This window comes from Hakea prostrata, chromosome 7, assembly GCF_041222555.1.
Source record: "Hakea prostrata isolate BN-2017 chromosome 7, UWA_Hpros_2, whole genome shotgun sequence".
NCBI lineage: Eukaryota > Viridiplantae > Streptophyta > Magnoliopsida > Proteales > Proteaceae > Hakea > Hakea prostrata.
The window spans coordinates 32,510,539-32,654,717 of NC_142606.1; the positions used below are offsets into that span (position 1 = coordinate 32,510,539).

Consider the following 144,179-nt stretch of genomic DNA (forward strand, 5'->3'; position numbering starts at 1 on the left):
GATATGCCAAACATGCCAAATACACCACCCCTCCTCCATATTCGAATGTCTTGCTCTCTGCCATGGCCCACCACATGTCCCTCTCCTCCTGATCTCTCTCCACATCAATAGGATCCACATCCCTATCATCATCTAAATCATCTATGTATGATGACAGTCCCCACACTGCATCATCTAGTGCTTTGTTGACTTTCCTCCGATTATCTTTCTTTGCTTTTTGTAAATCCCTAAGTGCCTTCACTACATTTGGATGGGCCTTTGTGCATGTCGTTAAATCCTTTGAACTCCCAATGATGTGACCCTTGAACCTGCTGATGCCACTTAAGTAGATTCTCTTCCCATAAAAATTACTATGTGTTTTATTTTTATCTCCATCAATAGCTACATTGTATTGCCATGCTGGGTCATTCCTCCCTCCTACTGCTGGTCTCTCAGGTTGTCCCTGTCCTTGTGGCTATCCCCGTCCCTGTGACTGTCCCTGTCACGCCCTCCCAGCCGGTACCCTATCTGGCATACCCGAGAGTGTGATCCACAGCCCGAAGATCAGGTATCGAGTGATCAACCTCCCACATAAACAATAACATAATCATGAACAATCATAACAAGAGTGCGGAAGATAAATCATAGATCCAATAAAGAAGGAATGAATCATAAATGAATCAGAATAATAGATATAATCAGAGTATCAAACAGATAAGTAAAGTGAGGCAAAAATCCCACTTTACAACCAGCGGAAAAGTAGCTCTAAAGAGAATAAACTAAATAAAATCTAATCCCAGTAGCTAGTACATTGGGTAACTAAATTGTTCTCCACTTTATAGACAACATCCTTGTAAGTGTAAATCTCATAAATGGCACAAGGACGCTTCCACTCAATGGTCGGACTAAGCATCGTACGGAGCATAACCACTCGCGGGATCTTCGAGTAATTGTGGTAACCGCAATCACCTTCCTGGAGATATGCCTCTTCGCCTTGCGCTTCTTCATAGGGACCGTCATAGTACTCAAGACTGCAGGATAGTCTAACAACATTGTACAATAAAGGAATGAGTTTCAAAGAAACTCGGTAAGGCGATTAAAAATCCATAATAACATAAATGGCGAAATTCCGAACAAACATAAATGCAACATGATATGAGACAAGCAATGAATGAATGAATCTAACTCTATGTATGCTGGTCTCTATTGGCAGACATGCTTTAAGTCAAAACACCGTACTTCTTTAGGAAAGTCCACTCACATCCTCAACCATTTAAGATATCTTGGATTCTCTCACGGATCATTTCACCGGTCTTGAGCAGCCGATTGGTAATGGGTCCTTCATCCCTCGGGACAAACCTTGGCAGGGGGTTAAGTCAACACACTCTCTCACAACCATTTGGTATAAGTCTTGGCGCATGTCGGGGTAAAACCTAGCCAAATGCAAGTCTTCTACTTAGTTACATCAAGTCGATCCAGATACTTCCATTCCTCGTCCCCGACGATCCTTTCCGGTATCCTTCACACTAGAGTCCTCATAGTCCCTGACTACGGACTCACCAACCCTATTGATCATCCACATATGGTAAACGGGAAGCTCTCACGTCCTCTCAAGGGTTGGTTACCGGTCTTAAGCGCCCGTGAGCCCAAGTCTAACCATATGCAACCCTACCAATAAATGGCCCCCACAATGTGATTCCTGTCCTCTCACGGGTTGGTTACCGGTCTTGAGCGCCCATGAATCCCCATTGCTACCACGGGTCGTTCGGTCTCAATACCCCTCCGATTAGGGTCCCACATAACAGGACATCCTAGCCAAACACTACTAGACAATCCTAGATATGTCATCCAACAGTTTAGGAAGGTGTCTAGAGGGCATCTCCGGAAACATCCCATAATATTCCCGTAGTAGTCCAAGAACAGAAGTGTCAAAAGGACACCTCTCCTTTCCAAACCATACTTAAGCATACACATGCATCAATTCATATCATCACATATATGGTAACTTCATATATGGAAAGAAATCAATAATTACAATCACTTTTATAACATTGGTAAGTAAATCATACATGAATCAATTTAATATGAATAAGTAATGCTACTGTAATCAAAGTTATGCAACAGTAGTATATCATTGTAAGAATCTAATTTAGGAATCATATCTATGATATTCAAATATAGAAACTAGATTCATGCTATCTATGTAATTAAGGAAATAACCATCCTTACCTTTTATAACTCGCAAAGGAATCCTAAGAAATCAAGTAAGATCTCGGCAAACTTGAGAAGGAGGTCCTAAACAAGTATATACAACATATTAGGAAAGATCCCTAACAGAAAAGATACCAAAACATCCAACATAGACCAATTCTGGAGTTGCTGTACTCATTGGTCGAGTGGATTGGTCGATCGGTCCATCGACCAATCGATCGACCAATGCAGATAGTAGCCTAAAAAAACAGAGTTTTAAGATATGAAATCCGAATTTGGTGGTTCAAAAGGGTACTAATCAAGGGGTAAACTACATCAGTAGTATTCTAACATATAGGGGACCTCAAAACACTAATCCAATCAAGATATCAAGATCCAAATTAGGAAACAAAAAGTTACCATAATTAAATCAACCATGGATCTTGATGAATTTGAAATAGAAAACAAAGACAAGAACAATAGGAGGATAGATCATTGCTTCAGGTAAAGGTATCATGAAAACATACATAGATCTTCATGGAATAAGGCTTAGAAGCATAAATCTAAATAAGGAAATAAAACCTACCATATATGTAACTACCATGCATCATGAAGAACACATAGTATGGTAGAAGAGAACAACTAGAGATTTATAGATTATGGATCATGGGAAGAAAACACAGTAATTAACTACTAACATGATCAATCAAAGAAGATCCAAAGAGATCAGAATTCAGATCAGAAGTTTAACAAGATTAGATCATGGTTTGATCATGATTCCTTCAAAAGCTTGCAATGATCATGGTTAAGATCATTGTTCTAGCCTCAAATCCTTAGGATGATCATGAGAACATGTTCAGAGATGTTTGCAACAGAGAATGCAGCATCTCTTCTACTGTCTCAACTCAAAAAGGAAAGAAAAACAAAGATGGAGGAGAAGAAGAGAGAGTAGACATACCTTTTGATGCAAAAAGAAGAGTTTCGACGAAGATCCGTCAAGAAAACACCAAGGATGCAAGAGAGATGACTTGCAGAGGTCTTTGGTTCGTTCCAGAGAGTTTGGAGGCAGCAAATACGAAGTGGACTCGAGATTGGACTTAAATAGAGCAAGAACAACCTAATTGCCAAAGACAAGACTCATTGGTCGAGTGGATTGGTCGACTGGTCCAGATCGACCAATCACTACCAATGCTGACAACAAGACCAAAACAGGGAATTGAAGGTCCAGATCAAATCCAATCCTAAAGGGGTTTTGCACACAAGTCAAGTGACTTACCTAATAGGTAGAAATGCCTTCAAACCAAGATAGAGAGCACTCCAAGTCCATCAACTAATCAGATCTTCATCAGGATTCAGTTTCCATAAATAGAACCTCATCATCAACTTTCATGGATTCAAAGCCAGACACCAAGTCCTCTACTGGGATGGCCCAAAGCTGACTTCTTACTTTACTTCGGGTCATCGGACCTACAAATAACAAGGTTTCCGGGTCAAGGTTAGGGCTGGGTTTTACAGTCCCTGTCCACCCTGGGAAGACACCCAGCTCCCCTCTGACTCCCACTAGCAGACATGATGACTATTGCATTCAAAATGATGGCATAAGTCACTTAACAACACCAAAATAATTTTCTCTACCCTAATTGTTAATTGTGTTTGAACTGCTTGCTGAGTTCTTTTGAGCTCACCCTATAGTGAATATGATTTTTAGATGATTTTGTAGGTTCGGAAGAGATCCCGTGCATCAATACAGAGGACCCTTCCTCATATAGTATAGCTGCAGACACAACGGGAGAAACTAGTGACCAGTGGTATGACCCGTACACCAGTATGGATCACTTTGTTGGCTCCTATTGATAGTAGTAGACATCGTCTTGCTCGCCGTTGGGATCAAGAGTTAGATGAATATCCAAAGATGCAAGTGCATAAGCCCAAGGTGAAGAAGACGGAGATCAAAAAAGAAGAAGATGAACCGATGGAAGACTTGATTTGACCCTTAGACTTCTTTGTTTCTTTACTTTTCGTGGTTTATTCAGTTGTATTATCTTAGATTTGATCTACCTTCCGCATTGGTCCGTAAAGTTATTTTCCGCTATACTCTACAGTTATCTCTTTGATTGGTATATTTTATTCCGCACTCTGATATTCTTTTGTGATTCTTCTGAGATCCATACTTGATTGTTTATTAATTTACTTTAATACAATGATTTGTTCTTACTCGTAATTATATTATTGTGCTATGTGGGATATGATCGCCCTAAACTTGATCTTTGGGGCTGTGGATCTGGGTATTCCAAATAGGGTACTGGCTGGAAGGATGTAACAACAATAGTAATTATGTTAAAAAAGATCATTCATTACGAGTAGGAGTGTAAATAAATAATCGAAATCCCCTCTCGAATTCGCATCCACATCCATTTAGCGGTATCTGAATCCGTCTGATTACTAATAGATTACGGAGATGGTGTACCCATTTTCTACCTATTATTATCAGTCCGATAAAATTATCCAATTAAGTTACTTATTGGATTGTTCTTATTTTTATAATTTTTTATTTTAGATAAGTGACTATTCTCCTAGATTTCTACAAAAATAACTACTAAAGTTGCTAAATTCTTAAATGGAGAAAATGTTAACCGGTAATCAAAAATTGTATTCAATTCATGATGTGCCCATTTATAAGATTCTACTTAAGAAAATAACTATCTGATTATCATCCTAATCCAACTAAACCTATCTAAAAATCAATTAGATATTATCTTAGGGCCTGTTTGGTTACATGAATCCAGAGATTTCAAATCTCTGGATTCATGAATCTGAGAATTATACCCGTTTGGTTGTAAAAATCTCTAGATTCATGAAATCTAGAGATTCACCTTTTTACACTAAAAGCGTGAATCTGTAGATTTATGGGTAAGGGGTGAAATCCAGAGATTTCAAAAAAGCTATACGTTTGCACATTCACAAAACTCATGTCGATCAAATAGTTTTTTATGATGAATCCACAGATTTCATTCCACAACCAAACATCTAATTTTATAAATTATAACTCCAAAGATTTGAAATCTATAGATTTGAAATCTCTAGGTATTTGAAATCTCCAGACTCATGTAACCAAATAGGCCCTTAATCTATCTGAGTATAATAGGATGTGAATATGGTATTACTATATCGGATATCCGAATACGAGCAGTTTACACCCGTAATTACAAGTGTGAAGGAATAGCAGCTTTTTAAGATCCCCAGGTCCAGCTCAACTTGAATCGGGACTCAGAAAAGGAAAACTGTACGGAGATCCCGGTCGAACCCCGGCCTGGTTGCTCTTCCAGCTGCGACACCAAAGGGTGCCCCTTCTTTTTCGTTTATTGTAGTTCTCGGTTTATCAATAGGCAAAAGGTCCGCGTCGTCGTCGTCAGTCGACGCAGAGCGCTTTGTTTGTGTCTCGGAGCAGAGGATGGCCGCCGACGCTGAACATCCTCGCCTTATTCTGCACAATTTTCTCTCTTTCGAACTCTGCAGGGTTAGTTCCCTAGTTCTTCTTGTTATTGTTAGTAATTCATTTCCGTTGTTTTTCTTCATTAAATGTATAGTACTCAAATGAAATCTTTATTCGACTTTTCACTTTCATCTCCGTCTTCTAGCAGGAGCTGGAGTTTATACACAAGAGCTGTTGCACTGTCGGCTACAGACCAAATGTATTCTCCACCACCCTTTCTCATCTCATCGCCACTAACTCTGCCCACCTTATCCTCCCTTTCATTTCTATCAGAGGTACGTAACCAGTGTTCTCTTTTACATTCTTTTCGTTATTTCCCTGGGTTTGTTTAAGTTAATTAGCCTTCTTAATTGATGTGCGCATCATTCAATCTATTCCAGAGTCTCTGAAAGAGAAGGCCGAGGAATTCTTTGGTTGCGAATACCAGCTCTGTATTGAGTTCACTGGTTTGATCAGGTTGGGTTTTTTCCCCCTCATCTTATTGTGCTATTAGTATTTTCCTTTTCTTGCTTTTGATTCATTCCTAGCTACAGAACCCTGAATAACAGCCCTAGACTATTAGGGCCTCCAGACAGACACCAGAATCGCAATTTGGTACCTGGATAGTGCAGAGGACTTGTTATTGTTGGTTACATGCCTGGACAATGGTAGATGGGACTTTGGAGGTGGTCGATGATAGGATCCTCTGCTACTTTGAGGATAGCAGCCTCCTAAGAATAAGATGGGGAACAAGATTAAAATTCTTTCATGCCTTTCTTCACTGAATTACATAGTTTTATACCCTATCACTCTTGCAAAAACATCTTCCAGCATTCCCTGAAACAAAATATTCCCTCCCGTACAACTTGATCCCTACCTATAATGACTTCTAATGAACTCTCCCTTCCATAATCTTCTAGCCGCACATTCCTTCTATGTGATCTGGTGCTTCGACGCTTGATGTGCCTATTCTCCTCCATGTCATCAGTGGCCACATCTTCACCTTTCCCGTTGGGAAGAACCTTGTCTCAACATTTAGAGAGAGGTAAGTATCATCCAGGTATGCAATGTCCTCCTATGTACCTTCTTAAGGGGGGGAAGCTTGGCCCATTGGATCAAAGCCCAGGGAACCCATTGGGATCAATGGCGTAATTGAGAATTGCCAAAGGGGGTGAGGGGTACGCTTGTAGACTCAACTTGTAGTGGCGGGTTACGATGGAAATTGGGGGGGATCGCCAATGTACTCCTTGAGAAGGGAGATATGAAAAATAGGGTACATACGTGCGAAGGGAGGTAATAGCAGATGGTAGGCAAAGGACTAATTCACTCTAAAGTTTTAAATGGGCCAAAATACAATGGCTAAGCTTTTGGTTACATCAGAGGACCACGAAGTGTTGCTGGTATGACTAGACTTTCACGTAAACTTGAGTACCTGGGGTGAATGGTGATCCTTACGGCCTCTATTAGCCTGAATTTTCAAGTTGTTGTGGGCTAGCTAGAGGTTGTTGTAGAGGCACAGAAGTAGCGTGTTGCGGCTTCTGCACCTTGTGGCTAACAAGAGTCTAGTCCACAGTTTCATTGTTGGTGGAGTTCAAAATGGAGTGAGGAATTGCAAGGGTTGGCTTGCCATACAATGCTTCAAACAACGACATTCCTACCAATGTGTGAAAGGCAGTGTTATAGGAGAATTCTGCCCAGGAAAGAAAACGTGTCCAGCTATGTAGTTGCTCAGGTGAAAGCCCTCACATACATCTCAAGACAGCGGTTCAAAACCTCACGCTGACCATTAGTGTGCGGGTGGTAAGCCCTGCTAACTAGCAATGAAGTGCTTTGTAATTTGAAAAGAACTTGCCCGGATTTGCTGAAAAATATAGGATCTTGATCACTTGTAATGGTACAGGGAAGACCATGGAGTCGTATAATTTCCAGAGTGAACAATTCCGCTACTTTGTAACTATTATAGTGAGGTCCTAAGGGAACTAAATGCCCATATTTTGTAAGACGATTGACCACAACCAAAATAGTGCTTTTGCCATTGGAAGGGGGAAGGCAAGTTATGAAATTTATGGCTATGTCTCCCCAAACTCTGGTAGGTGTTGGAGAAGGCTAGCAAGGGATGAAGATATGGTCTTAATCTATTTGCAGATTTGGCAGTGTTGAACAAAATGAAAGGCAGAGGTGTATTGGCCTTTCCAAAAGAAATTTGTAGAGATGCGATGAAAGGTGCGAAGCACACCCTAATGGCCACCAACTAGGGAAGAGTGGAATTCCTTGAGAAAAATCTCACAAAGTGGGGAATTTCGGGAAAGGACAACCAGGTTTTTGTAAAAGAGAAGGCCATCTCGGTAACGGCAATCTGGATGGAGGGAAGGGTTGACAAGGAGATCATCACAGATGCGACCGAGATCTGGAAGGGAAACGGTTTCAGATTTGTGCTGGTCAAGGAAACCGACAGTGGTTGTAAACTGAAGTGGGCTAACAGGGTGGCGACGGATTGCCGTGATAGAGCATCAATGATGGCATTTTCTTGGTCGGGACGGTAGACGATTTGGAAATTGAAATCGAGGAGTTTGGAAAGCCACATCTGTTACTCAGGGGTTTGAATGGTTTGGTTGGTGAGGTCACAGAGACTTTTCTGGTTAGTTTGGATGATAAAGTGATGACTCAAAAGGTATTGTTGCCCAGCGAGCGACGGCCTCGGTGATGCCAAACATCTCTCGGGCGTAGGTTGAAGCCGACTACATTCGTCGGGAGAATTTATTGCTGTAAAAGGAAATGGGGTGGCCATTTTTGGAGAATATGGAGTCGATACCGAAACCGGAAGCATCGGTTTCAATGATAAAGGGGATGGAAAAGTTAGGAAGGACTTGCATAGGGCCTTTGGTTATGGTGTTACGGAGGGTATCGAAGACCTCTTTGGCTGCCAGTCACTAAAAAGCGCCGGATTTGAGAAGGTCTATGAAGAGGGCAACAAGATGGGCATACCTGGAGAAATCAGCGGTAGTAGCCTGTATGGCCTAAGAAACCGTGTAAGTCCTTTGAGTTTGTGGGCCTGGGCCATTAGAGCATTGCTTGAATTTTGGCTAGGTCCGTTTGAACATCGTGGTCCGTGACAATATGGCCCAAATATTTAATAAAGGTGGCTAGAAAATGCACTTGGATTGTTTGGCAAAAAGGGCATGGGCTCATAAGAGATTTAGAACCCGAGGGAGATGGTTCATATGTGTGTCCCATGTGGCACTGTAGACCAAAATATCGTCAAAGAATACGAGAAGGAAATGCCTGAGCAGTGGTCGGAAAGTGGCTGTTATTGTTGCCTGAAAGGTGGACGGCACGCTCGATAAGCCGAATGGCCTTGCCAAAAATTCAAAGTGGCTATCATGCATTCTAAATGCAGTTTTGTGAATGTCTGATGCCTTGACTCGTATATGGTGATAGACAATGTGGCGATTGATTTTGAGAAGTAGCAGGCGCCATGAAGCTTTTCAAGGAGTTCGTCAATTATAGGAATGGAAAAATGGTTGGGAACAATGACAGCATTGAGGGCCCTATTGTCGATGCATAAGTGCCAGGTCCCATCCTTTTTCTTAATCCGAAAATAGGGGAGGAAATGGGGTTGTTGCTAGGATGGATTATGCTAGCATGGACCATCTCGTCAATTTGGCATTCAATTTTGGCCTTCTGGAAGTGGGGATGACAGTGGGGGCGGACATTGATGGGGGAGTTTCCCGGTTGCAACGGAATGTTGTGATCTTCGGGATGGGAAGGGGGGAGGCTATTGGGAATATAAAAAACAGAGGCGTAAGACGCAAGTAGGATTTGCAAAGCAGGGTCGGTGGACTCACATGTAGCAGTGGAGGACATGTTAGGTGGAGGCAAAAATGTGTGGAACATGCATTCGTAGACACCAGGCGATGAAGGTGGTGGAAGCTGAGGGGTGTGAGGCTAGAGGCAGTGTCACCATGCAAAGTGATGCGTGAATGGGTGGGGGGCCAAATGTCATGGTCAAAAGGGCATAATCAAAGACAATAGGGCCTAGTTGATGTAGCAATTGCACGCCGGGCACCAAATCTGCGTCAACGATGGGCAAGACGAGTGCATCAACAATGATGGTGTGATTTGGAAGATGGATGGGGACGTTTGTGACAATGCCTTCACTCAATTGGGAGATTGAGGTGGTGGGCAAAACATCTTTGGAGGAAATTATGGGTGCTGCCACTGTCAACGCAGCAGGGAACCCATAATCGTGCTGGAGACATGAAGGGTGGATGGGGAGGATTGGTCAGTGACAGAGTGGATAGAGATGGCTGTAGTGGTGTCTGAACTCTGAAGGAGTAGGTGGCTTGTCAGGCAGAGGTGCAATATTAGGTGGAAATGGTGCATCGTCAATTTCATCTCCATCACAGTGTAGGAGTAAGTGCTTCAATTTGCAGTGATGGCCTGGAGCATAATTGTCATTGCAATTGTAGTAAAGGCCTTTATCCTATTGTTGTTGCATTTCCTAAGGGTAAGGCGCTTAATTGGGAAAGCTGTGGGCAGTGGTGAAGGTGAACAGGGGTGGGAAGCAGGGCAACAACAAGGGTTGTGGGTGGGCATGGTAAAGGGGAATGCAAAGCGGGCCACGAGCATCAAGCATTTTGACCTTTTGGAGGCATGCTAAACCAACGGCGTCATCCGTGGTTGTTCAGTGGAATGTTAGAACCTCTCTACGGATATCTTGGCGGAGGACCGGCAATGAAGCAGCTAATAAGGAAAGAGGTAGAAATATTGGGGGTGTGGTTGGCAAAGGTTTCGAAGTGGGTCTAATAGTCAATGGACGGTGGTGGTTTGGGTTAATTTAGAGAGGGCACCTTAGGCGTTGTCATAGGCAGAGGGTCCTAAGTGAGTGAGCAAGGCTTGGTTAAATACAGACCAGGAGGTGAACTGAGTAGTCTGATGCTTCCACTGGAACCATTGAAGCACCGGGCCATCCATGTGGAAGGAGGCCATGGTGAGGTGGTGGTCATCACGGTGACATGGTAATTGAATCATTGCTCAGCCTTAAAGAACCAGCCAGCGGGATCTTTCCACTGAAATGGGGAAGTTCCAGGTGCATTGTGTGGGGTTGAATGGTACTGAAGAGAGCAGGGGCGGATTAGGGCAGAGGAGTGGAGGAGGAAGGGGTAGCAGTGGGGGTGTGATCAGGAAGTAGAGGGTGGCGAATGGCTTGCTCAATGCGGTCCTCGGGAGCTTGAAGGTGAAATATAATGTCAGAGAGGGATTGTTGGGTTGTGGAGGAGCTGGTGGTGTTCAGCGAGGGAAGTGCCAAATGTGTCCAAGCGTTGGGTGTTGGTGGTGGAAACCTCAGTGAGACGTTTGACAGTGTCATCGAGCTGTCGGAGACAAGTGCCTTCAGCCATGGGAAGTGGAAGATGACAACGAAAGCACCAAATTGATAGGGTCTGCTACTTTGAGGGTAGCAAACTCCTAAGAACAAGAGGGGCAAGAAGATTAAAAGTCATTCATTCCTTTCTTCACTGAATAACATAGTTTTATACACTCACACTCACGCAAAAACATCTTCAAACATTCCCTGAAACAAAATATTCCCTCTCGTACAACTTAATCCTTACCTATAACGACTTCTAACAAACTCTCCCTGCACATAATCTTCTAGCCTCACATTCCTTCTGCATGATCCGGTGCTTTGATGGTTGATGTGGCTATTCTCCTCCCATCTCATCTGTGGCTACATCAGTTGACCTCTTTTCAAACATATTACATGAATCTAGGATTTTCTAGTCTGGCTTCTGTTATGTCTCCTAGCAGTAAACATACAACACAAGGAATGATACATACTACTCTAGCTAACACATTCCATTAATTATTCCCACCACTGCACTAACAACTCTGGAGATGATGATTCCATAGCTCACATCACTTTAATATATCTTAATTTTTGTTTGGATGATGTTGTGTGAATTGTTGAGGGACAAAAAATAAGATAAAAAGATGGAAAGAGATAGAGATAAAATAGGGGACATTCTGGCTTTACAGATGAAACTGCAGTTTCTTGTCTTATTGCGAAGTGGGTTAAGGTGGTGTCCTATGTATATTTTTGAATGGGGAAGTAGAATCTATGGAAAAAAAGAAAAAAAAAAAAAGAATGGTGAAGTAGGAAGCAGTCTATTGAATCACCTAATTTATCTGATAGAGATGAGGTAGGCTTCCTTATGTAAGCTGAGCTCTCCTGCTCCGTTTGTAAAGGATTCCCAACTCTCTCGCTTTCCCTTTCCCTCTCTCCATATTAGTTCGATTTTGGTTTTCTTTGAACATATCAAACAGTGTTAAGAGTCAAGGATGAGAGAAAAGGGCCAAGAAATTGGAAAGGTGTTGTAAATTCATGTAGGGTGGCAGGAAGTCAAAGGAGCTTACTGAAATAATGGAAAAGCTCTAAGCTGTTAGATGAACTTGAATCTTGACTCTCAGCAAATGTTGCTACAATAACAAAATCCTTAAGCAGGGTTAGAAGTGTTATTAAGGGCAAACGAACTGCTACCAATTAAAGTACACCCAATGATTCAACCAGACATATTAAAAGATGATGATGAGGTCCAAGCAATGCAGTGCACCCTTAAAGCAAATATAATTTGTGTTGTTGCAAAATCCTGCTCGACAGCTTGATCAAGTGTACCTGCAAAAACGTGCTCGACCAGGTTGGTTGAGAAACATCTTTGACGATCAAGTCAGTTGAAGTAAGCAAGTTGCAACTAGCAAACAGTTAGCTGGAGTGATTCTCTTAGAGAAAGGCCTACCTCCTCCTGGGCGAAAGTGTGGATATTTATAGTTGAAGTTACCTTGGTAATGCAGTGGTTGAATTAGACCTAAACTCCATGATCAAATCTTATCCATTAGAGGGAAGAAGTGTTTTACTTGTATGATGATAGTTGAGTCCAACCTGAACTCTAAAAGTAATATATCCTTTCCAATTAGGTTAGGATACTTACTCCTAACTTCAAGGAAATTGATTTCGCGAGCGCCGTTGGTTGCTTCTTGGTTCATTTGTGGTCGGACCATATCATGGTCGGACCATCCTGGGCCTGGTCGGTCTTGTCAAAATGGTCGATCGGGTTTGCCCATATCATAAGTCCCCCAATCCTTAGGTCGGAGCACCCTGTTGTTTGGGGTTAGGGACTGAAAACTTTCTTGCAAGCTAGATTATACCGAACAAGACCTTGATATAACATTTGCTTTGCCGGTTTTCGAAATGACACCATCTGAAGTATTTATTGTGAGTGACCGTTACGCATGCGAAAAAGCTGCGCACGTTCTCCAAAACTTGCTCATAAGACGCCACGTGGCCACGATTTGGAACATGACTTGATGGTAGTTTTTTGAGAAGTCTCTTAATCTCTGTTCACGTCATAGATCATATCCCTTAAATGAGAATCTGATGGAATTTCAAAAGTTTGCACCTGAGAGACTGTTTGATTTTAGATAAGATTTTTCCAAGAGAGGGGCTTCTGTTGTGAGATTAGATTGCATATGGATCCTTTGTTGGAATCTCTAAGGAATTCATAAGGTCGTTCAATATGATCCTTTGGATTTGACTTTAATTTGGTCCCTTCAATTGGAGTCAGCTTTTGGGGTTTAAAAACCCCTTTTTACCTCTTATTTCTCACTTCATCTTCTTCTTCGCGCAAGGCATCTGAACTTCCATTTCTCAGAGCTCTGAATCCTTATTGTTCTCTTCCTTTTACTGATTCTTTTGTACCCCTTCCACTAGTTTGTGCTTGCAGGCTTCATTTCGTGCTTGCTACTGTCATTTGGAGAGCTAGAGCTTGGGCGTTTGTTCCTCTGCGAAGGCGAAACAATGAGTGTTCATCTTCCTTCCTTATCTTTCTTTTGTTTAGAAACTTGGCTTTCCTTTGCCTGTAAATGTAATTCTTCTCTTTCTTTTTTGTTTATATTTGTGTATGCATGGTGTATTTTCCTTTCTAGTCTACTTGTGTCATTTTAGGAACAGTTAGGCTCCAATAGATTTTTATCGTTTGTCCTTTAGCCTTCCTATGGTTGAAAGGAAGACTATGGTAAGAAAACCTCGTCGTTTACCAGTTCAAATGGAGATCACCGACTCTTTATCCACCAAGTTTGATAGGTTAGGCACCCCAAACCTGCCTCCATTAACCAGTCAAAACCACCTACTCCATTTGTCTTTGTTTGGGAATCCTCTGGAAATGAGGTTGAAGATTTTGAGTATGAATCCCAACCACAAGTAGTAGTCCCTTGTAGTGCTCGAGTTAAGTCTGTAGTTAGTGCTCGGGCTAAGTTCAAAGAAGAAAGGAAGAGATGGGTGGACAATCTCTCGCCTGAAGAGTATAAGGCTGAGCAAGCGAAAGATCCTTCTTCCCACTATATTGAGTTCGACCCAAATATGTCAAGACCAAAATTTCGAACTTCGGAGATGACCGAAGAGAAACTAGAGTATTTAAGAAATAAGTACGACATTCCTCAAGATTATGGTCTTAGGGACCCGGACAAGTCTAAACAAGTTGATAAATGCTGTCCAGGGGAATTTGTCCTTTATAAAGATAACTTGAAGAGTGGGTTTAGAATCCCCGTGCACCCTAGTTTAGTTGAGATTTTGTTTCATTTTGAAATGTCCTCAAAATGCTAGCTTCGAACAGCTGGCGAAACTTGACATGTTTCTGGGGGTTTTGTTATCAAGAGGTGGTTAAAGTTCTTCCCTCTTTGGCTTTGTTCCTTCATTTCTTTATGGCCAAGAAGATGGAACAAAGTGGGTGGTTCTATTTATCCAAGAGGCTGCCCAGCCAATCAGGGTGGGACGGGAACTTCGTCGGCAATGGAATGCTCCCTTCAAATACTAAGGGTTGGTGTCCAAAGTTTTTTTAATGTTCAGCCACCCAGTACACCCCACCCCCATTCCCGACCATCTGGAGTAATGGACCTGTCAAAGGGTTGAATGACCCTCCTCTTCTTTCTCCTCTGACGAGCAGGGCTAAAGACAAAATCCTCCAGATTCCGACCGAGGACAAGAACCTTCGAGTAGTGAACGACTATTGTCCAAAATACCCAGATATTCTAAGTTTATGGGGTTTCTTACTTGGTAAGTGTTCGTATAATCTTAATGAGAAAACAATCTGAATCTTGCTGCATGAATGCACTGGTTGACCAGGAATGCCCTCAATGATCCCTTCCTCTCCCATAGAGGCTTTCACCCGCACTAAATTTGCAACTATCTTTGATCTGAGTTTAACCTCTTTCATTTTTCTTCTTACAGTGTTGATAAGTCCTGCTGCTTGTGCCAAAGCCGGGGCTGCCAAGATAAAGTAGGTCGAGGAGAAACACACGACCAAACCTGAGAAGGCTTGGGGATCTATAGATCGATCCGGTGCACCTTCTGGTCCCCCCCGAGCTTTAAAGAGAATGAGCCCGAATCAGCCAGAAGTCGAACCTGCGTCCGGCCAAGAGAAGCGTCTCCGGACTGAGTAGACTTCCTTTGTGAAGCAAAGAGAGGAAGCTGTTTCTGATGCTTGTCCTTCTGCTAAAGAGCATCTAGGTTCTTCTGCTCGAGTTGGGGCTAGTGGTTCGGTTCCCCCGAGCTCCTCTCAAGCTTGCATGCCATTGCTGCTTCCCAACTGGTCGTTGACAACAGAGTCCAGTGTGCTGTGCAATAACTAGGGGGAACTCCAGTGGCCAAGGAGTGGCTTTCGAACATCCTTCTCTCGACTGACCAGAAATTCATCGAGAGCTTAACTCCCTTAAGAAGATATGATGTTGCCACCAAGTATGTGTTTCTTGAACGTTTCAATACTTCTTGCTTCTTTTTTGTTTTGAGCTTACTTTTATGACTTTGTTTCTTTAGAATGCTTTGCAACCTTACCCAAGCCTTGGGTTATTGTTTGGAAACTGCTCGGCAAGATCATCTATCGATGCACAATTTCCAGGAGAAGAAGAAAGAGGTCGAGGTGTCGACCCTTAAGTCTCGACCTGAAGGTTTGGCAAAGAAGGAAGCTTCTCTTCTTGTAAAGGTGGCTGAGTTGGAAGGTTTAGAGAAAGCATCAACCGAACTTGTTAGATCGTTAGAGGAAAAATTGAAGGAGAAAGATAAATTGTTGGTAGATACTTCTAGCCAACTTGAGGCCATAATAAGGGATTGAGCAGCTGCTTGTGTTGAAGTAGATGATCTCCAATCTCGACTTGCTTTAGCCTCTCCAGCTTCTTTCGAGGATCTCTCCAACGAACTTCAACATAAAGTTATAAGGCATTGGGTTCGAACCAAAAAATGTTGTGACTTCATGGCCAAAGTTGCTGGGCCTGGATTTAATTATCGTTGAAGATATGGGTATAAGGATGTTTTAACTCATCACCCTACTCTTGATGTGTTTGGGTTCAAATATTTCGTCGACCTAGGCCTTTTTGATGAGTTGAAACTTTCCCGTCAATTATGGGTGAATGGCAAAGATCCTTTCCCTGCGGGTGCTCCAGTAGAGCTGAATGATTTCTTATATTCAAAATGAGAGCTGGCCCCTAGGAAGCAGAAGTGGGTGAAGGAGACGATCAGTCAAGCTCGGAAGGTGGTGAGGAGAGCTCGAGCAAGGAGGAGGAAATTGTTGCTGAGGATGCTCTTGCTTAACTTTTTAACTTACTCTGCTCGGTTTTATTTTTATTGTATGGTCATCTTTGACCTCTTGGAACAATTTTATTTGGACTAGATTTTTTTTTGCTTTTATAATCCTTAACACTTGGTTTTATTGATGCTACTTTTTTTGTGGTCAACCCATGTCTGTTGTTGTTTCTTTTCAAGATGTTATTACTTGCTCGAGATTAGCCATCTTTGTCTTTCAAGTTGTCATGTACTTGTGGTCGAGATATTTTGAGTTTTTCCCTTGAGCATGGCAGGAGATTTCTTTATAACTTGCCAAGCTGAGAGATATCTAAATTACTTCCCATCGAGCATGGCAGCTCAATTTGTTTTCAAGCTGCAAGGCTGAGAGATATCTAGATCACTCCCCCCAAGCATGGCATGTCGATTTGTTTTCGAGCTGCCAGGCTTTGTGTGGTCGGGAGACGTTGTGATTGACAAAAACTTTGTTGCTTCCCTCGAGCTTAGAAACTTTGGAAAATGATATATTAGTATAATTTGCTTACAAAGGAACATTCCTGGTTGGAAAAGCAAAAGGTAATGTTGCTAATGGATGTAACAAAATTAAGATAAAATCTATCCTTAAAATTACAAGATAGACTATTGATAGTACTTTTTGAGGTTGTTCGAATTCCATGATTGAGGAATGACTTGCTCGGTCTCTAGGTCACGTAAGCGATATGCTCCAAGAGCGACTTGTTGAACTACTATGTACAAACCTTCCCAATTTGGAGCTAACTTTCTTTGGTTGGCCAAATTTGATGCTGCTGTTCGGCGAAGAACTAAGTCTCCGGGAACGTACTGCCTCATCTTTACTTTGTTGTTGTAGTAAGTAGCAATTCTCCTTTGATACTCTTCTAAACGATATTGTGCTTTATCTCTTACTTTATCGATGAGGTCTAGATTGACTTTTATGCCTTCAATATTTGCTTCTTCGTCGAATTCTTCTTCTCTAAGGGAGCCGACTTGGACCTCAACTGGTACACATGCTTCGACCCCATAGGCAAGCTTGAATGGTCACTCCCTAGTGATTGTCCTTGGGGTTGTTGGGTATGACCAAAGGACATTTGGTCATTCATCAACCCACTTCCCTTTTAGTTGGTCAAGCCTTTTTTTTAATCTATCGAGTATAGTCCTATTGGTTACTTCGACTTGTTCGTTGCTTTGAGGGTATGCTACCGAGGATAACCGATGCTCGATCCCTTGATTTTGCAGAATCTTTTGAACTCTGGGTTCTCGAACTGCTTTCCGTGGTTGGGCACGATGGTGTTCGGAACTCCATATTTGTATATGATGCTATAAATGATGAACTTTTTTTTTGGTTGGTTATGATTGAAACAAGAGGTTCTGCTTCTACCGATTTTGTAAAGTAATCAATGGCAACCACTAGATATTCTCTGCCTAATGAAGCTTTTGGTAACTTTCCTATTCGATCTATCCCCCATCCTGTAAAAGGAATAGGTGATGGTACTGATGTTAGTGGTGCAGCAGGGGTGTGAGGTATATTGGCATGAGCCCAACATTTGTCGCATCTCTGAACATAACTTCTTGCGTCTTCCTGTATAGTGGGCCAAAAATACCCTTGCCTTAATACTTTATCTGCAAGCGCTTGAGCACCAATGTGTGCTCCACAAATCCCCTCATGTATCTCCCTCGGAACTTTGGTGGCTTCTGGGATCCCAAGCGTCGAAGCAGTGGTTGAGTTATAGATTTCTTATATAGTCGGCCATCTCTGATTGTGTACCGAGCAGCTCTTTGTTGAATTAATCGAGCTTCTTTTTGATCTTCTGGAAGCTGATCATGTTCCATGTAGCGAATGATTGGATCCATAGTATTTACATATGGTTGACCCTATAGATGCTCAGACTTACTAGTTCCTCTAAGTAAATTGCTGGCTTTGTGCCGTCCAGATCTTCTCTTGCTAAGCGAGAAAGTGCATCTACCTGGTTATTGTCTATTCTGGGCACTTGTTTAACTAGTAAGTCTGTGAAATGTTGTCTATACTGGTCGACCAAGCTTAGATACTTGCTCATCCTCTTTTCTTTTGCTTCATACACCCCATTCACTTGATTCACAATCAATTGCGAATCACTTGACTTCCAAGTTTTGGATCCCTAGGGCTGTTAGTCTGAGACCGGCTAGTAATGCCTCATACTCTGCTTCATAGTTAGAAGCTTTGAATTTGAAGTGGAGTGTATACTTTATTTCAAAATCTCTGGGGCTTTGTAGAAGTGACCTTGCTCCGCTCCCTTGGGCATTGCTAGATCCATCGACAGATAAAGTCCATCTTTTGACTTACTCGGGAAGTAGTTCATGCTCGTCTTGTTCATTCACGGAATATTGTGCTTCAACAATAAAATCCGCCAGGGCTTGACCTTTAACGATCGGCCGTGGACGAAACTTTATTTGGTGCTTGTTGAGTTCAACCACCTAAGTAACAAGTTGTCTTTCTAAGTCAGGTTAGTGCAATATCTTTTTTAAAGGGAAGTTAGTCGTGACAGCGATAGGGTGTGACTGAAATTATGGTCGGAGTTTTCGTGTAGCAATCACCAAAGCCAAAGCCAACGCTTGTTTGTCCACTTTGGGATACCTAGTTTCAATATCAATCAACACATGACTTATGTAATAAACTGAATTTTGAACATTACCTTCCTCTTGAACGAGCACGACACTGACAACATTTGACGATGTGGCTAAATACAGAAGTAATTCCCTCTTAGGGGTTGGACGAGCGAGCAAAGGTAGACGTGACAGTTTCTCTTTCAGTTCATCAAAAGCTTTTTGGCATTCTTTGTTCCAAATTCCAGTCTGCAGGTTGGACACATTCTTTAAAGCTTTGAAGAATGGTAGACACCTTTCTTTTGCTCAAGCAATGAACCTATTCAGTACAGCTACTTGACGAGTAAGACACTTTACTTCTCTGATATTCCTTGGTGGTTTTATCTCTAAAATTGCTTTGATATTTTCTGAATTAGATTCAATTCCCATTTGAGACACCATAAAGCCTAAGAATTTTTCGGATGATACTCTGAAGGCATACTTCTTAGGGTTGAGCTTCATTTTGTATGTTCGGAGTACGTTGAACACTTCTGCTAGGTCAGTTATGTGGTCGACCTTTGAGTCGCTTTTAACTAAATATCATTTACATAGACCTCCATGTTCCTGCCTATCTGATTGGCGAATATCATGTTTATTGTTCTTTGGTATGTTGCTCCCGCATTCTTCAAACCGAATGGAACCACCTTATAATAGTAACTGTCTCCTTCAGTCATAAAGGTTGTATGCTTTTCATCATCCGGGTGCATCAGGATATGATTATACCCAGAGTAGGCATCCTTGAAACTAAACATTTCATGTCCAACAGTTGTATCTATGAGGAGATCAATTTTCGAAAGCGGGTAACAGTCTTTGGGGCATGCTTTGTTTAGGTCGGCATAGTTCGTGCACATTCGCCACTTGCTGTTGGCTTTCTTGACCATTACTACATTAGCCAACTAGGTCAGATGGTCAATTTGTCTTATGAAACATGACTGCTTTAATTTTTGAACCTCCATTCGAATTGCCTCATGTTTCTCAATAGAGAAGTTCCTTCTTTTTTGGACAATCGGAATTGCTTAAGGATTAATGCATAGTTTGTGTTTCGGTTACTCGTCTGTCTATGCCGGGCATATCATTTGCCGACCAGGCAAAGACATCTAGGTTTTCTTTTAGAAACTGAGCTAATCTAGCTTTGAAGTCTTCTTATTGCTTAACTCCATTATTGTTCGCTGAGTTGGTTGCTCGGGATTGAGTTCAAGCTTCTCAACTTGTTCAGCTCTTTGCAATGCTTCTTTGTCTTAATCTTCCCTAATTCCTATATAAATGGTCGAATTGGTTCTCTCTTCCTCATACAATTAATATAACTTTGTCGACTTGACTTCTGGTTGGCACTGCATTCTCCAATACTGTTCTTGGTTGGGAACTTCATCTTCATGTGAAATGTTGACATCATTGCCTCCAGTGCACAGAGATTTGGTCAACCTAGAATGACATTATATGCCGACAAGTCCCGATTAACCATAAAGTTTGATTGGATGACATTGTCCCGTGGATGTTCACCGATTTGAAGATCTAACTTGATGGTTCCTTCTTTTCAGGTGGAAGATCTTGGGAATCCGTACAATTGAGCTCCGCATGGGATGAGCATGTCTTCACTTGATTTCAATTTCCTAAAAGCTTCCAGAGATAATATGTCCGCTGAAGAACCAATATCTACTAAGACTTTGTGGACTTCAGTTCCGACTAAGATGACTTGTATCACAAAAGCATCATCGTGGGGAGTCTTTACACCTTGCATATCTTTAGAAGAAAAGGTAATTGGTTCTGATGCTATCTTCATGTCTAATCTTTCGAGTTCAACATTCTCTATGTATTGAGCCTTCCTCTTAGCCTGCCGAGTTGACTCTTCTGTCGGGCCATTGAGCACTGTATAAATCGGAGATTGTTTTCTAATGTCATTTCCATTCCTGGGTCGACCTCTGCTAGGGCTTTGATGCCGTTCTCTGCTGGTCGACCTGGCTCTCTTCTTGTCTCCATTAGATGGTTGCAGAGCTCTTTACTTTGCTTGGACATACTTTTTCAATTGCCCTTGTGAGATTAATTTCTCAATCTCTGCTTTCAGCTGCCTGCAGTCGTTTGTCCAATGACCATGAACTTAAAAGAACTCACAGTACTTGCTTCTATCATGAACCTCTGGTCGGGATTGAAGCTTGCTTGGCCATCTAAGTAGCCATTGGCCTTTGACTTGCATCAGGATTTTTGACCTTCTAGTATTCAACGGAGTGTACGTTCCCTTAGGCTGCTTCATGATATCTGGCCGACCATCCTTGCTCGGATTTGTGGCTGTATTTTGGCTTTGTTGGAATTTTTCTTTATTTATTTTTGTTTCTATGGTCGGCTCTTTCTTTTGGAACTCAATGGTTTTTGATATCTCAGCCTGCTTATGGCATCGTTCAAGCAAGTCTGCATATGTTTCAGGCATATCTAACAAGTGACGTTCTAGGAGTCCTTTATGATTGAGCCCTTGATAAAGTGCATGGAAAGCTATTTTCTCATCTAAATTCTCTATCTGAATAGTCAGATTGTTAAATCTTTGAAGATAGCTCCTGATTGACTCCGTATGTCCTTGTTTGATAGAGAGCAAAGTGTTTTCTCTTTTCTTTGTACTTACTCCATTTTGGAAGCATGACAAGAAAACTCGACCAAGATGGTCGAAATTCTCAATTGTACCATTCTGGAGTCCTAAAAACCATTCAGATGCGGCTCCAATCAATGAAGTGGGAAAGATTCTGCACATGGCTGCTTCACTATGTCTGTATGAGGACATGATAGACTTATAGTGCCTCATGTGATGTATTGGGCATCACGTGCTGTTGAACATGGTGAAGGTTGGACACTTGAAATTCTTTGGCAACTCTGCTTCCGAAATTGCTTAGACAAAAGGATCTTCTTTTAGAACGGAATATAAAGCATCTTTGCCTAAATCTTTTAGCTTTTTCAACTTCTCATCAAGTTCCTCGAATTGCTTGTTTACATAATCAACATGCTTGGTCGGGACTCCATTGTTGTCTCCTTCTTGCGGATTGTTGGTTGGATGACAACTACTTCCTCGATCTTCATAATTGTCACCTGGAGGCGGGTCGCTAGACGCTGCCTCTCGTGATGGTCGGGATTTCTCACCAACCTTTTCCTTTCTTTTCTCACGATTTCTCTGAGATGGTCTTGATGAGTGGTTGGGTTGATGTGCTCGCACCTCCTTGGCCTTGATGGTTGACCATCTCCATTGTCATCAAGGTTAATATGATTAACCTGTTGGCCGGTCCTTGGCACTGCTACTTGTTGACGGATGCTTGCCCTAATTAGTTTGTTTAGGTCTAAGATTTGCTTCTGTGATTCATTAAATTGACCAATTGTTACGAACTGATCGGACAGATCTGCCCGGGCATCATGATGGGAACTTTTTCAATTCCTTGGGGTGCATCCTCATTGTTAATCTCTCGTTCGCCTTCACTTGAATCATCTCCAACTATCCTTTTTGATCTAGTATGCATGATGGCTTTTTGATCAATTCCCATGGACAGTGCCAATTGTCGTTGCAAAATTCGGCTTGATAGCTCGATCAATTGTACTTGCAAAAATGTGCTCAACCAGTTTGGTTGAGAAGTGTCTCCGATGATCAATTCAGTTGAAGAAAGCAAGTTGTTAACTAGCGAATAGTTAGCTGGAGTGATTCTCTCAGAAAAAGTCCTACCTCCTCCTTGGCGAAAGTGTGGACATTTATAGTTGAAGTTACCTTGGTAATGCAGTGGTTGAATTTGACTTGAACTCCATGATCAAATCTTATCCATTAGAGGGAAGAAGTGTTTTACTCGTATGATGATAGTTGAGTCCAACCCGAACTCTAGGAGTAATCTATGCTTTCCAGTTAGGTTAGGATACTTACTCCTAACTTCAAGGAAATTGATTTCGTGAGAGCCGTTGGTTGCTTCTTGGTTCATTTGTGGTCTGACCATATCATGGTCGGACTGTCCTGGGCCTGGTCGGTCTTGTCAAAACCGGTTGATCGGGTTTGCCCATATCAGGATTGTATCGTAGAATGTCTATGAAGAAGTTACTCATAGAAGGTGATATGATATCATGCCTTTCAGTCAGGTGGGCAAGTTGTGAGATGGCCTATCAGAGCGGTAAAGTGACCGTGCATTTGAGGGCTCCCATAAGTCCCATGGCGATCAGGTGGTTGCATTGCATTCTAGTGTTTTTTTTTATGCGACGTATGTGACCTTTTTATGCGGCACAAATAGGATATTGAAACGCAAATAATTTCTTTACTTTTAAATGGAGATCCTATAGGTTTCTTTGGAGTTGAAAAGGGGCTGAGACTAGGTGACCAATGAAAACCAGGTCTAGGGCTAGCGGTATTTTAGTAACTTCCCTAACCTTAGGGTTTGCCCAGGAAATTCCAGCGATGAGGAAGGCAGAATCAGGTGGTTTTAGGGTCTTCTGAGGTTCCAAAACCCTTCTGTGATAGATGTTCCAGAAATGAAATTGAGCTAACAGTCAAACTTAGGGTATAGGGTAGGTTCGGTTACGGTTAGGGAAGAGGAGGGATCATGCTACCCTGCAGTTCAGAACTGTTGTATTACTGTTCTGCAGTTTCAGAGTTTGTTTTCGGTGAATGAAGGGCTGAGGTACTAAGAAACTTGGGTTTTCTTGAAATTTAAAAATTCTGCAGAACTTCCTAAGGATGAAGATGAAGTGCAGGATTTTTCTGAGTCAAGAAAACTAAGCAGATTTGGGAAAATAACTTTAGGACTACAACCTAGTACCAGGTGCAACCAAAGGGAAGAGAAAAGAGGTTTACTGGGGCAGGGGTTTTGGATCTGCAGGTGAAGGGGTTCCTAGGGTGCTGTAGGTAAAAGAGAGGGGTTGGGGAGTCATGGGGCTAAGGGGAAAACCGAGAAGGGGCCTGGGGCTACTGTGAGGTGTAGGGGAAGAAGGCAAGGGGGCTTCTGGGTGTGGGGGAGGGGCTGTGAGGTCCAATGATGGAAGGGGAGGGGGTTCTAGGGCTGCGCAAGCAAGGAGAGGGGTTGGGAGGGGCTCTGGGCAAGGGTGATGTTGCTGTCCTTACTTGGTTGATGTGTTTGAATGCTTGAAGGCTTTGATGGATACTTGTACTCTGCTGGATTGAAGAAGATGAAGAAGAAGCTTGAACAATTTCACTCAACCAGGGTCTACCCAACAAGGAGATCCTGATCCTCAACTCAATCAAATTTATTAATCATCAAAACTGAAAATTACATTGCATGAATAGACTATTTATAATCTGAAAACAGAAGACTCTGGCTGGGGTTGGGAATGCCTAATAGATAAGGATCCCAACTCGAGACCAAAGCACTCAAGATGGAATCAAATTACTACAAGACCTCAACCCTTAGATTGAAATCTTACTAAAACAGACTTTAAGTTAATCTTAAAAGCACATGCAAAATCAAGATAACTTAGGACTCAAACAACAACTTTAACTCAAAATAGGGCTCTTTAAAATTTAAATATAACTAAACTCCTAGAAGATAAGAACCCTCTTGGATAAGATATCTTATCCACAACTAACTTACTTATAATGGACTTGGACTCTTCATAACTCAAAATTTATTGATCCAAATAAAAAAAATAAAAAAATAAATCCATTACCCTTGGATCAAGGGGATTCAATCTAGACCCCTCTTGAGCCCTAAAAAGGCTAGAAAATGCCCTTGAGGCAATTTGGCCAGCTTTGGATTGGCTTCTTTGGTTTGAGCTTTAGGCCCAATTATTCGGGGAGGGGGTCAACCTTGTTCACATCAGAGATCCTATTTGTTGTAACCCAAGATTTTGGGTTAGATCTTCAGGATCTTCTAGATAGAACCAACACAAAATTAGGGTTTTTGGATTCTGTGGCTAAGGGTTTTAGGGGTCTAAGAACCTGCCGGGTATGGTAAACAGATTTGAAATTTACTGAAATTCAAAATTCAGAAATGGATATTCAAATCCTAGGAGTACTGGGATTCGGCTAGGGTTAGGGTTTGGGAAATGGGCTTCTGTCCTGTGGTTTAGAACTAGAGATGTCACTATTCTGCAGTCCAGGAACTGTTTTAGAGAAGGTTAGGCTGAGGTATGAAGGTTTAGGATTTTTTATGAAATTTCTGAAACTCCTCTTGAAGAAGATGAAGTGCAGGAATTTCTCAAACTCTAGAAATAGGGTTGATTAGGGGAAACAAAGGTTAGGACAGTAACCTAGAGGATTTTGCGACTCTAACAATGGTAGAATGAAAGGTTTTGGAGCTGGGAATCAATGAATCCTAAAGTGGCTGATATTGGGTGCCACATGGAAGAACGAAGGGGAACGTCACAATGGTCAGGAGGAGGGCTTGACTTGCAGAGATCTTAAGGGGAAGGGGCCAGAACTTACTCGGAAATTGAATAGCCTGCTTGAACAATTGCTTGAGTTCTTGGTGAAGAGGATGAGGAACTAGAAAATGCATAAAACAATAGCAAAGCCAGCCGCCAGTCACCCCTAGGTCTTCCATGACTCTCGCAATCAATTCTTTAATCAATTTTCATTCATAAACGCAAACTGAAAAAATTACACAAAAGAATAGGCTATTTATAGCCGCCACAAACCATCTTAGGACTTAAACTAAAAATAGAACTATTTTAAGATAAGGTTCCTAAAATTAGGGAATCCTATTCTAACAACTCAACGCTAACTTAAATGGAATGTAACTCTTAAACTAGTGATTCAAACAAATAAATAAAGATAGATCCCTAACCCTTGGATTGAGGGGATTCTATACATCAACAACAACAATAAGCCTTGTCCCAATTAAATAGGGTGGGCTACATGGATTCTTGTCTTCCAATCAGTTCTGTTTAAGGCCATGCTAGATGCAAGGCCTAAACTATGCAAATCCTTTCTCACCACTTTTCTTAAGGTTATCTTAGGTGTACCCCTAGTAGTTCCTTCAATCATGACTATATCACTTCTCCGTACAAGGGCATTTATAGGTCTCTGTTGAACATGGTCGTGCCACCTAAAACGACTTTCCTGAAGCTTATCACTTATGGGAGAAACTCCCAAATCACTTCTAATATGATAATTCCTTATCTTATCCTTCCTAATTTTGCCATTCATCCATCTTAGCATCCTCATTTCTGCTACACTGAGTTAATCTACATGATTCTTTTTAATAGCCCAACACTCTGCACCTTACATCATAGTTGGTTGAATGACGGTCTTATAGAATTTTCCTTTAAGATTTAATTAATAATGGAATACGTCGATCACACAAGACCCCGGACACACCTCTCCATTCATCCACCCTATTTTAATTCTTTGGGAAACATCATCCTCTATATCACCTCTTTTATTTATAATTTAACCTAGGTACCTAAGGTTGCGTTTGTTTGCTGGAATAAAAGTGGGGTGGGAAAATTCTTGAAAAAGGTGTAGATTTCTTACTTTTCCCTTAAATCCCAAAATTGTAGATTGTTTGGTTGCTTGGGGTGGGAAAGTGAGAGACAAGCTTCCTTGAATCAAGGAAACTTGTCTGGTGATGTGGCAGCCCAACTTTCCCACCCCAAGTCATTTTAAAACCCCACAAATTTGGTGGAAAAGTTTGGAAAAGTAAAAAGTGGGACCCACCACTATCACTTTTTCACAAAACCCTTTCATTTCCTTTCCTTCTCCCTCACCCCACTACACATGGGGCCCACATGTTTTTTTTCCCACCCCACCTTTGCAAACAAACGCAGCCTAAAAGAATCACTCTGAGGAATTATCGTCAAGTTTCACCACCTCATCGTCTGCCCGATCATGACTAAAGTTACAAACTAGATATTCTGTCTTTGTTCTACTTAATTTATAGCTTCTTGATTCCAAAGTTGCTCTCCATGATTCTAACTTAGTATTAATCCCCATTTGAGTCTCATCTGTTAACACAATATCATAAACAAAAAGCATACAGCATGGGACCTCGTGTTGAATGTCTTTTGGTTAATTCATCTATTATAAGTGCAAATAAATATGGGCTTAAAGTTGATCCTTGATGTAGCCCAACTGTAATTGGGAATTCATTACTTTGTCCCCCCACTGTTATTATACTTGTCATTGAACCATCATATATATCCTTAACTATGTCTACATATTTACTTGCAACACTTATTTTCTCTAGTACTCGCCAAATTAACGCTCTAGGAACTTTATCATAAGTTTTTTTTAGGTCTATAAATACCATATGAGGTCTTCCTTACACTCTCTTTACCTTTCCATAAGTTTCCTTATTAGGTAAATAGCCTTCGTTGTAGATCTTCCTTGCGTAAACACAAATTGGTTCTCCGTAATTGTGGTTAAGTGTCTCAAACATTCAATTACTCTCTCCCATGATTTCATGGTATGGCTCATCAGTTTAATGCCCCTATAGTTATTACAGCTTTGAATATCTCATTTATTTTAATAAATTGGAACCATCATGCTTCTCCATTCATCTGGGATTTTCCCTGTGCTCATAATCTTGTTAAACAACTTAGTCAACCAAACTAGCTCGCGGGTTCCTGAGCTCTTCCATAATTCTATTGGAATTTCATTAAGACCTTATGTCTTTCCTAATTTCATCCTCCTTAGTGCTTCTTTTACTTCGAACATCGAAATTCTCCGCATATATGTTTGAAAATTGGTGCCTTGGTGAATGGTGTAATTGTCTGAATCACAGGTGCTTGAAGCATGCTCGTTTAGTAGGTTATAGAAATAGATTTCCCATATTTTCTTAATGTCCTTATCACATACTAGTACTTCACCATCTCCATTTTTAATACATCTAACATGGTCGTACTCTTCCTATCCTTTATTTTAGCTATCTTATAAATGGATTTTCCCCCTTCCTTTGTACTCAACTTATTGTACAACTCTTCATACTTCTTTTCCCTTGTTTTTTCGCAATTGTCTTAGCTTCATTTCTAGCCAACCTATACCTTTGAAGATCCTCAACATCCTTAGTTCTTTGCCATGTCTTAAAACTAACTTTCTTATTCTTAATGGCAGCTTGAACCTTACTATCCCACCACCAAGTCTCTCTATAAGAATGGAATTTTCCTTTTGATTCACCTATGACATCTTTAGCCACCTTCTTGATACACAGCCATTTCGTTCCACATTGCATTAGGGTCCCCCTCAAAATCCCACTTTCCTTGTTTGACTACTTCATTAGCGGATTTCAAACACTCTCCTTTCAAGTTCTACCATCTTATCCTAGGATAGTTAACCTTGCATTTTTTATGAGTTTTTGGGGTTAGGCACATATCCAAGACAAGTCTATGTTGTGCAGTTAAGTTTTCCCCTGGCATCACCTTGTAATCCTTGCACAACAATCTATCAGTCCTTCTAGTTAGGAAGAAATCTATTTGGCTTCTATGATGTCCACTTTTGAAGGTAATTAAATGCTCATCTTCCTTTTTGAAGCAAGTATTCACAATAGATAGATCCATAGAACAAAATTTGGTCGAAACCTGCGAAATTTTGCATTTTGGGAAGGTCGAAATGAAAAACCAGGGGACAGAAAAAAAGTCCCAAGTTTCGATCAAAACTGTCGAAATTTCGACATTGGGTTGAAATTAGAATAGAACTGGTTGGACCATGGGTTGAAACTGAACTGAACCAGCTGAACCAGCTGGTTTAGTTTAAAAAAAGTCATCTTCTTCGATCAAAACTTTGCGAAAGAAGAGTTTCGTGTGCGAAACCAAAAGGTTTCGACCTCATTTTCCCACTGATTTTAACATTTTTTTCATGGTTTTGGATCATTTCAAGCACTTGTAAGCACTCTGTTGTTGGTTTCGGCCCTTTTTGGTGGATTATTGCACTATTCTCAAGCTTTGTTGCAAGGTAACTTAAGTTTCCCCTATTGATTTTTTTTCTTTCTTTCATGGTCAACTGGTGTTGGAATGTTTTGAAATATTTTTCCATGGTCTAGGTAGATTTACAAGTAGTTGTTGTTGGATTGATCTTTGTAGTGTTCTACTATTTTTTTATTTGCTTCATGAGAAGCATATTGGATTGAGTTGAAATTATTATGTGTTGTCTCTAATAGGTAGATTTACATATGTAATTGATTGAATTTGATTTTTGAAGGGTTTTACTATGTTTTCTGATTTTTCTTGTATTTAATAATTAGTATAAAAAATATATTGATTATAAAAAAATATTTTTAATTAGGGAAAAAATTTCAAATGTTTATGAATACCTTAGTTTACAAGTAATGTGTGTTTAATGTCTTTAGGCTAAAAATTGAAGTGTTGGGTTTATATTTTGATGATGATTATTATGTATGTTTGTATCAAACACAAACTTTTGAGTCAGAGACTCAGAAACATGATGTCAGACATAGCTTGACAGCATGGTAGGCCTCTGACAGATGATAGGAAGGAGTCAGAGTGTAAATATTGTTTGAAAAAGATTGGATTAGGTGGGGCCACTTGACTGAAGATCCATTTGGCGGGACGGGACCGCAATGTGGTTGGATGCCCGAATGTCCCTTATGAAGTTAAAGTGGCAATGGAAAAATATGTGATAGGAGGCAAGAGAAGAGGGCATAGAAGAAGGCAAAGAGGGATGAGTTCCAAACATCATGCTTATAGGAGGTGGGAGAGCAAAATATGGATCTAGATGATGCATCATCCCCAAAGGCAGAGATGGAGAGAGTACTGAGGATGAGTAGGGAGTCTCATAGACTTGATGAGATTAGGAGGACACAGAGGGCCATGGGTGTAGGGTCATCTAGAGATTCGGATTTTGAGAGGGCAAGCGGAGGCAGCTCCAGAATGAGTAGGAGCCAGAGTGTTAGAGAGTTAGCTCCCTTACCACGGGCCACATGACCTCTACCTAGTGACACATTTGCTGCACTTAGACCAAGTGCCACATCTGCTACTTCTAGACCCATTGCCATAGATCTCGATGTGCAGAAACTTCACTGATCCTGACTTGTTCGCGAGGCCACAAACAAAACAAAAGAAATTAAAGCATATGTGGGGTAATGTGAAGGAGAAGTTGGGGATGGCCTTTTCTTAGTGGGCATTATATCACAGTGTTTCGGCAAATGTTACACATGGGCTTATTATAAGGCGATGGTGGATGAGATCAGTGGTGTTGGATTTGGGGTGGTTGGGCCAACCCCGTATGAGATATATAATGTATACCTCCCACGGCATAAGGAAGACTTGAAGACCTACATTGATGGTCTTAAGCCGATGTGGAGGCACTATGGGGTGACAGTAACGTGTGATGGTTGGATTGGTCCCACTAGACAGTCTATAATTAATTTTATGCTGAATTGTGATGGGAGGACGGTGTTCCTCAAGTCTGTTGATGCATCTGGTTACAAGAAGGATGCAAAATACATCTATGGGTAGTTGAAGAATCCGGTGAAAGAGGTTGGAGTCGAGCATGTGGTGTAGATTGTGATTGATAATGGCTCCAGCTTCAAGAAGGCTGGGATGAAGTTGATGGAGAATCCCACCTATAGGCTCTTCTGGACTCCTTGTGCGACACATTTGTATTGATTTGATCCTGAAAGACATGGGACAAATCAAATTTGTGAAGAAGGTTTTTCAGCGGGCTTCTTGTTTTCTTAGGTTAGATGTGTTTAAAGGGCGTGTAACTAGAGGAAGACAGCTGTTTGTATTTGATAAAATTAAATCTCACCTGCAAGGGTGGAAAGGTAAACTTCTTAAGTTGGCAATGTGGACCTTGTTTGATCAGTAATATCAAGCATGTCGATTCATTCTTTGCTATTCTATTTGTGGCTAGGAAGCGTCATCAAATAAGAGACGGCTTGGATGAAAAAATTTATCTGGAATAGAAGTATTGAGTCAGTTAAAAAGATTACAGTGTAGTGGGATACAATTTGTTTGCCCCAAGATGAAGGTGGTTTCGGTATCTTTTATTTTTGTGATGTTAACTTTTTGTGTCTTTGCAAGTTAGCATGGATGGTTAAACATAAGGAGAGTCGTGATGCAATGTTCTTGAGGGGTTGTTTATTGGACTCGGTAGGAAATTTAAAACCTGTGTTGCAGCACTCTTCTCTCTTAGGTGGCTTGAAAAAAGTGTGGAATTTTGTTTAGGGGAGGGAGCAATGGGTAATTGGTGATGGAAAAAAGGTTAGATTTTGGTCTGACCACTAGTTGGGGGTTTCTCTACAGCAGAATATGCTGGTTTGAAAGATCTATAAAAATGGCTGTTTGGATGCTTAATGGTGCTTAGGAATCTCTAGCAGTTCTTTCAACACCTATGAAATAGATTTTTGAATTAATTCATTCCATCCCTCTTCTTGATCCAAATCAGATGGATGTGTGTTTTTCGAGTGGAAACAGCTCGGGTGATTTCTCTACAAAGTCAGCCCGATCTTTATGTAGGAGAACGGCTGACAAAGTGGGTTGAGGGAATATGGTTTGGAAATTGAAGCTACTTCGTAGGCAGAAGCTCTTTGCTTGGCGTTTATTTCATGGAAAATTATAGGTAGATGATTTAATCCAGCAAAGAGGAGTGTCTTTTGCTTTTAGATGTGATAGAAGTTGATAGAAGGTATCTTTCACCTCCTTTTTGATTGCTCTTTGCTATTTTATGTTGGGAATTGTTTGCTTGTTGCTTTATTGTTTTGTGTATGGCAAAACCGTCATTACAGGAGTACATATCATGGTGGGAGCAACAGAAGAAGACTCTTGCTTTGGGTTCCACATGGATTTTAGTGTCTCCTTGTTTGTAAGGTCAAAATCGACATAGGCATGATAGTGTGGTTTGTACACCAGAGTGGGTGATACAACAAGTGTTTTATGATCTTGGGTAGGAAGTATTTAAAATTGAGGGGAGGAAGATGAACTTAGAGGTGCTGATTCAGGCATTAAATATTGGTATCTCCCTAAAGTTTTTGCAGATTCCTCCGCAAGAAATACTTTTGTTTGTCCCTTTCAATGGTTAGGTCCATGGAACCAATTTTGACCGAAACGGTCAAAATTTCGACCGAATATCTGCATTTCTCAAAATTGATATGAAATTTGCAAGATTACATTTCTTTACAATGTTTTGCGTGAAATTGTCCAAAATTTAGACCAAAACCGTTCGAAACCTTGTTTCAGCCAGTTTTGGTCGATTATTCCTTATAAAATCCTCTATTTCGGCCTTTTTGCCTTGGTTTTGCAGCTTGGGTTTTGATCTATATTTGCTGCTTTCTCTTGTATTTGGTGATTTCTACCCCATTTGGCCCAAACTACAAAGGGAACTCCAATGCCCAAAGTGATATAAGGCCTCTACAGGCCCAGGAGTGCTGCCCCCACTCTCCTGTGTTTGTCAGCAATAGAATGTGAAGCATGGGCCATACCCCACAGTTCCAAACTTCCCCTTTTTTATTTTTGTTTTGTCTTGCCGTAAATGAGCGATCACTTGATCTAGTTGTTCATTGTATTTTGTGTACTTGTTGAATATGTAACCATTCTATCAAATAATTTATGTATGCTGATGATTTTATGCTTGTATAAAATATAGTTTGTACTTCTCGGAAGCAGTCATTTGTTAGTATACTTGAATGATAACTTTTGAGTGTTTTTTGGGGGAAAACTACCAATTTTATTGTGTTTATTATGCTTTAAATAGTTAGGAGACAAGAAATTAGATGAAATGGGGGCCATATAAGCCCTGAAACCTAAGGGTCAAAACCTTGCTCGAAAAGTACCAGGTTTCGAAGTCCCGGTCGAAACCTTGAGATTTCGGTTTTTGCAAGGTAGAAACCGGCCTTGAAACCAAAACCTTGATCCTTGGTTTGGTCAGAATAAATATTAATGGATGCTCAATGGGGAACCTAGGACATGTAGGTGTTGGAGGTGTTTTCTGAGATGAAAATCCCAACATCTTAAGCTCTTTCCATATTTACTTGGGGGTGAGAACAAACTTTGAGGCTGAATTGGAAGCTTTTATCTCTGGCTTATAATGGGCGAAGCATTTTTAGTTTCAGAAGGTTTGGATTGAAAATGATTCTACGACGGCTGTAGTGCTTCTCCAACATAAGTGTTTCCCATCGTGCATTCAACGAAGGTTGAGAGGAATCCTGATGTAACTTCAGGGCATGTAATGGAAAACTTCTTATTGTTATAGGGAAAATAACCCTGCTGCTGATTATCTAGCAACTGCTGCTGATAATCTAGCAAGGCAGAGGAATTCGAGTATGCATGCCAGGTTGCCAGCTGATTATGAATGAGCTGGGATGGGATGCAGCCTGAAGACCGAGATTTTGGTTATGTTCGTAGGCCTCTTCATTTGATTTATGATTGCACCGTGTACTCTACAGGGTTCCGGTGAGTCTTGGTGTATTGGGTGCAACTGCTTTTGCGGGATGAGTGACTGTGGTTCCCTGACATGATGTATATAATGTAAATTGTAATTTTTTTTTGCTATTTTAATACAAATGACCCTTTAGCGAAGAAAAGAAGAAGAAAAAAACCTACGTATTTTCTACTTGTGAGCTAAAGATATATTAAAGATTCATAATAGTACAGATAATCATTAAGAAAACAAACATAAGCTCATCCTATCATGAAACAATAGCAATATAGCATAATAACATGAATTGTAAAACTTGTATGGAGTCTAAGGAGTTTGGACTATGAAGTACTTGGCTATTTTCTATGTTGGCTTTTGGAGAGAAAATTTACCTAGACAAGATGAGAAGTGATGGATTGAAGAAGGGGGAAAAGAAGAGATTGAACTCATCGAAGGGAGAATAAAAGGAAAGAAAGGGGGGGGGGGAGGCTGAGAGGACCTGTGGTGAAAAACCCAATGACGAAAGAAGTTGCTGCCTGTTGTCTTGCCGCTAGTGGGAGCTTTGGAGAAGAGGAAGAAGAACTAAAGTTCATTTTTTACTCTGTTAATGGTCATGAACTTGGGAGTTGAGATGAAGAAAATGGTTACTTTGGTGTGGAGTCAAGATGGGAAGAAGACTTGTTTCTTTTTTTATTTATTCTAATTTCCCATAAAACCCCTGTTGACTTCATCTTTTTTAAGATTAGGCTTTTGTCCCCCCTCCCTTTTTAATCTTAAAATGATCCTGTGCTTCTTGATTGATGGCAACAAGGTGCACCACCATACTGGAATAAATTTTGATCATTTAAAGAACCAAAGAAAGGAAATCTAGTTATAAAATGTCAAAAAGGTGACCGCTCAGCCCACAAGGCATTATATGGCGTACAAAGGGTCACCTTGAGACATAAAGTGTAGTATTTTTTGCACACAAAAAGCGGGCCATCGCCATAGGCCTTGTTGCAGAGGCATCACCTAAGTGTTGCCTTTGTGACACTTCAATTACTATGCGTCCAAGACAAACATGCTATTCTTGGTCAATTATTGGGATTTGCTCCATTAAAATATGGGATCTGCATGGGTTCTTATTTTTTTTAGCTTCATTGTGTTTAAGAACAAGGACAATTTGAAGGGAAGGAATGTTAGGGTCATAATAACACTTCTATTTCTGGGCCATATTCTCTCTAGAATCGACCTTTTGTATTTCTATTCTTCCGAGGACAATTTTATGGGCAAAAATATGCATTTGGTGATGCCTGATAATTTCTATTTTGATGTCCAAGAAACAAAGTATGTTCGTTATGTATGGTATGGATACAACCCTATCTCTTACTTCATTTCGATTTTTCAGGATTCAGGAGAACACCCAATCAATCCCTCCTTGCTCTCCCTCCTTAAGCCTGCAACCAACCATAAGAACAGCCCCAGAGCCTCCAATTAAACCTTCCATAATAGTAAAACCTGCAACTGAAGATTTCGTGGGCCATTGGTACTCAAAATTGACTCTCCTTTTGAATAACCATTCTCTTTAAGTCACCACCATTCCTTCCGATTTACTGCCCTAGAATCCCCTTAGCCCCTTTGACCCTAGATTCCTAGATTCCCTCTACTTATTCCTAAAATTTAGGACCCCTTAGAATGACTTGAAACTTACATCAGTCCGTCCTATGCCTTGCACACCAGTACCCTCAAGCCTCTTCTTTTGAATACCAAAATAGTCCTTAGAGCCATAACTGGAAATCCCTTTTGGTGTTTCTGGTTCACCGGGTTCTTGACTGATTGGTCCTTGTTTGAATCCCTCAATTAAAGGCTCCACTTGCTGATTGGTTGGTATGGGTTCAAGACTGGAAAGAGCTTCTCTGGAAACGGGTGCAAGACTGTACATTTGACCCTCGAAGATTGTGCTAGGTGTGTAAGCCTTGTTAACTGAATATGGCTTTATCCTAAACCAAAACTAGTTGCTTACAATTAAATGAAACAAATTATTCAGGTTAAATAAGTGGAATCTTTTCTTATTTTGGTTTCGCGTTTTGGGCTGAAACCTCGAAGAGTAACTCCCTTTTGACCTGAACCGGATACCTAATATACAGACCCTAAACTTAAAACATGTTTTCCTTTAGTCTCTTTGCTTTTCATTCTTGGCTCCCAATTCCCATCTTTGCTTTGTTTCTTGCTTCTACCTCCTATCTTTCAGCTCACATATTGAAACCTACCTAAAACAAATCAGTTCTGTGATGTAACCTCAATGGATTGAGGGACAGCAACCGAGATCTAGGCAAGAACCAGGTCAGCTTAAGGTAATTGCGGTTAGGGCATTTTTTTTTGGTTGGGGGGGTGGGTATTTTGTGATATGTGTTGTCTGCCTGTGATGGGATGACATCAGTGGCATAGGTTGTGTTTGGTCTATGTTGTAATCCCCATTCATTAAGGAAAAATATTAGGTTGCGAAGGGTTTCTAGGATACTCAGCTTGTGGAGAGGTATGGGATGAATTCCTTGAAGTTGTTGTGTGGGCCTTAAGGTTCTTTATTTGGTCTCAAACATGGTATGAAATCTCGGTCTCGAGGGTAATCTCGAGCTTTCAGAAAACCAAGATCTCGGTTGGGGCACTCAACTTGAGTGAACATGAGGACGGGTGTTAAGGGTCAGATGTATAAGTCCCAACTCAACCCTAGGTTTGAAATGGGAATGCTGCAGAAATGAACATGCAATGTTAGAAAGCATGAAATATAGAACCATTGATTGATCTAAACGAAAGCTGAGTAATAAGATACATCAAATAACTTAAATTATGCAGAATTTCATCCATATGAGTACAATACAACATCATAATTCTCGACTCTCGAGAACACAGTAGTGTAACCATCATAAGTTCATAGCTTCATAACAATACAAGGTGAAATGAAATCAATCAAGGCCCAACTCCACCAACCACACAATTTTTTTTTGACTCAATGAGGTTGTAGCCCTTCCAATGGAGTCTAATATATATTAGAATGAGTTTCATAACTTAAGTATTTTTCAATATTAATATCTTTGAAAATATATTCTTTAAATCCAAAAATTAAAAAAATGAATTAATAACAAAAATTAAGTTTTTCCACGAAGTGTAGATCAAACAAAGATATTAATGTCTAATCCACACTTAAAAGACTTACACTAGAACATGGTATTTGGAAAAAGTAAAATTTGAATTTTTTTTTACCTTGCTTGAAGAACTCCTTTAGATGGCCTTAATTGATGTTGTTTTGTTAATGTAGATGTGCCAAAGAGTCCTTAGGAGTGTTGCAGGTGAAGATCCGGTGAAATTCAGGCAAGAAATCCAACTAAAATTGAAATGGATATTGCAAGCTGTTGTCGAGGGAGGAACCGAGAAGACAAGATAGGAATCTTGTCTTGACTCGAGCGAGTTGATGTAGAAAGGGGTGGTTTCAAACTGAGGTCTTGGTCAAGTTGGTGTATTATTTTGTTATTGCCCTTGGTCTCATCTCAAGGCCTTGGAAAAGCGAAATCTTGATTGAGATCTCGGTGAGATGTTGCAAGATCTCTTACCATGGTCTCAAACGTTGATCAAAGCTTGGTAGTGATCCCTAGGAGATGCTCGCCAATTTTGGTTGCATTCTATTGGTTAAATTTCAAGATATGGGAATTCTTGATTTTGGGCGTTGAACTTAGGTTCCATATCAAGAATTAGGATTCAGGTGGCCAGAAATTGTAGGGATTTGGGTTGGGGGCTAGTAGGGATGTGGGGCTTAGGTGGCTCAAGTCTGAGATGAAAGTGATGGTTGGTTTGGGAGTTCTTTCATTTTATAGGTATCGGGGTAGAGAAGGGATAGAGTGGGTACAAGGAATAAGTAATAACAGAAATTAAAGGGGAAAAGGTAAGTGGGATGGTGGAATACTGCCTACCTCTTGCATTGGTGGAGGAGCCTTGTCGTGAACTGTAAAGAGCTGGACTGTATTGCTTGAGGTTGAATGCCACAACAGTAATCAGAATCTTGCTTGACTTCATACAGAACCTTCAATCAGGCGTTGGAGTTTCCTTTCCCAATGGCTGAGAATACTATTCTAACTATGAACAGTACAGAGAACATGAGAATAGGCAGCAAAAATGAGAGTATCATCCAAATAACCCTAGGTGTTCTATTCTGTTGATTGGTTTGTGGTGGAGCTATTTATAGCCTTAGGACTAAAGTGAGATGGGCATGGGTGTGTTGAGCTTGTCCATGAGTTAGGGTGAGAGTAGAGGATCTTGGAATTAGAATGCACCTTTGATGAGCACATTTATGTGTGAAATCTTAGGGTATAAAGCATGTATTTTACACATTTAGAATGGAGCTACCTTTGGTTTTATGTTGTTTTTGCAGATTTTAGGATTTTTCAAGACTTGAGCAAATATTTAGAGTTTTGGGTATGAAACATTCAATTTTACAGGTAAAGCGGTCCAATTCAAATTCTTAATGGCGAAAAGGGCCTGATTTGGAGCATGGTGGTCTAAAGATGCGATTATGGGCCGACTCCAAGAATATCTTAGAAATAAGGAAGCCAATTTTGATTGACGGCTGAGATTAGTTAGGACTTTATTTATTTTACTTTATTGTTCTTGCAAAGGAAAAATATTAGTGTATGTATGGAGCCCACAAGTAGTCAAAGATTAAGATCTTCCAATTTTTCCAAAATTTTTATAGATTTTGTAGAATATTTTATTATTAGATTTTATTTTTTCCTTAGTTATTTTCTCTCTCCCCACTTACTATTTCTTTCACCCTATTACTTTAATTTATTTTATTTCTTTTTTCTTCCCACACAATCCACGTTTCCTTCTCTTCTCATTCTCTCTCCAACTTCACTTTACTTTTCTCTCTCTACCTTCTATTTTTTTAATTATTTTATTCTCTTAAAGTTTCTCTTAAACTTTCCATGTTTTTCACTCTCTCCCCACAACTCTTTCTAACTCACTTTATTTATTCTTCTTTTTCTTTCCTTCTATGTTTTTCTCTCTTTATTCCATATTCAAAAAAATTCTTTTTATTTATTTATTTATTTTCCCTCTATTCTTTCTACCCCAGTTTTCTTTCTTTATATATTAGTTTATTTTCTATTGTTTGATTTAATTTTACACAATTATTATTTTCTTCTTCTTTTTTTGTAATCCCTTTTCTAACCCTTATAAATACCCCTTTCCTCTTAGACTTAGGTTACACTTTCTTTTCTTTTTAGTTTTTTAGGCTTTCTGCACTTTCTTTTCTTTTTAGTTTTTTAGGCCTTCTACAATTTCTTTTCTCTTTAGTTTGTTTGGGTTTTCTTTAGTTCTTTGATTGCTTGGTGGCTTCTGGTTTTTTTTTTAGATTCAATGTTTAGGTTCAAATTTTCTATGTAATGTGATAATTATTCAAGTTATTTATTTTCCTTTATGCAAGTATTTCCTTTATTTCAATCAATGTAATTTCAATTTTAAGTTAAAGTGAAAGTTTTAAGGGAATCGGGGATTCATTTTTTTTTCTGGGTCTAGCAACTGCAGATTTAAATCATTCTAGATCTGGTTGTTAGGGTTGGTTGAGATTCGAATCGATCGATCAAGGTTTCCTTTTTGTTATTCAAGATTCAAAGATGCAAGTAAATATCTTTCGTTAGTAATCTTCTCTCCCCCTCCATTCCCCTTCTCTGTCTATCCCTTTATATTCTTAACTTAGGAATTATTTTTCAGCATTTATTTACTGTTTCCCTTTCCCCCGGGTCCTTATCAAAGATGCCTACAGTCGTTCCTCTCGTTGGTTAAGGTTCCCTTTTATTTATTCCTTTGTTTTTTCTGTTATTTACTTTCTGCATTTTCTTCTTCTTTTATATCCATTCCCCCGATTAGTGGACCGTAAGGTACAACGAAGGGTCCATGATTAAAGTCATCTTAGTTGCACTCCCCTTCCCTCGATCCAGAGTTGATAGTCGGATCACCTCCCTTTTATTTATTTATTTATTTTTATTATGATCAATTTTTGTTCCTATATTTATTTATTTATGCCTTTTTTTTGATTAAATGGTGAATGGTTAGATATGTTTGTTTTTATTTTTACTTCCACTTCGATCGTGTTAGATGCATGTGCTAGGACCACTTATTTAGATCCGTTAATTTAGTTTGATTAATTAATTACAAATTTGAACATTCTCACTCTTGCATAACCATTAAGAGGGTTAAGTTAAAGTGATATATCTCCCTGAGATTGACCCATTAGCTACACGATACCGTGCGATCGCAGTTACTTTTTTTTTGCAAACAAGCACCTTCCTTCACAAGACAGAACCATACTCTGCCTTAATGTTGATAGGGAACACAAGTGTTGATCAACTATTGGGTATGGTGGGGGCATCCTTCATGAGCTTTGGTTTGATGTTTGGTGGCTGTGGTGGATCTTCTAGCTCATTCCCTAGTACTGATTATCAGGGTCGTTCATCCTTCACCAACAACAGCTTGTATCTGGGCCGACAATTTGTGCTGGCTCCTCCCAGATTAGTCTCAGTGAGCCATTTCTTAGGTGGGATACCTCTGACATGTCTGTTGGTGGTGTTTGTGTGTGTGTGTGTGGGGGGGGGGTTATCAGTGGGCAGTCATGGACTGTGAAAACATGTTGTGGGATACATATGTAGTGCATTTGGTGGAGCTAGCATGGTTTATTCAATCACAGCGTGTGAAATAGATCTGCCACAAACTCTACTTGGAATTTATTGCTGAGATTTTATGCTTGTTTTTCTATTCTCATATGTGTTCTGATTGTTTCTCACTTATTTACATTTCTGGTGGCTAAATTATAATTAGACTTGATGCTTGTAATTCAGGATTGGGCTAGTGTAAACCAACATAACCTAGCAAACTTTGCTTGAGACCACAGGTACAATTTGGATATTTTTTTCTTCTTCCGGGTGAAACTAATTCATGGAATAGGTGGGAAATATAAAAAATATAAAGCACAAAAACCTGGGTTGAAAAAATAAAATCAATTTATTGGCCTTGAAACCTAGGTCTTAAGTTCGCTGGAAGAAAAGCATCTACCATGTTTTGACCTATTTTAAGTTGAAATCTGTGTGATTTCTGATTCTGGTCTGGGATGAAACTGGCCTTGAAACCGCAATTTAGAACATTGCCTCAGAGCTCATCTCTTACTTTGAGAACTGCATTTCTACTTACCTTCTTGTAGTCTATGCATCAAACTGTGATTGTGTTCTCTAATAAGCCTTCCTTGCATGCCTTTCGTTCTTGTCATTTTTATCTGTTTTTGTAGTTGTTTTGCTTTCTGTTGGGCTGGACTGGCATCAAGAGCACATCTATCATGAAAGAGCCTTGGCTGAAAATTCACTATTATAAATGTTTGTGTAACATTATGTACTAACGAAGTATCAATTAATTTGGTCTCCGTTGCATAATATGTATCTTTTCTTGGCCCCTACATGATGATGCCTTTGGAGCTATTGTTACCTTGCTTTGATCTTTTACTAAATGACAGTCTTATGCTTTACCTTCTTTTGTAAATCAGCTGGAGCAGAGGAGCAAGCATTGGATGGCATAGTGATGATAATAGGACTTATCTTAAACAACGTGACTTTGCGGTGCGCAAACACCTTTTTGAATACATTTCACTTGCTGAAGTTGCTCTAAATTGTATTTGGAGACATAGTTCTGGACCTTCTGGTTGAAACAAATTACATCTTGCTTCCTATATAAGCACATTTAATGAAATGTCGATATGTTTTGAAATTCTACCTTCAAGAACAGGGATTTTATGGGATATTAGTGTGTATTGAAGGCTAGGGAATTTAATCTTGTCAACATATAGAAACATGTCAATTGTGTTGCAATAGTGGTGAATTATGACAGTTTCCTAAGCTGGCCAATGTTATAGAGCTCTAGTAATCATACCTAAGTTCATTTTGGGAAGGTCGAAACGAAAAACTAGGGGATAGAAAAAAAGTCCCAAGTTTTAATCGAAACTGTCGAAATTAGAATAGAACCGGTTGGACCATGGGTCGAAACTGTCGAAATTTCGACATTGAGTTGAAACTGAGTCAAAACTGAACCAAATTGGCTGAACCAGCCGGTTCAGTTTTATAAAAAGTCATCTTCTTCGATCAAAACTCTGCTTTCGCAGAGTTTTGTGTGCGAAACCAAGGCAAAACCGGGAGGTTTTGATCTCATTTTTCCCACTGATTTTGACCTTTTTTTCATGGTTTGAGCACTTTCAAGCACTGCTTTTTTGGTTTAGGCCCTTCTTGATGGATTATTTCACTATTTTCAAGCTTTGTTGCAAGGTAACCTAAGTTTCCCCTATTGATTTTTTTCTTTTCTTCATGGCATAGCTGTCAAACCGGCAAGGCGACCAAAGCGATTTGGGCTCCGCCTAGGCATTTAGGTGACAAATTGGTTGGGGGTTTTGTCTAGGCATTTGGGCGACAATAAGGCGACCAAAGCGGTTGGGTCAATTTTTTTCATATAACTACTTTTAAACTATTTTCAATACAACTACTTTCTATAATAAGCTAAACAAATATTCAATAGTCACATTTATCCAAAAAAAAAAGCATTCAAGAATCATAATTATGAAAAATTATTCAAAAAAAGAACCCAAACATAAGTTCATCTCATCAAACCATGGTTGTCAAAGCGTTCGCCTAGGCATTTACTAATTCATTAATTCTTGATGTTGAGTATGGCTTATGCTTCACATTCTGTTGCCGACGGGTACGGGGGTCCTGCTCTGGCTGGGGTGTGGAGGCAGCGCCCCCGAAGCAAAAAATAGGTTCTATGTCACTTTGGGCTTTGGAGTTCCTTTGCAGATTGGGCGTCAATTAAGCGGTTCAAAACAAAGTGGTTGAAAAACCACTTTATTGCCTAGGCAGCCTAGGTGGACGCTTTGACAACTATGCTTCATGGTCAATTAGTGTTGGAATGTTTTGAAATTTTTTTTCCATGGGCTCTAATTTGATCTTTGTAGTGTTCTACTATTTTTTTATTTTTCTGATTTTAAATTTTATCTAAAAAATTACATTTTTTTTATTTGCTTCATGCTCAAAGCATATTGGGTTGAGTTGAAATTATTATGTGTTGTCGCTAATAGGTAGATTTACATATGTAATTGATTGAATCTGATTTTTGAAGAGTTTTACTATGTTTTTTTGATTTTTCTTGTATTTAATAAATATTATAAAAAATGTTTTGATTATAAAAAATTATTTTTAATTAGGAAAAAAATTTCATATGTTTATGAATACCTTAGTTTGCAAGTAATGTGTGTTTAGTGTCTTTAGGCTAAAAATTAAAGTGTTGGGTTTGTATTTTAACGATGATTAACTTTTGATTCAGAGACTCATAAACATGATATCAAACATAGCTTGGTAGCATGGTAGGCCTCTGATGGATGATAGGAAGAAGTCAGAGTGTAAATATTGTTTGAAAAAGATTGGATCGGGTGGGGCCACTTTACTGAAGATCCGTAATGTGGTTGGATGCCTGAATGTTCCTTATGAAGTTAAAGTGCAATGGCAAAATATGTGATAGGAGGGCAAGAGAAGAGGGCACAGAAGAAGGCAAAGAGAGATGAGTTCCAGACATCATGCTTATAGGAGGTGGTAGAGCAAAATATGGATCCAGATGATGTATCATCCCAGAGGCAGAGATGGAGAGAGTATTGAGAATAAGTCGGGAGTCTCATAGACTCAATGAGATCAAGAGGACACAGAGGGCCATGGGTGCAGGGTCATCTAGAGATCCAGATTCGAGAGGGCAAGCGGAGGCAACTCCAGAATGAGTAGGAGCCAGAGTGTCAGAGAGTTAGCTCCTTTACCACGCATGACCTTGACCTAGTGCCACATTTGCTGCACCTAGACCCAGTGCCATATCTGCTGCTTCTAGTCCCATTGCCATAGATCTCGATGTGCAAAAACTACACACTGATCCCGACTTGTTTGTGAGGCCATAGACAAAACAAAAGAAATTAAAGCATATGTGGGGTAATGTGAAGGAGAAGGTGGGGATGGCCTTTTCTAAGTGGGGCATTATATCATAGTGTTCCGGTAAATGTTACACATGGGCCTTATTATAAGGCGATGGTAGATGAGATCAGTGGTGCTTGATATGGGGTGGTTGGGCCAACCCCATATGAGATACGTAATGTGTACCTCCCACGGCATAAGGGAGACTTGAAGACATACATTGATGGTCTTAAGCCGATGTGGAGGCACTATGGGGTGATAGTGATGTGTGATGGTTGGACCGGTCCCACTAGATAGTCTATCATTAATTTTATGCCGAATTGTGATGGGGGACGATGTTCCTTAAGTTTGTTGATGCATATGGTTACAAGAAGGATGTAAAATACATATATGGGTTGCTGGAGAGTGTGGTGAAAGAGGTTGGAGTCGAGCACGTGTGTAGATTGTGACTGATAATGGCTCCAATTTCAAGAAGGCTGGGATGAAGTTGATGGAGAATCCCACCTATAGGCTCTTCTGGACTCTTTATATGGCACATTGTATTGATTTGATGCTGAAAGACATGGGGCAAATTAAATTTGTGAAGAAGGTTGTATTGCGGGCTCGACATGTGACCACATTAGTATATAAGCATGGATATGCGTTGGATATGTTGAGGAGGATATGTGGTGGTAACTCAAGATTTGCTACAAATTGGATTGCCTTGAAGAGTTTTAAGGAGAAGAAAACCCAATGACGTGCGATGTTTGCATTTGAAGAGTGGTTTGGTTGGCCCTAGTTAGATTCACTGGTAGGGAGAACAGCACGGGCTATCATATCCAGTGATACCTTTTATGGAAAATCTAAAAGTTGTTTTGAAGTTTCTAGACTCTGTGGTGAGTCTTGAAGTTTGTAGTTCAACAAAGAAACCAACTTTACCACATATATGGGTTGCAGTGGAGATGATGGGGGAGATGGTTAAGAAGGTATATCCTAAGGGCAATCAGAAATTCCTTGATACCATCCAAAATAGGTGGGAGAGGTAGTTGAAACATCCATTGCATTTGGTTGGTGAGTTGAAAGTTATTAAAAATTTCAAGTTATTACTTAATAGTTAATACTTAGTATGTTGTTGTGTAGTTTCTTACCATCTCATTTGTTGGCTTGTTTGATAGCCTATTATTTGAATCACATGTACCACTATAGTAGAGAATTCGGGATGAGGACAGATTTGAGGGTAGTCCAACAAGTAGTGGAAAGGTTGGAACCGGATTCGGAAAAATAGACATTAATTAATAACGAGGTAAGATTGTGAGTTATGACTTGTGAGATGACTAGTAGTTTAGTACTTAAGATAACTACTTGTTTTTATATTAATGTTGTAATTTTTTATTGTAGTTAAAGGCTTTTAGAGATGCTATTCATAGCTTCAGTCGTTAAGTGGCTATTCAGGCTTGGGAGAACAGCACGCCTGGTTAGTCACTTAGTCTAAGTCTTAGATACTCAATTTTGAGTTTTTTACACAATTTATTTTTAGTGTTATTAATTTGGTTGCTTATGTCTTTTGCAGCTGAGTGGTGGCTGAAATACGGGTTAGACTCGAAGTACTTGATTAATATTGCAGTAAAAGTGCTCTCCCAGATATCTTCTGCCACTGACTGCGAGCGTAACTGGAGCACATTCAATTTGATACATTCTAAGAGGTGGAACCGTTCGGGGGTGAAGTGTATATGTTAACTATAATATAAGGTTGAGAGAGGAGCACATTAAGCTAGGTCAGAATCGAGGTAATGGGGACAAGATTGAGTTGGGTGACATATTTGCTATTGATGATGATAATGAGGACCCTCTATTTGAGTGGGTTAGAGAGCCACTGTTGGATGATGCGGGAGGTCGACCCAGTAGTCAAATTGCACGAGAGATGGGAGCTAATGTTGATGAGTTCTTAGCCACAGATGGGAGAGTGCACACTGAGCCTAGCCGTCCCTTTGTACCACACCCCGGTGCCTCCATTGTCAGTGAGAATAATATTGTGTGGTTGGATGATGATGATGATGATGTTACTCAGCCACTCGCTAGTGAGGCATAGGATGATGACGATGATGATGATGATGATGACAACGACGATGATGATGTTGGACTTGGTAGTGGGGATTATAGTAGGAGTGATGATGATGGACCTGGTGATCAGGATTCAACTGAACCACTGAAGAGACCACCACCACCAGAGCCAACAGTGACCCTAGTTGAGAGTTAGGGATAGGGAGGGCCATTGAGGTTCACGGAGGAGACTTAGTTCAGCCACACTACTTAGGATGTCGACCACGGTCCACTAGCATCTCAAGGTCGTACTTCCACCTACAGCAAAAAGGGGAAAGGGAGCAACATAGACATGGGTATGAGGATGACACTTCATCGTACGGGTCTTACCATCCCACATATGTGAATAGTTTGGCAGGCTCCATGGTATCTATGTGTCTAGATGAGTCAAGAGGCTCTACCGCTGGATACTGGATACTGGCAGCAATAGATTCCCACTTGTATGAGAGTGGTATGGAGAATGCTGCATCTTCTTTTGGGGCTTCTGGTCATGTATCTTATGGTCAGGGGTTTCCTTAAGATTATGGTTGACAAAGACTAGTGGAATAGACTAGGATGTATTATCCAACGTTTGACGGGAGGACGATATATGTGCACAGGGGTGCAACTTATATGGATGCTAACTTGGGGGCATAGACATGTGTGGAACAGATCTTCGGCATGCAACCCCAATCCCTACCCCCCGAGGCTGAATCAAGACTTCCCTATCCTTACTGTGTATTCCCTCAGATTAGATATCTTACGCTTGTTGATGACTATACCTATAGAGCTGCAGTTGTTGATTACCTTAACAACCATAGGCATCACATGTAATGGGATGCTTATGTCCGTTGGTCAGAGGAGAGGATGTCACTTGCACATTTACTAAAGTCACGGGATGGATCCACCGAGGCACTCCTCTTGGCACTGAGTTAGCGAGTTGTACTTCCCTTTTATTTTTATTGTTAGTTACATTGTATTTGAATTGATCAGTGTGTCGAGTTTATTTGATGTTTTGAATTGAACTTAGAAGTTATAAGTCATATATTGAATGTTATGTACTTAAGTAGTTAAGTTTATTGTATACTTCTCGGGGTAACTGTACATTGATGTTCTGTACTTTGAATGACACATCTACATTGATTTTTCTAGCAAAATGCATGTGCCAATGTGTTCTTTATACTCTAATTAGCTTATTTGCAGAATCCCACCCCAAAACACTCCCTAAAACTTGTTGAAACTTGATGTCGAAACTTGCACGAAGTAGTCCTCGGTTTCCTCGAAATTTCCCATTTCTACCTAAGTTTCCCATTTTCACCTGGTCGAAATTTTTGTTTCCCTCAAATTTACCATGCATTGAATAAGGAAGACGTAGGATCAGATATATGTTGATTTGCACTTGCCGCCAAGAGGATGGGGTGCATGATGTGTTTTAAGAAACTGCTTCTCAAAACTTAAAATTCTCTGGTTAAACCTTTTTTTTTATTTGGGGGAGGGGGGTAGGGAAACAATGTATTTTAAAAACTGTATCTCAAAACTCAAATTCTTTGATTGACTTCTGTTCCACAGATGGTGATGGTGCTAGCTGAAACCTTTTACTATGACTGGTTGGTGCAATCTCAAGTTTACTAGACAACACAATTCATTTGCTAAAATTCAACCTTGGTGTGCTAGGTGTACTTGGTGATGTGTGCCCAATCTGTAGAAGCAGTGCTTACTGCTCAAGATACCCACTTTTGGCTTCTACTATCTATTCCTTTGATTCTGAGATGAGGTCTGGGAAAACATTGGTTGATCATGTATTTGATTATAGCTCTCTAACTCAAGAGTATCAGTTTTTATTTGGAATGAATGACTATTTCATGAATAGCTCTCTAACTCAAGAGTATAGTTGGCCTGCATTGAAAGGCTAGGCCTTTCATGTACTTGAAGTATTCTGAAATAATAATGAATTCTTTCTTGTTATGACCTTCATGAGGAAGACTTAGAATCTTGTAGACATACTTCTTTTGCTAATGGATTAGTTATGACACCTGGTGCATTTTCGTAAGGGAGAGGTCTATCCCATTACATCCTATTTGTTTTGAAAAAAGGAAAAAGAGATAGGAAGTATTGGTTTGTCTTATATCACCTGGAATGAAAGAAAAAAAAAATGGATTGATGAAGATTAAATTACTGAATCAAATCCCAGTGCCTTGCACTATACAAAATTTGATCGAAACATGCAAAATTTCGATCGGAATTACGCACTTTTGGAACCTTGAAATGAAACTTTGGGTGACCAAAAAAAATCCTAAGTTTTGATCCAAACCGTCAAAACCTGTTGAAATGTTAAAACCTATCGAAACCTGGTTCATGAGAAAAAAAAATCCCAAATTTTGTGGAAACTTGGGAATTTCGTGGAAACATAGGAAATTTGGTGGAAACCAGGGACTTTTTTCTTGCAAGTATTGTAGTTTTCCCAAATTTTTGATTTTTTTGTTTCTTTTATGTTTCCCCAAATACCAAGACAAATACCCCCTCCATCAGGACTTCCCTATCCAAATTGCGTATTCCCTTAGACTGGTTATCTTAGGCGTGTTGATGACCATACTTATAAAGTTACAGTTGTCGGTTACCTTGACAACTATAAGTATAAAATGTCATGGGATATCTATGTTCATTGGTTGGAGGAGAGGATGTTACAAGCATAGTACTACTCAGCTCACGGGATGGATCCACCGAGTCACTCCTCTTGGCACTAAGTTGTACTTTCCTTTTATTATCAGTAATTTTGTATTCGATGTTTTGAACTTAGAAGTTATATATTGAATGTTATATATTTAAGTAGTTAGGTTTATAATGTACTTTTCAGACTTATACATTGATGTTATGTACATTGAATGACATATCTACTTGCACTTTTCTAGCAAAATGCATGTGCCAATGTGTTATTTATACTCTAATTAGCTTATATGCAAAGTCCCACCCTAAAATACTCCCTAAAACCTGTCAAAACTTACATGAAAAGTCCTAAAATTCTTCGAAATTTCCTAGTTTCCCACCTAGGTTTCCCATTTTCACCTGGTTGAAACTTTAGTTTCCCTTATTTTTTTTTCTTTGGTGCCATGTTTGAGGCTTATTTAGATAATGAAGATCTGTATTATGACTAATGTTTATTACATCCCCACCCCCTCTCCCAACCCACCCTGCCCCCCCGATCTAGGTTAGGTTTCAGAAAAAATTGGACTTACTTTTATAAGGATACTAATAGGGCTGCAACTGGGCTGGGCTGGGCCGGGCTTTTGCAATCCCAAGCACAGCCCTATATGGTATAATTTGAGCCCATTCCCGCTTTGGCCCTAGTTCAGGGCCAATGATTATTGTCCCTGGCCCTAAGCCCTACAAGGCCAAGCCAAGCCCATTCCCGCCCTAATTAGCCCTAATTGGGCCGGGTCGGGATGGGTTGGCCCTCTCCCTGGCCCTGATTGGCCCTGACCCTGATTGGCCCTAATTGGCCCTGTCCCTAGCCCTGACCCTGATTGGCCCTGTCCCTGTCCCTAATTGGCCCTGATTGGCCCAGGCCCTAATTGGCCTTGTCCCTAGCTTTACTTGGCCATATCTTTGGTCGTAAATATCAAATGTAAGACAGGTAGTAATTAAAATACATATTAAAGTAATTAAATACTTAAATTCCAAACTCAGTTTTGGAAAATAAAATAGTAAAGATGTCAACAAATAATCCAAAACTTATATTTAATATGTATTTAACTATTTATACCCATTTTGATTTTAGAGAAATAGAGAAATCCAAATTTCTAGGGTTTTTTAATTTGCTATTCGATGAAAATTATGGTTATTATATGTAAGCTCGAAGGGAAAAAGAAAAAGATTTATCTCAATTCTCAATTAATTTTTAGCTTCTAAGACAATGGTCAAACTTCATTCCAAATTTCCAATTTGTCTTTCCCCCAAGTTTCTCTTTCTCTCTCTCTCTCTCTCTCTCTCTCTCTCTCTCTCTCTCTCTCTCTCTCTCTTTTATTTGTTTTTTCCTTTGGTTTTTCTCCAGCAGCAAAGAGTTAAAATTATTCATGAAATAGAATAAGTAGAGAGAAGAATTGTAATTAAATTTAAGCATATTTGAAAGTCAAGTCAATTATAGAGAATGTCACACAAACTCTTTTTGTAAACTTAGAAACATCAGAGATTCATAATTCAAAAGGAATCTGATAAATGAAAATTTTATCTTCAAAGTCAAGAACTTAAGCCGTAGGTAGGTATGTTTTCATTCACAACTGTTCAATAAATTGATATCTTTATTCAATACAAAAAAAATCATATTCAAAACCTTGTTAACAAGTAAATCGGCGATAATTTAGTATTCAACAACATGGTGGGAGATCTCGCTACTCAGAAATACCGAGATCTCGACCGAGATGGCGAGATCTCGGTCGAGATATGCCAGAAAATTGGCGGTAGTCTCGGTAGCCCATCTCGGTGAGTTTTAGGGCTCTGGTTGGGCTGAAACTTGGTATTTAGCCTATTTAAGGCCTTTTGAACACATTGGTGGCCTTAGATTTGTGAGAAAATAACCCTAACTATGTCTCCTACGTTGACCCTATGTGTAAAATCGAAATTTTGTGTAATGCAAAGTTAGAGTCTTAGAGAATAGAGATTATAGATATAGAGTTAGAGTCTTAGAGAGTTAGAGACAACATGTAATGTAATTATGTAAAGATATCAAGTAATTCAAGACTTCAAGTTAATGAGTTATCATTTATCAACCATCAAGTATCAAATACAAATATATAATAACATTACACATCAAGTATTCAAGAATCAAGTCAACAAGTGATCAAAGTTCAAACTTCAAACTATCAAAGATTCAAAGTAATAAATTGTTAAACACTTAAATGTCTTCAAAATTTTACAACCATAACTCCATAAGAATTAAGAAGATTACAACTTACAACTTACAAGTTACAACTTACAACTTACAAGACTAAGAGTATCACTCAACATTCCGCATCAATTGATTCTGAACGGTGGCCACATATGACTCCCAAGTCAATTGATCACTGAAGTATGTCACATATCGGTTTATATGATCATTATATGTTTGCATGTCAGAATACTGGAGGAATAGCAGTCTGGGATAACCGTCAATCGTGGGTGGGTGAAAGAGCCATTGTTGTTGTTGTTGTTCATATAGTTGTTGAGTATTTGGGTACGGGTTTCTAAACCACTCATTTAACAACCCACCTTCACTCCCATATGCATACTCTCCAGGTGAAGGGTCTTGAGGAATAGTATGACCTCCATAAGAAGAATACCCACTGTAATCTGACCCGGTGCTGTGATCCCCGTATTGGTACCCCGATGACAGGCTCTGCTGTTGTGAATCACTCTGATCTAGGCTCATGCTTCCCATGTTCAATTCAAGATCATGCATGCTCGCATCATCATTCGGTTGCCCCTGCCCTTGCTTTGATCTGCTCTTCCGACTCCTACTATAAGTCCGAGAGATAGGGAACCGTGGCTCACATGTGTCGGATGACTCGGACTGGGTGGAGGTGAGTCGGATGACTCCCTTTGTTGACGCCGACTTCCACCGTAAACACGACCAGCCCGATCGCCTCCATGACTCAAACTCGATGTCCGATTTGGGCCACTTGGCCGTCTGGTATGAGGTGGTATCATCGGCATCATCATCCGAATCCCCACTACTAGTTGTCACCTCGCTTGTTTGAAGTCGACTGTGGGCTCCACAAATGGTACAGCTGATCCTTTTGATGCCGCTACAGCAGCCTGACCCTCATCAGAAGATAGGTGCTCAGCCACAGCATCTGGGCCCACAGCAGCAGCAATGGTAGGATCAGGCTGCCCTTCTGGCCCATCCAGCATTGGGCCACCTCGATCCCTAACCCACTGATATATGACATCATCTTCCTCATCTTCTGCGGGGGGCTCGTGGAATATATCAGTCAACTCAATCGGTTCAAGATTGTCGTCATCTATATTATCTTGTATGTGCCCTACTCTCAATCTCATGTTGTAATGCACATACACCAAGTTCTCGAGCCTCTTACTCCCCAATCTGCTCCGTACCTTACTATGGATGAGCGAGAAGGTGCTCCAGCCTCCTCTTGCAACCGGAGGATGAGCAAGTCTCGTGAGAGTACTTTAATTGCTATGTCCCCGAGATTTGGCGCACTAATTCCATATATAAACCACCAAATCAACCGCATAACCAAAAATAAGAATGCATTAGGCAAGCAAATCTTTATATTTATATAACTTATCAGTTATCATTTATAAAGTTATAGACTTATAGTCTATAGACTTATAGACTTAATGACTTATAGAGTAGTGAACTATTTACCAGGATCAGTTTTTTTCCTAGTTGCAACTGCAGAAGGCTTTCCAAAACTCCCAGAGGCATCCCTGAACTCCCTGATCTGTACACCAATTCTTCAATTATTGTATTATACTATTATCATGTATATGCTTAATGGCTAATGCACTAATGCAAGAAGTTGAAGAAACAATTGAATAAGTTCTCACCTCTCCATTAATTGTCCCTTGCATGATGGGATTTGACACAAGCTTCTCCACCACCTCTTGCACCACAGTCATCAACTTTACATCAAGCCCCAGATCATTCTTGTAATGGTACTTTGGGTTGAGGTAGTAAGCTTGCATTGTGGAAATAAAAAATTTGGTTAATGACTTAGTGATTTGGTTGTTTACTAACTTACTTGTTTTGTAAATTATAAGTTATAAGTTATAACAAATAAAGAATTTAAATTAAAGTATACAACAAAAACTTAAAGACTTAAAAGTGACTCACCAGCCAAGTGCAAAGGATGCATCAAGTGCATCTCCCATCTATTATCGATGATCCTCTCGTAGGATTTGAAGGTGCTAGGGGCAGCAGCTCTAACCAACTCTTTCATTTGCTGGAGGGCAGCATATATGTGGGGCATTGTGGGCTTCTTCTCCGAATCCACCATCCTTAAAACAAACACAATAGGCTCTATAATGCCCAGTGTCCTATTCAGCTGCCTCCAAAAGGAATCATCAGCAATGGTTTGTTGGGCTAGTACTGCATCAGGATGGCTAGATCCACGCCAACCAAACCACTCCTCACTTGCAAACATGTGCTGAAGACCCACCACTTTCTTCTGGAAGCTTTTCAGAGCTACATAGTTGGTGGCGAATCTAGTCAATCCAGGTCTGACTAGATCACCCTTACAGTGGTTCCTCATCATCTTCAGCACATAACCATGGTTATAAATAAAATTACTTACCCTTCTAGCCCTCTTAACCACAATACTGATTGACTTTCTTTTCCCCAAGTCCTTCAACATAAGATCAATCGAATGAGCAGCACATGGTGTCCAAAAGAGGTGGATCCTGCTGCTCTTCTTCCTCATCAACATTTCACCAGCTTTTTTGAAGTTTGCACCATTATCTGTGACAATTTGGACAACATTCTTTGGCCCTACCTCGAGTACCACCTCCCTAAGAAGCTTGTAAATGTAGTCAGCATCTTTGATCTTATCTGAGGCATCCACTGACTTGAGGAAGGATGTCTTTCCATTGCAGCTCACCATGAAATTAATGATGGACTGTCTAGTAGGACCAGTCCATCCATCAGCCATCACAGTAACACCATATGTACTCCATTGTTCTTTTAATGATTCAATGTATTCATCCACCTCCTGCTTTACCTTGGGTAAATATTTATTCATTACTTCCCAAGCTGTTGGGCCTTTAACCCCTACACCTGCCCCAGCAACTGCATTGATCATCCCCTGATAGTATGGTGTTTTGGCTACATTGGGTGCAATGTTGTTATAGAGCATGAATTTGCTGATTGATAACCTAGCTTCCTCCTCCCTACTGCCTTCTCTACCTCCAAAGAAACATATAGGGAATGCTTCTTTGATAGATGTCTTGTTGGTTGAAGAGGGAGGGGTCTTGGTCAAATGTGGAATCATAATGTGTAGTCTTCCTCCTCCTCCTTTCGGTCCTCTCAGTCTCAGTTCCCTGAAAACTATGTCTAGGTGGCATGGATGCCCCTAACCCCGAACCACCTGCTCCCCTTGTTTGTTCATATTGCCTCACACTATCAGCATGTAAGGACTGTTTGCTAGCTTCCATTGCAGCCTTCATCTGTCTCCATTCGGCTCGTGACTCAACACCCATAACCCTCCTCCTCTCTTCATCATCGCTTGATTCCTCATCAACATCAAGAGTAGGTCTTGATAGCACTATATCCTCAAATTCCCTTTGCTTTTGTGCCATCTCTTCCTTTTTTTGTTTCGCTCCCCTTAAAGTTGGTGCAATTGATTTTTGGACTTCATAAGGAACCCTGGGACACTTGGCAACATCTTTATAACCACCAGCCAAATGTTGCTTTAATCTGGTTGAACCACCAGAATTCAAAGTCTTGAGGCAATACTTGCATCGGGATTTCTTCTTGTCAGCAGTCAGTGGATCCCCATGTTGCCAAGCAATGTCCTGAGTCCCACTACCAGTGCCGCCACTCGCACTAGTTGCCATTTAAGATTCAAATGTACAGCACTGAAAGTCTGAAATACATACATGAATCATGAATATTCCCAAATAATCATTAGAATAATTTTTAGATACATAAAAACATGTAAAAACAATTTATAAAAGAACAAAACACACACTTTGTTCTAAGATAACATATATACACTGCTCAAACAAACATGTTAGTATTTTTAAAATAAACTACATAATATGAGCATCATTTAAAAAAAAAAAACAGATAAATTTTTAATAACATATTATTTTTTATAATTATTTTATGTAAAAAGAATTTATAAAACAACAAAACACACACTTTGTTCTAAGATAACATATATACAATGCTCAATAAGACATGTTTGTATTTTTAAAATAAACTACATAATATAAGCATCATTTTAAAAAAAAAACAGATAATTTTTTAATAAAATATTATTTTTCATAATTATTTTATTTAATTATTTAAATAAAAAAAATACAGCAAGCATGATAATCAAAATATTAATACATGAGATTGTAGCCCTCTAAATGTAGTTTAACATAAATAATAATCACATTCATATCATAAGTATTTATTTATAATCTTTAATTTTAATTTTTTAGATAATATATTTTTTAAATACGAAAATTCAAAAAAAAAATTAATAACAGAAAATTAAATTTTTTTCCATGAAAGTGTAGATCTAAGCTTGAACATCAACATATATTTATATCACACTCATACAATCATTGTAGAACCTTGTATTTGAAAAAAATCAAATTTGGGGGAAAATCTTACATTTCTTGAAGATCCCTTGAAATATGCTTGAATCACTACAAATATGCTTCAATTTGTTGTTGTAGATGAGTTGATGATGTTGCTATGTTGAATCCCCAACAAATTCCGGCCAAATTCCGGCCAAAAATGAAGTTTTCCGGCCAAATATGGGCTTCCAGCAGATAGAGGAGAGAGAGAGGCTCGAGAGAGGCGAGAGATGCCTCTCTCGAGCGAGATAGGGGCTTTAAAAAGCCCCTAAAGTGTGGAAAATCCTCCCGTTGGCGAGATCTCGCGAGATGGGCAAGATCTCGAGCGAGATCTGCAATCTCGCAGATCTCGCCAGAGATCTCGTCTCGCCTTTCTAAAAAGGCGAGATATCTCGCGAGATCTCGCCGAGATCTCGCGAGATCTCCCACCATGTTCAACAAAAAAAAAAGTATTTTTTTCATAGTTAAATAAAATGATGTTTTAGTTACAAACATAGCTATATGTTTTTAATAAATTTTTTTGAAATATCACAGTAGATTTGTTAGATATTCATGATGAGAAGTTGGGGTATAGATTTGTTAGATATTAATTATTTATGTAATAGTTTTTATTATTTATAATATATTATCTCGCCTTAGTCAAAAAACAAAATCTATATTTTATTGAACTAAAAATGACTTTGTTGGAAAAATAAAAATTACCTTAAAAATAATATAAAAAGTGAATTTATAGTCTAATATGATCAAAGTGACTAAATGTCAAAATCAAGACTAATATCAATGTTAGTATGAAGATCAGGATAAAAATCTAGTAGTGTAGTACATGATCATCGTCAAATTAATATTAAGATTAGAGCCAAAATTAGGGTCAGGATCAGGGCCAAAATCAAATAGATGCTTATTACATTAGTAATGAGGTTATAATTTATTTTTATTAATTTTCTACAAAACATGATCATATTTCTAAAATCTGACACGTGTCAAGTATCCACCTATATGTATTACAATTAATTCCTCTCCATGTGGGTGGAGGGTCCAGAGTCTTTAGACTCAAATCAGGGCCAAGATCAGGGTCAGGATTAGGGCTAATATCAGGGCCAAGATCAGGGCCAGGATCAGGGCCAAGATCAGGGCCAAAATCAGGGCCAAAATCAGGGCCTGGGTCAAGGCCAAAAATTAGGGACGGGTCGGGATGGGCTGGGCGGGCCAAAGAGTAATCCCAGGCCCGCCCTTGGCCCTAGTTCAGGGCCAGAATATTTTGGCCCTAACCAGGGCCAAAGACCCGTATTTACCAGAAGTCCAAGAAGAAGCTGCCCAACTAGAGTATAATACTGATACTGTAACAGGCCTTATCCAAATTTTTTTTGGATCCTGTTTTTTTGCTGGACCAGATTCAGTTTGGTTCCCTTCATTGTTTTAGTGGGTCAATTAAGGTATCATGCGACTATTTAAACTAGTCATATAAGTATATAACTTAAGTTTTAAAATGTATTTAGGCCTTCACACTCTTCCACACAGTATAGGGAAAGTAGTGTTTTTTTTTTTTAAAAAATTTTTATTCCTAGTAAACCTAGGTTTTGCTTGTTTCTTATTGTATATACCCTTATGTAGAAATTAACAGACAGTTCAGAATGTTGATGATTTTTCTTATGCAACTTGGCTGCTGTACTTTTTCATTGCATGAAAATCTGCTGGAGTTCAGTTCCAGAATTCCCTGGTGGTTATGCCTCCTGGAGCTCGGTGTGTTGACACTAATTCCATTCTTTGACTGAAACAACCTTCTACTGTTGATGCCTCGATAAGTGTGAATTTGACTAAGGGAATGATTTGTTACATATTTTTCATATATGACAATTAGCCCCTAGAGTCCTTCATCCACCAGGGATCTTTATTCTTCAATTACTAGATTTGCCTCTTCTTTTCTTCCTATATTGTTTGATCTGCCCTTTTTCAAAAAATACTCCTAATGATGCCTTTTTGATATTCATGGATTTTGTTATTGATAAACCAGCTGTTTGCCATTTTTGCATTCCTTGTGAGATACGTTTGGCCACATCATCATCAAAAAGCTTTTGCCTTTTGAGTTTTGCTTCCATGTTGCAGATGTCTCCCATGTGTATGAGCCTCAATTGCTTCCATGATGCCATTCATCTACTTGCTTTTTTACATATGAATGGCTCTTATTTATAGACTTACATAAAGGATTTCCTAATAGAACCTAACAAACAAGGAGTTCTACTTGAAATATAACTCCCACTCACCTTTGACTCAACTGGGACACTAATTAAAGAAAGAAAGAATTCCGTTGTAAGGACTCATAAATAAATAATAATTGCAGAACTAAAAGAAACTCCTAACTTAAGTGATGCAGAATTGAAGATATATTAAGAAAGAAGAAGCCCATTGGGTCAGGCCCATCAAAGTCTAAAGTTATCCCCCAAATCAGCCCATGACTTTCATGGGCTAGGGCTGTTTTAGCGGGTTAAAGTTAGCCCATATATTCATGGTCTATACCTAAGCCCAAGTCTAGTTCTTGAAAAGTCAATAAAAGGGGTTGTGCTTTGAAAATAAAGAACTCATTGTCAAAGGAGTTTTCTTTTGTCAAGAGTTAGGTAGAAGTTGGGTTATTAATAGGTTAGGTGGTGTTAGCTAGTGGTTGGATCGGATGTTACCATTAATGTTTATGTCTCTTTAGAATGCTATATAAAGAGACATATGTAAGAGGTGAACACACAGCTCATCAATTGAAATCAAATTGCTTTGTTAGCATTCATTCTCTATGGAGAATCCTTGTGTTTAATCAAGGTAGGTTGGTGTTCGATACAATCGATCCACCTTGCGGTGTGAAGCCTGGGTGTTACATTATTATTCTCAATTCCCTCATATTGTCCTTTCAGTTTCTTCATCATAGTTCTGCCCCTGTTTTAGAGATCTATTTAGCCCTTATTGTTATGCTATTATCCTTATAATACCACTCTAGTTTCAGCCCTCTTTCACATCTAAATTTTGTTTCATCTTAAAGTCTATCAAATCTGAACTTGATTCCTTGTGAAAGGTCTTATTTAACTACTGTTTTGATCAATCAAATACAGTACTACATTATTTGGTATCAGAGCCATGATAGGGAGTGAAACTTTTGGATTGGATATTGACCTTATGGTAGCAATGATGGGGATGTTGCAGCAATTGAGCAACCAAATCACTGCAAGCCACAAGCAAGTGGAAGAGAGGTTCTCAGCAATGGAGGCTAGAGTTGTTGCCTCTACTCATGCTCCACACCCTCCACTTGGTGAGGAATCCTAGCCAACTCACTTTATAACCAACTTTCCTACCTAGATGAATACAGGGAGAGGGCCCCAAAGGATTCCAATTGTGGCACCAACCATCGAAGAGCACATATGGAGTTATTTCACTGGAGAACAACCTACATTTAATAAGCATGTTGGTGACTCTCAAAAGGTAAAGCATGAACACCAGGAGTTCATTCACACAAACCATAACACAAGGCTGATATTGGCTCTTGTTACGAGAGAAGTTACCCCTCAACATAAGGTGACATTCCCTCCACTTATCAAAGAGTTACTTTCTGATTTTCCTAAGGTGGTTCCTGATGAGTTGCCTAATGATCTACCTCTTATGCGCGATATTCTACATGCCATTGATTTGGTATCGGGTTCGGTGTTACCAAGCCTACCGGCCTATCACTTCAGCCTAGCAGAGCACAATGAATTCAAACAACAGGTGGATGAGTCGCTACATAAAGGATTCATTCAAGAGAGCTTAAGTCCATGTGTTATACCGACATTATTCACTCCAAAGAAGGACGGCTCATGGCGTAAGTGTGTCGACAATCTAGCAATCAATAAAATTACAGTTGAGTATAGGTTTCCTATGCTGCGGCTTGATGCCTTGTTAGAAATGATGTTCGGCGCTAAGATCTTTTTTAAATTGGGCCTTAGAAGTGGTTATCATCAGATCCGTATTAGGCCTAGAGACGAATGGAAGACTGTCTTCAAAACCAATGATGGACTATTTAAATGGAAGGTCATGCTTTTTGGTCTGACGAATGCACCTAGCGCCTTCATGAGGGTTATGACATAGGGGGTTGAAGTTGATCCAAAGAAGATAGAAAGCATCATCGATTGGCTTAGCCCAAGGACAATCATTGAAGTTTGTAATTTCCATCGACTTGCATCGTCTTACAGGAGTCATTCGGAACTTCAATGCAGTCATGGCACCTATTGACGAAATAAGAATTGAAGTGTTGTACTCTTCTGTGTATTATTCGAGAACTTTACAATCAATATATACACAGCTGCTATCTATGAAATAGGAAAGAATATCCTACCTAGAAGATTACAATAAATGAGAAATCTACCTAGAATAGAAGATTACAATAAATGAGAAATCTACCTAGAATAGAAGATTGCAATAAATGAGTAATCTACCTAGAATAGAAGATTGCAATAAATGAGTAATCTACCGAGAATAGAAAAATACCTGTAATAGAATATTACAATCTGATCTACTTAGATTAAAGATACTAATAAAATATTATGATATGATTCTAAGATTTTCCACACTCCCCCTCAAGCTGGTGAATAGGCATTCTCCATTCCTAGCTTGGATATGCATTTTTGAAAGGCTGAGCTGCTCAATCCTTTAGTAAATACATCAGCAAGTTGACTATGTGTAGACACATATGGCGTACAAATCAGTCCGCTATCCAGCTTCTCTTTGATGAAGTGTCTGTCAATCTCAATGTGCTTGGTTCGGTCATGTTGAACAGGGTCATGTGCTATACTGATTGCTGATTTGTTGTCATAGTAGAGTCTCATTGGTCCACCCCATTCAACCTTTAGGTCTTCTAAGATAATCTTCAACCAAAGTAATTCACATATTCCTTGAGCCATTGCACAAAATTCGGCTTCTGCACTTGATCGGGCCACAACATTCTGCTTCTTGCTCCTCCATGTCACAAGATTGCCACCAAGAAAGGTGCAATATCCTGTGGTTGACCTTCTATTTACTGCTGACCTTGCATAATCAGCATCAGTGTATGCTTCTAGTATCATTCCTTTATTCCTTCTAACTAAAAGGCCTCTCCCTGGCGTCCCTTTTAAATATTGTAGCACACGGTGAGCTGCATGCAAGTTAATTTCCTTTGGACTGTGCATGAATTGGCTGATTACACTAACTGCATATGCTATGTCGGGCCTTGTGTGAGACAAATAGATTAGTCTTCCTACTAGTCTTTGATACATTTCTCGGTCCACAACATCTTCTTCTGCATTCCCAAGTTTACTGTTGGGATCTATTGGAGTGCTTGCTGGTTTACACGTGGCCATTCCTGTTTCTTTAAGGAGATCAGTGATATACTTTTGTTGAGAGATGAAAATTCCTTGTTGAGAGTGAGCAACTTCAATGCCAAGGAAGTATTTTAATCTTCCTAAAGCCTTGACCTCAAATTCCTTAGCCAAGCATTGAGTCAAATTTTGTTTCTCTTTTTCTTCATTTCCTGTCACGATTATGTCATCAAAATACACAAGTAGTGCCGTGACTCCCCCTGATGATGAGTGCTTGATGAACAATGTATGGTCTCCTTGACTTTGCTTGTAACCCATACTAATCATGACTTTAGTAAATCTGCCAAACCATGCCCGCGGTGACTGTTTGAGTCCATATAAGGCCTTTTTTTATCTTGCATACAGTATTAGCAGCTAAATCATTCTCATAACCCGGTGGAACCTCCATGTAAATTTCTTCCTTTAGTTCACCATGCAAGAATGCATTTTTAACATCAAACTGTTGCAAGTCCCAACCATAATTTGCCGCCAAGGATAGTAAGATTCTGACAGTATTCATTTTTGCAACTGAGCAAATGTTTCAAGGTAGTCAATCCCGTAAGTTTGGGTGTAGCCCTTGGCTGCCAACCTTGCTTTGTACCTTTCTAAAGATCCATCTGCTCGATACTTCAATGTATAGACCCATTTGCACCCCACAAGTTTCTTCCCTTCTGGTAACCTTACAAGTTCCCAGGTTCCATTGCTTTCTAATGCTTCCATCTCCACATTCATAGCTTGCTTCCACTCCTTATTGGATAAAGCCTCAGATAAGTTGTTAGGAATGGCAATGGTGTTTAAACTTACCAGAAAGGCTCTATGAGATGGTGAAAAATGTTTAAAGGACAAGAATTGGGCAAGAGGGTATATGGGTTTCGTTGTGCATTCTCTAGTGCCTTTCCTAATGGCAATAGGAAGGTCTAGTTCATTACTATCTGTGGGCACATCAGATTCGGTTTGTAGTGAAGGATTAGTCATTTGTACCTCATTTCCAGAATTTGGATTGGAGTCTTGAACTTGCACTGATTTTGGAACAAGATTTTTCTTCCTTGAGAACACCTTTCCTTTGCCAAATCTCACATGCTCAATATCAGAAATAGGCTCTTTCATTTCAAAGTTTGACATATGTTCATGTTGTTCACAGTTTGACACAGGTGAGTCTGACACAAGTTTAGGTTGTTCACAGTTTGACTTAGGTGACATAGTGAAGTATTTGGGAGTGAACTCTAAGTCATGTAAGGAATTCCCATTCTTATCTTCCATTATTGAATGCTCCCCCTGAAGATGAGATGTGGAAAAATAAGACTTATGTTCATGAAAAGTGACATCAATGGAAACATATAACCTTTTTGAAGGAGGGTGATAGCACTTATAGCCCTTTTGAGTAGAGGAATATCCTATAAATAAACATTTGAGTGCTCTAGGATCTAATTTACCCCGATGTGGTCCATGAATATGAACAAATGAGACACACCCAAAATTTCGAGGAACAAGGTTATTTGTCGTTTGTAGGTTTGGGTAGAACTGGGAAAGGACATCCATTGGACTCTTGAATCCTAAGACTCTCGAAGGCAGCCGATTTATGAGATGAGTTGCTGTGAGGACTGCTTCCCCCCAAAATGACTTAGGCACATTGTATTGGAATAGGGAGGCTCTAGTTACATCAAGAAGGTGGCCATTTTTCCGTTCAGCTACTCCGTTTTGTTGTGGGGTATCAACGCACTATGACTCATGTATAATTCCCTCCCTTTGAAAGAATGGAGTTAGAATTTGATTGAAATAGTCTCTGGCATTATCAGATCTAAATCTTTTTATACTAACTCCAAATTGGTTTTTAACCATGGAATGGAAGTTGGGAAGAACACAACTAACGTCGGATTTGTTTTTGAGTAGAAAAATCCATGAGACACGAGTGCAATCATCAATGAATGACACGAACCACCTAGCCCCAGACACATTAGGAACTCTAGAAGGACCCCAAATATCACTGTGAATGAGATAAAAGGGGATGGAACTTCTTTTCTTGCTTAAAGGAAGTGGTACACGCTTGTGTTTAGCAAGCTCACACACATCACAATGAAACTCATCAACATGTATGCCTTGAAACAAAGAAGGAAACAAAAGACTGATTACCCTAAAGGAAGGATGTCCAAGTCTGTGATGGTAAAGCCAAATTTTTTCTTTATTGGTTTGAGAAGGACTACCATTAGTAGCATGTGATTGGCTTGGTGCCTCAAGGTAGTAGAGTCTATTCCTTTCTCTAGCATGTCCAATCGTCCTCCCCGAATCCTTGTCCTGAAATACACAATGACTATGGTGAAAGATTACATTACAATGTAAATCTTGCGTGAGTTTCTTCACAGAAACGAGATTTGTAGATAGTCTAGGAACATGTAGGACATTTTTCAAGGTGAGGGATGAGTTGAGCTTAATATTTCCAGTTCCAGCCACAGTAGTTAACGAGCCATCAGCAGTAGCTATCTTCCTACTACTTGGACGGGGAGAATATGTGGTGAAAAGATTTGGTGAGTGTGTCATGTGGTTAGTTGCACCTGAATCTATGATCCAGGGGCTTGAAAGAGAATTACTAAAGACATTTAATCCAATAGAAAGTGGAAACTCACCTGAATATGCCAAAGAACATGTACTTGGTTTTAGTTAAGGTTGCTCAAAAGAGTTTTTATACATTCTATGTCCTCTTGATTAAGGCTAGCAACCTCTTTATTAGTGGCTTCAGGTTGCTGTGCAGATGTAACATGCGCCTGACCATTATTTCCAGATTGCTCTCCTTTGTGCCCCCACTCTGGGCTAGGAGGTTACCATGAAGTTTCCAGCATCTTTCCCGTGTGTGATGAGCTTTCTTGCAATAGGTACACCATAGATCGTCTCTGTTTTGCTGTTTGAATTGCCCAGTTTTTCCACTTTCAGCAGCAAATGCCTTGTCGGTTGTGGGAGTTGAATGCTCTCCTCCTTGAGATACCATTGCTGAACTATCAACACTTGTAGGCTCTAACATCAGTCCTCTTCTGCTCTCTTTCCCTCGAACCAATGCTACAACTTCATTGAAACACGACACATCTGGTTTTCCAAGAATCTGAACCCTTATTTGGTCAAACTCAGGATTTAACCCAACCAAAAAATCATAGACTCTATCATGCTCAATATACTGCTTTAGTACTGCAGCATCCTCAGAGCACTTCGTCTTGATGACTCGGTAATGATCCAACTCTTGCCACAAAGCTTTCAGCTGGTTGGCATATTCTTTAACTGTTTTATTTCCTTGTTTGGCTGCTACTGTTTTAACCTTGACCTCATAGACTTGGGCCGCATCTCTCGCCTTAGAATACGTCTGTTGGATAGCCTCCCAGATGTCTTTGGCAGTTGCCAAGAACATGCATGTATCACTGATTTCTGGAATCATAGAATTCCACATCCATGCCATAATCATAGAATCTTCTTCGTCCCATGCTTCATATTTTGGATCTCCTGGTTTCGGTCCATCTCCAATCAGGTGGCTCATCTTTCCTTTGCCCTTCAGAATGGTCCGAATGAGTTGAGACCATTTTAAATAATTTCTTCCATCGAGTCTGTAGGCAGATTGAATATTCTGCAATTCTCCATTCTGCAGATTTTTGATTGTCTGATCAAATGCAGTCCCGGAAGTAACCTCTCTTGGTTCTAACATACTCTTTGTAGGTGTTGAAAAATAGTATGTGAAATAGTAACCAAAGATGCAGTAGAACGACAGACAAGATGGAGAAAGAAAAAATCTGTTTTTCAGGTAAGGAAAAAAAAAAAAAAAAAAAAACTGATCAGAGTTGAATAAAGAATGGCGATAAAGGCCAAAGGATGAATAATCTCTGTGTGGCGGAAACACCAGAGATTAAAGGCAATGAAGGCCTGAAAGTTGAACAGCAATCCCAAGATTGGTTGGCTCTGATGCCATGACGAAATAGGAATTGAAGTGTTGTATTCTTCTGTGTATTATTCGAGAACTTTACAATCAATGTATACACAGCTGCTATCTATGAAATAGGAAAGAATATCCTACCTAGAAGATTACAATAAATGAGAAATCTACCTAGAATAGAAGATTACAATAAATGAGAAATCTACCTAGAATAGAAGATTGCAATAAATGAGTAATCTACCTAGAATAGAAGATTGCAATAAATGAGTAATCTACCTAGAATAGAAAAATACCTGTAATAGAATATTACAATCTGATCTACTTAGATTAAAGATACTAATAAAATATTATGATATGATTCTAAGATTTTCCACACCTATTACCGAATGTTTAAAGCAAGGCAAGGGCGAGGTCCAAATGGAAGAATCGTCCACGACATGATAGCACTTGGATTCATGTTGAAAATCTCGAGAAACTCAATCTCGATTGGTATGAGCATTATATATCATTCATCCATTCGTTGGAGATGAATGTTTTCAAGCTGGGGAGAGTTGATGCAGAATTAAAGACATATTTAAAAAAGAAGAAGCCCATTGGGTCAGGCCCATCAAAGTCTAAAGCTATCACCCAAATCAGTCCATGACTTTTCATGGGCTAGGGCTGTTTTAGCGGGTTAAAGTTAGCCCACATATTCATGGTCTAGACCTAAGCCCAAGTCTAGTTCTTGAAAAGTCAATAAAAGGGATTGTGCTTTGAAAATAAAAGAATTCATTGTTAAAGGAGCTATCCTTTGTCAAGAGTTAGATAATAGTTGGGTTATTAATAGGTAGGTGGTGTTAGCTAGTGGTTGGATGTTACCATTAATGTTTGTCTCTTTAGAATGCTATATAAAGAGACATATGTAAGATCTATTCAGCCCGTATTGTTATGCTATTATCCTTATAATTCCACTCTAGTTTCAACCCTCTTTCACATCTAAATTCTGTTTCATCTTAAGTCTATCAAATCTGAACTTGATTCCTTGTGAAAGGTCCTATTTGGCTATTGTTTTGATCAATCAAATACTGTACTACATTATTAAAAAGGAATCTAATTTGAAATAGGATTCCAATTTGACTTTCCTACTTGGACTGGGACTCTAAACAAGGACTCAAATAACAAATTAAAAGTAGATTTGGACTCCTAAAAATATGCTGCATCTAACCAGACCAAGGACTCTAAAGGGGGTGCTAAAATGACCAAATTGCCCCATATGGTTTGGCCTTCCTATAGGGCTGCTGTTCCTTCTTTCTTTTATGCTCTAGGGGTTTCTCTGGAAGAAGGGGGGGGGGGGGGGAGGTTCCCTCTAGTTACATCAACTTGGTCCTCAAAACCCTCACTCGGAACTAACTAATGTCGTGAGACTAGTTGGATCTATTAACAAGTTTTTGCAATTATAGTAACCAGAGTTGCTAGTTAGGTGATTTTTACCATTATTAGTATGCTTTGTTGTATTGAGACTTTGGTGATTATAAATTCCTTCTGTTTTTCAGTTGGAGTGTATATTGTGTAGAGTTGCAGCTATTATGCTGGACTGATATTTAATAACATGCTATACTTCTTAAACTGAAACAGTTCTGTTGTTTCTAAGGTTAAAGGCTGTCTGCTATTTGAATAGTCATGGTGAGGATTTTAATGGTGGACTATTCCAGTTCCAGGATGGGGAACCAAAGACTGTTGTTCCTGTTGCTGGAGTAAGTTGAAATTATTAACGAATTCTATTTTAATGTGCTTTTGAGATTTGAATATTTTGCTTAGGCCTGTTTGGCATACTACTTATGCTGGATTATGAGTTTATTGCTACTTTAGGCCAATACTGGCTACTAATATTTGCATGGAAGAGGATTATATTTAAAAATGGATGCAAGCAAGAGTACTATGGTTGTTAATCATTATTTTTGTGTTTGAATATGTGGTCAGGATGTTATTATGTACACAGCAGACAAAAGGAATATTCATTCTGTCGATGAGGTAGTTTTCTCATTTATTTCCTCGTCTCATGCAGTAAAATATGATGCATCTTTTGTATTTGGCACATGCTTTTCACTTGGTTTGTGTCATTGACATTCTTCCACATGTTGTCTTTGTATGGTAGAACTTGGTCGCTGCAGCTTATGCTAGCGGTAAAATAAAAAGTACCCTTTATGCTGCATACGAATCCTGCAGCCTATTATTCTTGTTGTCAATAGCTGTTGCTGGTATCTGAAACCATGTGATATTTTTGACCAAAGTTGCCATGCTGTCTAGATGACCCAAATGATTGAAGGGGGCCTGGACGCTAGGACACATCAACAGGATCCTGCCTGACTGACCAAGGTGACTTGGATCCCTGGAGAAATATGCTTTTAATCTTCACCTATTCATATTTGAATAGCCGAGTTGCTGGTGTGGTTTACAGAACATCATTCATCTGAGATAGTTCAGCAGACTGCATGGCTAATTAATCTTGAATTTTCTTCCATACTGGAAATTATTGTAGAAGAGAAAAAGGGTTGAGATGGGATCTAGTAGGACTTGAGCCTGTATCAGTTGCTCACATGCTGGGATAATCCCAATGCACAGTCATGCAGGCAGAGGCTACAAATTTAATGTATTGTGTTGGTATGGTATAATTTCATAGCCCCAGTGGATTACATGGGTCATGGGCGTGTTTTCATCGCTTCTCTTACAATTGGCCAATTAAATAAGCCCTAGTATGAATGAAAAGTTGGAATCCTGCTCGAGATTAGGTGTTAAGGTTACTTTTTGTTTTTTGATCTCAATAAGAATAAGGGTCAAAGTATAGTTTTAAATTTTTTTGTTAGGATTTAGTGGTGCAATAACAACATCATCCCTCGTCCCAATATAATTAGGTCGCCTACATGGATGCAATAAGAGAATAGATAAAAAAGAAAATAAAGAAGTGCTAGGGGGGGGGGGGGGGGAGCATACGACATCGATACAAACTCTAGGGCACCAAGTCTACATAGCAGTCGATTGTTTTATAGCTGCCTAACACTCCGCTTTATATTTCTAGGATGTATGAATACAGACACAAAATCACCGTTGGAGTCTACTAGGAGTCTAATTCTATTAGAGTTTGTATTCATGTAAGTTTCTATTTTCTTGTTACCTAAGTAAGGGTATTTATGTAATAGTGTTATTTCCACTTTATTATAAATAGAGGGCTTGACATCACATTGATCATATTAAGCCATTCTACTATAATCGGCTTTCTCAACATGGCATCAATGCCTCGAGACGATTAGGGAAGATCGCGAACAGAAAAAAGAAGAGAGGAGAGAGAGAAGAAGGAGATGATGAGATTCGTTTCCATTCATACGATCATTACAGTGTAGGTATACGGCTCGATACTGTATGTGCTCACACCATTGAAACGAGAAATAGAGAGGAGAGAAGAACAAGAACAGAAGACACCACCACAATCGATCGTCCGCTGCTTCCTGCTTTTGCAACAATTGGAAGAACAAGAACAGAAAAAAACTGTTTTTTTTTCAACAGAAACAGCGCTGCTACCATCACTGCTTCAACCGTTGATTCCATCGCTGCTTTAACAACCAGAAGAACAAGAACCAAAAAAAAAAAAAAAAAAAAAGAATAAGTTTTTTAAACAGAAACAGTGAGTTTTTAGCCAAGAAAGTCCACTGCCTTCCTCTTTTTTTTCTCGAATCACCGCCTTCCTTTGTTTTTTCCTCCTTTGTCTAAAACGGAAGCTCCTTTAAAACTATTCGATCGACCCTTGAATTCATCAAACCATATTTAGGTTTTTTTCCCTCCTTGAGGTTCTATCAGCCCAAAAACAGAAGGAAAAAATGCTGATGTTTTAGGGGTTTCGTTGGTAAATTTGAATTTTTTAGGGATCTAGTTGTAAATTTGCATACTTACAGGGACATATATGTATTTTTGCATAGTTTCACGGGGTTATCTGAAATTTTGCATAGTTTTAGGGAGTTACTAGCAAATTTGCATAGTTACAGGGACCTATTTGCAAATTTAAATAGTTTCAGGGACCTACTTGTAATTTCAGATTTTCCAAGGGCTTATTTGTAATTTTCCATAGTATAAAAAAAGGTGAGAAGAAGAAGAAAGAAAGAAAAAGAAAAATTCCTTATATGCACTTTTTGAATTGTGGTTTAGTTATTGAATTCTGCGACATTTCAGTTGAAGGGTGAATACTGAAGAACTACAGATAATTTTTTCAACATGGCAACTACCGATGGTACTATTGCTCCCATTGGCTCTGAATGTTACCCCACTCTTCATCCTCTTTCTGTAAGATTTGATGGAACCAATTATTTGATCTGATCTCGATCTGCTTACCTGACTATTGCCGGAAGAGTGATGCCCGTTGGACACATTACGGGCACCACCATCAAATCTATTACCACATGTATTTCACAGGATAAATGGATCTTGAATGATTCTCTTATTATGTCATTCCTTTTGAATTCCATGAATCTAAATATTGCCTGTGGATACCTATTACTTGATACTGCAGCTCAAATCGGAAGACTACTTGCTGAAACATATGAACAGTTGGAGAATGATGCACAGGTTTATGAGCTACGAAAGAAGCTTCATGAGACTACCCAAAAGGAACTGACTGTGGCTCAATATTATGCTGAGTTGCGATCTCTTTGGTAGGAGTTGGATCATTATGGGGATTATCACCCCACTAATCCAGATGATGTAACTACTTACAGGAAGCACGTTGATAAGATTTGGGTATATGACTTCTTGGCAGGATTGAATGTGGAGTATGATCAGATCAGAGAGCAAGTATTAAGCCGTTCGCCCTTTCCTACACTAAACAGTCTTATGTCCTTGTTCAGTGTGAGGAAAGCCGTTGATTAGCCATGCTTCATGCTCCTATTGTGGAGAAATCAGCTTTACAGTCTGTTAGCACTAAATCTGATTCGGCTAAGGAGATTGTCAAGTGTGAGCATTGTCACAAACCATATCATACTAAGGCCAATTGTTGGAAGCTCCATGGGAAGCCTGTTGATTTTGAGCAAAAAAGAGCACAAAGAAGGGGAAAACTGAAAGCTAAAATTTTTGAGACAGTTTCCACAACACCCTCTGCAGACATTGGTTTTTCACAGGAGGAGTTAGTTATTCTGCAACGTATTTTGCAGTCTTTTGTTGCCGGTACAACCTCTACTACTGGTTCCTCCACCACCCATTCCAACTTCTACCTTGCTATTTCAGGTAAAACTTATATAGGCTACCATGTTTCTTCAGTTTCTGCTCCTTGGATCATTGATACAGGAGCCACAAATCATATGACAGGTTCCTCTTCCTTTTTTTTCACATTATGCTTCAACTTCCGAAAAACATAAAGTTTGAACTGCTGATGGCTCCTATTCTTCACTTGTTGGAAAAGGGACCATTCAACATTCTCCATCACTTTCTTTGTCTAAAGTTTTACACGTTCCCTCTTTCTCTACTAACTTGCTCTCTATCAGTAGTCTTACACATGACTTGAATTGTAAAGTGATTTTACCCCATCTTACTATGTCTTCTATGATCTGGTAACGGGGAAGGAGATTGGATGTGGTAAACTAGACAATATACTTTATCTGTTGAAGCCAATTAGAGGATCTACTTCTATTGTAATTGCATCTCCTAATCAGGTCCATTCAGTAATATCAGACTTTCATCAGTGGCACCGTAGGCTAGGTTTCCCTCCTCTAGAAACTCTTAAGAAAGTATTTCCCGATTTAGTTTCTTCTTGTAAAAAGGATGAATTTTTTTGTGAAGCCTGCATTTTTGCGAAACAGATGCGTTCTACTTATTTACCTTCTCTTCATAATAGAAAATCTATTCCTTCTGAACTAATTCATACTGATGTGTGGGGCCCTTGCCGACGTTTATCTATTACTGGCCATAGGTACTTTATTACTTTTGTTGATTGTCACACTCGTTCTACTTTGATTTATCTTTAACAAAAAAATGAGGTTATTCGTGTTTTTTATAATATGATTAAAACTCAGTTCAATGCCACTGTGAAGTTCCTTCGCTGTGACAATGGCATAGAGTATATTGATGGTGAGTTTCAGAGATATTTCTTTGACTCTGACATAATACACTAGATCAGTTGTGTTGATACAACTGTCCAAAATGGGGTCACTGAAAGGAAGAATCGACATCTTTTAGAGATAGCCCATTCACTTATGATTGCTATAAATGTCCCTGACCAATACTGGAGTAATGCTATACTCACTGCCTCTTACTTTATGAATAGGATGCCTAGTAGGATACTTGATTTTAAGTGTCCTAATGAGCTTCTCTAGGGAACCGCTTCTTTTGTTATTCCCCCAAAGGTTTTTGGATGTATATGTTATGCTAGAATCATAGCCCATCAAAGTAAGCTGGCTTCCTGCGGCCTACGCTGCATATTTCTCGGGTATTCTGCTACTCAGAAAGGGTACAAATGTTATCATCCTCTTTCTAGGAAAACCATTGTCCCCATGAATGAGTCTTGCGCTTACTATACACCTCTCTAGGGGGGAGAGTCCTAGAGGAGAGGTGCTTTTTCAAACTCTAGACCTCTCTATCACACCACCACAACACAACTTAGGAGTTCAAGAAGTATTTCCTGACCAGGGAGAAACTTCAACTAATATACCTAAGGACTCTAATTCTCCCCCTCTGTTTTTTAAACTATGTGAAGAACCTAGTTAGGGGGAGACCACTCCTGTGAGACACACTATTGAGGTTTTCTAAAATACGATTGACCAGAATAAGGAGGTGTAGACTTATCAAAGGAAGAATTACAACCGGCCAAAGCAGGTGGAGAAAGGTGACACGTTACCACTTCAGTCTCCTGCTCCAGAATTAGATTCTACTTTCTCCTTGAGGTATCTTCTTCTAATCTTCCTATTGCAGTTAGAAAAGGAGTCAGATCTTGTACTCAACATTGCATTGCTAAATATGTTTCTTATGGTTCTTTGTCTGACTCTTACCGTGCTTTTACATCCTCTCTATCATATATATCTATTCCTAAAAGTTGGCAGGAAGCCTATGCTAATAAGAAATGGAAGGCAACTATGGTAGAGGAAATGCAGGCAATGAAGAAAAATGATACTTGGGAGCTGGTTACACTTCCTCCAGGAAAAAAACCCATGGGCTGCAAATGGGTGTTTGTGGTTAAACAAAATATGGATGGATCAATCAATAGGTTGAAGGCTAGACTAGTTGCAAAGGGGTTTACCCAAACCTATGGGATTGATTATCAGGAGAATTTTGCCCCTATTTCCAAGCTGAACACTGTCAGAGTTCTGTTGTCTATAGTTGTGAGCAAAGACTAGAACTTACACCAACTAGATGTAAAGAATGCCTTCTTACGTGGGGAGTTAAAGGAAGAAGTCTATATGGAAATCCTATATGGTTTCTCCGATGAGAACACTGTAGGGAAAGTTTGTCGGTTGAAGAGGTCAATTTATGGGTTAAACCGATCTCCTAGATGCTGGTTTGGACACCTCCTAAAGGCAATGACTTCTATTGGGTATAAGCAAAGCAATGCTGATCATACACTATTTATGAGCCCAATCATGAGCCCAATCCACTATATATAGTGTGAGGCTGTTTACACTTTGAATTCACAAACTTATTGGCAAACTTATGAGCCCAATCCACTATATATAGGCCGTTTACACTTTGAATTTGTAGGGGAAACAAAATAGAAGAAAATAGGAGAAGAACTCCCAAGTTTGATAGACCTAAGACTCCTAATTGCTGCCTCCTTACCATCAATGCGCTAACTCTCAATGAAACTTTTATTTTCCCAAAATGCCCTTCTTGACACTCCCCCTCAAACCAGATCATATATATTACTCATGCCCAACTTGTTACAAATATAGTCAACCCTTGCACTACCTAAACTTTGGTAACAAATCTGAAAGTTGCTCTCCAGTTCTCAGATGGACGGGGAATATTAAGCCCTGTTGTAACTTCTCACGGACAAAGTGTCAATCAACTTCAATATGCATGGTACATTCATGAAAGACTGGATTGGATGTTACTTGAACAGTAGCATGGTTATCACACCACAACTTCGTTAGTGAGTCATTAACAAATCCTTACTTCTAGAGTAATAATTTTATCCATACTATCTCACACGTGAAATGTGCCATAGCACGACACTTATATTCTACGTTGACCTTGCTACCATAGTTTGTTTCTTACTCTTCTAAAAATCAAGGTTTCCTCCAACAAAAACTTACAATAGCTTGTAGTTGATCTTTCAATAGGTGTTCCAACATTGCAACCCAGTCAGCATCAGAGAATCCTTCAACATCCCTATGACTATGATTAGTATAGAGAAATCCATGTCTTGGTGCTTCCTTAAGATATCTCAAAATTCGAATAACTACATTTCAATGTGTTGTGCATGGGGCAAACAACTGACTCACAACATTGATAAGAAAGGCAATGCCAAGTCAAGTCATGGTCAAATAATTTAGCTTTCCTACAAGTCTTCCATACATCTTTGGATCGTTAAGAATGTTTCCATCTTTTAGCATTAACTTTAAGTTGGTTTCCATGCGAGTGTCTAGAGGTTTCGATTCCACATTCCGGTTCGGAGAATAAATCGATTGCATACTTCCGTTGAGACAAGAAAATGCCTTTTGTTGATTGGGCTACTTTAACTCCTAAAATGAATTTTAGTTTGCCAAAGTCTTTGGTATGAAATTTCTCTTGTAAATAGGTCTTAAACCTATCAATTCCTAAAGTATCATCTCCTATAATGACAATATCATCAACATAAACCACATGAAAGATCCTTCCAACAATGACAGGAAAGGCAATGCTAGGTCAAGTCATAGTCAAATAATTTAACTTTCCTACAAGTCTTCCATACTTCTCTGGATTGTCAAGAATGTTTCCATCTTCTAGCATTAACTTTAAGTTGGTTTCCATGGAAGGGTCTAGAGGTTTTGATACCACATTCCGGTTCGGAGATTAAATCGATTACACACTTCCCTTGAGACAAGAAGATGCCTTTTGTTGATTAGGCTACTTCAACTCCTAGAACATATTTTAGGTTGCCCAAGTCTTTGGTCTGAAATTTCTCTTGTAAATAGGTCTTCAACCTGTCGATTCCTTCATCTCCTTTAATGACAATATCATCAACATAAACCACAAGAAAGATTCTCCCAACATCAAAGTGTCTAGAAAACAATGTCATCCCAAATTCTAACACAACGAAAGTGAATCGTCCAAACTATGCTCAAGGTGATTTTTGAGGCCATATAATGATTTGTGGATATGACAGACCAGACCCTTCTCCCCCTTTGCAACAAACTCAGGTGGTTACTCCATATACACTTCTTCATGCAAATCCACAGAGAAGGCATTCTTCACATCCATCAGCAACAAGGACCATTAGTAGGTAGTGATAAGAGAGATCAAGATACGAATAAAAGTAATAAAGCTGGGTTGAAGATGTAGGGGAACCCGAGGTATCAAAACATACTTCTACTTCTAGTACTAGTTTTCATTTTTGAATACATATTGTTTGAGGCCATATAATGATTTGTGGATATGACAGACCAGACCCTTTTCCCCCTGTGCAAACAAACTTAGGTGGTTACTCCATGTACACTTCCTCATGCAAATCCACAGAGAAGGCATTCTTCACATCCATCAGCAACAAGGACCACTAGTAGGTAGCGATAAGAGAGATCAATATACGAATAAAAGTAATAAAGCTGGGTTGAAGATGTAGGGGAACCCGAGGTATCAAAACATACTTCTACTTCTAGTACTAGTTTTCATTTTTGAATACATATATTACATATACACTTTATCACTTTGTATTGATGCCTTGATGGACGTATATAAGCTCTTTTAGACTCCATGTGCTGCTCACTACAACGACTTAATGTTAAAGGACATAGGAAAGGTCAAACTTGTGAAGAAGACCGTGGAGCAAGGCCGGCAAGTTAGCACCTTCATTTATGTTCACACTTATGCATTAAAGATGATGAGGGACAAGTGTCAGATGACTTAGTGAGGCTAGGCATAACTAGATTTGCTACCAATTGGATAGCACTATAGAGCTTTGAAAGTAGGATGACTGGCCTTAGGAGCATGTTTGCATCAGAGCAGTGGTTTAACTGGGAGGGTTCTTCATCCGTAGGAGGAAGGAGAGCACAGTTGACGTTAGTTTTTGGAATAATGTGAGGACAGTGGTGAAGATGCTTGAGCTTGTGGTATATGTGTTGAGGATGGTAGATCAACATAGAAGATCTACTCTACCACACATATGGGTTGCAGTAGATAGAATGAAGCAACAAATTGCTTAGGTATACCCACAAGACAACAAGAAAATCCTTGACATCGTCCAAGTTAAATGGGAGTCTGTGTTGCAACATCCACTAAGTAAGGCTGGTGAGTTGTTAAGTCTAGGAATCAATTTAATTTTCATTATATTATCACACTATTAAGTATTGACTATTCCCTTTTATTTTTGCTTTTTCTTACACAACGTACTATCTAAATCCCACATACTGTTACGAAGACAATTTTGGGATGAGGCAAGATTTGCTAGATGCAGTCCAAACTGTAGTGGAGAGGTTGGAACCGGATCCAACTAAATAGGCAATCATCCTTATGGGGTGAAGTAGTGTTGATATTCATAATTCCTAGTTTTATACTAAGTTATTAAGTATTAACCTAGTTTTTTTTTTCTTTCTTTATATTTTAGATAAAGGCATTTACGGATGCCACTGGGAGCTTTGGTTGTTCTGTGGCCATATCGGGATGGGAATCCACCTCTGGGGGTATGTTAATTCATTTTATATTTAATTAGTTATATCTATCTTAACTTAGTTACTTAAGTATCGAAATGACTTGGAGTCTATGTTTGTTGCAGTTGGATGGTGGTTGCAATTTGGACGTAACTCACCCTAATTGAGTATGATTGTAAGCAAAGTGCTCTCCCAGACATGTTCTGCCACTGGTTGTGAGCGAAATTGGAGCACCTTCAGCCTCATCCACTAAAAGAGGCGTAATATATTGGGTGTGAAGTGTCTAGAGGACCTTGTCTACATACACTATAATATGAGACTGAGGGAGAATCATATTAGATAGAGGATGGACAAAGAGAGTAACAATATCCAGTTGGCTAACATGTTTGAGATGAATGATGATGATAATCTAGTAGTTGACTAGATTCGGGACAATGGAGAGCCCTTGTTGGATGAAGAGGGGGGTTGTCCCAATAGATAGATTACATAGGAGATGCGGGCTGATGTGGCCGACTTCATGGTCTAGAAGGGGAATGCACATGCGGCGCCCGCCCATCCGTTTGTGCCACACCTTAGTGCAATTCAAAGTGAGGATTTGATTGCCTAGTCCAACATTGAGGATGATGGGACTTATGCACCCCCGACGACTATGACGACGATGACGATGATGATGATGGAGGGGATGAGGAGGGTGTTGGATCTCACGATCAAGATTCAGTTGATCCTAGGGACAAACCACCATCACCAACAATACATGAGAGTCAGGGAGGGGGAGGACGACCATTGAGATTCACAGGCGAGGGTCCTCCCACGCGACATAGGATTCATACTATAATGGAGTTGTAACTCGAGGCAAAATTGTTTCCTCGATATATTCAAGGAAGGGGAAGGGGAGACAACGGGGAGATAGCACAGAGGACATGCCATCATATGGGTCTTACTGTCCGGCTGATGTAGAGAGCTTGGTGGGATCTATGAGATCGATGAACATAGATGATTCTAGAGAGTCCACCTTTAGAGGATCCGGATGGCATAGACCTGCAGAGTCTTCATATGATACTGCTGTGAAAAGTATTGATTTTAAAGGTCAACTTATGAAGCTTATGGACCTTAGGGTGTCCCTCCTAGATATCAGACTCAGGTTCAGCTATTAGTGGGGCATTATGGTCATGGAACTTATGGAGCTTATGATGTCCCTCCCATTGTCACGTATCGGAGTCAGCCACTGGAACTATATTGGTATTATGGAGCTTATGGTGTCCTTGCCCCTACCAACGATTAGGGTGTTTCTTCATTTATTGTGGAGATCTTCCACTCTATGCTATAGCCAGCACCAACACTTCCAAATGCAGTTAAGCCAGTTCCTTATCCGGAGATTCCCAACATTCCACCGTCAAGACATCTTAGGCATGTGGATGATGCCATGTATAGAGATGTAGTCGACAACTATATGGAGCAAACATCATGAGATGTGTATTGTCATTTGTATGGGGTGTAAAGGGAAGAGAGAGACATGGAATAGAACAGACTTGTACTTGGTAATATTCTCGGTTCTTCTCATATATACTATATACTTGAATGTTACCTTTTCAATGTGTTTATTATGATTGAAATAGGTAGTAGGCAAGAATCCAAATCATTTTGAGTCGATAGTGTTGACAATCCCAGAAACCCCAGAAACTTCAAAATTACTCCATACCGAGTAAAAAGCCCTAGAAACTTCAATCTCTTTCAGTGTCTCCTTGGGAATCTTCTGGGAACAAGGGTGAGAATTCTAAGCATGAGTGTTGACCACGTGTTATTCCATGTGATGGTCGAGGTAAATCTACCATTAGTGCTCGAGCCAAATTTAAGGCTGAAAGAAAGAAATGGGTGGATAGTCTGATGCCCGAGGAATACAAGGTCGAGCAAGCAAAAGATCCTTCTCTCGATCAATTAGAGTTCGATCATAATAAATCAGATCTTTAGTTTCGAAATTTAGAGACAAGTGAAGAGCGATTAGAATACCTGAGGGCTAGATATAAGATCCCTCAAGGCTACAACCTTAAGGTTTTAGATAGGATTGAACGAGCTGACAAGTGCCGACCAGGCGGGTTTGTTCTTTACGAGGATTCATTGAAGAGTGGGTTTAGACTTCCTGTTCACCCCATTTTAGCTTGAGATTCTCTATTATTTTGAGATGTGTCTGGGGATGTTGGCCTCGAACAGTTGGCGTAACCTCATGTGTTTCTGGGGGTTTTGTCAACAAGAGACGGTCAAATGTTCGCCTTTCTTAGGCTTTATTTCTTTATTTTTTATGGCCAAAAAGATGGAGCAGAGTGGCTGGTTCTATCTATCCAAGAGACCGTTCAGCTGATCTGGGTGGGACGGGAACCTTGTAGGTAATGAAACGCTTCCTTCAAACATTGAAGGGTGGCGTCCCAAGTTTTTATATGTTTGCCCCTTGAGCATGTCTCCTTTTCCAACTTTTTGGAGTCTTGGTCCTGTCAAAGGGTCGAACGACCCTCCACTTCTTACCCCCTAGAGAACAGAGCTAAAGAGAAAATCCTTCATATTCTAACCAAAGACGAGAATCTTTGAGCAATGAACGGCTATTGCCCAGAACACCCAAAGATCCTAAGTTTCTGGGGTTTTTTACTCGGTAAGTTACTGTTTATTCTTATTAATCTCAAGTTGTTCATCTGTTGTTGGTTTGAATCTAATCTTCAACTCTCTTCCTCGTGTAGTGTTTCTGAGTCCGGCTGTGTGTGCCAAAGTTGGAGCAACAAAAATTAAGGAGGTTGAGGAGAAGCACCTGACCAAACCTGAAAAACCTAGGGGTGCAAGAAGCAAAGCTAGAGCACATATGGGACCCTCCTCCTAGAGCAACGAAGAGGGTGAGAAAGCCAAGAGTCGATCGTGTGTCCTGCCAAGACAAATGTCCTAGGATCGAACATGCTTCGTTTGCGGGGCAGAGGAAGAGTCCTTAACTGATCTCCCTCTTCCTCCCCAGTAATGCTCAAAAGTCTTTGATCGAGCGGAGACATCCAGTTCGGTTCCTACTAGCTCGACCTTTGTTCGACCACCTTACTTCTTCCCACTGGTTGTTGATGACAGTTGAGTGTGCTCTATAATAATTAGGGGGGACGCTAGTCACTAAGGAGTGGCTCTTGAACATCCTTCTTCCGGCCGACCAGAAGTTCATGGATGGTTTGACTCCGTTGCGACGATACTATGTCACGACCAAGTATGTTTTCTTGCTTGTCTTTTCTCTCCTTCAAATTGATGAATATTTTAACTAAAACAAATTTGTTGCCATGATGCTTTGTAACCTTACTCAGGCGTTGGGATCTTGCTTGGAAATTACTCGGCAAGATCACCTGAGTATGTATAACTATGGCAACTTGAAGAAAAAGGAAATCGAGGTGTCGAAGCTTAGGCCGAGGAATGAGGACTTTTCCAGTAAGGAAGCCGAACTCGTTTCCGAAGTCACGGAGTTGGAGGGGTTAGTTAGTGCGTCTGCTAATCTCATTAAGTCTCTCGAGCAAAAGCTGGTAGACAAAGAGAAGGAATTGAATGAGAGGAAAAGTGAGCTCGAAGCTTTGTCCAAGGATAGGTCAGCTGCTCGAGAGTAGGTGGAGCATCTTCGGAATCAACTTGCTCAGGCTTCACCAGCAACCTTCAATGACTTATCAGATGAACTTTGTCATGAAGTGATAAGGCGCTGGGTCAAAACAAAGAAATGTCTTGACTTAATGGTGGAAGTTGCTGGGCCTAGCTTCAACTATGGTCAGAGGTATAGGTATAGGGATGTACTTCAGAAGTACCCCAACCTTGACATCTCTGGGTTTGAGAATTTTGTTGACCCTAGTATTTAAGATGAGCTAGGGGTTGTTTGATTGTCATGGGCTGTTGGTAAAAATCCTTCCCCGAGAGGTGCCCTAGTTGAGGTCGGTATTTTTTAGACTTAAACTGGGAGCTGACCCTAGTCGGAGAAGCAGAGGCCAACGCTGATGGAGGGAACGAGGCGAGTGGTGGAGAGAATTCAGACGAGGAAGATACCACCAAGGATGCCTAAGCATGATCTTTTTTTTTTCTTTTTTGCAACTCTTTTTGCTCGGGAATTAAATCAAGCTTGGAAGAATATGGTCGACTTCATCATTGTTTAACCGTTCTTTCTGCTTGTGTAAACATTTTTTCATTTTATGATATTTAGATGAAGTTTCTTCCCTTAGTTGTGTATATGTATGCTTTGTTTTTCTTTTTCTCGATCTCTTCAATGGTCGACATTCCCAACTCTGTTCAAGTTGTCATGTTTTGTGGTCTAAGATTTTTCTATACCACTTCCCTCTCGAGCATGGCGACTTGAAAATTTTGCTAGAGGCAATTGCAGATAAAGAACGAGAATATTAATTGCTTAATCACTAAAAGAAAAGTGTAACTTACTTAAGAAGCGATAGTTTTATTTGCTCAAAAAGCGAGAAGTTGTTTCTGGGTACTTGTGTTGCTAATCAGCGAAATAAAATTAGAGAGAGAACTCTTACAAATGAATCAAAATTGCTTTTAACAAAGGACTAAAATTGAAACATACTACTAATAATATTTTTTGAGATTGCTCGAATTTTATGATTTTGGAATCTCTTGTCCTGTCTCTAGATCTTGTAGATGATATGCTCTAAGGGTAACCTGCTGGATGACTATGTACGGGCCTTCCCAGTTCTAGACTAGCTTTCCTTGATTGGTCGAATCTGAAGTGGCTGCTCGGTGAAGACTAGGTCCCGAGGAATATATTGCCTAATTTTGACTTTGGCATTGTAATATGTGGCAATTTGCCGTTGGTATTCTTCTAGACGATATTAAGCCTTGTCTTTGACTTCATCGATGAGATTTATATTGGTTTTGATGCCTTCAATGTTAGCCTCTTCGTCGAATTCTTCTTCTCTGACAGATCCGACTGGTATTCGAGCCTCTACTCCATACGCTAGCCTGAACGAGGATCTCCTGTGGTCGTCGTTGTTGTTCAGTACAACCAAAGAACACTTAGGGAGCTCGTCAACCTATCTTCCTTTTAGCTAATCGAGCCTCTTTTTTAATCCATTGAGCATAGTTTTATTGGTGACCTCGACTTGTCCATTGCTCTGGGGATAAGCTACCGAGGATAGACGATGCTCGATCCCATGGTTTTTGCAGAATCTTTCAAAGGTGGAGTTCTCGAACTACTTTCCATGGTCAGTATGATTATCTTCGGAACTTCGTACCTATATATGATATTTTGTGTGAGGAAGCATTTTATTTGGTTAGTATTTATTGATGCCAAAGTTTCTGCTTCCACCCACTCTGTAAAATAATCTACTGCAACCACTAGGTACTCTCTTCCACCTGAAGCTTTTGGTAATTTTTGCACCAAGTCTATTCCCCATCATGTAAAAGGAATGGGTGATAGGACTCATGTTAATGGTATTGTTGGGCTGTGAGGTACATTGGCATGTGCTTGGCACTTATCACATCGCTGAACATAATCTTTTGCATCTTTTTGCATTGTTGGCCAAAAATAACCTTGTCTTAGAGCTTTGTCTGCTAGTACTTGAGCACCTATGTGTGCTCCGCATATTCCTTTTTATATCTCCCTTAGGACTTTGGTGGCTTCTAGAGATCCTAAGCACCAAAGCCATGGTCGGGTCATCGAATTCTTGTATAACCGACCTTCTCTGATAGTATACCTGAGCGGCTCTTTACTGAATTGTTTGTGCTTCATTTTGATCTTCTAGGAGTTCATCATGCTCTAGATAGCGAATGATTGGCTCCATCTAGACCTGTTTGACCTATAATTCCATATGGTCGATCGCATATATGCTCGAACTTTTTAATTCTTCAAGGTAGACTACTGGCTTTTTAATTTCTAATTCTTTTGTGGCTAGGCGAGATAATGTGTCTACCTGGTCGTTCTTTGCTTTTGGCACTTGTTCGATTATTAAGTCTGTGAAGTGTTGCCTGTATTGGTTGATCAGACTTAGATATTTGCCCCTTTTTTTTTCTTTTGCTTCATACACTCTGTTCACTTGGTTCATAATCAATGTGAGTCGCTTTTGTTCTCCAAATTCTGAATTCTAAGTGCTCTAGCCAATATGAGGAAGACAAGTAATGCTTTGTACTTGGCTTCATTGTTGGAAGCTTTAAATTTGAACGAGAGTGCATATTTTATCTCAAACCCTCCTGGGCTTTATAAAAGTAACCCAACTCTGCTTCCCTATGCATTGTTGGATCCATTAATAAAAAAAACCCATATTTTTACTTGATCGGGAATTGACTCATCTTCCTTCATCTCATCTTGTGTATGTTGAGTCTCAACTATAAAGTCCACCAAGGCTTGACCTTTAATGGCCGGCCAGGATCAGAACTTAATGTGATGCTTGCTGAGCTCAATAGCCTAGGTGACAAGTTGACCAGCCAAGTCTGGTCGGTATAGTATCTTCCTTAGGGAAAAATTAAAACTGCACTAGGATGGGACTAAAAATATGGTCAGAGTTTTTAAGCAGTTGTGACCAAGGCTAGAGCTTACAAATTTTTCCACTTCTGGGTACTTGATCTCAACATCAATCAAGACATGACTTACATAATATATTGGATTTTGGATAGTACCTTCTTCTTGGACGAGCACATCGCTGACATCAATAGAGGATGTTGCCAAGTAGACAAACAACTCTTTTATGTGGGTCGGACAAACGAGTAGAGGAGGATGTGATAATTTTGCCTTCAACTCATCGAAAGCCTTCTGACATTCCTTATTTCAGACTCCTATATTCTGGCTGGATACATTCTTTAGAGCTTTGAAGAACGGTAAACACTTTTCCCCTGCTCAAGCAATGAATTTGTTCAGCGCTGCTACCCAACCAGTTAGGCATTAAATTACTCTGATGTTCCTAGAGGCTTCATATCTTGAATTGCCTTTATCTTTTCAAGATTACCTTCAATTCCCCTTTGAGATACTATGGATCTTAGGAAATTTTCAGACGGGACCCCGAAAACACACTTCTCTGGCTTAAGCTTCATTCTGTATGTTCAAAGTCATTGAATACCATCGCCAGGTTGGCAATATGATCGGTCTTGGAGATACTTTTTACCAACATATCGTCCACATAGACTTGCATATTTCGACCAATCTGGTTGGCGAAGATTTTGTTTACTGCTCGTTGGTAAGTTGCTCCAATGTTCTTTAGTCTAAAAGGCATTACCTTGTAGTAGTAACTATCCCTATCTGTCATGAAGGTTGTATACTTTTCATCATCTAGCTGCATCAGAATCTGATAATGAAACTACGCATGTCATGGCCGGCAGTTGCATCTATGAGGAGGTAGATCCTTAGAAATGGATAGTAGTCTTTGGGACATGCTTTATTGAGGCCGGTATAATCCGTGCACATTCGTCATTTTCCGTTTGCTTTCTTGATCATTACCATATTAGCCAACCAAGTAGGATGGTCTATTAGTTTTATGAATCTTGATTGCTTCAACTTTTGAACCTTTGTTTGGATTACCTTATGTTTTTCAATAGATAAGTTGTTTCTTTTTTGGACAACAAGAATTGCTTGAGAATTAATACACAACCTGTGCTCGGCTACTTGTTTATCAATACCGAGCATATCATTTGCCGACCAGGCAAGGACATTCGAGTTTACTTTGAGAAACTGGATTAATCTAGCCTTGAAATTTGCATATTGTTCAACTCTAATCATTGTTCCTTGATCTAGTTGCTTTGAACTAAGCTATATCCTTTCCAATTTTTCGACCAATTCAGCTCTTTGCAAGTTTGCATTGCTTCTTCATCTTGATCATCTCTTACTTCCACGACCATAGTTGAGCTACTTGGTTTGCTCTTTTCTTTATATAGTTGACATAACATTGCTGACTTGATTTTTTGTCGGCACTACATTCTTCGATTCTATTTGTGGTTGGGAATTTCATCTTCATGTGTAATGTTGATCCTACGACTTCTAGGGCATAGAGGGTTGGTCGACCTAAGATGACGTTGTAAGCGGACAAGTCCCTAATAACCATGAAAGTTGATTGGACGACCTTTTCTCGTGGGTGTTCGCCAACCCTTAGGTCTAACTTGATTGTTCCCCTTGCCCGAGTAGAGGATCCTGTGAATTCATATTGTTGAGCCCCACATGGGACTAGCATCTTCTCGTCTAAATTGAGTTTTCTGAAAATTTCCAGGGAAAGTATATTTGCTGATGAACTAGTATTGACCAAAACTCAATGTACTTCCGTGCCAGCCAGAATTACTTTAATCACCAGAGCATTGTTGTGGGGAGTCTTGACATCTTGCATCTCTTTAAGAGAAAGTAATGGGTTTCGAGGTAACCCTAATGTTCGGCTTCTCCAATTCAACGTTGCCCACATATCGTGCTTTTCTCTTCGCTTGCTTGACTGACTTTTCAGTTGGACCACCGAGCACTGTATAGACTGGGGACCGTTTTCTCTTCTGATTATTGTCTTCATTTCTTAGTCAACCTCTGCCTTAGCTTCTACGTGTTTCTTGCTTATTGACCTCGCTTGTTTTCTGTCTCTGACAGGTGATTAAGGAGCTTCTTGCTTTGTTCGAAGATGCTTCTTAAAATGCCCTTGGGAGGTTAATTTTTCAATCTCTACCTTTAACTACCTGCAATTGTTAGTCCAATGACCATAATCTTTATGAAACTCATAGTACTTACTTTTGTCCCGCTCCTCTGGTCGTGATTGATGTCTGTTCGGCCACATGAGTAAGCCTTGTCTTTTGATTTGCATGAGAATCTCTGATAGGCTAGTATTTAGAGGAGTGAATGTTCATTCTGATTGGTTTTTGAGCTCTTGTCGACCAGCTCTGGTCGAGATTATATTTGAACTCCTGTTTTGTTGGAGCTTGTCTTTATTTACTTTTGTATCTATGGCCGGTTCCCTCTTTTTGGACTTAATTGTTTCTGATATATTAGTTTGCCTGTGGCTTCAGTCAAGCAAGTCTGCATAATTTTTGAACATGTCTAACATAAGTTTTTCAAGCAAAGAGCAAAGAAGGGGCAATCTTTTCATCCAGATTTTCAATATAAATAGTCAGATTGTTGAATCTCTAGCTAGAGGAAGTCTCTCATTGATTCCGAATGACCTTGTTTGATTGAAAACAGGACATCCTCTATTTTCTTCGTATTTACACCACTTTGGAAGCGTGATAAGAAAACTCGACCTAGTTGCTCAAAATCTGAGATTGATCTATTCTTGAGTCCTAGAAACCAATTGGATGCTGCTCCAGTTAATGAGGCTGGAAAGATTCGGCACATGGCAACTTCGTTTTTATACGAGGACATTACTGACTTATAGTGCATGATATGGTGTCTTGGGCACTTGGTTCCATCGAACATAGTGAAGGTCAGGCAGTTGAAGTACTTTGGCGTATTTACATTGGAAATGGCCCGAACAAAGGGGTCTTCTTTCAGTACAGAATATAGAGTATCCCTACCTGAATCCTTCAGTTTTTTTATTTTTCTTCAAGTTCCTCATACTGTCTGTTAACATAATTCGCTCCTTTGGATAGAAACTTCATTGTTTCCCCTGCTTCGTAGTGGTTCGACCGAGGAGAGCTGCTTTCTTGATCTTCGTAATTATCATCCCTTAGGGGAGGGTCCTTGGACGCTGCCCCACGTGTTGCTCGGGATTTTTAACCATCCTTTCCTTTTACCTTTCCTCGATCTCTCTGAGAAGGTCGTGGTGATTGATCGAGTGGAGGTGCTCGTTCATCTTACTGTTTTGATGCTCTATTACCTTGTCCTCCATTAATGTTTATAGGATTAGCTTGCTGGTCAACTCCTGGCGGAATTACTTGCTGACAGATGCTGGCCCCTAATCAGCTCGGTCATCTCCAACAATTGCCTTTGTAATTCATTAATTGTCGATGGTTGCAAACTGGTTGGATTAGCCTGCTAGGGCATCATTATTAAGGGTTTTCCCCCGTCTTTGCGGTGCATCTTCTTATCGACCTCCAGTCCGTCCTCATTCAAGTCATCCCCAACTAGCATTCTTGATCTGGTGCGCATGATGGCTTTTTAATCAAATTTCCCACAAACGATGCCAATTTGTTGCTCCAAAATCCTGCTCGACAGCGTAAGCGAACTAACCGGCAAAAACGTGCTTGACCGGGCTGGTCGAGTAAAGCCTCTGACGATCTAGTGAAGAACACAACTTTGGATTAAGAAAGTGAGTTGCAATCCTCAATGCTAGTGGGAATAACTCAACTGTTACCTTTCTATGAGGAACCTCTCAGTACTAATAGAGCTGAAGAGATTACCTTGGCCATGTAGTATTGGTGTTCGACTGGAAGTCTACTATTACTCTTGTTCTCTCCAGAGCAGGTATGAACTATTTTCCCCATAGAGAATATTACTCATATCGTAACTGTGGAGTCCAATCTGGACTCTACAAGCGACTCAAATCCATGCCTCTTATTCCTGACTTTAAGGAGTTTGGATCGAGTACGTTATTTTAGCAAGAGCACTTCGTTTTGTGCATGGTCTGATCGTAGGCTTGGTCAGTCTAGCTTATCGTTGTTCGAATCAAGCCGGTTCTCTATGAATTGGCCACATCACTCAGATATTAAAAATTATTATGGGAAAGCTCAAGCTCAATTAACATAATCTAGATGGATGGGATTAATTGGTAGGAAGGGTAAAATTAGGTTCTTGGGCAATTCTTTATTGGATTTTTTCTTTCTTTCTTTCTTCTTCTCTTTTTTTCTCTATTTCTGGTTGCTTCATGTCAGAAAAGGGGAGGGAGGGAGAACTGAGAGAGAAACACATGGGTGGGGGTTGCCGCAGGGTGTGGGAGGATTGGGGGATGGGTCTAGGAGGATTGCAGGTGGTACAGGAGGGGATCTAAGGGACTACCTGGAGTGGGGAAGGGGGAACCAGGGGCTGTGATGAGATGGGGTAGGATAGGTAGCACTACAGACTACAGAGAGAACGGGAAGAGGAAGGCTGATGAGGGTTGGGGTTGGGGGAAGGGGCTGGTATGATATCCCCAACATAACTCTAACCTGGTTGTGTTGTAGGTTTGGGACCCGAGAAAGCTAGTGCTGCCATGCTGTGGGCATTGAGCATATGTCCCACAATTTAACCCGCAAATATGGGATTCGACAGCCCAGACCATGCAGGTGTGAGAGAAGAAGACCGAAGAAGGAACATACTTCCTGATGGGATGCGGAGATGGATAGTCCAATTTCAGGAACTGCGTGTATGAGATCCCGTCTCTCTATGGTAGTATTTGGTCACCTTTGCATACATGGATTTAGTGTAGGAAACCCCATTGTACCTCCCTCAGTGGATGACACCACTGGACTACCAGTCAATAAAGATGGTCAATACCATTGACTGCCGCCTATGGCTGGTCGATGGTATCTAACGTGGGGTAAAGTGGTAAAATGGCTCAAAAAACCCAGAGAGGTCCATACTACGAGGAGAGTCTTATTTCGTGAAAACACAATAGAGAGAGAGAGAGGTTTGAGGAAGTAAAGGAGAGGAGACTAAGGGAAGTGGATTGGTAGCCAAACTTGGGGATCCAATGTGAGGAATTTGCAAGAAGGCACTGGAATAAGGTAATCTCAGTGTTCTCTAAATTTTCATGTAAGATTCTTCGAATTTGGCATGAATGGACTCATGGATGAAGACATTTGCATGGGAATATGGGGAAAAGGAAGGGGGTTTCTCCTATATCATCTGTATGTGTTTCTAAGGCCCTAGATTAGACTAATATAATGATTAATGTGATAATTCAGCATCAATAAGGGGGACTAGACTCAGTTGCAGAAACCTATTTTGATGGGATTGATATGTCCCAGGTATATGATCTGAAACAGCGAGTGTCGTGGTTAAAGCAGAATGGAGGACCAATTGAAACCTGCTTGATGTAACCTGGGTTGGACCTGCCTAAAAATTGGGCCCAAAAATCCAGACCCAAGAGGCTTCCTAAAGCTGGCCCAACTACCCCAGGAGTATTTTGGTCATTTTACAGCTTCCTTTTAGGGCTAAATATGGATCTAGTTTTACTCCCCATGATCACAGGGTCAGGGATCTACTTTCCTTTTTTATTTTGGTCAGTCAATTGCGAGTTATAGTTTTAGTCAGTTGTTTCGTTATAGTAAGGTTGTTAATTGGTTGGAATAAGGGTCCTTATCTCTTATAGTTGGTTTTTTGTGAAATTAGTAATTGCGTCCCAATTTAGCAAGTATTTGTTTATTAGAGTCCAAGTTATGAGGTAGTTGGATCTCTATTAATAAGAGCATCCTTAATTGAGTCAATTTGGGTTTTGAAGGCTATAAATAGCCTAGTCGATGATCGTAATTTCCAGTTGATTTGATGAATAGAAATTGAGTTTGAGATATTGGCTTTTAGAGAAAGTCGTGGGATCCCTTGGGGTGACCTGCGGCTGGGTAATAGGATCTATTTTCACCGTCTTCTTCTTCTACAAGCAGTCAATCAGAAGTTCCAGCAATCCTTTTCAAATTTCCAGTCAGAACAGAGCTCCCCAACCCTTTCCCCACCTCCCTACGCCATCGCACCATACCCCCAGCCTCTCCCCTGCTCTAAGCAACCTCTCCCACCCCTTCTCTCACCTGCACAACCTTCCCCAGCCCCCTCTCCCTGCTGCCACATCAATCCAGCAGCACCCCCACACCCTGCAAGCCCTAGAAACCCCTCCTCTTTACTGTTTCAGACCCCCTTAGGAGCCTTTCCACCCCAAATCAGTTATCTGTCTTGATAAAAAAACAAGAAACCAAAATTTTTTTCAGACATTTTTGCACCTAGTAAAGACTTCTAGATTCTGAAAACCCTAATTTCTGTTAGCAATCAGAAGATCCTTGAAATCTAACCTAGACCTTGGGTTGCATTACTGCCACAACAACCTTCAGGCACTCTGGCGAGAAATTGGTTTTGCCGACCAAATCCCATGACCTATGCTTATGATATTGCAAGGTATAACTCGGTGGTTCAAGAAGATCGAGTGTATCTCTTCCTTGATGGATTAGATGATCAACTTGATAAGGTCAGAGCCTATGTACTACGAATGCAATCCTTTCCCATTGTAAAGCAAGCATATGATCGTGTGAGACAGGAAGATATTCGACAGACAGTGATGCTCTCATCTAGAGAACATGGAGTCTTGGGTGGGGCTGTAATCTCTTGAAGTGAGGGGACGAACTCTAGGCTCCGTTTGACGACAGGTGGAGCACCAACTCAGGAGGTTCGACAAAAAGGAGGTGCGCACGGCAATCTGCCACTGTCTTGGGGGGTGTTCTCATTATGGGAATTCATGACGCATGGAGGATACTTGTTTTAAACGTCATGGGCATCCTGAGTGGTGGGATGAATTACAAAAAAAGAAGGCAGAAAAAATCGGCTGGACAAGGAAGTTCTCAAGAAGCTTTGGCCTCCAGTGGTACTGGTTTATTGTTAGTTCTAAATCAGACACTAGTTGAAGAAGCTGAAGGTAAGTCAAGCTGTGTTTTTCTGTGTCTCTCACACACGTAAGACTACTGGATGGATCATCGACTCTGGGGCCACTGATCACGTGACCTTTGACTCCAAAGGTCTCGCAAGTACGACTAGTCAAACGCGTGACTTAATTACAAATACAAAGGGTCAATGCTCCAGTGTAGCTGCGGCAGGAGATGTTACTCTTTTTTAATCTCTTTGTCTTCCAAATACATTGCTAGTACCATCTTTATCAAATAAATTATTTTCTGTTGGACAAATTACCAGCGACTTACAATTGCTGATGTTTCTAATATTTACCTTTCCCACATTCACACGAAGGAGATCATTGGACATGGTACTAAGAGTGATGGATTATATTTTGGTCTGGTCGTGTCTTACATACTCAGGGTCATCTTAATAAGTAAAAAGGCTTGGTTTTGTTATGGCATTGTTGATTTGGACACCCGTCTTTTGGGTACTTGAAGATTTTGTTTCCCGAATTATTTCGTAATTTTTTAGAGTCATTATTCACATTTGAAACTTGTATTTGGGCAAGGAGTCACTGTGTCAGTTCTTCCTAGTATCAATAAACGGACTAAAATCTTTTGGTTGAATTCATTCTGATGTGTGGGTGCCATCTCCAATCTTTATAGTCTCTGGTGTCCGATGGTTTGTTACATTTGTGGATGATTGCACTAGGATGACTTGGCTCTATCCCATAAAATATAAGGATGAGGTTGCTGCTATATTTGAAAATTTCCATGAAATGATTAAAACACAATTTGATGTCAAGATTTAGTTACTTCGTTCAGATAAGTGGGGGAGAATATAAGAATACCAAGCTTGGTGCCTACTTTCATCAGCATGGCATCACTCATAAAACCTCTTGTACTCAAACACCACGACAGAACTTAGTGGCCGAGCGAAAGAACCGACATATCCTTGAGACCGAAAGAGCTCTTCTTCTAGGAGGACATGTCCCGAAAAGGTTTTGGGATAAACTGAAAGCCCTCATGGGTTTTGAATTTCCTAACACCATTGTAGAGCCTTACATGTGGAGCTCCCTGGTGTTTTGACTCTACCTCTGAAAGTCTTCGGATGTGCAGCCCCCAAAAATACTACACTACCGCAACCCCTCACGATATATAGAGGAGTATACTGGCGCAGCCTGCACTCTCGCCAACCATGGTCTCACCGCCACCTGTGGTGGAAGTCCGACACCCTTTGGCAGACAAACAGACAGATTCAGGCAGTGGTGGGGTTCAAGGAGAGCTTCTTGACGTTCTGGGTCAGATTGCTTTAGAATAAGATCATGCTGTTGCTACCGAACAATCTCCTATGCATCCTTCTCGCTCCTTAGTAACCGACCAAGCTCCAGAAAATGATCTTGAGGTAAACACTTCTTCTCCACCCTGGGATACTTTAAATGGTTGCAAGATGTGTGTTCTTCCTGACATGCACAAGGGCAACACACCTGACAGATACTCTCCCGAGATCAGAGATCGAAAATTGAAGTATCCTATAGCAAATTATGTCAAGGAGATGATTATTAGAAACATAGAAAAGCTTTCATTGCAAATGTCTCTACCGAGCCCATTCCTGAGAGGGTGGAGGATGCTATGAAGGATCCTAAATGAATGGGGGAATAAAAGAGGAGATGGATGTCTTAGACAAGAATGGTACATGGAGACTCATTACTCTTTCCCAGGGGAAAAAGGTCGTGGGGTGCAAGTGAGTTTTCAGGTCCATTGCGCGATACAAGGCACTGCTCGTTGCAAAGGGGTACACCCAAATGTTTTGGGGTTGATTACTAAGAAATGTTCTCTCCAGTAGCAAAATTAAATATTGTGAGAGTTTTGTTGTTCGTGGCGTCTAATTTAAACTAGCCCTTGTGTTAGCTTGACATAAAGAATGCATTTCTTTACAGGAATCTGAAAGAAGAAATTTACATGAAAATCCCACCTGAATACAAGTTTGATGGCAACCTGAATGCGGTGTGAAGATTGGATCTATCTCTCTATGGACTAAAACAATCTCCCTCTGCATGGTTTGGAAAATTTTGCTCGCCTATGAAGCGGTGCGGGTATGAGCAAAGCAATGCTGATCATACCTTGTTCCTGAGGTGGTGCAATGAGAAGGTAACTCTTCTTATTATCTTCGTTGACAACATTGTTATCACGGGGAATGATCATGGAGAGCATACCAGACTTATGTCTCAATTGAATGGTGACTTTGGAATTAAGAATTTGGGAGAGTTGAAGTACTTCCTTGGAATCGAAGTAGCAAGATTGAAGGGAGGAATTTTCTTGTCCCAGTGGAAGTACGTGCTAGACTCCCTAACTAAGGTCAGAATGTTGGAGTGCAAACCAGCTGATACCCCAATAATACAGAATCATAAGCTTCACGAAAGCCCAATTCAGATTCTTGCAAATAAAGATCTGTACCAACGCCTTGTAGGAAGACTAATCTATTTATCTAATACTAGGCTTGACAGTGCATATGCTGTGAGTGTGGTAAGCCAATTCATGCATGTTCCCATGAGAAAGCACATGGATGCAGTTGTTCGAATCCTCTAATATTCAAAGGCTTCGGGGAAAAGGTTTGTTTTTTGGAAGGCATGGTCATCTTAATGTAGAAGGGTATACGGATACTAATTGGGCCGAAAGTGTTACTGATAGGCGGTTAACTTCTGGTTATCTTTCTATGGTTGGAGGAAATCTTCTTACATGGAGAAGTAAGAAGTAAAAGGTCGTGTCCCTTGCAAGAGCAGAGCCGAGTTCAGGGGAGTTGCAAAAGGGGTTTGCAAGCTGCTTTGGTTAAAACAGTTAATGAATGAGCTAGGTTACCCTCTAATGACGGGCATGAGACTCTTTTGTGACAATAAGGCAGCTATAAGTATCTCTGAAAATCTCGTGCAACATGACCACACTAAACATGTGGAGGTTAATCATAATTTTATCAAAGAGAAACTAGAAGAAGGGTTCATTCAGATTCTGTTCATAAGATCAAAGTGATCAACTGGTAGACATGCTGATTAAAGCTGTATCTGGGAGAGAATTCAAGAGCTCACTTTCCAAGTTGGGTATCTAAGACATTTTTCACCCATTTGAGGGGGAGTGTTGGTGTGAGTTGTCATATTAGCTGGTTGTTGTAGGAATCGATTATGCCCTAAGATTAGATGGAATCATTTTGATTCTTTGTTTATTCAGTTACTATGTTTGTAGGAGAATGATTTTGGCCAAACCTATATATGTATCACCATTCAATCTTCAGAATAGAAGTGAAAAACCAAGTTTTCCCTTCATTGGTCTTTTCATGAGTTCCTTTCATTTTTCTTTTTGTCAAATATCTTACATACAAACATTGCAATGCTTAACATGAATGTGATATGGCCACTGGTAACTGGGGAAATTGCATCCTATAACATTTTTTTTTTTTTTTTGGGGGGGGGGGGGTGGTGGCTAGGCCATTGCCTGCCTCCGAATGCTTATGCATCTCACATCATCAATTCATCATGCATGCCTGCATATGCATCCATGTTCGCATGTGCATCCATGCCATATAGTTGCATTGGGTTTGGATCAATCTCGCAATGCAACCACCCTATCAACAGGGGTATTGCGGTTGGCAACCCATGGTATGAAGTAGAGGTACCATTGGTTGCCCAACATACAAAATGAGAGCCGTGAGGGGACACTGGATACTCTAGTGTACCATTCATGCCACTACCAAAATAGCAGGGCTTGAGGTATTGGTTTAGGGTTGTTGGGGTGTATATCCAGGATAGAAGGTGCTTGACAATATGCACTCCTAGAATTGTGAGTGGAGCCAGGCAAAGATAGTGGGTTGCTTGAGGGGGGTATCCCCAAGCCATTGAGTGCATCCGGAGTAGAGACTTCACACTGGGCTAGGTAAGTCTTAATGCACACTAGTCTATGCCAATGGTCATAATGGGTGGATGGTGAGGATGACGAGGGATGGCAAACCAGGTGTGGACCTAATATCCCTAGACTCTAGTCATGGTATGGAGTGTGGCCCTTACCTTATACCCCTAGGCCCTAGTCATGCACTTTCATTTCGTGGACTGAGAGGCTGTCGCTGAGGACTGGTTAATATTAAAGCATGTTACCGAAGTTAAGAGACCTGCATAACATATATTTAATGAATGTCATGTAGGACAACATCATATGCATTTGAATGTGCTTCTCTTCTCCTCATGAGTTTGGTGGAACTCACCCCTTGGGGATTTCTTCTTTTTTTAGATGGAATCGCAGATTTCGAGACATCACCAGATAGGGAGGAGGGACATAGATCAGAGCATAGCCAAATTCACTTTCTGCTTAATTATTTTTCTGCAATAGATTTGGGCAATTGTAATAAATTAAGAACCTTAAGAACAAAGGAACTGTTGCACATTTTTCCTTTAATTTTACTGCAGTTTATTGGTTATCTCTGTTGTGAACGATGTGGACATACATATGGTAATGCATTGGCTGATCTAGGGGGGCCTTTGTGGGAATCCCGTGTCATCGAGCAAATCCGGATAGCCCCCAGGTCGGGATGTGACAGCTGGAGTGTGTGTACTTACTTGGAGGCTGCTAGAAGTGGAAGACAACTGCTGGTTCTTGAACAGGGATGCTGCAATTGAAGGCAAGAGTATTTGAAACCTGCCGTGGCCCTCCCAAGAAGGCCACAACCTATTTTCCCACAAGAGCTTCAATTCTTTATTCAACGCAGACTATCTTTACAATGAAAAGAATGGCTTATTTATAGCCTTACATCAAGAAAGAAAGACTCTTATCTTTAACTGGGGAACTTACTTAAACTCAGCCAGGACTTAGAAACTAAATCAGCTAGGGTTTTCTTCATAAGTTAGATACCCTTTATAATTAAATAACAGCCACATAAAATAAAGAACTTGACTTGAATTAAAAGACCAAATTATTCATAAAGAGTTTGAAAGACTCCCTATGACACTAGAACTCACTACTAAGACTAAGACTTCAAGACATGAACAGACTCAAAAAATTAAAATCAAAATTCTGAAAATAAAAGCATCAGTTAACTAGGGCTAGAAAATAACCAAACTGCCCCTTTCACGGTTGGCCAGCCCTAGGCCAGGTGGAGTGCCTTTCTTCACATCACCGCCCCTTTTGAAAAACTGAAGATATTAATTCTATTTATTGACATTTAAACTTTCAATCTTCTCTGTAATTCTTTCACCTGTGCTGGTACTCCCAACTGCAAAACATTGCCATTTTGCCATGACAACAATGGAAGCAACTCATCTGAATATAATTACGGAATAAAATTATGTCAAAACCATATCAGATTTCTACTTGAACAAAAATAAAACCATTTTGTTAATATTGGTTGTCAATTTAATTTTCTTTAATATCTCTACTTAGCATATTGCCCGACATATCTATTTTTCATATTCCCATTGAATTTATGATTTTCTGAATTCTTCATTGTCTGATTTGTGTCATCTTGGACAGATAATAGATGGTGAAAGGCTGACTTTAACATTGTGGTTCAGCTGTGACAGTTCACATGATGAGGATGGGAAACTTATTTCTCTTCTCTCTGAGAGTCTCTCAAATAGTTCTATTGATGAGCCTATTTCTTACCTGCCTTTACCAGCGCCCGATAACATGTACTGGTTTTCTCCAGATCAAGGTTCTCAGAACCCATATGGATTTGATATACGCTGGGCTAGAGCACATATTCTTGGATATACTTTTTATTCCTTCAGTAGTCAGCTATTAAGTGCATCTGATAACCTTCCAGAGGGGCCACTACGATTGGCTACAGAAGATGAATTATTTTACAAAGAATTTCTCAACAGTTTGCATGGCCTCCAGGTATCCTTTTGTTGCACTTAAATTCTTCTTCTTTTTTGTCCTTTCCTGTGAAGAGATTGAAGTCTCTTCTTTTCTTAAAATCGATTTTAAATTGTGGATAATTATCTCTTACAGAGACTTCTTGATGTGAACACAAGGACCCCACCATAATTGGGTTCCAAAATTCAAATGCAAATGGCCAATCCAATCTGGCAGAATTCCCCCCTAGGGTATTTTGGTCATTTTTCAGCCCCCCTTTTGGGACTCAATGTGGGCCTAGATAGATCCCCCTCGATCCAAGGGTCATGGATCTACCTTTTTTTTTTTGCTACTTGTGTTAGTCAATTTTGAATTATGTAGTGTTCAAGTCCTTTAGAAGTTAGTTAGTTGTAGATAAGATAAGGTTCCTTATCAAAAGGGGTTCTTATCTTATGGAGTTTGCTTTTATTTGGAAGTGTTAGCTAGAGTCCCAAGTCAAATGTCCTTACAAGATTCCAATCCTAGGGTTATAGTAATCTGATTCCCTTTTGAGTTTGATAGTCTAGAGTTGGGATCCTTATCTATTAGGGATCCCCAACACAGTCTCAAGTCTTTTGTTTTAGGCAATAAATAGCCTTTTTCTTGCATTGTAATATTCGATTCGGATGATTAATAAATTTGATTAAGTTGAGGATTAGGGTCTCCTTCTTGGGTAGGCCTTGGTTGGGTGAAATTGTTCTAGTTATTCATCTTCTTCATCAATCCAGCAGATTATCACATTCATCAAAGCATTCAAGCATTCAAGCATTCATCAAGCAACCATTCAAGCCATCACAGCATAGAAGTAAGGAAACCCCTCCCCCAATCCCTGCATCCTCCTCTTGTCCGCAGCCCCTCCCCACCCATCCACTGCCTTGCACACCAGAGAAACCCCACTCCCTTTGCTGCTGTACCCTAACAGAAGCATCCCCCAATCCCACGGCTAACCTTAGTTACTTCCCCTAACCCCCACGACTCCTCCCCCCCTCTCTTTTACCCGCATCAACCTAGAAACCCCTCCCCCTGCAGATCCCAAACCTCAGGCCCATTAGACCCCTTTTCCCCTTCCCTTGGGTTGCACCTAGCACTAGGGTGTAATCCTAAAATTATTTTCCTAAGCCACATAGATTTCTTCACTCAGAAAAATCCTGCACTTCTTCCTTAAAGTTCTGCAGAATTTTGAAATTTCAAGAAAACCCCGAGTCCTTACCACCTTGGCCCTTCACTCTCTGAATTCAGAATCTGAACTGCAGAACAGTAGCACCATTAGCTCTGAACTGCAGAAAAGCAAGGCCTTTCCCCTTCTCTAACCCGTGCCAAACCTGAAACCTGCAAATACCTTGAACCCTGTTCACACTGTGATTGGATTTAAAAGTGTGAAAACACCTTTTGAAACCCCTAGAATCTTCATCTTTAATTGCTGGAGTTTTGTGGGCATTCATAAATCTAGGGAAATTATATTGTTACCCTTAACCCCAGATCCTGGTTTACATTACTTCTGTATTGTCATTTACATAAGTTGTCTTCATAAATAGTAAAACCTACAGTGACAGGCCACAGTTGATTTTTAACCTTTGGGATGGGCTGAACTTGGAAAAGTTCTGCCTAAGTGCCCTATCTACAATGCTGTCTATCAGAGAAACAGCTTTAGTTGTCTTACTTGATATTGGATATGGCAATCCCTTTTAAAAAATGGGAAACACCAGAGCAACAGTTGGTGAAACCTCCTGTCTGCTGCAATATTTGGGAATGCATGCTAAGGATTATTACTTCATGTTCTATATAGGTTAATCTTCTACAAGGTTTTTGTGGATGATGCCCTTCCTTGACTCCTCCATCTTGTTGACACTTGAGAATGATATAAAATTCCAGGGTCACTGGAGGTGAGTTATAAGTTCCTAAGGTAACTTCTTAGAATGGCTTCTGTTGTATTGCGCAATCTCTTCCTTATCAAGTGTTTTCCTTTGCTGGGTTGCCACTGGGAAGGGCTGGATCTGAACCATGCCATGCTAGGTGTCTGGTCTTAGACAACATGTCACCCACAGGATCATTCTCTTTGCTGCACAAAATTCTCCCATTCTTTGAAAAACTTAACATCTCAACCGCAATCTTTGCTCAAATGAGGAATGAGCTTTTTATGTTGGAAATCAGTATTAAGCCATTAAGAATGCTCTGTAGTTCTCTGAAGCTTGAAATGTAGTATTGTATGTGTGGTTCATGTCTTCTTAGAACTTTTGCGGAGAGGTAAAGTACTAAAGTCAATTTTTTCAATTCCTGGATCAACTTCAATTACTGGACAACCATGGGAATCGTTAGAAACTGTCTCATTGTATTCTAGTTCAACAATGAAAGGAATATCCATGAATCTTCCAAACTGCTTCATCAATTTCACTTCTATTGTATTGCTGAAAGTTTTGAGCCCAACCCTATCAACCATGTCTTCAGATTGGTTTGCAGAAATCTCTTCAGTTTTGTTCACTTGAATCTCTTTAGCAGAAACATCTTCGGTAGAATCTTCTATCACTGTAGTACGATATCTGGTGTATGTTGAGTTTCTTACCTGTACTTGAGCTGTTTTGTGACCATCTGTGGTTGTAAACCTTTGAGAATGATGGGATTTTCTAGAAGGGGCAAGCCTTGGGAAACATACTCACATTGTTAGTAGGTTTGTTGGATCTTGTCGATTCTCTAACCAATCTTGATTTAACCACTACTATGAGGATTGTTCCAATTTGATGAACACTGGTGATGCAGATCCGATGCCAAAGAAAGCTGCTCTTCTTAGAAATCAACCTGGGTTGATAGGTATATTGGTTTGGCCTCTATTGGTTGGGTTACCCTCATAATTGGCCAATTTAATGGACCTCAAGCATGGGTTCGTGAGTTGAGCCCAAAATTTTCTTACTTTATTTATTGGTCCAATTTAAGTGAGGGTAGTAGAGTTTTTTTTTCATTGAATTTGTGTAATTAGAATAGGAGTTTCATGCGTGGGAGGATTAGAGTTAATAATAAGTAGGTCTTTGGGTTGATCTAGTGGTCCTTCAAAAATAGTAGGGTGGTGGTTATTTCTTTCTTTTAGAACTCCTTAAAAAATGGTGGGCTGGTAGTTAGGATTTGGTAGCAATTATATTATTATCTTAGAATTGGGACTTTTATTTCTGTTTTCAGCCCAAAACGGGATTCTCTATTGTATGGCTGTTGGCCATTTAATAACCCCTTAAGGAAAGAGAAAAGTTAATTAAAGGAATTCTGATTTAGAGCCAATCTTGGGATTTATTTGTGGGTTAGAAGCTGGTCAGGGACCTCTTCTTCATCCTCAAGTCTGTTGGATAGTCTCGTGGTCACACCCCTCCTGATGGTATTGACCAACCCAACTGCCGGCTGTGTGACCCATAGTCACAAGATCACCGGTCATGAATCCACAATAATAGCAATCAACATAATACAATAATCATGAGCAAAGAATAAAGGCAATAATATTAATAAGCTGAACTGTCACAGGAAATAAGGAAATGCGAATCAAAGCGTTTATGGCATCCTTTAAATTAATTAAATGAAACAATTCTCTGTCCCCAATAAGGTATCACAATCCATAAAAAAAAACAGAAATCCTAAGGAATGTCTCTACGCTCCATAGGCGACGACCATGCACACACAAGCTCCATTATGTGGCTCATAGAATTAGCAGCTCTTATGTCATGTGGGTGTATCTTTTGCTCAACATATCCATATTAACCTATAAAATCATTTGAAGAGGGGGCCCTGAGAGGGTTGAGTTCTAATCCACTGAACTTGTGAGGAAACAACATGAATATACAAGATATAGATGTGCAAAATGCAATGAAGCCCTAGGATGCATTCTAGTATACTAACCATGTCAATTTTTATCTAGGTAAACACGCATTAAGACATCAGCAGTCTCCTATGGGCAAGTCCACACTCACACTAGCCCCTCACGACTCCTAACCGTTTGTTGGGTGCCATGATCGAATGTCTAAGGATAGGTCACCACTCTCTCACCACGGCCATGGTCAAGGGTAATAGGTCCATCTCATCACATCTCATCGTCACGACTGTTGGTCTGAGACTGACGTGTGTTAGGGATATACCTAGCCATGCAGTGGTTATCTACTTGTCATGTTATTTATGGTCACGATGCCTTTCCTCAAGTCTGCCGCTCCTGTTAGTTCGCTATACTTGTAGGAATGTTGATCCTCACGGCTCCCAACTGTCTATTGGATGAACACCCCACAATCCTATGGTTCGTCCACATATAATATAGCAGTGGCACTTTGTGTCTCTTCACGGCTCTCAACCATCTGTTCGGCGAGCCTCATCCTATACCATGTGCAATCCAACCATAAATGTTACATTGGTAGTACTTTAGGTCTCCTCACGGCTTTCAACCCTCTGTTGGATGTCCACAAGTCACCTTCTGCTACCACGGTTGTTTGGCTTCAATACCCTTGCTAAAATGGTAGTAACATGTCTAGGATCTTAACCTTGCATCTAGACAGTCAACATATATGCACATACATAATTACATGAGATGCATGAGGTACTTAGGGCAATGGCCTAAACTACAACCCCAGATATATTTATAAATATGGATGCCATATGCCAACTAGCCCAACACATATTCTAATGAAGTATAAAATGTACTAAAGAGAGTAACAAATCTATAATCATACACCCACGATGCACCCAATATAAACAACAATATAAAGCCAACCAACACATCATAGGCATACATTTGAGAGCATATTAAGAGCAAGAATAATAGACCTTATTACTAGCAAACAGTTCCCTCATTTGGACCACGTTCCAAAACCTTGAAGATAAATCCAAACTTCACAAACAAAGACTCCACTAACTCATTGGTGTTTGTTAATATAGATTTAAGTTTAGAAATCAATTTGGCCAAAAACAGGGACAAATCACAAGACAGTAAGATGGCGGGTGGTTGCCTGGGACAGGTCTGGTCAATAACCTAGTGACCATCCTTAGTCAACCACCGTGGTCTACTAACAGAACTCCACATCTAAAATTCACACCTTTGATCCACAAACCACAGGGGTTCTTGGCTATTCCCAAGCATAGATTTCAGCTTTGATGCACGTCCAACACCCGCAAATCTAACCATAATAATACACAACTTAGATCTAAACATCAATCTGATCTAAAAGACAACATACCTATGATGGAAAGTTCTGCAGTCGGGGAAGATGGAGAACTCATCCCTCATGCTACATCTGATTAGAGATGATCGAGAATGTAGGTTCTCCAACCAAATCTTAACTTGCCACACTATTTTCATCAATTAATCCCTTCAAAAATTAAATAATTAGGATGGAATAAAAGAAATCAATGTTTTTACTTTCAAGATCGAAGATTAGACTGAGATCCAATTCTTACACTGCAAACTCCACTTTTTCTCTCTCCAAAACCTTACCTCTGACACATTATTGAACCCTTGGCCATCTGACAATAATATAATCACAAAATCAGTGCTTAAAGCCTTTAATTAATATAGACCAGTAAACTTAAAAACCCTGAATTTCCTATACGGTCCCGACCAATCTGGTACCTTGGGCGGCGGCTTGGCAACTAACTGACCCCACTGACCTCCCTTGCTACTGTCAAGCAACAAAATGGCCAGTTGGTCCCAAACTGATTCCAAACATGAATGCAAGCTTGTGGAGACTTCCAATACTCATACCTGGACTTGGGCATCATCCAACTTCATCTTCCAAAAGTTAGTAATCTACCTACCCAATCTGTCTAGGTTTGAGTCCTTCCTTCTATCTTTTTCAAACACGATGGCAAAACCTTAATCTCCACCATCCAAATCCATAGATTTAGATGCTAATCCAGTGGTTTCTAGCTGGATGTTCCACAACTTCTTAGCATTGGATCTACGGGTCCTGGAGCATGCATGTAGGATTTCAAATTAGGATCCTAAGGGGAATTCACATTCTCCATTGGTAAACAAGCAACTCTAGGACTTAGGCAGGGGGGGTCCTTTACCTTCACCAAGAGCAGTTAAGCAGTGTGCTATTAGTTCACCAGGCAAGTCTGGGACCTAGGTAGGGGATTTTTATCCTCCTTTCTTCCGAGGTCTCAAGACTTCTCCGTTCTACCCCTTGTTTAAGTTTTAGCTTCCGATTCTGGTTAAACCTCTGTAACTGTGATTGCTTAGGATTTAGCCACTAGAGTCTCTTACTCTTTTCATATACAGCCCTATATCCTTCCCTTTATTGAGCTTAATTGAACCCTAGAAAACCATTAATCATAGACTCATAAGTTCCCTCAACTAATCCCTATTTTTTCAGGAGTCTTTCGGTTAAGGCTGAAATTCAAGTCAGTCCTTCACCTATCCAAATCAGTCCTAACCTAAAACCACATCTCAAATAGAAACCGCTAACCCCTCCAAATAGGGCCTATTGTCTACTTCTTCCCTACATGCTCTCCCAAGCAAGGGCTGCATCAAGTGGTATAAAAGCTATGATGAACCAGCTACGTGGGTGCTCTAAATTTAAGTTAACCATCTGAAGATTAATTTGAAGATGCAAGATCAGGGACCTTCTGCACCAATGGTTACCAAGCGAGTCTTGGACCTAGGCAAGAACCTTCCTCGAGGTTTATAACTTTTCCAACCTTCACAACAGTTGCTGGGTAGTGTTTGTCGATTTACTAAGCGGGTTAGGGACCTAGGCAGGAAATCTCCCTCATTCCCTTGGTCTATATCATCACTATTGAATTTGATGACGGATTTTTTCAAGCAGGGGAGAGTTGGTGCAGATCCGAAGAAAGCTCCTTTTCTTAGAAACCAACCTAGGGTTGATAGGTATACGGGTTAGGCGTTCATTAATTAGGCTCCCCTTGTAATCAGCCAACTTAATGTTTGAAACATGGAGTTGAGTACAAAAATGCCACACTTCAGTTTGTTACTTGGTCTGGTTTAAGTGACGGTAGTAAAGTCTTTTTCATTAAACTTACATAATTAGAATAGAAGTTCCATGCATGGGAGGATTAGAGTTAGTCGACTCATAATAAATAGGATTTTAGATGATCTAAAAGCCCTTTTAAAAAGGTAGGCTGGTGGTTATTTATTTCTTTTAGAGTTCCTCAAAATAAGGTAGGCTGGTAGTTAGGATTAGGTAGGACATAATTTTAGAGTTCGTTTAGGAAAACTTAGGCAGGAGTCAACCACCTTCACCAGGTGTTGTTAGGTAGTAATCTATTGGTTCACCAAGCAGGTCAGGGAACTAGGTAGGAATCTCCAGCCTTTCTTCCCAAGGTCTTGAACCTGTCTTCTACCCATTCTTCAACTTATGGTTTCAGATTTAGGTTAAACCTCTGCAACTATTGATTGCTTCAGATTCAGTAACTAGAATTCCTTCTCTTCTCATAGACTGCAGCCCCATACCCTTCCCTTTCTTCGATAAGAATTCCAGCTTAATCTGAACCCTAGAAAACTGTTGGCCTCAAGACTCCTAATGATATGAACCAAAATTCAAACCTTGGAGTGCACCCCAAGGCCACTCCAAAGTGGCGCACCTAGGGTTGGCCGAACCCTATTAGTTAATGAATTTAAATTTCAGAAAAAAAAAATTTTCAGAAGAATCTTGATCAGTTAGGAGTATAGTTTGAGTTAAAGGTAAGTACTAGTTTTCGGGATTCTTCTCTAAAGACAGACTTTTATTGGTCTTTAATTACACAAAGATTTCATTTAGTTTTCAAGTCTTAGGGGGAATCTGTTTTCAAGGAGATTCCATTATATCTTTGATTAGTTATTTGGACAGTTGAGATTAATTGTAGTGGAATCCTAACTATAAAGGATTCCCACTTTGGTTTAGAGTCTTTTAGTAGGTTATAAATAACCTATCCTTTGTAATTTCTTAAGTCTGATTTTTTGAACAAGAGTTATTGATTAGAGGACCATGGTTCCTGTTGAAGGGTCCATGGCAGATTTTAAGTCAAGTTTCTTCTTCGAAGGTCAGCGACACAATCTGTCAACCACTCTTCTTCCAGTACTCTGTCTTCTTACAGAAATTTCAGCAAGTTTCTGAGAAGTTTACAAGTAAAGCAACCCCAGCCCCTTCCCCCCTCTCCCCTACCATTGCAGGCCTCCCCACTGCCTTCACCTTCAAATGCAGCAACCCCCAGCCTTTCCCTCACCTTCTCTAACCCTGCAAGATCCTCCCCTGTCCTCCCCTGTTCTGTGGAGCCATTATCCCCCCCCTCTTGCTGCTGTACCTTGGCAGCAGCTTTCCTAGGACCCCACGACACCCCTAACCCCTTGCCCTATCCCCTATGACTCCCTCTTGCCCCTCCCCTTCTAACTCTCTCAGCCTCTCTCTCTCTGTGTCTCTCCTCTTTCTTGCAGCAAACCAGAGAAAAGGGGGGGGGGGGGAAGGAGGAAAGAAAGAAGAAGAAAATAATAAAAAGAAAAGAAGAGGAAAGTGCAAGGAAGAACTAGAAGAAATTCTTTTCCTTCTCCCAGATTCAACCCATATCTTACCCAAAACCTCTACATTGAGATTCCCCATCTTTATTTAACATTATTATACATCCCAGGTTTCTTTGTTACATCACATATTGGTACCCTATTATCAAATAAAAAATCGTCCCATCTTAGGTTTTGTTGAAATCTTAACCTTCCCATATTTCTGTGTTAACCAAATTCTTCAACCCAAATTTAACCATGCTATCCAACTAATTGCTGCAAGATTCTAGGCAAACCCTTGATTTTAGGGAATCATCACAGAAATTCTAACCTAAAATTGGTGTTTACATCACCTACATTTCTTCAATCAACCCCTACTTTTATTCAAGCTTCAAGATTTTGTTGTCTTACAGTTTTTGGCCAACTTGAGATGACCAAATTCTTTAGATTTTGAACCTAGTACTATTTCTGCTAGGTTTCGTTGGTGTGTTTTGGTAGATTTTATGCGTTTTTGGGGTCCGGTTCTTTTTGGACATCCTATTTTAGGGTCTCAATGCAAGTTCCATGATTAGTTCGGTTTAGAAAAAGAAAAGAAAAAGAAACGAATGTATTTTCACACATCTAAACATTCTTTAAGTATAAATTCACATTCAGGGAAACCCCTTGATCCATTGTTTATGCTCTTTGAGCACCTATAATAGGATAGGTTACCAAATTGTGAAGAGACCCCTTGATCAATTCTGAGAAGTCATGTGATGCCGCTGGTGGCATTTATGGCTGGTGGGTAACGTAGGAAAAGATGACATCCAGAAGAACCAAGTTAGTACATCCCTTTGAGTGGGACTCTCACTTAATTTTCAAAATTCCTGAGTTTTCAACTGAAATTTCTGACATTTGCAAAATTCGAAATTTCAGGCTGAAATACCAAAATTTTCCTGAAACTCTTGTTGACTAGTCCATTTCATTTTGTGGGTATTGAAATTTCATCAAAATTAAGTGAACTGACTCAATTTCGTTTCAGATCATGTTTCATCCTGGTAGTCTCACGACGATTGAAATTTCACAAAATTTAGTATATTGCTACCATGACAGAATAGGTAGGATCATATTTGTCCTGTCCATGTACGATGAGGTGTAGCTGATCACAACTAGGACAACACCTACCAACCTCCGAGATAATTCGATGCTATTGCCTTCACATGGGACACAATGGGCAACCTGTATCCAAAAAGGGAAATCAACATTATACTCCAGGACTTGTACCCCAAACAAGGATCTCATTGACGATTTTTGCATTTTAAGGATTGTTGAACACTTAAAAACCTTGTTGGTGAGGGTTGTAATACCAGGTATATTTACTCAACGAAATGCATTCTACAACTCCCTTGATGTTATAACCTATTATGATAATGCATTTGTCCCATACCACATGTGCTCCTATAACATGTGAAGTAGAGAATCATGATAATCACCACCTGGATCAATGGCAATATCTCATAATCTCTCACTATGCACATCACCACATAATCAATGATGTCTCATAACCTATGCAACTTGACCAAATATGGGTAATAATAATGATGCATGAATGTGTATATTAATGTAAAACATTGTGAAAGAACACTAATACCACTCACCTGTAGCAATTGTCAATATGCATTAGGAATCGAAGTGCTAGTTACAACCTCAAAATCGCTGGTCTTTAGACCTTTTATATTATTAATAAAAGAGAAGTATCCTTAGGTTCTAATATCAAAAAACCCTAAAAGCATTGGACCTAATCTCCAAACGTTGTAGTGGTAACCGATTCACAATTTTTGTACATCAGTTCTGCCCGATTCTGTGCACAGAAACCCAAATAATTGCATAAATAGATTTTGAACTCAATTTAGGCTTTTAGTTTCAAATAGACTAGACTTCTAAAGCTAACATCCCTAAAAGATTAGAGTTGAAATCAACTCTGAGATTGGGGTTCAGATCCCCTAAACTACAATGTCCAGATTCATTCTAATTTTCTACCTAGTAAATACACAACTCTAGAACCTACTCCTTAAGATTTTTAATAGTTTTGACTGATTTATTATGGAATATGGACTTATTTTTGAACTAAGCCTAAAAACTCTTTGACCTTCGTATATGAATTTTACTAAATTTGGGCTCGAAATGCAATTTCGCCCCATTAGTGTAGATTATAGTATTTTATTACCCTATCAAACGAGGTTAGAATTGTCTCAAATGTTGTATGATTGCTCATTTGAGTCAATGTGATTGTTCATCTACTTACATAAAAAGTTTTAAATAAAATATCAATGTGTACTAAGAGGTATATGGGTTCTCTGTTGATTCAACAGAATCAGTCCACATCAGTAGGGAATTGAAAATCATCCGACCTCTCTAGGGTTTGCCATATGGTTAAAAAGAAGAAGAAGAAGAAGCTAAGCTAATATGGGAGAATCATGAAAATACCTAGATGAGGTTGGCAGCACCTGAAAGCTCTTCAGTTTTCTTCTTCATCCTTCTCTCTTTTTTTTTTCTTTTCTCTCTTTCCTTTCTGCTTCCTTCCTTTTCCTTTGTCTCTTTCTTATTTCATTTTTTCCCTCTCCCTTATTGTACGTTGGGCTACCCCAACCATGTTTTATTGTCTTTCTCTTTCCCCTTTCCCATTTGGACCTGGAGTCTCTCCCTCTCATGGATTCTCTCTTAGTTTCCCACGTTTCTCCTTATTGTTTTCTGTAACTTGAATTTGGATTCCATAGAGGGTACTTTTAAAAAATAAAAATCCTTTATTGCACACTAAGATTGACCCTGAACTAGTACTAATCAGACTTAAATCCAGCCATTGAGCTTATACCCTCTTATGAATAAAACCTAATAAAGTACTTCAACCTCTAGAGGATGGGACAGAGGATGGTTAGGAGTCAAGAACCAATAACTTAAGAACCTAGACTCTGCTCAATTCAGGGAGGCAGAAACCAAATACTTTGAACCAACCCCCCGATACATGGATGATAATTCCTAGACATCGAAATCGACCGCCAAGACATTGAAAACTAGAATCAAGATACTGAAACTGATAATGCAATAGGTACTTAACGCTGCTTTGGAATATGAATAGGCACAGAGGAATCTGTGGGCTAGAATTTTGACTGCTCCAGGAGTTCCCACAGTTTGGCTGGGAAGGGCTGCACATTCGAACCAGGCCACACCTAGCTGTGAGTCTTATATTGGACCATTATGTGGACAAGGTTTAATATAAAAACTGCATGATCTATTTCGTTACTGCATCATCCTTCCTACAATTACTGCCCCCCCCCCTTCTTTTCTGTCTCCCTAGGGGTGTATGCAGAACATTAACAATTAGTGCTTCACATTGAACAGGTCTTGCAGTTTTGCTGTTGGAAAGAAGTTGAGTTGTGTAATACCGAAGTTGTAAAAACAATCAGCAATGTGATGCCATTGTCTCAACCAATAGAAGAGAAAAGCAGTGACTGGAAGCTTTTGACAGGTGATCATCAACTTGCAGAGATGGTTTTCAACCCTTTGTCCAAACCCAAGGATGGCAAGCTTGCCTTAGGTTGTTCTGACTTACATGCTGCTGTTGTTTCATGGGAAGGTTATTCCTGTAAGTTACAGAAGGAACTGTTACTAAAATTTCCATACTGGAAATCCTATAATTCTCTCTTCTCAGCTCCCTTAGATGACCTTGTGAAAGAAGCTTAGTATATAAATTTGAAGAATGTTAAGAGCGTTGGTTATAAAAATATTCTTTACAGGGATGATCTTTGGTTCGCACATTACCTAAGAATTTTCTCTCACCTGAACTGATGGTTTTTACCTTGTGAATCTCAATAATCTTGGGAACCAACTAATGATTCAAAATCCATTGCTATCATCTAACCTTCAGATTTACAAATTTGTGTTTTTCTCTAAACCTGGTGTTCTGGCTATCTTAATACTCTGAAGTTTGACACTGGAATGTGAAACTTTGAGGTCTATTTGCTCGCAGAATTTCAGACAACGCCATGCTGGGGGGAAGTAGTTGAACACATATCTATATATATTGAACGGGTAACCATGGCAACTTGGCAAGGGCGATCAATCAATAGCCAAAGAGGCGATGATGAAGACCAAAGGATTTACGAAAGAGAAGCTTCTTGTTCTCCATCTCACTACACATGGACAAATTTATTCGGATATAATCTCTAACTAGTAGTGTTTTTTTCTGTAATATAGAATCGATGTGTGAACATGATAGCAAATCTATTCAATGCGCCGCTTGGAGATTCAGAGAGCGGTCGCAGTTGGAACCGTGGGTTCTTCAGAGGCGATCATGCTTGCAGGTACTGCTTTCAAGAGGAAATGGCAAAACAAGAGAAGGGCTAAGGGCAAACCCTTTGATAAGCCTAACGTCGTCAAAGAAGCCAATGAATAGGTTTGCACTTCACATACCACGCCATTGGATTAGCATCTTCTGTTGAAAATTTAATTGGGTAGGAGGATGCCCAAAGCCCATTAGGTCTTGAACAAGTACAATTATCAATCCGGTGGGGTGGTTCAGTTGCCAAAGACCAACGCTTTCAAATAAGAGGTCAGAGTTCGAATCCCTTTGGGGCCAGCGGCAAAGCCCTGTATATTAATTATATAAAAAAACGCCTTAAGGACGTAATCGTGGTACGCGCAAGCTGGCCCGGATGAACTTGATTCAAAAAAAAAAAACACAATTATCATTTTGAATATGTGAAAATTGGAGAAGAGAGGCAAAAACATTAAACAAAGCAAAAGAAAATGGGGACCACTCACTCAAACAAGCGGAAAGCACACGCGATCACATGAATTTCTTGAACCTACCACCACCCATGTGCCTCTCTCTCCCTCTCTTCCTTGCTTCATCACCCACCTAAGCATGCCTGCTACATGTACTCTTCCTTAGGGCCCACAATACTGGCCCCCACCGGGCCACCCCCATCAAAGAACGTATCTCCCTTAGTTCCCAGCAACCGGATGATAAAATCGAAATGGAAATCCGAATAAGATGGGTCATTATCAAAATCAAAGACCAATTATTATTTAATTCCTTGCAAAAGCTGAGGTTTGAGGATGTTCATGCCTACTATTTGTTTTCCATAGACACTAGAAAGGAAATTTGTCACAAGACTACACTTCTATTTTCCAAATTCGTATCTGGGCCTCATCACTCGGAGGATATACTAGGGGTTTTTCTTCCTTTAACTTCAATAATAATAACAATGTTCTTGAAGTATGGGTTCTGCCAGATTTTTATAATAAAGAGTGGACTAGATACCTCTGTTCCATCCGAAAAGCTCGTTGCCTTTATGGGATATATGATACAACTTCTAAATCTTGTTGCCTCTGTAAGTTGCCGGTCTTGCCATGTCTACTTTCTGCATCTGTGACCGTCAATATTTCTTGGGTTCATAGTGTGTGCAAGCAAAACCCATATGCAAGTGCCTCTCTCTCTCTCAACCAGCATTGGAGTGTTTATGCTCGGCCAGAACAATGGCTTGGCTCGACCAAAACAAAAATTCACTATTTAGCATCAATTCGCTTTTTGTGTAAATCTTCTTAAGATGGTTCAAGCACCGGAATGATTTTGTTCGACTAGCAGTTGAGTGTTTATGCTCGGCCAGAACAATTCATTCCCTGATAGGATCAATTGATACGTTGTTTAGCATCAATTCAAATTTCTCTTATTGATCAAATCTTCAAGAAGTTGTTAAGCATCAATATAAATTGTGCTTCTTGAGCAAATCTCGAGTCGCTATTATGCATCGATGTAAATTTTGCTTCTTGAGCAAATCTCGAGTCGTTGTTAGGCATCGATGTAAGTTTCGCTTTTTGAGCAAACCCTTGATTTGTTGTTTAACATCAATTCACTTTTTGAGCAATTCCCTAGTTACCATGTTGGGGGGAAGTAGTTGAACATATATTTACATATACCGAACATGTAACCATGGCAACTTGGCAAGGGCGATCAATCAATAGCCAAAGAGGCGATGAAGAAGACCAAAGGATTTACGAAAGTATTTACACAATGCTCGACCAAGGATACGGTCGACCAAGCAAACTGGCTATTAAATAACAAGTTTTACAAAGACCATATATGGACGATTGAGCCTAGGTCTGACCAAGAAAACTTGTAGTCTGACCGACTTCATCTTCCTCACTAGTGGAGCCTTATTCACCAGATTAGCTAGAGCCTCATTTTTCGAACCATCTTGTTCGACAGTACTAGTCTCCTTCTTGGTTGTTTGAGAGCTGACAACTTGAAATGAAAGCTCAAGAAACTCTGCTTGACCACAACCAGTTCGACCATATCCATGGTTTGAGCACTATGAAAATTAAGATGCATTCGACTAGAACTGTAACAACCCCCGTATTTCTAACCCGAGATCCGTATTGCAGGTCCGAGAACCCGAAGGTCTAGTCGGGTAAATTTGTGGAGTATCCGGATAGAAGTCCATAATCCATACCCTGAACCCATGGATCTGGATTCTCTGTCTGAAGAGCCTGCCTTGCTTGGTAGGTGGACTTCTGGAAGGCAAGTGATGTTTAGAGATGTCCAGAATGAAGGTAAGATCTCCCCCATCTCTTCTTTAGGGCTAGGTTGTACTTGGACATCAACCCCCTAGCAAAAACACCCTTGTATGGCAAAATACATGGGGGCGGTTGCTAGTGGTGGTCGATTGAACCAAGCGACCGCCTAGAGCGACCGCCCGGTTCTGGTTGCGGGGTTTTGCCCTATTTTGCCCCTTGACTTCTATAAAAGGTAACCCTCATCTAATTTACGAATATTTTATTCGTGGTTACCGTTTTTGGAGGTTAGACGGCTGCGGAGAAGTGCCGAAAGCGAACTAAAGTGCTTGGTAGTGATTTGGAGATCAATCTTTCCCTGTTTCTGGTATTCTGGAGTGAGGTAATGTATTCACCCTTCATCCTTTATCTCCTTTGTCTTTAAATTTCGTGTTAACCCATCCCCTCATCATGGTGGTTACCCTTGTGATCAATCGTAACTCTCTTTCCAATCTTCTTGATGTGATTCATCCGAAAATGAAACCCTGCTTCGGTGAAAAGGATAGATTCAGTCAAGGGGAGAGTTCTGGGTAATCCAATTATGATGTTTGTTAGGTTTTTTGTCACCCAGTGGTTATGGGAGTAGTAGATTTGAGATTCGGGCTATGATCATCCAAATTTTAGATTGAAAACAGATGATCAGAAGCCTGAGTTTCGGATTGAAACTCTTTGTTTTTGGGGGCGGTCACTAGTGGCGGTCGCTCAACCTAAGCGACCGACACGAGCGACCAGCTGGTACACAATGACCAATTGGCTTTTGGTTTTGATCCGATTTGATTCAATTGACTTATACCTTATTGTAACCCTGTGTATAGGTGTTCTCTGTTTGAAGAGAAAGTTTTATAATTGTTTACGGATTTCTTTTTACGGACGAATTACTTATATGCAAGTAAGGGCATACAATCCTATCTTTATGAATAGACTTGAACATGCTAGTCCAGTGTCTGTTAGTATTAGCCTTTCATTTTATATGCTGTTGTAATCATGTTCTACATGCTGATCTTGTTATATTACTACTATTTATTTTGTTTACATATATCCTTTGTTGGTTATGAATATTATATACTGATGATGGTTAGTAAGTGGTTCTGATGGATGAGGTATTCCAATGGGATATCTTAGCTTGGGATATCAGAAGGCTGTGGAATGGGCCACATGCTGCGCTGATGTCTCCAGCACTGTCATAACTATTGGATGACATTCTTAGGTAGAGTCTAGAGTTGCATGGCTAGGTACCCCACATGGTACTACCCTTTCGGTAGGGGGATTGAAACCGAATGACCCGTGATGAAAGTGATGTGACGTTGGTCCACTGTTAGTCATATAAATGGTAGGGTTGCATATATTAGGGTTGGACTCATGGACGTCCAAGGAACGGACCGGGTGTCGTGAGGAGTCATGAGAGCATTCCGGCCCAACAATATGTGGATGACCATAGGGTTATGGAATGAAGTTCAATAGCGGTAGCCAGTCCGTGATGATTCTTATTCCTAGGTTGCGAAGAATACTGAACTGATTTGGTTGGTGCCATAGGGAATGTATCTGGATTTCATGTAGACATGTTACCTGTATGACCTTGCATTGGATTAGAAACTCTGACATGCGCCAGTACTCATTACCAATGGTCGTGGTGAGAGAGTGTTGACTTAACCCCAACCATGGTTTGAGAGCCAGGTGTGGACCTTCCATTTTACTCAGGATCCCTACAGAGGTAACTAGTCCTTGCCGGATCAGAGTGACTAGACATACCCAGAGGAGGGATGGTGTATATCTTAAAGCATGTCAGCTGTTAGAGACTTGCATAGTTAGAATCATAGTATCATTCATCCTTTTCACTCATTCATATCATTTATGCATTTATGCATTTCTGATTTGTTGGATGGAATTGTTATTGTTCTTACTGAGTTCTCCAGAACTCACTCCTTTATTTGTATATGTTTTACTAGCCTACGTAGATGGAGGAAATGTGTCGGAAGATGGATTGGTTTCCTAAGAAGGAACCTTCCCGTATGAAGAAGATGTGGCACCGACAATGGGAAATGGAGATAGCCTGTGCGGGAGCTCCTGCGAGTGCATGGAATGAGCTTATCGCACCTATTGATGGACAAAGACGACAAGTTGCCAGGCAGTTCGCTCAACGAATGGAGAAGAACTGGAGGACCCCTTTTCTAGAGATTCATGAAAAACATTATTTAGCCTTAGAAAAGGAAACTGAAAAGAAAATAATTTAACTCTTTTGATTGCTTCCGCTGAACTCGTATTCATTTTGATTTATTATTCTTTCATTGATTATTTTATTGGAGTATTTGGACTTCTGTAATCCTTTTATTCATTAATTGAACTAATATTGCTCTTGATTGTCTTTATTTGTATTTATTATTGTTGATAGACTAAAATCGTGGATCCTGTGAAGGATCACTCCCACAGTTGTCGGGCGGGTAACCGAGACCGACGTGTAAAACCCAGCCCTAACCTTGACCCGGAAACCTTGTTATTTGTAGGTCCAGTGACCCGAAGTAAAGTAAGAAGTCAGCTTTGGGCCATCCCAGTGGAGGACTTGGTGTCTGGCTTTGAATCCATGAGAGTTGATGATGAAGTTCTATTTATGGAAACTGAATCTTGATGAAGATCGGATTAGTTGATGGACTTGGAGTGCTCTCTATCATGGTTTGAAGGCATTTCTACCTACTAGGTAAGTCACTTGTTATGTGTGCAAAACCCCTTTAGGATTGGATTTGATATGGGTTTTCAATTCCCTGTTTTGGAATTGCTGTTAGCATTGGTCAACTGATTGGTCGACTGGACTAGTCGACCAATCCACTCGACCAATGAGTGTTGTCTTTGGCAATTAGGTCTTGCTTGCTCTATTTAAGTCCAATCTCGAGTCTACTTCGTATTTGCTGCCTCCAAACTCTTTGGAACGAACCAAAGACCTCTGCAAGTCATCTCCCTTGCATCCTTGGTGATTTTCTTGACGGATCTTCGTCAAAACTCTTCCTTTTGCATCAAAGGTATGTCTACCCTCTCTTCTTCTCCTCCATCTCTGTTTTTCTTTCCTTTTTGAGTTGAGACAGTAGAGGAGATGTTGCATTCTCTGTTGCAAACATCTCTGGACTTGTCTCTCATGATCATCCTAAGGATTAATGGCTAGAACAATGATCTTAACCATGATCATTGCAAGCTTTTGAAGGAATCATGATCAAACCATGATCTAGTCTTTGTTTAACTTCTGATTTGAATTCTGATCTCCTTGGATCTTCTATATTGATCATGTTAGTAGTCAATTGCTGTGTTTTCTTTTCATGATCCATGATCTATCAATCTCTAGTTGTTTCTCTTCTACCATACCATGTTTTCTTCATAAATCATGATAGTTACATATATGGTAGGTTTTGTTTCCTTATTTAGATTTATGCTTTTAAGCCTAATTCCTTGAAGATCTAAGTATGCTTTTCATGATACCTTTACCTGAAGCAATGATCCATTCTTCTATTGTTCTTGTCTTTGATTTCTATCTTGAATTCTTTAAGATCCATGGTTGATCTAATTATGGTAACTTTTTGTTTCCTAATTTGGATCTTGATGGCTTGATTGGATTAGTGTTTTGAGGTCCCCTTTCTGTTAGGATACTACTGTTGTAGTTTACCCCTTGATTAGTACCCTTTTGAACCACCAAATTCGGATTTTATATCTTAAAACTCTGTTTTTTTTAGGCTATCGTCTCGCATTGGTCGATCGATTGGTCGATCGGACCAGATCGACCAATCCACTCGACCAATGAGTACAACAACTCCAGAATTGGTCTGTGTTGGATGTTTTGGTATATTTTCTGTTAGGGATCTTTCCTAATATGTTGTATACACTTGTTTAAGACCTTCTTCTCAAGTTTGCCAAGATCTTACTTGATTTCTTAGGATTCCTTTGCGAGTTATAAAAGGTAAGGATGGTTACTTCTTTAACAACATAAATTGCATATCTTAGTTTCTATATTAGAATCTTGTTAAGTTATTTCTTTAATTAGATTCTTATGATGTTATACTACTGTGGTACTATCTTGATATCAGTAGCATTACTTAATCATATTGAATTGACTCATGTATGATTTACTTACCAATTATATACAAAGTGATTGTAATTATTGATTTCTTTCCATATATGAAGTTACCATATATGTGATGATATGAATTGATGCATGTGTATGCTTAAGTATAGTTTGGAAAGGAGAGGTGTCCTTTTGACACTCCTGTCCTTGGACTACTACGGGAATATTATGGGATGTTTCCGGAGATGCCCTATGGACACCTTCCTAAACTGTTGGATGACATATCTAGGATTGTCTAGTAGTGTTTGGCTAGGATGTCCTGTTATGTCAGACCCTAATCGGAGGGGTATTGAGACCGAACGACCCGTGGTAGCAATGGGGATTCATGGGCGCTCAAGACCGGTAACCAACCCGTGAGAGGACAGGAATCACATTGTGGGGGCCATTTATTGGTAGGGTTGCATATGGTTAGACTTGGGCTCACGGGCGCTCAAGACCGGTAACCAACCCGTGAGAGGACGTGAGAGCTTCCCGTTTACCATATGTGGATGATCAATAGGGTTGATGAGTCCGTAGTTAGGGACTATGAGGACTCTAGTGTGAAGGATACCGGAAAGGATCGTCAGGGACGAGGAATGGACGTATCTGGATCTGACTTGATGTAACTAAGTAGAAGACTTGCATTTGGCTAGGCTTTACCCTGACATGCGCCGGTACTTAGACCAATGGTGATGTGAGAGAGTGGTGACTTAACCCCCAGCCATGGAATGTCCCGAGGGATGCCGGACCCATTACCAACTGATGATGAGTGATTGAGACCTTCCTAAAGAAGTACGGTGCTATGACTTAAAGCATGTCTGCCAATAGAGACCAGCATACATAGAGTTAGATTCATTCATTCATTGATTGTCTCATACCATATTGCATTTATGTTTGTTCTGAAATCCGTCCATTTATGTTATTATGGATTTAACTGCCTTACTGAGTTTTTTGAAACTCGTTCCTTTATTGTACAATGTTTGTTAGACTATTCTGCAGGTACTGAATATTATGACGGTCCCTATGAAGAAGCGCAAGGCGAAGAGGCATATCTCCAGGAAGGTGATTGCGGTTACAACAATTACACTGAAGATCCCGCGAGTGGTTATGCTCCGTACGATGCTTAGTCCGACCATTGAGTGGAAGCGCCCTTGTGCCGTTTATGAGATTTATACTTATAGGGATGTTGTCTATAAAGTGGAGAACAATTTAGTTACCCATTGTACTTGCTACTGGGATTAGATTTTGTCTTGCTTATTCTCTTTTAGAACTACTTTTCTGCTGGTTGTAGAGTGGGATTTTGCCTCACTTTACTTATCTGTTTTGACACTCTGATTATATCTAGTACTCTGATTTATATATGATTCATTCTTTCCTTATTGGAACTATGGTTTATCTTCCGCACTTTTATTATTATTGTTAATGATTATGTTATTGTTTATGTGGGAGGTTGATTACTCGATACCTGATCTTCGGGCTGTGGATCACACTCTCGGGTATGCCAGATAGGGTACCGGCTGGGAGGATGTGACACGGCGGGTGGGGTGTGACAAGAACATTGACTTAAACGGAGATGATGCAAAAGATTTTATCACCATAAATGCACTACTAGTAGCATTAGTTGAGGAAAAGCCAGATTGAACTCTGCCTGGCCAAATCAAAGCTTGATTAATAGTAAGACCTAGTCCCTTGGTCCGAGCATGGAGCCACCATGACCAAGTGATATAGTCGACCTAAAATAGTCCGACCAGGGTGGCAACGACAAAGCAAAGACAACCTAAATAAAGTCTCGAATAAAGTTTCAAAAAGGTGAAAATCATGCTCGACCAAGGTCAAGGTCGATCAAGGAATTTAAATATTAAATGAAAAAGGGCAAGATCGACCAACAAAAGTGGTTGATCCAACAAAAGTGTTAATGCAAATATTTTGCTTGCTAAGCAAATCTTTGATTCGCCATTTAGCATCAATTCAAATTTTGTCTTTTGAGAAAATCCTCTACCTGTTGTTTAGCATGGATGCAAACTTCACTTGTTAAGCGAGTCTTTTTAAGATGGTAAGAGCACTGGAATGATTATTTTCAAACCAAAACAATAACTCTGGTCGACTAGCACCTGAATGATTCTACCCAATTAGAACATTTATCTGTTGATTAACATCAAATGAAATTTCATTTTTTGAGCAAGTCAAAATATTATTCACTGCTTAGCATTAACACCAAGTCTCGCTTTTTGAGCATTACTTTATAAAGATGAGAGAGGTCTTCATTCCTAGAATCCAATTCAACATCTAGGAAAGATACCTAGAGTCACTAAAATTCCAGGATACTGATAAGCATGCATTTACCATTATTTATTTGATTTAATTCCCCATACTTATTTAATTAAAGAGATCTAATTGAGTATTTTTGTGTATTTTTCAGGAATAAGGAGATTTTGGATATTAGAGATAATATGGAGTAAAGTTGGCAAATATATTAGATATTGGTGGATTTTAAATCATGGCATTCAATCTTGCTGCTCAAGAAATCATGAAAAGTGAGATCTTAGCCAAATTGGAAATAGGTGGAGGTCTAAGGGACAAAATTGGTAATAAATCTGAAAATCGGGTAAACAGACATACCTTCAGTATTTTGGGAATATCTCTCTCGTATGAGCTTAGATTTCGATGATTTAAGATGCTATGGAACGATATTGAAAATATCTACAACTTTCCAGTTTTGAGATTTTCCAAATTCCGAAAGAATAAAGGTCTAATCTACGGGTAAAGAGAGGGGATTCATTGTGTGCGGGAGACATAAAAGAGAAGACAACCACAGAAAGGAGGACGGCGAATGCGGCTCTCATCTCTCTCATTGCTAAAGAAGAAGACCACATCTCTCTCTCTCTCTATATGTTTCATCTTTATTTTTCTTATGAACTTTGTAATAATGAGTAGCTATTTCCTTTGCTTTGGGATGTAGATGAACCATGCTTATTTCATTAAGTTGATTGTTCTATATCTTCTAGTTGATTGTGTTTGAGTTTGGCCAAAGATGTTCTATAACTCAGCGAACTAAGCGTGCCAAGCTTCCGCGAAGGACGATAGTCTTGCGAAGATAGGGCATATCTAGGAAGACCATCCCTAATTTACTTTGAAGTGTAGAGTTATATCGATTAGGGAAAAGCATTGGGGATTCGAAATCCCAAAGATCTTCACATATTCACAGTTAACGTTTTACATCAGTTAATAGATTTAGTTTAAATTTAATTTTGTTAAATTCAATCTTAGTAACTTAGCCTTTTAGTTCCCCATAGTTCGACCCCGTACTTTCTGCTTGCTAGATTAGTATAGGATTTTATTTTTGATTGGTTAGCGACACGATCAAATTTTGGCGTCGTTGCCGGGGAACCAAAGCATGGTTGCTAGGATTGATTTTTGTCAATTAGGCATAATTTTTAGAGTAATTTTAGTGTTTTTAATTTTTTTTTTTTTTTTCTTTTCTTATTTAACTAATCTCTTTTTCTTTTGTTTTGTAGGTAACTGCAAAAGTAGCGATTCGATAATTAGTTTAGGTTGTTATCTTTTCTTTCTTAGATATAATTGTATTTAAGACTTTTCAATTGTAATATTTGCATTAGATTGGGTTGTTTAGATTAATTTTTAAAAATCCCCATCCCTCAGATCCCACATGTGTAACTTTTGTTCGAAAGATCACGTGGATTGCGCTTCAGGTACGTCCTAAACTCTCCCTTTTGCTATAGTTATTTTCTTTTAATTTTCCTTATTTAGCTTATTCTTTTTTTTATTCTTCTGTGTGCATGCATGGTCGTCGGTCCCTAAACCCTGAGTTCACTCCACTTGACTTAGAGTTAGAAGAGACTTTGGCCAACCTTAGAAGGCAAAGAACCATGGCAAACTATGAGCATCCAATGAGGCCCTTGAGTGAGCATTTCATTCCTACGATATATACTCCGGTTTCTTGTATTAAGTTGCCTCACATAGAGGCAGCTCAATATGAGATCAAATCTAGTGTGATTCAAATGCTACCATCTTTTTATGGACATGCCAATGAAGAGCCTTATAAGCACTTAGATGAGTTTTTAGAGGTGTCTTCCACGGTTAAAATTCAAAACCTCTCAGTTGATGCTTTAAGGTTACTTCTTTTCCCATTCTCCCTTAAAGATAAAGCTAAGCATTGGCTTCAGTTTTTGGACAATGTTAAAATTTATAATTGGGCAGAAATGCAACAGGAGTTTCTTAAAAAGTTCTTCCCCATTGGCCATACCAATAGCATTAGGAGAGCGATAACGAGTTTCTCCCAACAAGAAGGAGAACAATTTCATGAGGCCTGGGAAAGATTAAAAGAATTGCTTAGAAAGTGCCCCCATCATGCTATTCCTAAATGGCAATTGGTTCAATGCTTTTATGATGGCTTTAGAGACCGACATAGGCAAATGATTGATTCTTCTTGTGGTGGGACTTTCATGCACAAGAATGAGAATGAAGCATGGGAACTTTTTGAGACCCTTAGTGAAAACTCCCAACACCATGCTTCAGCAGCTAGGACTGAGATTCTATCCATTGGGCAACCAAAGAGGAGCGGTCTCTATGAGATCAATCCTACCGTTGAAATGAGTGCTAAGGTTGACTTGTTATCTAAGAAATTGGATTATCTCTTGTCATTAGGACAACAAACCCCATCTCCACTTCCTACAAGTTCTTCTCCACCTAATCAGATTGAAGCATGTGCTTTATGTTCTAGCCTATCCCATCATGTCACTTGATCGCTATTTGGCTACACAATACCCTGAGTTTGTTAAGGAGCATGCACATTTGGCCCAAGGAGTCTCTAAATTGGGTAATGATCCATATTCCAATGCCTACAACCCAGGATGGCGAAACCACCCCAATTTTTCATGGCGAAACTCAATGCCCAATCCCTCTAATCAAATACCTTATAGGCCATCTCCATTTAATATGCACCAAAATGCCTATAGGAATGAGCAACCATCATCTTCACAACCCTCACATAATTCATCATTTGAGGATAAGGTACTAAAAACACTTAGTGGATTAGAGCAAAACACTCAATTGTTGCATTCTCATTCTCAGTCCATTAACAAATTGGAAACTCAACTTGGACAACTAGCTGATGCCATCAGTAGGAGGGAGGTTGGTCAGTTACCTAGTCAACCAATATGTAACCCTAATCATCAAATTGGGTCTAGGAAAGAACAAGTCCAAGCAGTCTCGGTTGTGATACGCAGTGGGAAGGAATATTATGCACCTTTGCCTACTCCTAAGCCATTGCCCATTGATCTTCAGAGTCGAGAAGAGGTTGATTTGACCCATGAGACTGGCAATGATGCACACAAGCCTAGTAAAGAAACACCACTTGTGAGTATTTCCCATCAATTTCCTTGTAAGGGGTTGCACATTCCGATTGTAGAGGGTCCTATTCCTGAATCTTACACTCCCAAAGCCCCCTTCCCTGAAGCTCTTGAGTCCTCAATTCCAGATTCTATAAAGAATGTATCTTTAAGCCCAAATAGAGATGAAGAGTGCTTTGCGATTAACTTTATTGATGAGGTAGTGGTTGATTATATTCTAAACATTCTTATTGATGATCCCCTACAACATTACTTGCCATTTGGGGAATATAACCTAAATATTGAGGAAGTCAACACATTATTGGACTCTTCCATTTCTTTGGAGCAGCCATCATTCACATTTAGAATTGAGCCTCCACCTCCATTGGCTGCTTCTTACTGAGTCTGGCTGAAGACTCTAAACTTAGCGCTTTATGGGAGGCAACCCATATGTTTAGATATTATTTCTTGTTTTTTTCCTTTATTTTCTTTGTTTGTTGTTAGGTTTTACTGTTGCGTGCTCTATCATGATTTCAAACATCGGGTACACTCTTTCCTCTATTTGCTTCTATTATTTTTTTGCATGCACTGAGGTCATTGCATAATTTAAGTGTGGGGGGGTGTCAACTCAAGTAAGACTTGTTGATAGTTGGTAGAGCATTGTCACAAAGATAAAAAGTGCTCAATTTTTTCTGGCTTTGGTAAGATAAATGTTTAATTCCTTGCTTAGATACAAAATGAGAGTTTAAGTGTTTTAGAAATCCCATCTAATGTAATTAACACCCTCTTGAGAGAATAGTAATGGGTTTCACATTTTGAGACCGAGGTTGAATCGGAAAATAGGAATTCCAGGTAGTCCAAAAGGTTTGACCATCTAGTTATCTTGTATTGCCTTGTGCTTATGGTGACAAGTTGAGACCGATTTTAGACTATTAAATGTGAAGTAAATTGAAGTATAATGTGAAAAAAGAAAAAGAAAAAAAAAATGCTGAAGTTTAAAGGTTAGACCTCCTTCTTAGTAACCGGGTCTCGGTGTCACCAACATCGTGCTTCGCATCAAACAGTTGGGGTGTCTTTGGTCCAGTCTTGGCCTGTAGCCTAGTTGGCTTGAGTGAGTAAGTTCGAGGGGTATTCTACACCTAGTCCCTTAAAGCCATCTGGCTTGAGAGCGGCTGACCCAACACTCGTTACATAGGCCATCTAGAAAGCTTAAGAGGCAAGACATTGCACGGACTAGAACTGTGACCATTAAAGAAAGAAGTGAATTAATGTGCTTATAAAGGTGAAATGTCTAAGAAGGTCAATATTGCTTAGATCTTGAGTTCTTGGTATTATTTGGTACATAGTTTAGTCTTATCTGAGGGTGAACTGGTAGACTGAAGATAAGAAGAGACTTCTCGATTGAATTGTTTGCCTAGAGCTAGACTCAAGAGAGGGTGTAAGAGCTTAAGTGTGGGGGTGCCTATATTCCCTTTAATCTTTAGTGGAGTGTCTTTGTCTTGGAATCTATCTTTCTACTCTTACTCCTGCCAGAATAATTAGAAGAGCACTTAAGAATTTTGTGTGTATATTCTCTGCAAACACTCACGAGACACAACTCGTCCTCTAGGGTAACCTAGGGGTTTAAAGGCTTGTTGCACATGCTAAGTGCAACCGTGATTCCTACGAAAGTGAGTTAGGTTTTTCTTTCTTTATTTTCTGTATTAGTTTTATTTTTTTTTGTTTTGCTCGAGGACTAGCAAACACTCAAGTGTGGGGGTATTTGATAAGCATGCATTTACCATTATTTATTTGATTTAATTCCCCATACTTATTTAATTAAAGAGATCTAATTGAGTATTTTTGTGTATTTTTCAAGAATAAGGAGATTTTGGATATTAGAGATAATATGGAGTAAAGTTGGCAAATATATTAGATATTGGTGGATTTTAAATCATGACATTCAATCTTGCTGCTCAAGAACTCATGAAAAGTGAGATCTTAGCCAAATTGGAAATAGGTGGAGGTCTAAGGAACAAAATTGGTAATAAATCTGAAAATCGGGTAAACAGACATACCTTCAGTATTTTGGGCATATCTCTCTCGTATGACCTTGGATTTCAATGATTCAAGATTCTATGGAACGATATTGAAAATATCTACAACTTTCTAGTTTTGAGTTTTTCCAAATTCCGAAAGAATAAATGTCTAATCTTCGGGTAAAGAGAGGGAATTCATTGTGTGCGGGAGACATAAAAGAGAAGACAACCACAGAAAGGAGGACGGCGAATGCGGCTCTCATCTCTCTCATTGCTGAAGAAGAAGACCACATCTCTCTCTCTCTCTCCCTATGTTTCATCTTTATTTTTCTTATGAACTTTGTAATAATGAGTAGCTATTTCCTTTGCTTTGGGATGTAGATGAACCATGCTTATTTCATTAAGTTGATTGTTCTATATCTTCTAGTTGATTGTGTTTGAGTTTGGCCAAAGATGTTCTATAACTTAGCGAACTAAGCGTGCCAAGCTTCCGCGAAGGACGATAGTCTTGCGAAGATAGGGCATATCTAGGAAGACCATCCCTAATTTACTTTGAAGTGTAGAGTTATATCGATTAGGGAAAAGCATTGGGGATTCAAAATCCCAAAGATCTTCACATATTCATAGTTAACGTTTTACATTAGTTAATAGATTTAGTTTAAATTTAGTTTTGTTAAATTCTGATATGGAGAGATTATGATCGGACCGGGTTCATACCGGGTCCGACCCTCGACCCCGGTCGAGACTGAGAGATTCGACTCGTTCCCGAGCGAACAGGATCCGGAAGATGGCTTGCTGGAGAAGAAAGCTTATTCGGCTGCAAGCGTGCCCTAATCCTACTTATGGATTAGGGTAATCACCCTAATGATGGCGGACTCGAATTGACGGCTGCGGATAATCATTATTGAAGGGATAATCATCGCATAACCTAAAGGTTATCTCAGGAGTCCTCTACTAGCCCAAACTAGTAGAAGTCTATTGCTCAACGGATCTAACTAATAAGATCCAACGACTACCCGAAGAAGGCTCAAGTGCATCCAACGAAGGAGATTCGAAGGTACACTCTATATAAACCTCACTACCATACAAGGTGAGGGATGGATCGAAAAGAATACTATCTGAGATTCAGGTTCAGATACATACTGATAGACCTAAACTATCAGCGATCGGCTATCTAGATCACCTTTCCCAGTTCTTCATTCCTTAGCTCTGCGCTTCTAGCAGAGCCGTTTGTGATTAAGTTCATCAACTGACTTAGCCTTTGGAGGTGGACTCCCGACCCCAGCGGTCGGGCCACATCTGACGCTTTCATTTTGCAGGACATCACGAGGAGATGTAAGGGCTGAGCAGATTTTGGATGCATCAAATTCAATTCTTAGTAACTTAGCCTTTTAGTTCCCCATAGTTCGACCCCGTACTTTCTGCTTGCTAGATTAGTATAGGATTTTATTTTTGATTGGTTAGCGACACGATTAGATACCATGGCAAATGGGCCTTAAAAAAATATAGAAAGGCTACTATTCTATGCAAAGATGAAGTCGTCGACCAGGGATTCTTTGCCAAAAATTCTCGACCAAGGAAAGTTTGAAGAATTCGGCAACTAAAGCTAGGTTCAATCAACAAAAGTTGGACTATATGATCGAGAAAGAATGATTGATTGACCAATCAAGAATTGGTCGACCATCTTCACAATAGCAGGAAAAAGTGATTGATCGACTAAGAATGATCGAGAACCATGAGCCAATCAAGCATTCCAAAAGAGAGAGAGAGAGAGAGAGAGAGAGAGAGAGAGAGAGAGAGAGAGAGAGAGAGAGAGAGAGAGAGAGAGAGAGAGTAAGATAATCTTAATCAGTGTCCAAGTACAAACATACTTTCTCTTTTTAAGCATTGTATAAACTCGCTTTTTGAGCACTAATACTCGTTTTTCAGCAACGTGATGAGAAAAGTTCTCATCCGAGACAACTTCTTGAAGTCACCATGTTCAAGGGGGAGGAACAAGTATATGACTTCTCAGCCACAAAAACATGGGTTGACTTCTCAAACAAGTATAGAACACTTTTCGACCACAAAAAATGTTGTTGATGAACCAAATCGAAATATTCAAGCACTACAGTTGTTGACTCCTAAAAGTATTAAGCAAAAGATGTATACAAGCAAGTTCTATCAATTGCAAAAAAGGTTCAAGCAAACCAAGTACAAAAATAAAGTGAGAAAAAGCAAATTGAGTTATAACTCGGGAAAGAACAATCATATCAAATTTTAGCATCATACCATGGTGCAAAGTATTACTCTACGTGACTGTTCAACAAAATCCGCAAGTGCATGAAATCAAACCGAGTAGTATAGAATGAGTAGAGATCGTTCCCTCGAAGATCAATTTGAAACCCAAATTACATACCAATATTCGCTTCTCTTATAGTTATGTAGCTAATCAATACTAATTTTTAATTAATTAATGAGATGTGAATTAAACTATTTCTAATTGAAGCAATTTAATTAGCAAATCAAGTGGCAAAAAAATTAGAGTTTCGATTTCACTAATTATTTCCAAGGATAACAACTTAATTCAATAACACAATTCAATCAATCCCTTTTTCCTGTCGGTAGAATTTTCTCAAATAGACACTTACACCTATTACAGTAATTAAGTCCCTAGTTTGCTTAAACCATCCTATCAGTGACAAATCAGATGTAATTTGGCAAACAACATGAAATTTTGTGGAAAACCAAGCAAGACTGAATAAGCCACCTAAAACTACTATCACATCCACCTAGCCGGTACCCTATCTGGCATACCCGAGTGTGTGATCCACAGCCTCGAAGATCAGTATCAAGGAAATCAACCTCCCACATTTACAATAATATAATCAAGAATAAGACTAAATCAATGTTATACTATATTAACTGAAAGATCAATATACATGTATAGTCAGAGTGCGGAAAAAAAATGATACCAAGATAATAATCAATTGTAGAGTGTAGCAGAAAATCACTCTACAATGTAGATCAAAAGTAAAAAGAAAGATTACAACTGATTCCCAAAATAAAAGGAATAGAAAAGAAGTAATCAAAAACTAAACTAGAGTCTCTTCAAGCCTATAGAGAACACTTCTAAGAGTATAAGTCTCAGTATCTAGCTAAAGCTGAACTAGCACATGGTTGCGACTAATCCTGGTACGATACACCGTCACTGTGGAACTCTTCACCGTTGTAGTCACCGTAGCCAACACCTTTGGCGTAGTATGCGTCATCTGCTTGGGCTTCATAATACTAGCCTTCATAGTCATAAATACCTGCAGATAAGTCTAACAAAGATGTTTGCAAAAAGGAGTGAGTTCAAAAGAATCAGCAAGGCAATTCATTCCATAATATCACAGTAAAGCATGATAGTAAAACATAACATAAGAATGCAAGATGATATGAAACAGACAATGCATGTATGATTCTTATTCTATGTATGCTGGTCTCTATTGGCAGACATGCTTCAAGTCATAGCACCATACTCCTCTGGGTAGGTCTCAAATCAGTCTCCCTCAACCATCTTAGTATCTTGGTTTCTCTGGTGGTAGTTGGGTCCTGCATCCCTCTCGGACATTCCATGGCTGGGTTTAGGTCACCACTCTTTCACATCACCATTGGTCTGAGCAATGGTGCATGTCAAGGTTAAACTTAGCCCAATGCAAGTATTTTACTTAGTTATATCAAGTCAGAGTCAGATACTTCCATTCCTCGCCTCTCGCTATCCTTTCGGGCATCTTTCTCGTTAGAGTTAGCATATCCTATGGCTACAACCAACTCGGACTATGGACTCATCAACCCTATTGGTCATCCACAAATAGTAAACGAGAAGCTCTCATGTCCTCTCACGGGTTGGTTACCGGTCTTAAGCGCCTATGAGCCCAAGTCTACTACTACAACCCTACCAATGAATGGCCCCCACAATGTGATTCATGTCCTTCTCACGGGTTGGTTACTGGTCTTGAGCGCCCACAAACCCCCATTGGTACCACGAGTTACTTGGTCTCAATACCATTCCGAATCGGGTCTGATATAACAGGGACATCCTAGCCAAACACTGCTAGACAAGCCCTAGGTATGTCAACCAATAATCCGGGAAAGAGTCAAGGGGCACCATAGAAAATTTCCCATACCACTTCCACTGATGTCCAAAGATAGAAACGTCAAAAGGACATTCCCCATTCCCAAATTATACTTAAGCAATCACATACCCAAATCAGTCATTCACATGCACAACTGACAATTCAATACATAGAAAGATAATCATTCATACATGATCAAACAAAATAAACGAATTACATGAACAAGACCCACTGTAGTTGAAGAAATTACAGCAGTAATATAATTATAAGAAAGTAAGACAATAGTAGTATGATCATGCAAATCCGAATCATAAACCAAAGATCATGCATTCTAGGTTATTAGAGAATCAACCGTCCTTACCTTAAATAACTTCGAATAATTCCGGAGGAACAAAGAGGACAGGTCCAAGGTTAGCAAACAAACCCTAAACAAGCATAGTTTAATAATTAGGAACAAACCCTAGAATATTAGAAGTCAAACGGATCGAAATAGACAAAGAAATCCATTACTGTCATCTTGGGCTGATTGTGTCACATCCCGCAAAATCCACCTAGGGGGTACCCTATCTGGATTACCCGGGAGGTGATCCACGGTCCCGACGATCCAGTTTAGGAACGATCATAACCACTTAGCACAATAATATAATCAAAAAGCAAGAACAAATCTTTGTATTCAAGTAATTTAATAATAAAAGTCAAGAAAGGATCATAGAAGGATCACAAAAGAGCATCAGAGTACGGAAATGATACCAATAGAATAAATAGTCAAAGTACGAAATGAAGGGGGAAACCTATTCTACAATAACAGCGGAAGGTAGATCGAAATAAAGTAAAGGTTACAACAAGTTCTCAAAAGAAGGGAAAGAAAAGGTAAGCAACTAAGTTACAATTTCTTCTAACTTATACAATGTTTCCTCAATAACATAAACATATGAAACTAGACAAGGCCGAATCCGCAATGAAAAATATCAGTCTTGTATTGATAGTCTTCACCAACGTAGTCACCATGATCAGTAATGTATGAGCCATCAATTTGGTCTTCATAGTGTTGATCATCATAGTCAACAGTAGTAGTACCTGCAAATAAGTCTAACAAAAGATGTTGCAAAAAGGAGTGAGTTTAAAAGAACTCAGCAAGGCAGTTATTCCAAATAACACAGATACATGATACAAAGCATAGCATGAATCAAAATGATATGAAACAAACGATGCAAGTATGAAACTAACTCTATATATGCTAGTCTCTATGGTAGACATGCTTTAAGTCATAGCACCATGCTTCTTTGGGTAAGTCTCAGTAACTCAGCTCCGGTTGGTAATGGATTCTGCATCCATCTCGCACAATACATGGCTGAGGTTTTGGTCACCACTCTCTCACACCTCCATTTGGTCTAAGTATTGGCGCATGTCAAGGTAAAGCCTAGCCCAATGCAAGTCATCTACTTAGTCGTATCATGTCAGATCCGGATACGTCCATTCCTCCCATCTTGGGATCCTTTCCGGTATCCTTCACACTAGAGTCAGCGTATATAACTCACTAGATTCACCAACCCTATTAGTCATCCACAAATAGTACATGGGAAGCTCTCACGTCCTCTCACGGATATAACTCACTAGTCTCGAGCGCCTGTGAGCCCAAGTCTAGCTATTTGCAACCCAACCAATAAATGGCCTCTAACGAGTATCCGCAATGTGATTTATGTCTTCTCATGGGTTGTTTACCGGTCTTGAGCGCCCATCAAACCACACTACTACCACGGGTCGTTCGGTCTCAATGCCTTTCCAATTCGGGTCTGATACAACAAGGATATCCTAGCCAACACCACTAGACAAGTCCTATGTATGTCATCCAATAATTCAGGAAAGCGTCGATGGGCATCTTCGGAGAAAATCTCATACTATTCCCTCCGATGTCCAAGGACAGAAATATCAATAGGACATTCCCCAATCCCAAATCATACCTATTCAACCACATTCTCAATTCCATCATATCATACACCAATGATAATTCATCATATAGAAGAATATATAACATAACATGATCAATCATATGTGTAATTGACAAGAATGAATAGTCATGATAATCAAAGAACATATAAACATGGTACTACTGTTTTAAAGTACATACAACAATCATGTGATACTAGAAATATCATAAAGAAGGTGATTCTTCCAAGTTCTAACATATAGGCATAATTCCATAATCCATGTAATTATGGTAATAATCGTCCTTACCTTAACTCGAATCGAAGATGGTCCAAAGATCAAAAGGGAATGGTCCAAAGGATAGTATTTGCACCCTAGACAATCATAGATAAAAGATAAGAGAAGAAATCGAGAAAATCGGAGCTCGAACAGGTCAAATCGGCAAAATACACAATGCAGCCATCAATTGGTTGACTGGCTCAGTCGACCAAGCCAGACCAAGCCAGTCGACCAAGTGAACAGTGTCGGGCTGAATAGTGCATTTTGGTCCGAAACTGATCTTCCGGAGCTCGGATTGCTCTGAAACTTGGAGGGATTGTTAGGAACAGTAGAAGAACACAATCTAGCAAGTAATTAACATAATCAAATGGTCTAAATAGCAATCCCCAAATTGAAACCCTAATTTCAATATGTTAAACATCATGTTCTATAATGAAATTGATATTGCAAGGAACAATAGGGAGTCAGCTAAGGGAAAGATAAGAAGTAGATTAGGCTCATATGCAAATAAGAAATCAGACTTAGCATGTTATACAATTCAGTTTAGGAGATGAAATCATGTTGCAATGAAGAGAATCATGGAAATGCATAGATAAGAATCGAAATGGGGGCATAGCATAGGTAGAAATGAAAGGGGTTTATGCAATGGCAAGGATAGAACACATTAAGAGATGGTTGCAAGGTTGTAGCATCATCTTCATGGTTACAACAGCAAGTAAGAGAAGGGTTTAGAGTAGAATAGAGAGAGAGTGAGGGAATTCATACCTTGAAGATGAAATTAGAGAAGGGGAACAATGATTCTTGTAGAAGATCATCACCCAAGCCAAGGAGGAGTCTTCCCACGTTCCAAGAGAGTCCCAGAAGTAGAATAGGGTTAAAGCCCCGAAGATCCACATAAATAGAACCCAAAATGACCAAAAAACTAGATTTTCTCTAGCTTATAAATCCTTTGGTCGACTGGGTTGGTTGACTGGCTCAGTTGACCAAGCCAGTAGACCAAGCAATGACAGTAACTTGGGGGAGGGAATTGGAGGGCTAGAACAACTCAAATTGAGGTGGGTTTTCTCCTACAAGTCAATCAACAAGTCTAGATCAGGGAATTACCTTCGAATCATGTTCGGGAGTGCATAGGTCCACCAACTAAGCTCTCCTTCTTCAGGTTGCAGATTCAAAACTTACACTGACAATGCTTCCAAGTATGGAGCACCATCAACAATATCCAAGGGTTTTGGGTCAAACACCCGGATCAACACTAAGGGAGAGGCTTGGATTGACTTTCTAGGGTCTTCTAAACATATCTAAACTGAACTTTGGGTCCCACTTCAAGGTCAAACACAAACAAACCTTTCTTCACCCAAAACAAATAGGGTGTCCTAGCTAGATTTGGGCTGGATTTTATAGATTGGCTGGGTCAATTGGTCTAGTCGACCCAATGAAAAGTACGAAGCAAAAATCAGAATTTTCAAAACACTTCAAAAATTCAAAGGAACTTCTAGAACATTAATCTAAGATTAACTAACATAGATTAGACATCAACATTGATCAAGAGAATGAAATTCTAAATTGATAAAAAATAGGGTTTCCAGAGAAAACAGTCTGTGGATTCAACGGAGAGACTAGAGAGAATGAAAATTCACTATAGAAGAACAAAAATAGTAGATCAATGATAGAAACTAATATAAGAAGGAATCTGACATGCTTTGAAATAAAAAAACAATAGAATGATCACACCTTCATGAAGATTTCGCAAGATCTCTTCATAAAATTCAGTTGTGTAGATCATAGGAGCATTGGAGTGAATGGAGATTCACTCTCAACTACAGACATTGAAGAAGAGGTGTTTGCAAGGATACAAAACCATCTTCATAATCACAGCGATGAGAAGAAATCAATATAAGAGTAAATCAATAGCAGATTAAGAGAGATTTCCAACCTTAATGAGGAATGATCGCCGAAGAACTTGAGAATTTGCAATGGATCTTCCACAACACCAAAGAGAGGGCTTGAGAGAGGCTTCCCATGTTCTCCAGAGGTTTAAGAAACAAGTGTTGTAAAACCCAGCCCTAACCTTGACCCGGAAATCTTGTTATTTGTAGGTCCGATGACCCGGAGTAAAGTAAGAAGTCAGCTTTGGGCCATCCCAGTGGAGGACTTGGTGTCTGGCTTTGGATCCATGAAAGTTGATGATGAAGTTCTATTTATGGAAACTGAATCTTGATGAAGATCGGATTAGTTGATGGACTTGGAGTGCCCTCTATCTTGGTTTGAAGGCATTTCTACCTATTAGGTAAGTCACTTGACTTGTGTGCAAAACCCCTTTAGGATTGGATTTGATCTGGGCCTTCAATTCCCTGTTTTGGTCTTGCTGTCAGCATTGGTCGACTGATTGGTCGACTGGGCCAGTCGACCAATCCACTCGACCAATGAGTGCTGTCTTTGGCAATTAGGTTTTTCTTGCTCTATTTAAGTCCAATCTCGAGTCCACTTCGTATTTGCTGCCTCCAAACTCTCTGGAACGAACCAAAGACCTCTGCAAGTCATCTCCCTTGCATCCTTGGTGTTTTTCTTGACGGATCTTCGTCGAAACTCTTCCTTTTGCATCAAAAGGTATGTCTACTCTCTCTTCTTCTCCTCCATCTTTGTTTTTCTTTCCTTTTTGAGTTGAGACAGTAGAAGAGATGCTGCATTCTCTGTTGCAAACATCTCCCGAACATGATCTCATGATCATCCTAAGGATTTGAGGCTAGAACAATGATCTTAACCATGATCATTGCAAGCTTTTGAAGGAATCATGATCAAACCATGATCTAATCTTGTTAAACTTCTGATTTGAATTCTGATCTCTTTGGATCTTCGATATTGATCATGTTAGTAGTTAATTACTGTGTTTTCTTTCCATGATCCATAATCTATCAATTTCTAGTTGTTCTCTTCTACCATACTATGTGTTCTTCATGAAGCATGGTAGTTACATATATGGTAGGTTTTATTTCCTTATTTAGATTTATGCTTCTAAGCCTTTTTCCTTAAAGATCTAAGTATGTTTTCATGAAACCTTTACCTGAAGCAATGATCCATCCTCCTATTGTTCTTGTCTTTGATTTCTATTTCGAATTCATCAAGATCCATGGTTGATCTAATTATGGTAACTTTTTGTTTCCTAATTTGGATCTTGATATCTTGATTTGATTGGTGTTTTGAGGTCCCCTATATGTTAGAATACTACTGATGTAGTTTACCCCTTGATTAGTATCCTTTTGAACCACCAAATTCGGATTTCATATCTTAAAACTCTGTTTTTTTTAGGCTACTGTCTGCATTGGTCGACTGGACCAGTCGACCAATCCACTCGACCAATGAGTACAACAACTCCAGAATTGGTCTGTGTTGGATGTTTTGGTATCTTTTCTGTTAGGGATCTTTCCTAATATGTTGTATATACTTGTTTAGGACCTTCTTCTCAAGTTTGCCAAGACCTTACTTGATTTCTTAGGATTTCTTTGCGAGTTATAAAAGGTAAGGATGGTTATTTCCTTAATTACATAGATAGCATGAATCTAGTTTCTATATTTGAATATTATTGATATGATTCCTAAATTAGATTCTTACAATGATATACTACTGTTGCATAACTTTGATTACAGTAGCATTACTTATTCATATTAAATTGATTCATGTATGATTTACTTACCAATGTTATACAAGTGATTGTAATTATTGATTTCTTTCCATATATGAAGTTACCATATATGTGATGATATGAATTGATGCATGTGTATGCTTAAGTATGGTTTGGAAAGGAGAGGTGTCCTTTTGACACTTCTGTCCTTGGACTACTACGGGAATATTATGGGATGTTTCCGGAGATGCCCTCTGGACACCTTCCTAAACTGTTGGATGACATATCTAGGATTGTCTAGTAGTGTTTGGCTAGGATGTCCTGTTATGTCGACCCTAATCGGAGGGGTATTGAGACCGAACGACCCGTGGTAGCAATGGGGATTCATGGGCGCTCAAGACCGGTAACCAACCCGTGAGAGGACAGGAATCACATTGTGGGGGCCATTTATTGGTAGGGTTGCATATGGTTAGACTTGGGCTCACGGGCGCTTAAGACCGGTAACCAACCCGTGAGAGGACGTGAGAGCTTCCCGTTTACCATATGTGGATAACCAATAGGGTTGATGAGTCCGTAGTCAGGGACTATGAGGACTCTAGTGTGAAGGATACCGGAAAGGATCGTCAGGGACGAGGAATGGAAGTATATGGATCTGACTTGATGTAACTATGTAGAAGACTTGCATTTGGCTAGGTTTTACCCCGACATGCGCCAAGATTTATACCAAATGGTTGTGAGAGAGTGTGTTGACTTAACCCCCGCCAAGGTTTGTCCCGAGGGATGAAGGACCCATTACCAATCGGCTGCTCAAGACCGGTGAAATGATCCGTGAGAGAATCCAAGATATCTTAAATGGTTGAGGATGTGAGTGGACTTTCCTAAAGAAGTACGGTGCTATGACTTAAAGCATGTTTGCCAATAGAGACCAGCATACATAGAGTTAGATTCATTCATTCATTGCTTGTCTCATATCATATTGCATTTATGATTGTTCTGGAATCCTGCCATTCATGTTATTATGGATTTTTAATCGCCTTACCGAGTTTCTTTGAAACTCATTCCTTTATTGTACAATGTTTGTTAGACTATCCCGCAGTACCGAGTACTATGACGGTCCCTATGAAGAAGCGCAAGGCGAAGAGGCATATCTCCAGGGAAGGTGATTACGGTTACCACAATTACTCTGAAGATCCCGCGAGTGGTTATGCTCCGTACGATGCTTAGTCCGACCATTGAGTGGAAGCGTCCTTGTGCCATTTATGAGATTTACACTTATAAGGATGTTGTCCATAAAGTGGAGAACAATTTAGTTACCCATTGTACTTGCTAATGGGATTAGATTTTGTCTAGTTTATTCTTTTAGAGCTACTTTTCCGCTGGTTGTAGAGTGGGATATTTGCCTCACTTTACTTATCTGTTTGACACTCTGATTATATCTATTATTCTGATTCATTCTTTCTTTATTGGATCTATGGTTTATCTTCCGCACTTTTATTATGATTGTTCATGATCATGTTATTGTTTATGTGGGAGGTTGATCACTCGATACCTGATCTTCGGGCTGTGGATCACACTCTCGGGTATGCCAGATAGGGTACCGGCTGGGAGGGCGTGACAAGTGTGGCTGAAAACCACGTAGTCCCATTAAGTAGAGCATCAAAAACCCTAAAATTAGAGGTTTTACAAAACAGTCCCTGTGACTGTGGGTCGATTGGCCTAGCCGACCCAAGCTGTCACATCCACCCAACCAGTACCCTATCTGGCATACCTGAGTGTGTGATCCACAGCCCCGAAGATCTAGTTTCGAGGAAATCATCCTCCCACATACACAATAACATAATCATGAATAAGATAAAATCAATGTAACATTATATAAACAAAGAGATCAAGATAAGAAGAAGATAATGACAATATAATTAGAGTGCGAAAAGAATGATACCAACATAATAATCAAAATGTGGAGTGTGCGAAAAATCACTCCAAAACTACAGCGGAATTGTAGCTCGAAACTAAAAGGAAAAGATTACAACCGATTCCCAAAAGAAGGAATGAAAAAAAATAATCAAACTAAACTAAGGTTTCTTTCGTCTTATAAAGAATGTCATCATAAACATAAACTAGAGAAACTAAACACGGCCGCTTCCATTCCAAAATAGGGCTAATCCTGGTATGCAACATGATCACACGAGGAATCTTCAACGTAATTTTCGTAACCGCTAGCTGTAACAACCCCCGTATTTCTAACCCGGGATCCGTATTGCAGGTCCGAGAACCCGAAGGTCTAGTTGGGTAAATTTGTGGAGTGTCCAGATAGAAGTCCATGATCAATACCCTGAACCCATGGATCTAGATTCTCTGTCTGAAGAGCCTGCCTTGCTTGGTAGTTGGACTTCTGGAAGGCAAGTGATGTCTGGAGATGTCCGGAATGAAGGTAAGATCTCCCCCATCTCTTCTTTAGGGTTAGGTTGTACTTGGACATCAACCCCTAGCAAAAGCACACTTGTATAGCAAAATACATGGGGGCGGTTGCTAGTGGCGGTCGATTGAACCAAGGGATCGCCTGGAGCGAACGCCTGGTTTTGGTTGAGGGGTTTTGCCCTATTTTGCCCCCTGACCTCTATAAATAGTAATCCTCGCCTAATTTACGAATATTTTATTCGTGGTTACCGTTTTTGGAGGTTAGACGGCTGCGGAGAAGCATCGAAAGCAGATCTGAAATGCTGTTGGAGTCCTAGAAGTTCTACTGACTTCCATAGTTGATTTGGTTGAGGTAAGTTATTCCCTGTTCACTTATGCTCCACCACTTGCTATGATTAAAGTAGATTAGTATTCATCTTTGGTTGTTCTTGATCCTTCCATTGCATTATCTATTCTTTTGATGATCTTGGTTAGATCAGATCCGGAAACGAAACCTTGCTTTCGTAAAAAGGGCTGATCTGAACAAGGGAAGGTTTCTAGATAATCCAATTATGATGATTGTTAGGTTTCCTTTCACCCATTGGCTATAGGAGTGTTAGATTCGAGATTCAGACTATGATCACTCGAAATCCAGATTGAAAACAGATGATCAAAAGCCTGAGTTTTGGATCGAAAACTTACTGTTTTTGGGGCGGTCACTTGTGGAGGTCGCTCAACCTAAGTGACCGGCACGAGCGACCGGCTGGTACACAGTGTCCAATTGGCTTTTGGTTTTGATCCGATTTGATTTAATTGACTTATACCTTATTGTAACCTTGTGTATAGGTGTCCTCTGTTTAAAGAGAAAGTTTTATAATTGTTTACAGATTTCTTTTTACGGATGAATTACTTATATGCAGGTAAGGGCATACAATCCTATCTTTATGAATAGACTTGAACATGCTAGTCCAGTGTCTGTTAGTATTAGCCTTTCATTTTATATGCTGCTGTAATCATGTTCTACATGCTAATCTTGTTATATTACTACTGTTTATTTTGTTTACATATGTACTTTGTTGGTTATGAATATTATATACTGATGATGGTTAGTAAGTGGTTCTGATGGATGAGGTATTCCTTTGAGATATCTTAGCTTGGGATATCAGAAGGTTGTGGAATGGGACACATGCCTACTGATGTCTCCAGCACTGTCATAACTATTGGATGACATTCTTAGGTAGAGTCTAGAGTTGCATGGCTAGGTATCCCACATGCTACTACCCTTTCGGTAGGGGGATTGAAACCGGATGACCCGTGATGACAGTGATGTGACGTTGGTCCATTGTTAGTCATATAAATGGTAAGGTTGCATATGTTAGGGTTGGGCTCATGGACGTCCAAGGAACGGACCGGGTGTCGTGAGGAGTCATGAGAGCATTCCACCCCAATAATATGTGGATGACCATAGGGTTATGGAATGAAGTCCAATAGCGGTAGCCTGTCCGTGAGGATTCTCATTGCTAGGTTGCGAAGGATACTGAACTGAGTTGGTTGGTGCCGTAAGGGATGTATCCAGTCTTTATGTAGTGTGTTACCTATATGACCTTGCATTGGATTAGAAACCCCGACATGTGCCAATACTCATTGCCAAAGGTCGTGAGAGAGTGTTGACTTAACCCCAGCCATGGTTTGAGAGCCAAGTGTGGACCTTCAATTTTACCCAGGATCCCTACAGAGGTAACCAATCCTTGCCGGATCAGAGTGACTAGACATACCCAGAGGAGGGCTGGTGTATATCTTAAAGCATGTCAGCTGTTAGAGACTTACATAGTTAGAATCATAGTATCATTCATACCTTGCACTCATTCATATCATTTATGCATTTCTGATTTATTGGATATATGGATGGGATTTGTTATTGTTTTTATTGAGTTCTCCAGAACTCACTCCTTTATTTGTATATGTTTTATTAGCCTGTGCAGATGGAGGAAATGTATCGGAAGATGGATTGGTTACCTATGAAGGAACCTTCCCGTATGAAGAAGATGTGGCACTGACAATGGGAAATGGAGATAGCCTGTGCGGGAGCTCCTGCGTGTGCATGGAATGCGTTTATCGCACCCATTGATGGACAGAGAAGACAAGTTGCCAGGCAGTTCACTCAACGAATGGAGAAGAATTGGAGGACCCTTTTTCTAGAGATTCATGAAAAACATTACTTAGCCTTAGAGAACGAAAGTGGAAAGAAAATAATTTAACTCTTTTTGATTGCTTCCGTTGAACTCGTTTTCATTTTGATTTATTATTCTTTCATTGATTATTTTATTGGAGTATTTGGACTCCTGTAATCCTTTAATTCATTAATTGAACTATTATAGCTCTTGATTGTCTTTATTTCTATTTATTATTGTTGATAGACTAAAACCGTGGATCCTGTAACGGATCACTCCCACGGTTTGTCGGGCGGGTAACTGAGACCGGCGGGTGGGGTGTGACTGAGTGGTATTAGAGCCATGGTTTTACAAAGTCAAGAATACTTAATACAAGTGTTAGATGAGCAATCTGAGTCATAGATCCATAAGTGACTCAAAAGAACTAGAGTGATTCATAGAACATCTTTTGTTAGAAACAAACTAAGAAAGTAAGTGAATCTTTCTTTTGCATCACTTACTATAAGTCAAGTGAAACACTTTCTCACATTATAATTATCATGAAAGTGCATAAGAGACAACAATATAAATGCAACAAACATAACTGTACTTCATTAATGAGATAACGATTTACATAATTTGGAGCGTACTCTACGCTTTACAAAATGATAGGAAATGAACATGTGCTGAATAAAAACTACAATAAACATATAAACCATAAAGTCAGTCGATACTGAATCAAAAAGGATAAAAGCCTAAGTCTATTACTGCTGTGGTGGTGGTGGTGCTAGTCTCATCTGGTGGAGTATGTCAAGGCACTCTGCTATCTGGCCCCTCATCTTTGCCTGCCCCTACTCGAACTGGTCCATCAGAGTGAACAGACCTCTAGCCCAAGGTGGTGCGACCTCCGAAGTATCCTGAGCCCTGGATGTGCCCCCTGTCTCGAACTGAGAAGGTGGTGGTGAGTATGAATGATCAGCATCATTAGAATCTACATCCATGTCCTCCGGCTCGGCTGGCATCTCAAGTGAGTTTGGTTCGCCCAGTAAGTGCATCTGAGCGACCAATATGTGACCTATCGTGCCACCATGTCCGACCGGAATAGCCTCCTCTCCCTCTAGGTCAACCCCGAAGTGCTTGAAGATCCATGTCAGAAGTCGCCCGTATCCAAGGTTCACTCCCCTCGGATATGTCACTCGATAGATCATGGCATTCTGGATTATGTATGCCAAGACTATCTGGTAGCGGGTGTACACGGAGAAGGTCATCATAGCTTGCATGAGTGAAATCTCACTCTGATGATCTGCCTTACGCAGCAGGTTCCGTGCTATGATCCATGAGATAAGCCGGCATGAGGGAAGCAGCTCGACCACTAACTCTACCCCGCTGCACTCCTGCATGCAAATGCCTGAGTAGATGAGAGCCCTCTCCTCCTAGTGGATGACATCATTTGACTCTGCCCCCGGCTCGAACCATCTCCTGTCGCTGTGGATGTATGGCACGTCAAGGATGTGAGCCAGCTCCTCAGTGGTGAAGCATATGTCTGTAGTCTTCACCCAGCTCTCTATCACTAGCCTGGTGTCATGCTCTCCCAACTCTCTCTCTGTGGAAGGTCAGGTTGCTGTAGAATAACCTGACTAGCTTTGGATAGGCATCCTCGTTCAAGAACAAGGTACCTCTCCAACCCATCGCCGCAAACCTACTCTCGATCTTGAACTGCTCTACCTCTGAAGTCACTACCGGTCGACCATACTTGATCGAGCGCTAAATAAATTGGTTGAAGTACAACTCCTGTGCCTCCGGTGATCTGAAGTAGTTTGGATGGACGGGGTCATGTGCGTCACCTCTACTTGGACCACTACCTTGGCCGCGAATCGATACTCTCCTACCTCCGCGGGTAGCCATCTAGTGTGAAAAATCTGTTTTTAGGCGAAAAAGATGCAAAATGAGAGTTATGACATGTCTAGTAATTACCTGTTAGTTTAAAAATGCATAGTGAACAGTAGATCTATGCCTAGACATGTTTTGCGAAGTAAAAGAAACATTTTGCATCAAAGAAAACCTAAAAATAGTTGCACATTGTAGTCTCTAACATGCAAACCATGGAAATGAAGGGTTTTGTGAGAAGATTACTTGTGTTGTCACATCCCGCCCTAAATCCACCAAGGGGATACCCTATCTGGATTACCCGGGGAGTGAATTACTGTCCCGCCGATCATGTTTAGGAACAATCATAGTCACTTAGCACAATAATATAATCGAAAGCAAGAACAATTCCTTGTATCCAAATAATTTAATAATAAAAGTCGAGAAGTACCTCAGAAGGATTCACAAATAACATCAGAGTGCGGAAAGGATTTCATTAGTATAAACAATCAAGTGTGAAAAGGAGGGAGTAAAGCCTAGCCCAATGCAAGTCATCTACTCAGTCATATCAACTCAGATCCAGATACGTCCATTCCTCGCCCCCGGCGATCCTTTCCGGTATCCTTCACACTAGAGTCAGCGTAATCCCGGATTACGGATTCATCAACCCTATTGGTCATCCACATATAGTAAACGGGAAGCTCTCACGTCCTCTCACTAGTTGGTTACCGGTCTTGAGCGCCCGTGAGCCCAAGTCTATCCATATGCAACCCTACCAATAAATGGCCCCCACAATGAGATTTATGACCTCTCACGGGTTGGTTACCGGTCTTGAGTGCCCACAAATCCCCATTGCTACCACAGGTCGTTCGGTCTCAATGCCCTTCCGATTCGGGTCTGATACGATAGGGACATCCTAGCCAAACAACTAGACAATCCTATGTATGTCATCCAATAACCCGGGAAAGAGTCGATAGGCACCATCGGAGAACATCCCATACTATTCCCTCCGGTGTCCAAGGATAGAAGTGTCAATAGGACACTCCCCAATCCCAAGTTATACCTAGACAATCACATATTCAAGTTCATCACTTCTCATGCATCCAATATATCTTCATAATACAAGTTAAATCATGATATTGAAATGAATCATCATAGACATAAGTAAACAAGAATAGTAATGTAACATGACAAGAGTATAAAGATTTCAATACTACTGTTCTAACACGTATATCACAGTCTTATAACGATTAAAAGAAATCAAGAGATTCTATTCATAAATAAGAACATAAATCATAAGTTGATGATCTATATGTTTATGGAGATAACCATCCTTACCTTAGGTTGAGTTGATGATGAATTGAGAATACCAAGAAATAGTCCAAAAGAAGTGTTAAGGCCCTAAACAAACATCAATAATAAGTTAGAGAAGGAATCGGGAAGATTGGATGTCAATTGGATCAAAACTGGCCAAGGTTGCTGTCAGCAACAACTTTGGTCAATGGTTTTGGTCGATGGTATCGACAAAATGATCGACCAAAATGATCGACCAAAATTGTCTTCAAGACAGAATAGAGGATTTTGGGGATTTTGGTCCGAAATGGGTCTTCCGAGGTTCGGATCGATCTGAAACTTGGAGGCATACTTAACAACAGTAGTAGGACACTATAAATCAAGGAATTAACCCAATCCAATGGTCTAATTAAAAAGCCCCAATTTGAGCTATCAAGTTCAAGTGATAAACATCATGGCATGAGTTGGAATTGATTGCATTGATGAGGAATAGCATGCAATAGCTAGAGGAACTAATAGGAGTTCGATTGGAATCATATGGCAATGTTAAACATGAACATAATACACTTTATAGTTCAGTTTGATATCAAATGGTATGATGTTAATAGGTAAATCATGGAATACATATGCTAGGCATGAGATATAAGCATTAGCATCATTGAATGGCTAAGGGAATCATGGATTGAGCATGAGTAGGCACTTGGAGTGGTGGTTGCGAGGTTGCAGCACCATTCCAAATGTCCCATCCGCAAGATGACAATAGAAAGGAGTAGAAAATGGTAGGGTAGAGAGTGGAATGAAGAGTCTTACCTTAGTGTAGAAGATGAAGGCAAGAATCAATGATAAACTAAGTGTCTTTGATGAGATACCCTTCACACTAACCAAGGAGCTGCTTTGGGGAGCTCTCCCCACGTTCCCAGGTGAGAGAAATAATTGCAAAAGGCTCAAGGCTCGAGGTCATATTAAATAGAAAATGAATATTCCATGGAATCATTAACTTGGCAGACTGGGACATTTTGGTCAATGCTTTTGGTCGATGGTATCGACCAAAATGATCGACCAAAATGATTTCAGCAGAAAACTCATGTTTAGAACAACAACTTCAAGTAGGGATTTGAAAGGCTATACAAGGTCAAATTGAGTGGGGTTTTCTCCTACAAGTCCATCAAGGAGTCTAGTTTCAGGAAATATATTCGGATTGAGCACATGAGTTAATTTGGTATTTCAACTAATTCACCCCTCTTCGGTGTGCAGATTCAAAACTAACACTGACAATGCCCTCAAGTGAGGGGCATCATCGTCAATGTTCACGGGCTTGGGTTCCGACACCAAATCATCAACCAAAAGGGTCCACAAGTTTCATTTCCCCCACTTTGGGTTTTCGGACCTACAAACATTGTAAAACCCAGCCCTAACCTTGACCCGGAAACCTTGTTATTTGTAGGTCCGATGACCCGGAGTAAAGTAAGAAGTCAGCTTTGGGCCATCCCAGTGGAGGACTTGGTGTCTGGCTTTGGATCCATGAAAGTTGATGATGAAGTTCTATTTATGGAAACTGAATCTTGATGAAGATCGGATTAGTTGATGGACTTGGAGTGCTCTCTATCTTGGTTTGAAGGCATTTCTACCTATTAGGTAAGTCACTTGACTTGTGTGCAAAACCCTTTAGGATTGGATTTGATCTGGGCCTTCAATTCCCTGTTTTGGACTTGCTGTCGGCATTGGTCGTCGATTGGTCGACCGGGCCAGTCGACCAATCCACTCGACCAATGAGTGCTGTCTTTGGCAATTAGGTTTTTCTTGCTCTATTTAAGTCCAATCTCGAGTCCACTTCGTATTTGCTGCCTCCAAACTCTTTGGAACGAACCAAAGACCTCTGCAAGTCATCTCCCTTGCATCCTTGGTGTTTTCTTGACGGATCTTCGTCGAAACTCTTCCTTTTGCATCAAAAGGTATGTCTACTCTCTCTTCTTCTCCTCCATCTTTGTTTTTCTTTCCTTTTGAGTTGAGACAGTAGAAGAGATGCTGCATTCTCTGTTGCAAACATCTCTGGACTTGTTCTCATGATCATCCTAAGGATTAGAGGCTAGAACAATGATCTTAACCAATATCATTGCAAGCTTTTGAAGGAATCATGATCAAACCATGATCTAATCTTGTTAAACTTCTGATTTGAATTCTGATCTCCTTGGATCTTCTATATTGATCATGTTAGTAGTTAATTACTGTGTTTTCTTTCCATGATCCATGATCTATCAATCTCTAATTGTTCTCTTCTACCATACTATGTGTTCTTCATGAAGCATGGTAGTTACATATATGGTAGGTTTTATTTCCTTATTTAGATTTATGCTTCTAAACCTTTTTCCTTGAAGATCTAAGTATGTTTTCATGATACCTTTACCTGAAGCAATGATCCATCCTCCTATTGTTCTTGTCTTTGATTTCTATTTCGAATTCATCAAGATCCATGGATGATCTAATTATGGTAACTTTTTGTTTCCTAATTTGGATCTTGATGTCTTGATTTGATTGGTGTATTAAGGTCCCCTATATGTTAGAATACTACTGATGTAGTTTACCCCTTGATTAGTACCCTTTTGAACCACCAAATTCGGATTTCATATCTTAAAACTCTGTTTTTTTAGGCTCTTATCTGCCATTGGTCGATTGATTGGTCGACCGACCACGACCAATCCACTCGACCAATGAGTAAAGCAACTCCAGAATTGGTCTGTGTTGGATGTTTTGGTATCTTTTCTATTAGGGACCTTTCCTAATATGTTGTATATACTTGTTTAGGACATTCTTCTCAAGTTTGCCAAGATCTTACTTGATTTCTTAGGATTCCTTTGCGAGTTATAAAAGGTAAGGATGGTTATTTCCTTAATTACATAGATAGCATGAATCTAGTTTCTATATTTGAATATCATTGACATGTTTCCTAAATTAGATTCTTACAACGATATACCACTGCTGCATAACCTTGATTACAGTAGCTTTGCTTAATCATATTAAATTGATTCATGAATGATTTATTTACCAATTATATACAAGTTGATTGTACTTATTGATTTCTTTCCATATATGAAGTTACCATATATGTGATGATATGAATTGATGCATGTGTATGCTTAAGTATGGTTTGGAAAGGAGAGGTGTCCTTTTGACACTTCTGTCCTTGGACTACTACGGGAATATTATGGGATGTTTCCGGAGATGCCCTCTGGACACCATCCTAAACTGTTGGATGACATATCTAGGATTGGCTAGTAGTGTTTGGCTAGGATGTCTTGTTATGTCAGACCCTAATTGGAGGGGTATTGAGACCGAACGACCCGTGGTAGCAATGGGGATTCATGGGCGCTCAAGACCGGTAACCAACCCGTGAGAGGACAGGAATCACATTGTGGGGGCCATTTATTGGTAGGGTTGCATATGGTTAGACTTGGGCTCACGGGCGCTTAAGACCGGTAACCAACCCGTGAGAGGACGTGAGAGCTTCCCGTTTACCATATGTGGATGATCAATGTCACGCCCTCCCAGCCAGTACCCTATCTGGCATACCCGAGAGTGTGATCCACAGCCCGAAGATCAGGTATCGAGTGATCAACCTCCCACATAAACAATAACATAATCATGAACAATCATAATAAAAGTGCGGAAGATAAACCATAGATCCAATAAAGAAAGAATGAATCATAAATGAATCAGAATAATAGATATAATCAGAGTGTCAAACAGTTAAGTAAAGTGAGGCAAATATCCCACTCTACAACCAGTGGAAAAGTAGCTCTAAAAGAATAAACTAGACACAATCTAATCCCAGTAGCAAGTACAATGGGTAACTAAATTGTTCTCCACTTTATAGACAACATCCTTATAAGTGTAAATCTCATAAATGGCACAAGGACGCTTCCACTCAATGGTCGGACTAAGCATCGTACGGAGCATAACCACTCGCGGGATCTTCCGAGTAATTGTGGTAACCGCAATCACCTTCCCCGGAGATATGCCTCTTCGCCTTGCGCTTCTTCATAGGGACCGTCATAGTACTCGGTTACTGGCAGGATAGTCTAACAAACATTGTACAATAAAGGAATGAGTTTCAAAGAAACTCGGTAAGGCGATTAAAATCCATAATAACATAAATGGCGAGGATTCCAGAACAACATAAATGCAATATGATATGAGACAAGCAATGAATGAATGAATCTAACTCTATGTATGCTGGTCTCTATTGGAAGACATGCTTTAAGTCATAGCACCGTACTTCTTTAGGAAGGTCCACTCACATCCTCAACCATTTAAGATATCTTGGATTCTCTCACGGATCATTTCACCGGTCTTGAGCAGCCGATTGGTAATGGGTCCTTCATCCCTCAGGACAAACCATGGCAGGGGGTTAAGTCAACACACTCTCTCACAACCATTTGGTATAAGTACTTGGCGCATGCCGGGGGGTAAAACCTAGCCAAATGCAAGTCTTCTACTTAGTTACATCAAGTCGAGATCCAGATACTTCCATTCCTCGTCCCCGACGATCCTTTCCGGTATCCTTCACACTAGAGTCCTCATAGTCCCTGACTACGGACTCATCAACCCTATTGGTTATCCACATATGGTAAACGGGAAGCTCTCACGTCCTCTCACGGGTTGGTTACCGGTCTTAAGCGCCTATGAGCCCAAGTCTAACCATATGCAACCCTACCAATAAATGGCCCCCACAATGTGATTCCTGTCCTCTCACGGGTTGGTTACCGGTCTTGAGCGCCCATGAATCCCCATTGCTACCACGGGTCGTTCGGTCTCAATACCCCTCCGATTAGGGTCGACATAACAGGACATCCTAGCCAAACACTACTAGACAATCCTAGATATGTCATCCAACAGTTTAGGAAGGTGTCCAGAGGGCATCTCCGGAAACATCCCATAATATTCCCGTAGTAGTCCAAGGACAGAAGTGTCAAAAGGACACCTCTCCTTTCCAAACCATACTTAAGCATACACATGCATCAATTCATATCATCACATATATGGTAACTTCATATATGGAAAGAAATCAATAATTACAATCACTTGTATAACATTGGTAAGTAAATCATACATGAATCAATTTAATATGAATAAGTAATGCTATTGTAATCAAAGTTATGCAACAGTAGTATATCATTGTAAGAATCTAATTTAGGAATCATATCAATGATATTCAAATATAGAAACTAGATTCATGCTATCTATGTAATTAAGGAAATAACCATCCTTACTTTTTATAATCGCAAAGGAATCCTAAGAAATCAAGTAAGACCTTGGCAAACTTGAGAAGAAGGTCCTAAACAAGTATATACAACATATTAGGAAAGATCCCTAACAGAAAAGATACCAAAACATCCAACACAGACCAATTCTGGAGTTGCTGTACTCATTGGTCGAGTGGATTGGTCCACTGGTCCAGTCGACCAATCAGTCGACCAATGCAGACAATAGCCTAAAAAAAACAGAGTTTTAAAATATGAAATCCGAATTTGGTGGTTCAAAAGGGTACTAATCAAGGGGTAAACTACATCAGTAGTATTCTAACATATAGGGGACCTCAAAACACCAATCAAATCAAGATATCAAGATCCAAATTAGGAAACAAAAAGTTACCATAATTAGATCAACCATGGATCTTGATAAATTCGAAATAGAAATCAAAGACAAGAACAATAGGAGAATGGATCATTGCTTCAGGTAAAGGTATCATGAAAACATACTTAGATCTTCAAGGAAAAAGCTTAGAAGCATAAATCTAAATAAGGAAATAAAACCTACCACATATGTAACTACCATGCTTCATGAAGAACACATAGTATGGTAGAAGAGAACAACTAGAAATTGATAGATTATGGATCATGGAAAGAAAACACAGTAATTAACTACTAACATGATCAATATTGAAGATCCAAAGAGATCAGAATTCAAATCAGAAGTTTAACAAGATTAGATCATGGTTTGATCATGATTCCTTCAAAAGCTTGCAATGATCATGGTTAAGATCATTGTTCTAGCCTCAAATCCTTAGGATGATCATGAGAACATGTTCAGAGATGTTTGCAACAGAGAATGCAGCATCTCTTCTACTGTCTCAACTCAAAAAGGAAAGAAAAACAAAGATGGAGGAGAAG

General features: G+C 39.9%; 1 protein-coding gene and 1 non-coding gene across 2 annotated transcripts; one reads left to right on the forward strand and one right to left on the reverse strand.

Annotated features, from left to right (window-relative positions):
* The first annotated feature begins 5,496 nt into the window (after positions 1–5,496).
* Positions 5,497–107,264, forward strand: LOC149010903 (2-oxoglutarate (2OG) and Fe(II)-dependent oxygenase superfamily protein). Its single transcript, XM_089160402.1, has 8 exons — positions 5,497–5,686; positions 5,811–5,937; positions 6,043–6,118; positions 40,721–40,793; positions 65,402–65,497; positions 65,724–65,774; positions 93,533–93,898; positions 105,723–107,264. Exons 1-8 carry the CDS (start codon positions 5,621–5,623, stop codon positions 106,062–106,064), a joined length of 1,197 nt encoding a protein of 398 aa, XP_089016528.1. The 5' UTR covers positions 5,497–5,620; the 3' UTR covers positions 106,065–107,264.
* Positions 107,265–117,284: 10,020 nt separating this feature from the next.
* Positions 117,285–117,391, reverse strand: LOC149010904 (small nucleolar RNA R71). The gene has a single exon (XR_016174852.1). It is a non-coding gene; the product is annotated as a small nucleolar RNA R71 (small nucleolar RNA).
* Between the last annotated feature and the right edge of the window lie 26,788 nt (positions 117,392–144,179).

What these genes read in the sequence shown, in the direction of transcription:
- LOC149010903 (XM_089160402.1), top strand. Translation starts at nt 5,621, where the DNA reads ATGGCCGCCGACGCTGAACATCCTCGCCTTATTCTGCACAATTTTCTC. An exon ending in CCCTTTCATTTCTATCAGAG is followed by an intron (nt 5,938 to 6,042) that starts GTACGTAACCAG and finishes AATCTATTCCAG; the next exon opens with AGTCTCTGAAAGAGAAGGCC. An exon ending in ACAGTTTGCATGGCCTCCAG is followed by an intron (nt 93,899 to 105,722) that starts GTATCCTTTTGT and finishes CACATTGAACAG; the next exon opens with GTCTTGCAGTTTTGCTGTTG.